This window comes from Clytia hemisphaerica, unplaced genomic scaffold, assembly GCF_902728285.1.
Source record: "Clytia hemisphaerica strain Z4C2 unplaced genomic scaffold, Clytia hemisphaerica genome assembly, whole genome shotgun sequence".
Classification (NCBI taxonomy): domain Eukaryota; kingdom Metazoa; phylum Cnidaria; class Hydrozoa; order Leptothecata; family Clytiidae; genus Clytia; species Clytia hemisphaerica.
The window spans coordinates 1,206,870-1,350,476 of record NW_027103699.1 but is presented as its reverse complement, the minus strand read 5'-3'; the positions used below and the strand labels follow the sequence as shown (position 1 = coordinate 1,350,476).

The 143,607-nt window shown below is 34.7% G+C and overlaps 11 protein-coding genes and 1 pseudogene across 13 annotated transcripts; 6 read left to right on the top strand and 6 right to left on the bottom strand.

Annotated features, from left to right (window-relative positions):
- Positions 1-6,710: 6,710 nt before the first annotated feature.
- LOC136803930 (uncharacterized) lies at positions 6,711-17,696 on the top strand. Its single transcript, XM_067060652.1, has 14 exons — positions 6,711-6,907; positions 7,196-7,257; positions 7,508-7,621; positions 7,789-7,855; positions 10,651-10,779; positions 11,299-11,369; positions 11,599-11,766; positions 12,010-12,113; positions 14,224-14,295; positions 14,579-14,733; positions 14,875-14,999; positions 15,182-15,235; positions 15,470-15,527; positions 15,851-17,696. The coding sequence occupies exons 1-14, from the start codon at positions 6,772-6,774 to the stop codon at positions 16,924-16,926; spliced, it is 2,391 nt and encodes a 796-aa protein (XP_066916753.1). The 5' UTR covers positions 6,711-6,771; the 3' UTR covers positions 16,927-17,696.
- Positions 17,697-19,061: 1,365 nt separating this feature from the next.
- On the bottom strand, positions 19,062-19,535 carry LOC136803929 (parathymosin-like). Its single transcript, XM_067060651.1, has one exon. It carries the CDS (start codon positions 19,533-19,535, stop codon positions 19,062-19,064), a length of 474 nt encoding a protein of 157 aa, XP_066916752.1.
- Positions 19,536-26,626: 7,091 nt separating this feature from the next.
- Positions 26,627-29,525, top strand: LOC136803928 (uncharacterized; annotated as a pseudogene).
- Positions 29,526-29,837: 312 nt separating this feature from the next.
- On the top strand, positions 29,838-30,585 carry LOC136804037 (transmembrane protein 242-like). Its single transcript, XM_067060778.1, has 2 exons — positions 29,838-30,174; positions 30,449-30,585. Exons 1-2 carry the CDS (start codon positions 29,890-29,892, stop codon positions 30,581-30,583), a joined length of 420 nt encoding a protein of 139 aa, XP_066916879.1. The 5' UTR covers positions 29,838-29,889; the 3' UTR covers positions 30,584-30,585.
- Positions 30,586-30,905: 320 nt separating this feature from the next.
- Positions 30,906-38,324, top strand: LOC136803927 (AFG1-like ATPase). Its single transcript, XM_067060650.1, has 11 exons — positions 30,906-31,018; positions 31,221-31,469; positions 31,725-31,960; positions 33,819-33,918; positions 34,552-34,610; positions 35,539-35,587; positions 35,955-36,056; positions 36,396-36,496; positions 36,756-36,896; positions 37,109-37,228; positions 37,667-38,324. The coding sequence occupies exons 1-11, from the start codon at positions 30,943-30,945 to the stop codon at positions 37,808-37,810; spliced, it is 1,377 nt and encodes a 458-aa protein (XP_066916751.1). The 5' UTR covers positions 30,906-30,942; the 3' UTR covers positions 37,811-38,324.
- Positions 38,325-40,951: 2,627 nt separating this feature from the next.
- Positions 40,952-51,439, top strand: LOC136803975 (5'-nucleotidase domain-containing protein 1-like). 3 transcript variants are annotated; one of them, XM_067060706.1, is made up of 11 exons: positions 40,952-41,090; positions 46,325-46,442; positions 46,753-46,850; positions 47,127-47,198; positions 48,203-48,312; positions 49,113-49,198; positions 49,381-49,468; positions 49,646-49,820; positions 50,145-50,197; positions 50,770-50,939; positions 51,260-51,439. In XM_067060706.1, the coding sequence occupies exons 2-11, from the start codon at positions 46,344-46,346 to the stop codon at positions 51,422-51,424; spliced, it is 1,116 nt and encodes a 371-aa protein (XP_066916807.1). In that variant the 5' UTR covers positions 40,952-41,090; positions 46,325-46,343; the 3' UTR covers positions 51,425-51,439. The 3 variants fall into 3 exon arrangements, with proteins under 3 accessions (XP_066916807.1, XP_066916806.1, XP_066916808.1); XM_067060705.1 differs by having other exon boundaries at positions 46,315-46,442; XM_067060707.1 differs by lacking the exon at positions 51,260-51,439 and having other exon boundaries at positions 46,315-46,442; positions 50,793-50,908.
- A 6,755-nt stretch (positions 51,440-58,194) lies between these two features.
- Positions 58,195-62,723, bottom strand: LOC136803974 (ectonucleotide pyrophosphatase/phosphodiesterase family member 7-like). Its single transcript, XM_067060704.1, has 5 exons — positions 62,321-62,723; positions 61,776-61,999; positions 61,292-61,587; positions 60,137-60,999; positions 58,195-58,290 (listed from the first exon to the last, which is right to left on the bottom strand). Exons 1-4 carry the CDS (start codon positions 62,697-62,699, stop codon positions 60,426-60,428), a joined length of 1,473 nt encoding a protein of 490 aa, XP_066916805.1. The 5' UTR covers positions 62,700-62,723; the 3' UTR covers positions 58,195-58,290; positions 60,137-60,425.
- Positions 62,724-64,503: 1,780 nt separating this feature from the next.
- LOC136804024 (bis(5'-adenosyl)-triphosphatase enpp4-like) lies at positions 64,504-68,791 on the bottom strand. The gene is made up of 4 exons (XM_067060765.1): positions 68,329-68,791; positions 66,778-67,001; positions 65,365-65,654; positions 64,504-65,101 (listed from the first exon to the last, which is right to left on the bottom strand). Exons 1-4 carry the CDS (start codon positions 68,714-68,716, stop codon positions 64,519-64,521), a joined length of 1,485 nt encoding a protein of 494 aa, XP_066916866.1. The 5' UTR covers positions 68,717-68,791; the 3' UTR covers positions 64,504-64,518.
- Positions 68,792-71,167: 2,376 nt separating this feature from the next.
- On the bottom strand, positions 71,168-73,847 carry LOC136803926 (ectonucleotide pyrophosphatase/phosphodiesterase family member 7-like). Its single transcript, XM_067060649.1, has 4 exons — positions 73,386-73,847; positions 72,548-72,806; positions 72,030-72,319; positions 71,168-71,823 (listed from the first exon to the last, which is right to left on the bottom strand). Exons 1-4 carry the CDS (start codon positions 73,793-73,795, stop codon positions 71,253-71,255), a joined length of 1,530 nt encoding a protein of 509 aa, XP_066916750.1. The 5' UTR covers positions 73,796-73,847; the 3' UTR covers positions 71,168-71,252.
- Positions 73,848-74,353: 506 nt separating this feature from the next.
- LOC136803973 (COMM domain-containing protein 5-like) lies at positions 74,354-89,241 on the bottom strand. Its single transcript, XM_067060703.1, has 6 exons — positions 88,716-89,241; positions 76,023-76,212; positions 75,517-75,567; positions 75,144-75,239; positions 74,802-74,877; positions 74,354-74,595 (listed from the first exon to the last, which is right to left on the bottom strand). The coding sequence occupies exons 1-6, from the start codon at positions 88,855-88,857 to the stop codon at positions 74,494-74,496; spliced, it is 657 nt and encodes a 218-aa protein (XP_066916804.1). The 5' UTR covers positions 88,858-89,241; the 3' UTR covers positions 74,354-74,493.
- A 20,831-nt stretch (positions 89,242-110,072) lies between these two features.
- LOC136803925 (diencephalon/mesencephalon homeobox protein 1-B-like) lies at positions 110,073-114,521 on the top strand. The gene is made up of 4 exons (XM_067060648.1): positions 110,073-110,353; positions 110,539-110,693; positions 111,814-111,992; positions 114,099-114,521. The coding sequence occupies exons 1-4, from the start codon at positions 110,118-110,120 to the stop codon at positions 114,519-114,521; spliced, it is 993 nt and encodes a 330-aa protein (XP_066916749.1). The 5' UTR covers positions 110,073-110,117.
- A 2,416-nt stretch (positions 114,522-116,937) lies between these two features.
- Positions 116,938-140,475, bottom strand: LOC136803972 (poly [ADP-ribose] polymerase 1-like). The gene is made up of 29 exons (XM_067060702.1): positions 140,334-140,475; positions 140,062-140,082; positions 139,573-139,869; positions 139,270-139,411; positions 138,421-138,566; positions 137,754-137,870; positions 136,591-136,673; positions 135,906-136,034; positions 135,627-135,677; positions 135,293-135,383; positions 134,843-134,930; positions 134,460-134,608; positions 134,255-134,336; positions 132,758-132,814; positions 127,170-127,308; positions 126,300-126,363; positions 125,086-125,146; positions 122,896-122,972; positions 122,342-122,467; positions 122,041-122,124; positions 121,325-121,576; positions 120,635-120,733; positions 120,240-120,392; positions 119,827-119,863; positions 119,692-119,705; positions 119,296-119,372; positions 118,917-118,978; positions 118,418-118,535; positions 116,938-117,445 (listed from the first exon to the last, which is right to left on the bottom strand). The coding sequence occupies exons 1-29, from the start codon at positions 140,448-140,450 to the stop codon at positions 117,373-117,375; spliced, it is 3,006 nt and encodes a 1,001-aa protein (XP_066916803.1). The 5' UTR covers positions 140,451-140,475; the 3' UTR covers positions 116,938-117,372.
- Between the last annotated feature and the right edge of the window lie 3,132 nt (positions 140,476-143,607).

Genomic DNA, 143,607 nt, shown 5'->3' with positions numbered 1-143,607 from the left:
TCGGGCCGATTTTCAGACCGCACCGGAAAACTCCCCACACATTTTTGGCGCGATTTTGGTGCTTCCGAAAATTATTTCTTGCTGGCGTGGTGTAAGGAGGCGATTCTTTGAAAAGGTGATTTTTTTGTGTTTTGAAAATGGAATAACTTTGGGAATACTTAACCATTTCTAATAAATGACCCCTCATTTTTCTCACAAAGGTAAGGACTTTCAAATAAAATTAGTTTGGTTTCTAATAATTGAGGGGAAAATTTTGGCCTATCCACCTTATCAAAGCTTACGCTACTCATCTAATATTTCATAAGAAATCCCATTAGACGCTACTCAGTTTGTGTGTACACAGACCCAGTATCTACGGCTAATTTCAAAATTTATTGCTGTAGAGAGTCTGTTTTCATTGTCTTTTCTCATTTCCAATTTTTCAAACCGACCGCTGTAGTGGAGTGTTGGTGAGAGAGGGGAGATGACGAGAGAAGTGTTGCTATTTATTATAAACCACTGGAAATTGCGGCTTATTGTGAGGTTTGAGATCTCCTGCCTTCAACTTTTCCCAGTTAAGTTGGAGCAGCTTTGGGGTAACATTTCCTTCCTTTCTAGACTGAATTATAAATCATACTTCATCATTCGCATCTCAGACTTCGATGAGTAAAGAGCTCTAAAGATTTTTGGTGCTCACAGTCACACCATCTTGAACATTCAACATATCTATTACAACAAGAAATCAACAAAACCAACAAGAAAAACAATTTATAAAGGAAAACTTTAACAAGATAAATGAATAACTGATTTTTTGCACAAAGATGCATAACTATACCCTCTAATGTGACGGAGCTCAATTTTTGAACAAAATTTTGGGTAAATTTCAGCTAAAAAACGGCTAAGAAAGGGTTTTTTGGACTTTGGGAAATATTGGATCTCTGTTTTTTTTTGATTTTTGCATGAACGTAGGTAAAAGATGGCTCAAACAGATTTATGCAAAAAAATTTTGTTGGCTCAAAAACGCATGTTTATCTATAAGAATTAATAAGCATACATCAATGTTCTTAGCCAAATTACTAAATTTTTTGATGAAATGTATGCTTTTTTTGCTCACAAAGTCTTGAATATTAAAGAATATTTCAAGAGCATGAAATTTTGGTTTCTAAACGAAACAAACAACTAATTTTAATAGATCGGCACTATTTGTTTTCTTGATGATTGTTTAATGGTCATGCTCACGTAGATATCAATTATATATGTGTTAAATGCTTAGCCAGGTAGGTCCATAAAAGTATCACTTGTTTTCAACAAGACTGGTCTCGTCAGGGGGGGGGGCACGCAGTTACTACAAGACATGATGTGTAGTAGGTGCTTTTTCAACACTTTTTTTCAGGACCACCACCCTTTGCAGTTACTACACCTTGGTAGTAACTGTTTTCAGAAAAGATTTCCAGGTACCACCCCTGCTTTTGAGTGATATCATCAAAAACATGCTCAAATTACCCTAAATTGCGATTATTTTTCAACCTAAAGCCATTTTTGTGCTAGATTTTCTTTTAATTTACTTGGTGAACAGCTGTTGAGAACATTTTAATGATAATTAGGGAAAGCATAATTTCAAAGTTGGGTCTGAGAAAAGTTAATTTTTTTTCGTCCATTTATAACAAAAATATTTTTTTAACAAAGAATTTTTTCACAAAAAAATTCATTTTTTGTGAAAATTTTTGAAAGTTCTTCAAAAAGAATTAAAATATAAGCACTTAACTACACCAAAAGTGCTAGTTTTAGTTTTGGCACCACCTCCAAACAGCAGTTACTACACTGTGTAGTAACTGTTTTCATAACTTCTGAATACAGTACCACCACGGTAGTAAGTGTCATACTGTCTTGTAGTAACTGCGTGCCCCCCCTGGTCTTGTTTCAACCGAGAAGACTTTATTCTGGATTTTCTTGAAGTTGATTGGGACACCCTTTTTGAGATTTGGTCATAATCTAGACTCCTGTTTCAATATTTCTAATGAAAAAATGAAAGTACTTGTGGAGAGACATCTACCCACAGTCAAGCTTACCAAACGTCAAGTTAGATAAAAAACAAAACCATGGATAACGCCAGGAATTTTGAAGTCAATTAAAAAATGTGACCACTACCAGACAAAACACGCTAAAGGCTAGAACTAAAGAGTCCAAAGATCGACTCTATGAATTATATCGTAGATATCGAAATATGATAGTCACTTTGACTAGGCGTAGTAAGAAAAACCACTACATCAGATATTTTGATTTCCATTCTTAAAACTCTAGAACAGTCTGGTCTGGTGTTTGTGATGACCATCTGTGAACTTCTTATATATATAACCGTGTTCACATAGTGAACCGAGAAAATCAGGGTCTTTCCTGTTTTTTCGGGTTTTGTAGAAGAAAAGAGGTCTTGACTCTCCTTCGAATTCCAGAAATTTGCAGATATGGGAAAGAAATTTAGCATAGAGGTGGAGGAGGGTGTCTTCTTTGGTGAAAACAAAAAATCAAACAGAAAGCGTGGCTAGAACAGGAGATATTTGTGGGGTTTTCTCTGAAATTTTATTGTTTTTTTGAATGTTATGATTTTGTGAGTTTGAGAAGAGATCTGTCGCGTCTCAAACTTGTCTTGGAAAATGGTGAAAATAATTTTACTGTTTAGTGCATTTTTGGACATTGACTGGGCAAATAAATTATACTAGCCGGTGCCCGGCGTCGCATGGTTAAGCTGTAGCTGAACGCACTAAAAGTCCTTTGAATGTTGAAGCTGGCTAAAAAAACGATCAAATGAAAAAAATATATCTATCTATAAGTTTGACTCTAACCCTCTCCAGGAGATCTTTTTCTCGCTTCGCTCGCATTAAATACGCCGTCCAGTTTTCGACAATTTGAGAAAATGTCATGGTAAAGAGAAGTGAAATGTAGAAATGATAATTCTTCAGGAAAAAGCGGGAATGCCACAAAGAATAGTGCAACTTTGTTTTTATCAGATTTAAAAAGATAAATAAGTCAATTCTAAATTGCTTTTTTTAAACCCTTGTCATAACTTTTCGAATTTAAACATCTAAAATGACGTACACAGTTTTTAACAGTATCAACCACTGGAATGTTTTTATATGAAGAAAGAGATGGACTGATTTCTTCTCTTGCTATTTATCGCCCTTTGAATGCTGTTATTGTTCAACAAACCTTTTAATTTTTATGTTTTGATTTACATTTGAAATGTTCTTTTCTATGAAAGAAACGTTGTTTTGTTTTGAAAAGAATTCGAATGTCATTAAGAAATACGATCGTTAAATACATTCGAAAACATTTCAAACAAAAGAAAAGAGAAAAACAGGTTCGGGCAAAGCTGGGCAGAAGTTAGAATTACTAAATATAGATGGGCCTTGAATTTCAAAACAAACTTATCGAGAACAACTATTGCAGATGTTGATCAAGCTTTTAAGACTTTTTATGACAAATTCAAAACCTAATTGATCGACATGTTCCGACCGTTAAAATGTCAACAAAAAAACTTGGGCTAATCCTTGGATTATCCCTGGTATAATCAAAGCAATTTCACAACGTTAATTTTATTCTAGAAAATATATCCAAACCAAAGACCCAATCATGAAAGATATGAAACATATAAAAACCTCATAGTTACTCTTACACGTGAGTGATACCGTTCGCTCTAAAATTGGTCCAGCCAAGTGTCACTTTTCTGTATTATGAATTCTATTTTTCTTGATCGTGTTAACCTTGCTGAAGTATTATTAACAATTAATTCCTTATCCAGGGTGGCCACTAGTCCTGGAAAGTCCTGGAAAGTCCTTGAAAGTCCTGGATTTTGTTTTAGTCCTGGAAAAGCGTCCTGGAAATTCAGAAAATTGATTAAAGTCCTGGAAAAGTCCTGGAATATTTTTCCTTGTTAGTCCTGGAATTTAACATTTCTCTATAAGCGATCAAGCGTGAGGGAATTTGTATTCTGATCAGATAATTATTGCTTTTATTTTCTGTATTCTAATATCTGTGTTTGCAGAAGTCATAAATATTGTCAAAATCGTCAAACATGATGGCATACTCTCGGGTACCAATGGACGGGGTTTGGAATTAAGCGGTTGCAAAAAATCTCAAAATCTAATGAGGGAGGTTGGAATTAAAATGCCCTGGGTGGAAAACTTTGGAAAAGCAGCCTAATACAGAAGAATTAGGGCAAAAGAGGGAACTATCAAAAACATTTTCCCAAAACTTAATTAGCAGGGGGTGGGGTGGAATAAGAATGTCATGGGTGGAAAATTTTTCAAAATATTAATTAGCGAGGGGTACACTTATTAGGTACCCAAGAGTAGTTTGGCTAAAAGCCAAAAGTATTATCGTCTAAAAACTGGTTCCTATGAGACACTTATAAAACACCAGCTTTATGAATACACCCATCGAAGTTTTTCAGAATATCACGTCCTATCTTCGAAAATATTATCTTGTTGCATTTCAAAGAGATAATCCTATGTTTCTGTTTCTAAAAAAGTGATATTTTCCAATTGTTGATGAAAACGATGCTGCACCACTAAAATTGTTTAAATTGGCTTTTTGGGGGAAGAAAGGGAAAGGGGCGCCAAAACTTTTTTGTTAAATCTTATTAAAAGTTGGACTTTGTGCGTCTTAAACTGCGCCCTGAAATCAATTTTGGTGAAATAATTTTTCAAATTTTTCATGTTCGCTTTGCTTGCAATAAGATTTTGGTAATTTTTTTGAAATCTAGTTTTGCAATTTTTTTTGACAATCTAGCAGTTTCGAATGGTAATCTAACTGTGCGCCTCATGACCAATTAGCTGAATGCAATTTAAAACATATAACCCAATTTTTTTCGCTCGAAAAGTAATTCGAAATCCGTTACTTTCGGTTTTGTTGGTTACTTTAAAAACAAAAATACAAGAGTAATGTACGGTTAACTCTCACTTTACAAAATCTTTGTCGCCTAAAAATATCCTCAACAAGTAAGACAATTTGTAAGATTCTTTTTAAAGCTATGTGATTGTCTATGCAAATCTTCTTTATTGGCCCAGCTAGCTTTAGCGTAGTGGGCCTTTCATTAGCATTCTGCCCGGTGTCAGTGTATAACAATTTACTAGACGATACGCGTTTTATTTCGAGCACAGGCTAGTACATATTGTGAAAAATTTGATTGGCTCTTTTAGAACATGATTGGCAGAATAAAAACAATTGCAATCGTCTTTATTGGTTTTAGTTTCAAATCGTCTCTGTTACTTAAGTCTTGTTCAGTTCATATTTTTATTCGCTGGGCCTTCGTGCCCTCTGGGCTTCTTGTCTTCTTGGTTAAAATCAAATTAGCCCATTCTCTATTTCGTTGCCTTGGAGCAAGTTAGAGAAAGCTTTGCACCTCATTTTTACGTTAATATTTTTCACATACATAGCTCAGTTCCGAGAGAAAATGCTTTTCTTTTAGGATAAAAAGTCCTGGAAAAGTTTAAAAACATCCTGGAAAAGTCCTTGAAAAGTCCTGGAATTTGACTTGTTTTTTTGAGTGGCCACCCTGTTATCTCTAAACAAATCATCTGGTCCTAACAGCATTTCCCCTAAGATCATCCGTTTATTGAGCTTTGATCTCTTTGGCCCTCTGTCTTTTCTTTTCAATCTATCTTTTGAATCTGTTTTTCCTACTACAATGCTTAAGCTTACAAAAGTCATCCCTCTGTTTAAAAACAAAAGCTCCCCTCTTGAAATCTTCAACTACCGTCCAATATCTTTGCTTTCCAACATTGAGAAAATTCTTGAGAAACTAATGTACTCCTGGCTAATTACCTTTTTAGATTCTCATTTCTATTTTTTGAGTATCAATTTGGTTTTTGCAGGTCTCATAACCATCCATACTTTACTCAATATTGTTGAACACATACATAAATCTCTTAACTTTGCTTGTGGTGTCTTTGTAGACCTATAAAAGCCCTTGGTTACTGTTGATCATTCAATACTTATTGGACCTACCTCGGAGGTCCTATAAATTAACCGAATGTCGTGGGGTGGAGGATATAGTGTCCGGGGGGTAGTGAAAAATCTACAAAATTTGCCTTATTCTGGGGGGTCAACTTGCTCTGTTTTGGGGTAATTTTGAATGTCCAGGGGTCAACTGATGCTTGTCCGGGGAGTTGGATCTGCTGTCCAGGGGGTCAAAAGTCTGGGGGTAAATTTCCAAAAACTGTTATATCCTTCATCCCATATATTCAAATTTTTTTCTGGAAAAGCCCATTTCTGAATAACAGAAAATTCTAAATTCTTTTAACTTTGTCCAGCTTGACTCCAGATACGTTTGGAGCACTCCCTTTATCTTGTCAGTGAATTTGCTTAGCTCATAAAAATGATTACGAGTTACAAACAGAGACCTCAAGACTACTATGATTCATAAAAACTAAATTGTTGCATTTGAATAAGCATTCTCTTGTCCTTCCATGTCTTAGTAAAGCACTTCAGACCAACATTTTACATACTCAAGTACCTTATACCAAAATTATTGCACATAATTAAAAGTTTCTAAAAGGTGGCACTTCTAATTAGCGGACACTAACCCTTTCCCCGATGACGTATGCTAATTGGAGGTTCAACTGTATCTAATTTTTAAATGTTCTAACTTTTTAAAATGTTTTTTCATATGTATATACTGTCAAGTATTTTGTGCTAATTTATGCTAATTTATGCTCAATTTACTTTGTAGTGTTACTGATAAGAAAAATATCAATAAATTTTAAAACCTTTAGATACATACAAAAGAAAAAAACAATGTCTATTGGTAGAGGAAGGGGATTTCTTCTATCAAAGATTTCCAACACTGCTCCTGCTCCTATTGGTCAAAATTTAATGACCCCAAGTCAATTTGTTAAAGCTGATCAGACAAACATTACAACAGAAGTGCAAGGTATTATTCGTTGTTTTTTTCGGAATGTGCTTTGCTTTTTAAAAATGTTGGATTAAAATTTTGAAAAAAATCAGCATGTTTGACATATAACGCCAAACCAGGGGAACGAACCTTTTCTGTGTGAACCACACCTAAAATAGAAGTTCTTGGGAAGGGTCGGGTTTCCATTTTGGTCAACCAGCAACCTTTCCTTCAAGCAAGACACTTTACTAGCATTGACTAGTTTTAGATTGATGTAAAATCTTGGATTGTCTTGGGTGGGGCTGATTCCCCTCTTAACTTTTACAGAGCCAAAGAAAGTTGAAGATGTGCAAATGAAAAAGAACAACCAACAGAAAGAAAATCCAAAGGTAACACAACTCTTATGTAATATAGCATTTACCTCGAAAGATCAAAATTTGTTTCAAGATATGATCTTGCATTCTATTGCTTTTGTAAATAAAAATTCTGTAAAGTCAAAAATACAAACAATTTAAATCTGTCTTTTAAAAGATTTTAAACTAAGGGGCTAAGTTGTAAAAATTGAACACTGGCTGTTCTTAACCCAATGTTTTTGTAACCATAATAGGAAGGAGCTATTAATTTAATGATTACTTTAAGGTTGACGTTTCAAGTCAAAAATTGAAGGATGTCCAAGACAAGATAAAGAACATGACAATGTCACAAGAAGATATCGATTGGCAGGTCTACAAATTTGCAAGGAAAATCAAACAGGTATTGTCTTATTAGTTCTTCAAAGCCAGTTGTTCATTGTGGAACTTATTATGGCAAAGATTACCTTATATATAAGACGTGGAAAATTCACCAACACCTATAAGCCATGTTCTATCTGAGTAATGCAGAAAAACAACTCACTAAACATTGTTCTTTTTTCATCCAAGACTTTAAAGAATGTCACTGAAGAGAATCTTGGCGATGTTTATGAATCAATCAAAACAATGATCAATGGTAGGTAATGAGGATTTTCAAGACGAAAGCTTTTTGAACTGATAATGGACCAATAGTTTTACAAAGTTTGTCTTGTGGCTCAGCACCTGCATCAATAGACATCCTTAGATTATAAAGCGAACCTGTTGTTATCCTCTTACCCTATCACATCTTTTCCTGAGAGAATCTGCAGGTGAGGGTTAGCTTTTAGAATCCATAACCAGCCGATAATTTTAAAAACCATAAAACAAAAGAAAGTTCGAAAAGATTCATTCTGACATCAAAAATCTTGAAGTAATAGATGAAGTGATCTCAAGTAAAATATGCTATATTTCGTATTCTATCTAATACATCATTCACCAGGCAAAATGTAAGTACAAAGAATAAAAGCTACTATTTATTAAAGTCATGGTAAAAAATCGTAAAAAATGTTATCAATAAAAAGGCAATTAAAATGTAAAATTAGCTAAGTATAATTGATCCCAAGTGACTAATGATGAAAAGAAACTATTCTCGAGAAAAACTAAACAAAGAAATCAGGGCTATGAAAACAAATATAACTCTCTTGAGGCTTTCAGGCCACTATTCAAAATTGGTGTATGTCTTTTAATATATAAAGTCTCTTTGTTGAGCAAAATACTTTAATCGTAGAAATTTTAGCGAGACTAATTTTAGCGTTTTAGCGAGTTTTCCCTATTTTCGCTAAAATAAATCTCGCTAAAACACAACCAATCGACAGATCGCTAAAATTTATCCGCGCTAGATTTCTGGTTATATTGCCTTGATACATTTTTATCAATAGGAAGGGTTTCAGTGCATAGAAATGCTAGAAAACGAACTCAGTCAATAATGTAACGCGAGTGTTCGCTAAAATTTATCCACGCGAAATTTTTTGAAATCGTGATTCGCTAAAATAAATCCAAAAAAAATCTAGATTTTCTTGACTCGCTAATATACGCTAAAATTAGTCTCGCTAAAATTTCTACGATTAAAGTACTCCAATTGTTTGCGGAGTCGATAATTTTTGTATTGTCTTTGACCAAATTGATGTAATACAATCTTTTATCACCACGAGTAACGTTGTCAATATCAAATAGCAACATCGTTCTTGATAATTTTAAAAATTGGGTGCATTCTCTTAGGTGATCGAAAATGGCACTATCCTTTCTTGTTGCATGTTCAACACAGCGTTCCTGTAAATTCCTTTCAGTTTTTCCAATATACGCGGCGGAGCAACCAGGACAACAAAAGCGATATACCACATTAGCTTTGTAATCATCAGGGGTTTTGTCTTTGTTGTTGGACCTACCCCGGTGGGGTGGAGGTCCTATAAATTAACCCCTGTTCGTTAGTTAGTTAGTTAGTTAGTTCGTTCGTTAGTTACCAACTTTTCTCGAGATTGGCTCATTCAATTTTTCTGATTTTTTGCACAAAGGTGCATTACTATAAACCCTCGAATGTGACGGAGCCCGATTTTCGAAAAAAATTTTTTTCCGGCCGGTAGAACCGGAAATGTCCCGAAAAAAGTGGTTTTTTGAGATTTTCTCGAGATTTTATCATTAGTTTTTTGCGATTTTTTGCACATAGATGCACATTAGTACTGCCGAAAAGGTGTCGAAAACCGTTTGCCGAAAAAAAATTTTTCCCGGTCTGTAGAACCGGAAATGTGCCGGAAATCGTCGTTTTTTCACATTTCCGTCACATTTTTTCAACTTATTTAATTGTTTCTTTACAGAAAAGTGTTCTTATGATGATGCCCAAATTTAGCATCGTTTGATTTCCAAAAAAATCATCCTTTGAATCCGGAACTCCTTAAAAATCGCCGGAACAGCCGAAAACCGGCGTAAAACGGTTTTCCCTCATTTTTTCAACTTATAATCGACAGATTTTCATGATTTTTTGCACAATGATGTAAAATGGCAATGCCCAAAATGTGACAGAGCCCAATTTTCGAAAAAAAAAATTTTCCGGCCAGTAGAACCGGAAATGTCCCGAAAAAAGCGGTTTTTTGAGATTTTCTCGAGATTTTATCATTAGTTTTTTGCGATTTTTTGCACATAGATGCACATTAGTACTGCCGAAAAGGTGTCGAAAACCGTTTGCCGAAAAAAAATTTTTCCGGTCTGTAGAACCGGAAATGTGCCGGAAATCGTCGTTTTTTCACATTTCCGTCACATTTTTTCAACTTATTTAATTGTTTCTTTACAGAAAAATGTTCTTTATGATGATGCCCAAAACTTAGCATCGTTTGATTTCCAAAAAAATCATCCTTTGAATCCGGAACTCCTTAAAAATCGCCGGAACTCCTTAAAAATCGCCGGAACAGCCGAAAACCGGCGTAAAACGGTTTTCCTTCATTTTTTCAACTTATACTCGACAGATTTTCATGATTTTTCGCACAATGATGTAAAATGGCAATGCCCAAAATTATACATTACTTCCATTAAATTCTAATTATTCGTTTTATAAATAGGTAGGTCCATTAAAGTATTACTTGTTTGTAAAGAAATTAACTTTGGTCGTAGAAAATGACGTTTTAAAGCGTAATCTTTTGTCAGGGCGAATGCATCTTTTCAATTTATTTTCGAGGGAATGTGTCATCTGTTTACTTTTATCACCGAAGTATGGTAATTTTAACCAAATAACTGTCTCATTTTCATTGGCTTCGTTCGTTTCTAATGGTGGGCAGTTAACTTTGTCAAGCGTTGTCTTAATGATTGAGTTGCTAATTTTGCATGGGAATGAATTCCAAAAAGCGAATTTGTGAATTTTGGACATGGTTAGCTTTTATTCTATACACTTTCTATATCTTTTAGATCGTCCTTTGTCATCACGATTCACTGGTGTCTCTGAGACGAAAGATATTCTTGAAGTTATCATTCAAAACAGCATTGCAGAGGAAACGTTCATCCAATATTCACCTTGCTTTGTCAAAATGATTCATGGTATTTTTTAAAACCAATAAATTTCAGTTTTTCTATTGTGATCTTACGGTCTTACTCATTGAGTTTAAAGCCTAAAAGACCAGGGGAATTTCCTTAACGTGTTATCCACATGACTTTTAGGCATCCTCTAGATTGAAAGTAAAGCCTATTTAAGATTTCAAAAAATGTGCCTTATGAAGTCCCGTCGTCCTAAATACCGCACAGATTTTAAGGAAGTTTGAGAAAGGTTTCCCTCTCTACCCTATCGGGCTTTATAATGCTCCCAAAATTTGTCACCTTAGCTCTAAACAATTTTTCCTCTCCTCTATACTTTGATATTTTGTTCCAAAATTATTTTGCCCTTAAACAAGGGGTGGGGTATTATATAGACTAGATATACACCAATTAATTAATTGAGAAGGGTTAGGTTGAATAACAATGCCCACGGTGGAACGTCTTCAGAAATGGTTGATAGACAGGAGGGAGAGTCCAAATTTCGTTTACAAAACATTGTTAACATTTTGATACGAATTATTTTAGAGTGTTCAGAAGTTGAATTCATCAAGTATTTTGCTGATATCATGCATGAAAAACGAAAAGAAGTTATCAGAGTGAGTCAAAAGCTAATCTGTTTCTTTATTACATCGTTCAACTCTACAACTGGATTCAATGCAAGTTCGCCATGTTGGAGCGACACCAAGTTGCTACATTTTTAGTGGAAACAAAATCAATTAATATCAAGAAAATAGCCTTCAAAGTAATGTCTAGCATCATTAACTGTCCAAGATAATTAGATTAATAGATAATTGGATGAATGATTATGATAATGTTTTATTTTAGGTTGTTGCGTCTCCTGAAATTTTACTTTCACAAAGTGCGAAGAACTTTTGTACATTTCTTGGGAAGCTCTTTATACTGCCTCGCCAGAAGAGTCGAAAGTTTTTTGACACTGTGCGAGAAATGGTGGACGGCTTAATTGAGACGTGGACACTCAATGATTTGGTTAATGTAAGTTGTCCATATAATAAGATTTTACACCCTTCCCCCTGATGTTGCAGAGGTCATTGTTGGGAGGCCAGTGCCAGCCTTCTTTGATTTCTTTTTTAATTTCAGAGACTTTTCATTGATTTCTGTCTATTTTTGAGAGACCCCTTGCCCTTGGGTTTTTTATTTTACATAAAAATATTTTATTTTAAATGGTTTATTCTGCATAATATATTAACTTGATTTTCTCCAACTTCTTTTCATTAGGGTTCGAGTATAACTGGTCATGTATTGGCAGAAAAGAAGGTGGAGGCAGAAGCAGCACACCAATTGATCAAAACTATATCTACTGGAATGCTGGATTGTGACTAGTAGGTTTCCACAGGATACTTCCAATAATAGTTGAACTTCCTGTGTATTTCGGTTCACGATCTTCAAGGCGTACAGTTAACTCTCGCTAATTCGGAATTGGGAATCTTATTTGGTTGAATTACAGAGAGATTCGAATTATAAAAAGTATTTTTAGAGGTTTTCATTAAAAAAGGGGACTAGAAACAAATTCGAGTTATAGAAAGATTCAAAATGATAGAAATTCGAATACTGTAAGTGAGAGGTTACTGTATTAATAATGAATTTCTTTAAACCTCACTGAACATTCTCTTTTTTTACGATTTAACGAGAAAAAAAAAGTTACAAACACTCGTCCTAGTCCTAAGGTTGTTATGAAAGTAATGTGTTTTTTTTGGACCTACCCCGGTGGGGTGGAGGTCCTATAAATTAACCTGTGTTCGTCCGTTCGTCCGTCCGTCCGTTCGTCTGTTACCAACTTTTCTCAGGATTGAATCATAAGAATCTTTTGATTTTTGGTACAAAGGTACAAAATGGTGGTGGCTAAAATGTGACGGAGCCCGATTTTGGGAAAAAAAATTTTGGGGGTAAAATTGGGCCAAAAAACGGCTAAAAAACGGGTTTTTTGGACTTTGTGAAAAATTGGATCATTAATTTTTTCTGATTTTTTGCATGAAAGTAGGGTACCATCAGGCATTATAGGTAAAAAAATTTGTTGGCTCAGAAAACGTATGTTTATCGATAAGAATCACTATTAATAAGCATACATCAATGTTCTTAGTCAAATTACTCAATTTTTTTATGAGATAGATGCTTTTTTTGCTCATGAGGGCTTACTTTTGAAGAATATGTATGTTTAAACATGAAATTTTGGTTGCTTGGCGTGTTTTTATAGAGTAGAGAAGTTGGCCAAATTCGATATTTTTTTACAAGCACATTTATCAATTACTTAGGTATTAGCTTTTCTCAAGATTGGCTCTTTCATTCTTTATAATTTTTTGCACAAAGATGCATAACTATGAACCCTCGAATGTGACGGAGCCCAATTTTCGAAAAACAATGTTTTTGGGCAAATTTGGGCCAAAAAACGGCTAAAAAACGGGTTTTTTGGACTGAGATAAAAAAAAGTGGCTAGAAAACAATTTTCGTGACACACATCTTAGAACTAACTTTTTTTGGTGGAAACTCACGAATTAGTATATGTAGATTCCAAAATCAAAAAGTTTCCACGATATTATCGTGCAAGAAACGAGTAATTGGCGATTTTTTGCGTTTCCAAGCAAAATTGCAAGGCCTGGAAATGATTTTTGGGGGGTCTTCAAATTAAAAAAAAAAACCTATATCACATGATAGAGCTCTTCAAACTGAGCAAAAAATGTATTACACCAAAGTCCCAACTTCTCTAGATCAAAAGTTATGGGCCTAATTGTGGCCAAAAAGGTGTTTAATTTTGCATAAATTAATGCAGATTGTGGGGAAATTCCCTGTTTTCCATCAGTTTTTGACCACAAATTTCCAGGCCTTGCAATTTTGCTTGGAAACGCAAAAAATCGCCAATTACTCGTTACTTGCACGATAATATCGTGGAAACTTTTTGATTTTGGAATCTACATATGCTAATTCGCGAGTTTCCACCAAAAAAAGTTAGTTCTAAGATGTGTGTCATGAAATGAAACATTTATCGACCTCAGCAGCGGGACTATTTGTGAAATATTGGATATTTGTTTTTTTTCAGATTATTTTGCATGAAAGTAGGTAAAAGATGGCTCAAGCAGATTTTTGTTAAAAAATAATTTTTCAACTCACAAAAACGCATCTTTATCTATAAGAATCACTATTAATAAGCATACATCAATGTTCTTAGCCAAATCACTAAATTTTTTGATGAGATAGATGTTTTTTTGCTCACGAAGTCTTGAATATGAAAGAATATTTCAAGAGTATGAAATTTTGGTTTCTAAACGTTTTTTTATAAGAAATTTTAAAATTTTTAATAGATCGTCACGTATTTGTGTTCTGAATGATTGTTTAACGGTCATGTTCACCTAGATATCAATTACTGTATATATGTGTTAAATGCATAACCAGGTAGGTCCGTAAAAGTATCACTTGTTTATTTTCTTTTTATCATAGTTTGTTAACCGAAAAGATGGAGTCCTTTCTGTGGTTTATCAAAGAAAGTGTCTTATCTGATCAAATTGCACGGTAATTAATTATTTGGTGATTTGTGTTTGTGTCCAACAGCAGTAAAACAAGTGTTGCAATCTTTTTCTTGCCTTCAGGAAAACGTATTCATGATATGCCTACCGCTAGAGAATGTTGTTCCAAATGCTTTACTTATTCTATTGTTCAAATGTTGTCTTGTATTAAGTTGAAAATTTTGAAAGTTTTTGGTCGACTCCATTTGCTACGTTATAATAGTGAATACCAATTAAGATATAGTGTGTATAGAAATTAAAGTGTTATCTCTCATTCGGCACTTTCGTAGAGAATTGAAAGAGTTGTTCTTGGACGCGTACATAGACATTCAGTGCACCATCAATACACAACCCCCCATCAATGAACAGCGTTCTGATGAAGAAAGTGAGGTCGAAATTGAGGAAGAAATATTGATTTTGGACCAAGAAGAAGAGAATGTCAAAGGTATTTAGACAGTTTCGCCGTCGAGATGTCTTATCTAATCTAATATCTTTAATTGACTTTCATGGAGAAGAAGGGACGAAGAGGTCTGAGAACCAGGGGAATTTTGCATTTTTCATCTATTTACTGTTTTGATATTTATAGAAGTGGAATTGAATGAAGAAAAAGAAGAGCCAACCGAACGTTCGGATTACCGAACGATCGCATATCTGTTGAACATTTATGACTGGAATGACCTCTTGCAAGATTTCACCGATCATAATCTAACGGTATTCCCCATAATTCTTCAATGTTTCTGTTCCTCCGTCTTTGTTGACCGCTTTAATTTAAAATTAGTTTTATTCCTTGTTATGACCTCTTTTTTCGTTTAGGTGATTTAACTATTGATGAAGGAATTTAAGAATCGCCAACCGCATTTCATTTGAAATTTAGTGTTCATTTTTTTTCAAAGGATAGTCGTATTGGTGAATTAGTGGAACAGAAGCATCTCTTGTCCTCCTTAAAGGTAAGTAATTGCTTATTTTTGATTTTCTAGCTTCTTCTCGTGCGTAAAAGCATAACCCATTCATGTTCCTAAAGTCGTTCATTAAAATATACAAAGGTAGACGATTCCCAAGTTTAAAGAAGTTCACGTTCGTCGTCTCATATCATATCTGTAGGATCTGATGGTTAAAAATGAAATTTTCAAGTCGAAAAAAGTATTTCGTTTAAATGATGTTTGAATTTCTCTTATGTGTAGGAAGCTGGTATATCAACTTTACTTCAACGGAATATAGAAAAAGCTATCGATAAAAAAGGTCAGTAATTAAAGACGTTCATCGACAGATTTCGTTCTATTTTTTGTCAAACCCTTCTTAATAGAACTTACGCTCTCTCCACTGAGCTCAAATTAAATGTCTTTTTGATAGTTCGGAGGCTCGATTGTAGAAGTAATGAAAAGATCGTCCCATGCCTCAAAAAATAGAATTTTTAAAATAGTTCAAAGAACAAGCGTGCTGAAATTCAGCCGAATCTGACCATTTGACATACACAACAGACAAACATACTAGACATTCTGAGACTCCTGCTTGTTTTCGGGAATAGTATCTTAAGTCCTTATTATGTCGATTTCCCCCCACAGGATGGAGTGAGTGGAAAAAAGAGTCCTTGCATCCATACGAACTTCAATCACCCACAACGCCCACAGGCCGCCCTCGAAGCTCTGTCTCTAACAGAATGGCAATGTCTTTCCCTAAATTCGGAAACTCAGAAGAAAAGAAAAGCGAACCTTCTACACCAGTAAGTCCTCGTGTTTATTCTACAGACCAGATTGATAACAATTCTCTGGAAATTGCAGACCCGACATCCTTTGATTTTACGAAATTCGCAAACAATATGACACAAAGTGAAACTATATTCTCGAAAAGTTACGAGACTTCGTATACGAATGGGGTTCAAGAAGACGATTCAAGCGAGGAAACGAACTCTGATGTCGAGATTGAAATCGATGATACTTCTTCGCAAGAGAATCTCGATACTTCTTCGCAAGACAATGAAAACAACCTGGATGCTGAAATCGCTGGCTATACAAATACTAATGCCGAACAAACCCAACCAGAAGGGTCTCAAGTACCTTTGATAGACCACGAACTGCCTAAAATCTCTGTCGGCCGTGGGCGTGGTATGGTCAAATTTCTTGCTTCAAAACCTCGAGTAGGTGGCGCAAATTACAATTATGCGAAAAATGATAAGCCAGTAGCGAAAGTACACCCGAGTGGTAGAGATGTGCAACAAAATGGTCGCCATGGAAACTCTCCGCCATCATGGAGAAACAATCAACAAGAGAACAACCTAAGTAGGAATTCTCCACAAACCTGGAGGAATAATAACCAACAAAGAAATGGTAGAGAGTCAGATAACACACAAAATCGAGTTCATAGACAAAAGAATGGTTCACCTTATCAAAAGAAAGAAAAAACGAAAGCATTCAACAACAAAAATTCTAAGAAAATGAACTTCCAATCGAACTCCAATTCTAATCAAGGACAATCTTCAGGTCGTTTCCAGACTGTCTATCGGCCTAAAGACTCACAGCAAAAACAAGTTGCACAGAAACCTGTGGCGGAGTTCGGTTCCAGACCTCCCAACATGTGCTTCAAATGTAGCTCGCTAGACCACATGACTGAAGAATGCTCTGTCAATAATTTTTTTTTCTGAAAACATTTCTACACACAGGATAAACTGAAAATAAAATTTGTGCCTTTATAATATTTTAAGATTATTTTTCGGGCAAGTGAATATTAACTTTTAAGCCTTATAACTTTATGCGGGTCAAGCTGATATAAAAAGGTTTGTACTTTGTTTCTTGTGTTCAAATTGTTTTGAAATTTCTTTTATCCATTATATCTGCAGTATTCTTTCACTACTGTAAAGATCCAACGAGGAAGTGTGAATATCATAAGACACGCCCTTGAATTGTAATGAATACCATCATCCAGTACTGAGAGAACTGTAAGAGGCACGGTTCTGGGTTTTTGAAAATTTTGCCATTTTCCAGGGGGTTTCCGCATATTTTCAAGACTTTTTTGCGCAAAAAGGTTCGTCTACCCCCCTGTACATATATAAAATGGAATATCCCAGCAATGAGATAGTAGCAAGTTTATGTATTCGAGATAAATCGAGGGGAACGGTAAAAGCAAAGTTGACATGTCTCCAAAATCACCGTCCACTTTGCTCGACGACGGTAAAAACACAAAAATACCGTCGTCTGTTTAGGTGAGCAAAGGCGATATAGAGCCGTACATCAACTATCGACTTTGTTTTGTACCATTTCACTTACCGTCGCCCTCGATATCCTCCTATACATAAACTCGGTAGTGTTTATATTTAGCGTGAGAATATTTAAGAGGCGTTTATTACCATGTTGAATTTTAAGATGTAACTAACATTTTTAAACTGTACATAGCATAACAACATTCAATACTTTATTTTGGTCTTGTTAAAATTTTTATTTACACCATGTAACCTAATCACGTAACGAAAAAAGAGAGGTATGTCATAAGGTTATATAACTTCTTTTACTTTTTGGATTATCTTATTCGGCTAGGTCATCTTACTGTTACATAAGTTACACGAAATGTTTCGAAAGCGAAACTTATCAATCAATCGAAAGCCTTTCTGAAATTTAATCTCGTCAAAAATTTTAAATTATTTTTCGGCAAGAAACGGTTCAAGGTTCAACAAGTATTAAAACAAGTTAAGCGTTGAATTTTCAACTTATATTTTTTGAATCATTCTAACAATTCACTGTCATAGAGCTTTTTTTTAAACTGAGCCACACATGACTTTCAAAAATACATTTGGCTAAGCCTAGAAACTTTATTCTCAAGCAAAGTCTTGAAAAGAACCTCGTGAAATTATCGTCATGGGGAACAATGCTTGTCTGTTGCATCCCTTCTTTTTATAACCTTATCAATGACATTGACCGCCCTTTTAATATGAGTTTCTCAATTTTTTTGTTAATCAGCTTTTGGGGCTAGAAGCGAATCTCCTAGATAGGATTTGAAGCCTTCGCCTTGAGCGATCCGTGTCGTTATTGTACAAATTCCGGATTGAAAGTAAAGTTTTCCGCTAGATTTCAAAAAATATACTACTGGGAAACAAAGAAACTGCTAGTCTGAATCGCAGACCTCTACAAAACCCCAGGTAGTATATAGGTATCTATAAGGAGCACGAATCCGTTAGTGGATGCCAGCAGCCTAAGAAACTGCTAAATTCAATCCGTCGTCAAAAATACGGCATATATTCTAAGGCTTCACTTTTTCCTGCCTGAGAAAGGTTAAAGATTTTCTTTTAGCCCTTCAAACTATATTGGAACCTGTGACAGAGCTTGATTTCATGGGTGGAGGACACTGCACCTTCATCGAACTCTTTTTTTTTTGGAAACGAAATTGAATCTGGAAGCATATTTTTTACACTTAAATGATAACTTTCTTTAGAGACGCCTGTCTTTTGTCCTTCAGAAATCACTTAAACGTGAATTCTGAAAAACACAAGCGTCATATTTCACTATTTACAGTCTGTTAAAATATTCCTATTTCTATAACACCCAACGCTTTGTTTTAATATAAATTTAAAAAATTTATAAATTAATGTCACGTTTTCAAACTTTTCTATACGTAACCCAACTCACTACTTCCATTACAGACACAAATCAGCACAATGACAGCAAAATGATTCGAAAACAGTTGATTTTGAGATAAGTGTAGTCCGTCTGTCTCTCTGCTACATGATCAATAGCCGATTCCTCATTATATACATTTTATACACTCCAAATGGGTCCTACGCGTCTCTTAGAGTCGTTTAGCGAAATTCAAATTATCACTTGAGATTTCACTCGATAGTTTTTTACCATTTTCTTGATTTACGAGTCGTGAGCTTGATCGTCTTCTTTTTCCCAATGAAGCACGTTTCTCTTCACTGCTCGATGATCGCTTCTTTGTTTTCTTCACTTTCTTTTCCTCTTCAACGACTGGCTCTGCAACGTCGGTGCCTTTCTCTGATGTCCCGTTGGTGTCTGTCTCTTCGGATACGGAGGCTGTTTCCTTTGCTTCTTCTTCTTCTTCTTCCTTAGGTTCTTCGTCGGGAACAGCTTCTTCACCGTTAGATTCTTCTACCCCATTTTCTGTTTCTTCAGCTCCGCCATTTTCTTCTTCCGCCACTTCAGCTTGTACAACTTCTTTTTGCTTCAATTGTTCTTTTAATGCTTGAGTTGGATCTTCAACTGCTTCAGGTGATTCTACAGGGCTCTCAATCAACTCAACCATTTTGCAATTATATTCTTCTCGTGTTTTTTCTTCTAAAATTTCTTCTTTATGAAATCCTCATCAAAACATTCAACCCTCTCAGCTAAACCTCAGACAACGACTGCTAGTTCCAAAAAATACGTCTATCTAACTTTGTGAATGAAAAAAAATCTCAAACAGAGTTTTCTCTCAAACATGTTTTTATTTCGTGTGCGCTGATTATATAACTCTAACAATATTCCAGTATAGAGTCACGTGTCTCTTAGACAGTTACAGTTATCAATTGGTTTGTTTTGAATTTTCCAATATTCCTTCTCCCCTATTTTCATGAAAAGCTCTTATACTCTGAGGCTTTGATCAATTTTGATTGAAAAGACTACTTTTAATGATGATTTTTCAAGAACCAGTTTAACTAGTTTCATTCTTGCTGTAATCTCAATTTTTAATTAGACTTTTTTCTCTTTAAACTTAGTGGGGTTGTCTAGCATAATTTAAGGGAAAAAAATAAGATCCAGCTGAAACTTTCTCAAGACCTTCTCTATAGGATGGTTATGCCTCAGGAGAAAATCCCCTAAAATCCCACCGGTGGAACATCCTTTTTTGGGACATTTCTTTTTTCCCCAGGCAAAACCCTAAGGGCAAAATTTTTTGAAAATTTCAAACTCATTTTCAGACATTATCAAGTATACCATTCGAAAGCTCTCGAAAAACTATATAGATGACTTTTAAACGGGTATAGCCGATTTCATTACCTAACTCAAGATAATTCACGCAGAAGATGCTATACGCGGGGATTAAATTTCGCGGTTGGGCCTATCCGCGAAATTCAAAAATTGCGGTTTTTCGCAAAATTGGCAAAACCTAAATTTAAGTAACACCAATTTTCATGTTCTACATCATAATGCGCTTCTTTAAAGGTATAATTTATTATGCTAGAAGGGGTGATGGTGGGTCCGAAAGATTAACGAAAATTTGGACACACATTAATTTACCCGAGTGGGGCTAGACGATGCCGAAGGATCTTCCACTAATCGTCAGAAACAGAAATCAAGCTTGTTAGGGCATGCTCCTAATGGGGGGGGGGGGGCGTACGAGGTTTTGGAATTACCGCCATCCCGGCCATTTTTTTGAAAATCACCGTTATCCCGTCCAAATTTTTCGAAAATACCGGTCCCGCTGTTTTTCCCATAAAATTCTAAGGACTAAAAGTCAAAAATTCGGCAAAATGGAATAGAATGTGTATGAGGTCGATCACTATTTTTGTATTTTGTTTCGATTGCAAAATTTCAGCCTAATCAGACAATGTTAGAAGTTTCTAGTCTGCCCCAAAGTTTAGCCTCGTTTTGAGGCTAAAATTTGTGACCACGCCCAAAGAAATCAAAACTTTGAAAAAATGAAAAAAAACACAGACATCTGTAAAGCCGGAAGGGCTAGATCTGTTGCCTGGATCAAAAAGTGAAGCTCATTCTTGTTTGTCTCATCCTTTCGGTTTCGGCTTTGGTAGGATTCCCTACCAAAAAGTCACCTGACTAAAAAAAAACATAAAATCGTGCTTCATTTTTTTTGCTGGATAAAGGTTAAAGCTGCAAATCTAGCCCTTTGGGCTATGATAAATCATTGAATAACAGAAACACCCCAGGGATTTACCCAAGGAACAAGAACAAGCGAGCAAAATTTCAGCCGACAATTCGAACATTTTTGTAGACTCCAGCCTACCCCAAAGTTTCGAGGTGACAGATACGACAAGCTGATCGAATTTGAAGAAAAAAAAACATTCAAAAATTCGAATATTTGTCTGGTTTATCCTAGGCTACGGCCATATCTCCTGCGCTCAAGACATAAAACTTCTTCTCTTCGAAGAGAAGCTCAAGTGGAACAAAGGAGATATGACGTAGCCTAGTTTCTCCGCGAACAAAACATTTTCATAGGATATAAAGCCCCGTGCACATCTACATTAACGTTTCAAATAAGTTTTTTTATGAAATGTAAGATCCTTATTTTTTGGGTGTTTTTCGCGTTTTTTCACCTTTGCTGACTCCTGTGACAAGCTTTTTTATAGTCCGAAAATTTTATGTACACCGTCTACGTATGGCTTTTACCGAAATACCGTTGTTTTTTATAAGAATTACCTCATCCCGGATGAAAAATCAGGTGTTTTACCGTCACCGTGGCTCTTGCAAAATACCGTTTCCCGAACACTTTTTATCGTTTTTACCGCTTCCCGGCCCTAAATTAGGCCTTATCCCGAATACCGCCAGATCGTACGCCCCCCACCTAATGACGACTTAACAAATAAAATCAAAATTTGCACCAAAAGACACCCAGTTGTTCAAAGATCCTTTCGTATTCTTTTAAAGTTCTCAAAAAAATTTATATTCAACTCTCCATTATGTCTCCCCTATACTATAGTAATCCATCCGCTAGGCTTCTTGACGCGTCTACTAAAATCAATAGCATACCGTAGCGAATCTAAAAATAGACATTGATTTTTCTGTTTGACCTAAATTCAATCCCATCACGCAAATTACACTCAATTACAAAGAAAAAGTAATAACTTTCACGACTTTTGAATTAAAACAAATAAGGATTGTGGGATTGAATTTCGGTCAAATAAGAGAATAGTAGAGGGCATTTTGTAAAATCGCTCGACTGTTTTATTAGAAGCACTTGTTATACATTTTTGGAAAGCTAAGGGGTAGGGGAATCGAAATTACTATGTTTCCAATTTTTTTTCGGACACTTTGGTGTGATTTTCGGACAAATATGACGGTCTCAGGCAAAAATCATAGGGTTAAAAATTAATCAAAATTTTAGCTCGAGAAAACGGAGACCTGTTGTATATTTTTGGAAAGCTCTCAAAAAATTAGGATTAGAGATATATTGCAAGTATAGGTGATTTCAGTACCTAACTCGAGATATTGAGCTTCAAAAAGCGCAAAAACTGGACAAAATAGCTGTTTCTGGCTGAAAAACACGGTTTTCAAGGGTTAATATTTCGAGTTAGGTACAGAAATCACCTATACTTGCAATATATCTCTAATCTTAATTTTTTGAGAGCTTTCCAAAAATATACAACAGGTCTCCGTTTTCTCGAGCTAAAATTTTGATTAATTTTTAACCCTATGATTTTTGCCTGAGACCGTCATATTTGTCCGAAAATCACACCAAAGTGTCCGAAAAAAAAATTGGAAACATAGTAATTTCGATTCTCCTACCCCTTAGCTTCCCAAAAATGTATAACAAGTGCTTCTAACAAAACAGTCAAGCGATTCCAAAAAATTGAACAAAATTCCCCCTACTAGAAGTAATAATCGTGACGTTTGCACGACGAAGCGCTATTAAGACTTGGCGATTTTCAACATGATGGATACTCCCAGTGGGGTTACTAAGGTTGGCGAATGATGAGGGGTATGTGTAGACGGGACCTCTGAAACCCACCTTTAGAGTTTTGCTCACAAAAGGTGACCCTTAGAGAAACTTTTTATGTTTAATAATTTTAAAAACATACCCCTATCTTATTATATATAATGGCTGTACGTATGGTTGGTCATTTACCTTGATAGTCTCCCCAGGGGAGTAGGTCAAAAACCGAATACCCGATACCCATTTCTCCAAAGTACCCCCCCCCCCCGCCCGTGCACAATGGCGGGTTTTGGATGAAGAGGAGAGCAGAGGGCGCGCGCCCCAATTTTTTCATATCATTGAATCAAGATGGTAAACCGAGTAGCGTACGCAGCTTTTTCTTGCTACTCAAAATCGTCATATATTTTCTGTCCGACTTTTCTTCTAAAATTCAAGACAGTGGTAAGGATATAACAACTTTTCATTAATGTTCTAAGAGTCTAAGGATGTGAATCCCCCCTCTTATATATCACTTATTTAGGTGTCGGGAAAATTGACCCCACAGAATTGCCCCCCCCCCCCTCGCCCCCCAATTCCAGAATTTTGCCTCTAGTCCAGACGATGTCAATCGAACGGAATCGAACGAAAATTCCAATCGAATCAATCGAACGCAATCGAACGCAATCGAATGATTGCGATTCGATTGCCGAACGCAATCGAATATCAATCGAACGTAAAATTCTGGGTAAAATTCGATTGATTCGATTGATATTCGATTACGTTCGATTGATATTCGATTACATTACGTTCGATTGATATTCAATTACGTTCGACTGCGTTCGACGGGTGGTCGATTAAATTAGATTCCAATTTACCTCAATTCCTTTCAATTTCGAGCGCCTCTTATTAGGGAGGTTAAGTATCGATACGATAGATAAATCAACGCAACGAACGTGCTTTGACACACAACCTGCAGTAAACATGTGGGCAGTGGGCCTGCATGATCTGCATTTTCTAGAATCCAGGCTAAAATGATTCATATCATCTCGTTTAACTCTTCAAATGTTGAACGAGAATCAACGTTAATCAACAGAATCAATTAGTCGAACCAGTCGAATGCATAAGCCAACCAAACGTAGTCGAATCATCGAATCAATTGAACACAATCGAATCCAGGCACTAATCGAACGCAATCGAGAAAATCGCGGTAATATTCGATTGGCATTCAATTGCGTTCGGCAATCGAATTTCAATCATTCGATTGCGTTCGATTGCGTTCAATTGATTCGGCGTTCGATTTGTTCGATTGACATCGTCTGGTCTAGTCTAGCTCTACTACTGGAACTGGCCCTGCCTGGGAATTTGCCTCCCCCCCACAGAAAATTGCCATCCAGGAAATTTATACCACAGAAATATGCCCACAGATAAATGCCCCCTACAAAATTTGCGCTGGGAAATTTGTATACTAAGTTCAAGACCATTACTGTGAGAGGTCCTAAAGCCGACAGCTCAGCCTAAAGCCGATGGGGTCTTTCAAAGATACAAACTAAAATTAAAATAAACCTTTCGCTGTGACGCAACGAAGATACCAAAGTGTCAACTAAACTGAGAGATTTGATACATTGAACCAATTGAACCAAATAACAATGATTGCTTCTTATAACAAAACATTTTTTTATTGCAATATGCACAACGTCATAAATGACAACAGTAGTAACAGCATCATAAAAAGTAACGAGATGTTTTGATTTTCCAAAGCACGCGAAAATATAAAAGAGGTCTGTGTACGAGCGTGCTCATTTTGAAACGTTACGTCAGTTAGGAACATTTGGCGAGTTCCTGTACGCGGCCGCAATCAAAAAAATCATAACCACGCTCATAAAAAAACTGTGTTTGTGTCTTTTTTTACCGTTTTTTGCCTAGATGATATAGCAAACATAGTAAGTATAAGCAGACTGTGACTTTAATGGACTTTAATTGGCTGTAAAAAAAATATGCGTCGGTAGAAATTTCTTCAACTTTCAACAATGATAGAACACACCTATTTAAAAAAAATTAACCAGCGCATTTTTCATCTTTCTACTTCTTCATCTTCCATGAAGTTCTCAAAGTTAAATAGAATTCAAGCACATAAGATATTCTTATAATTGTGAAATGTCGTTCGCGTTTCGCTACGGTGGAGTGCATGACCTAACTCGCGCGGCAACAAACTCGCCTTCTGTTGGCTGGTCATATTGGGCGTTTTGGCGTTTCCACCCTCGAAGCAGGTGGGCGCCTTCGTCATTCTGCAACTCTCTCCACCATTTTAAAGGAGTTAACAATAGATCCAAAAGGGCGCCCTCATCAAGAAAGATCATTTGCTTTGGTCTCCGGCTTTGGGAAGCAGTAATGTTTTCGATTGTTTTCGATGGAAAATGGTAAGAAACTTAAGTTTACAAGTATCATTCAGTTTTTGCTGGCTGATAGAATGGCAGGATCCTGGATGGTTTCCCTAACTGTACGTAATCAAGCCTGGTTTCTATTACTTTACACTGGCACTTGGCTTGATTGCGGGGCTAGGACTTTGTGTAAGGATACATATAGACAACGTATATTACATTATATTATATATTACATGATAAGAATACAAATAGACGACGTATATTACAATTATTATGTATTACATGACACCTTGCTCCTATTCTAGTAAAGATAATATTTGTCGTCAAAGAGTACACTTAAATGAAGAGCTGTCTGATTGCGGGCCTTCCGTAAATAAACATCCGGACTTATAGGTGGTAAAGAGGGCGTTGATAGTTGCCGCCTCATTGATTCGATGTTTGTTATTCAAATTAGTGCTACCGCATCCGCCCTTTTTTCAACTTCGCGCCATTTTTACAATTTAGTCTGTTTGTTTCTTGATGGAAACCAGTCCAAGTTGTTTCGTATTTTTCCCGCACAAGTCACTTTTATTACAAAACTGTTATTGTTTTAAACATGAGCAACTGATCCAGAATAAAAGGTTATTATTTTTACAACTCGCACTTTTTAATTACATTAATTGACATCTTGACATTACAGCTATCTTGTTAGATGTTTTGTTTCGAGAGTTCTAGCAATAGTTTATCGTTCAACTTGGAGAGGGAATGTTTGTAAACATAGAATTTTTTTTCATAACAGTTATTTGGGGGGTCGGAATTAGACAGTGCTGTCGGCTTTAGGACCTCTCACGGTATATATTAGCTCTATGCTATAGCTCAATATCATGATAATGTACGTTAGCGTATTATGTGTATGTGATCACTTAATAGAACTAGAACTATATTTATTACTTATTTGGCTATTAGGTGCCTAATAAATAGGCGTACCCCCTGTTTATTAATTTTTTGGAAATTTTCTACGCTGGACATTCTTATTCAAAACCGGTCGATCAGACATAGAAGTCGGTTAATTGATAATTAAATCGATAATCATCAATATTAATTGATGGATAATCAATAGATAATCGATACTCACAATTTTTTAGACCTTTAATTATCTAAATTATTGCAAATAAACTAAAATTTTGACTGATTAATTTTTGAGTTATTTATCTCAAACCTTTTTTTACTTTAACTGAAGGGATACACTCAGTCGAGTTTTTAGATGAGTGATAATGTTTGTCAAATCATCTCCAATGGGGTGACAAAAATATTCACTTAAGTTTTCTCTCATAAAAAAAAGTTTTACCTAAAAAGGTAAATAATAAATTTTATAATCAGAATTTCAGCTAACCATAATAAAATCTATAAAATGTTACTTACATGGGGGTTCTCAAAAAATGGACAAGCTGGACCTTCAACAAATGACAAAGTTTTGGTACCACAAAACATCCCAATCAAAAAACAGTATGGCCAATTAATTGATATCTCTGCAGGTGGTTTATTTACTGCCGCTATCACAAATAAGAATTATTTGATTTCTTTTGGATGTGGAAAATATGGACGTCTTGGATGTGGAGATGAAAATGATCATACAAAAGTCATTTCTAACTAATATCTTCAAATAGCAAATTAGCAAAGGTAAAAAAAATTCTGAGCACCATCTAATAACATTTTAATAACCCTGACCTGATATATATAAAGTAATATCCACCTCTTGGCAAAATGCACTGTCAAATATTAAGCAGATATTCAATAGGTAAAAGTTGGTTATTGAGATTTATTAACCCGAGGTGATGTAATATTCAACGAGGCGAAGCCGAGTTGAATATACATCACCGAGGGTTAATAAATCCAATAACCAACGTAAACCTATTGAATATATGTTTTATTATATACCTAGAGGCAAAAACAAAACATAAATTATTGAAATAGTCAAACGATTCACATAAAACACTTCAATAATCGAACGTTCGAATGCTTTTCTTTTTTAATGACTTTCCTAATTACTTTGAGTCATAAAATTTGTTTATGAAATCGACAATAAATTTTTTAAATAAACTAATTTCTTTGAAACAACAAAAAAAATCAACAAACTTTGAAAGCAAAATTTGAAAAAATATCTACCGTGGTATAATAGCCATGGTATATCAGGAATTATTCAATGGCTGTTTTTGCCTACAGGTATATAATAATTTTAGATATCCGATAGCAAAATATCAAAGCGAAAAGCATTTTGATTTTCCCTATTTCATTCAGTCTATAGTTTCTAGAGGGGTCAAGCCCCCTCCCTTAGGTAAGAGGCCACCCCTTTAAGTGCTACCCCCCCCCCCCTTAGGAAATTCATTTAAAATTTCATACCCCCCCCCCCCTCAGAAAATCAGTATAATTGAAACAATTGTAGAAGAGTCATAATTCAACGAAGATCCCCCTTATCTAAGAAGACCCCCCCCTTAGGTAAGAAGACCCCCCCCTTAGGAAAGTCATACTTTTAACACCCCCCTTGCTTTTGGTTCATCAAAACCCAAGACCCCCCCCCCCTAAATTAAGGGGGTAGAAACTATGCAGTTCTTCTCTCTTTTTTGACATTTTCGAACGTTTACTATCTTATGTAAGGATGTCAATTCCATTGTTTTTTTCTCTTTAAATACAAAACGCTCGAATTTCCTTTCTCTTTTGTTAAAAAGAACTTTCTTTCATCTGTTTTTATATTTGTGATATATGAATAATTATTTGATCAAAAGACTATGCTCGCTGCTACCGAAGAGATATTTTACTATCAGATATCTAAAAATATTTTGACAGTGCGTTTTGCCTAGAGGTGGACGCTTTGTTAACTTTTTCGCTAGACAGTTAAGTGTCTGTAAGTCATAAGCAACCAGTTCCAGGAATGATACCTGGGATATACTGGGACATCGAAATTCACACTTTTTTATAAAAGAAATTTTGTAAGAACACAAGTCTGAAAATCGGCCAAAACTTAAGAAAAAAAATTAAGAACAAACTGAACCTCAGACTTCAGAAATTACTAAGACAGTATTGATTTTAACAGATTTTAAACCATTTTCAGGTTTTAAAGAAACTAAGCGTATTAAGAACATAGATAAGAACATAAGAGCCTGAAGATTTAAAAAGATTAAGAGCAGCCCTGTCTGAGCCAAAACTTACTGGTTCTTATAAAAAAGCGTGTAACTTTATTATTATTTCATAACAAATTTAACATGGCTGTCATAAGAATTATTAAATTTTTGTGCGCATTAAACAGCTCATTACCTCACATGATTTAGATCATGTTCCTAAATTAGTAAAAAAATTGTTAAATATGTTCTAGATTTCATGTGAATTATGGCACGCTGCTGCAATTGACGATAATGGTTTTCTGTATGTCTGGGGTCACTCAAAAGCTTGTGGGACATCTGCCATAATGACACAACCCTCACTTGTAGATCTCAATAAGAATGTTATTGGTATATCATGTGGATTCAACTATACTTTAGCTTGGACAATTGAGGGTGTAGCATATTCCTGGGGATCTGGTAATAATGGCGTGCTCGGACATGGGGATATGGCCCAACAGAAAAAACCTAAAATAATTGAAGCACTAAATGTTCATAAAATTGTTGACATGAGTGCTGGATATTGTCATTGTACTGCAATATGTGAAGATGGAAAATTATTTACGTGGGGAAAAGCAGCTTTTGGTTCATTAGGAAATGGATCAACTTCTAAATCAGATGTATTAGTACCACAATTAGTTGCTGGTTTTCAAAACGCCAAACAAAGCAGCTGTTCAATGGGTGAGAATCATGGTCACACTCTTGTTGTTAATAAGTCAGGCACAGTTTTTGTAACTGGCGATGGTTATAAAGGTAAACTTGGCCTTGGGGATCAAGAAAGTCACACTACCTTTCAAGAGATTCCTGGAGAAAGTTTTGGTGGTGAAGCGATAATGCAAGTTATGGCTGGTGGCATCAGCAGTGCTGCTTTAAGTAGTAAAGGTCATGTTTTTACTTGGGGATGTGGTAGTGATGGGAGACTTGGACATCCTGAAGCTGAAGGTCACCGCTATTTGTTTCGGTCTGATCAACCAAGGATTGTTGAAAGCATCCAAGATATGAATTGTAAGAAAGTATCAGCTTCTTATTACCATATGGCAGCACTCATTGATTGAAAAGATACTTATTTTTTATTGATTATCCAATGAACATCCATTTGCATGAAATAGTAATGAACTCAATGGATGATTTTTTTTACAATCTTAAAAGCTCATTTGTCAAATTATCTCTTTTGAATACACATCATCTACTAAATTTTTTTTTAATATGCTAAAAATCTTTCACAATTTATTCGTGAATCTTAGACCTGATTTGTACATAGTGAACTTCATAAATTTCTGGAATATTTGAATATTTTGTACATAAACTTTTCTTTGTAAATTATAGATTTATATATGTAAATGAAATTGAAATTGGAAATAGACATGGAATTCTCCAAGGAAGTTTTTTTTAAAGGAATGTTTTACTAGCTCATTGCTTTCTTGCTAAAGTTGACTTTCAGTTTCTTATAAGTAATGAAGTAAACAACTCTAATAAAACCTGATTTTGAATTTCTTGTTTAGAAGAATAATACTTTTTATGTCTGACAATCAGCAGTTACCAACACCGCCTTCACCAAGCTCCAGTGATGTTAGTCCTGTCAAAGGAGGTGCATTCCTCTTCTATGTCACCTTAATCTCTGGTCTTGCTGGCTTTGGTTTGACTGTTGCTAGAGCACGAAAGTCAGCACCCAAAGATGTAAATAATTTGAACGCTGAAGGAACACGGTTGGCTTTACGAGCTTTGGGATATGGAACAGCTATCAGTGTTACTGGATGTGGTTTGTTGATGTTTGGAGTGGCAAAAGCACTTGGTGTCTCATCTGTTAGTATGAACTTTTCAATGCCAAGTGCTTTAATCACACAACATTGAAATCAGAATAATTCTAAATTTATTTTCATAGTCCGAGCATCTTTCTGATCCCTCTGTAAAAATGCAAGAAAGAAACTATTGTTGTGCAACCAGATTATTTCGACGTATCTGTCACGTCACTATCAACTGAATGTTATAGAATGTTTTCAAAGCTACCTAACCTATAATGTCCAGAAATTGGATTGTTTTATGTCTCTTATAATTTTCAAATATCAATTGATTTTAGGCCAAAGAGTTTGGTTTGAAGATGAAAGGGGTTATGCCATCAAAGGATGGAGAATTTGTTCACAAGTTTGATAACTGGCCAACAAAGATGGAATTGAAGGAAGATGATGGAAAATGGAGAGAAGAATTTAAATGAGATAATGAGATTTTTTCATCATAGAACTTCTTGGAACTGCTTGGAATTGGTGAAACACTTGAGACTAATGTTATCAGCTCTGCTGAAAGACTCTACAAACACTGGAGACCTGGATGACTGATTTCAATAATTATTGAACATTGAAGTCACCATAAATTACCATTTTAAACCCCATAAAACACTTTTGTACTATATTTTTGTTGTAAATTCTGAAGAAGTATAAGAAGAATCTGACTCTCTTTATTTTCTTACTTGAAAATCCAGTATACTTTCATTACAGTGGTATTATTAATTCTCAACGTTTCATTTTGTTTGTTTCATTTCAGAGGAAAAGTATAATGAGTATTGGTTAGATTGTAATGAGGAAAGCTGCTTGGTCTCTTGTGTCATACCATCAAAGATCTTTTCAAATATGTTCTTCCTTTCAAAGTCAAGGTATTGATTTTTTTAGAACATTGATTGTCAACTGTCGAAACCTACTTCGATTTTCAAATAGGCATTCATTTTAACGTGCGATAAGTTGCTTTACTAACTAACAGTATTGTTTTCTCAAATGTAGTAGAATACAATTCAAAATAGAGAATTTCATTTATTCAGGAGCTGATGTATTTTGACATATCACATTCTTTTATTTCAGCAGTCCAGCAAGACATAGCAATCGAGAAATCTGAGCATGGACCTGAAGGGACATACAAATCACTGCTTGAGAATGGATTACTAAAAGTCGACGAAGAACAACAAAGAGTTGTGTATCGTCTACAAAAGCTTTACCAAGATGTGAGAACATACAATAAGACTTCAGCATCCAATTTGTTTGGCAAACTGTTCTCTTTTTCATCACAGAGTAGTAATGCACCAAGAGGTGTTTATCTGTATGGATCGGTCGGTGAGTTTATATGAAGTTAGTACGTTTCTGCTTTACAGCTCAAATTCAAGATGACTATTCAAACTGATAAAGTAATCTAGGCTTGCTTGAATTTAACCTGTTCACTTGTTACTGCTTATGGATGAAGGCTATATTATTGAACATTTTACAAGCGGAAATTACTGAAGATAATTTTTTAATCGAAAAGCTTTTGCTCAATTTTAAAATAAAACTTTGTTGTTTTTCTTTAATTTGTAGTAATTTTTACCATTGCAGGTTGTGGTAAAACCATGTTAATGGACATGTTGTACAAGAATGTGGACATTAGACCAAAGAAAAGAGTACATTTCAACCAATTCATGATTGATGTTCACAAGAGGATCCATCAATTCAAATTAGACGCTCCACCTGTCGATCACAGAAGCAGAACATCCAAACCACTCGATCCCATACCTCCCATCGCTAAAGACATCTCTGATGAGACATGGTTCTTGTGTTTTGACGAATTCCAAGTTAGTTCATTATAGTGTTGCTTTTAGTTGCTTAACTTATTAATCTTGCTCAAATTGTTAAAATATTGCTTGTATGCTCGATATAGAACGAACTTTTCTAAAAAACTTGTAGAAAATCGTGTTACTGAAAGTCTGACCACTGATTTTTGTAAAAACAGTCAAATTCAAACCTCTCTTAAAATGTCGCCATACTAATATTTTAAATCGTATGGGCTTTGTGAAAGACTACAATAACCTGCAATAAGCCAGGCTACAAAATCATAGCTTTTAAGACTTTTTTCAACCCTATAACTCACATTGCAGCATCGATTTAAGTTTGCAGAGTGTTAACGATGTAGCTGACAAAGGCCCCATCTCTAAACGAGTGCTTCGCAAATCTATTTATGGTTATTTTGAGTTTCGTTCTTTTAAAATCCAAGTTCATTGATAAATTCATAACAGATCATCCGTTCTCCGTACACTACGTTGTTTATGATTGGCGTCTGATTTCGGTGCGATTGTTTAGTGTATGCCAATCATCGCGCTTAAAATCTCATTTTTAATATTCATCCAAAATCCAAACAAGACGACTTGAAGTCGAAAATTTCGCCTAGAATTTGAACTGCATGGGAAAAACAAGAAGTAGATATTGAAGCTAATCTGAAATCTACTTTACATCGAGACTTGATGAAATAATTTTACAAGGACAACGAGGCTTAAAATCGCTGAAAAAATAAGACCAATTTAAGAAGAATTGTTGTTTGATTTTTACGAACTCGTATAATGTATATGCTTATAAAAAATAAATATACTCATATTGCACGCCATCCCTTGTTTACTTTGTAAGAACTAATTACCGAAAGGTATATCACCGTCTATCGATTGATTTGATTCTTATAAAGTAAATGCTTATAAGAAAAATGAATATGCTCATATTGTGCGCCATCCCTTGTTTACTTTGTAAGAACTAATTACCGAAAGGTATTTCACCGTCTATCAAGAGTTATTGATTTGATCCTTATAAAGTAAATGCTTATAATAAAAATAAATATTCTCATGTTGTGCGCCATCCCTCGTTTACTTTGTAAGAACTAATTACCGAAAGGTAATTCACCGTCTATCAAGAGTTATTGATTTGATTCTTATAAAGCATTGTCCAGGGGTAGTGAAAAAATACCAAAAAATTGCAATGTCCAGGGGGTAAATTCCAATGTCCAGGGGTAATTTTTTGTGTCCACGGGGTTGATTTGATGTTTGTCCAGGGGTATAACCCGTGTCCAGGGGGTTGAAAATCAAAATGTCCAGGGGTAATTCATGAAAAAAATAATATATCCTCCACCCCCCCCCCCCCCCATGAACGGATTTTTTCTGGAAGAGCCCATTGTAATACTTTCGCTAAGGCGAAATTAATAATGATATTATATTAACAATACTTAATTGATGTAAATACTATTTGGAAATAAATACTGGTTGAATAAGTGGTGTAATAAATACTAGAGCAAGCCAGACAAATAATGAAAAACCCCAAAAAATGTAGACCGAACGATAGATCTGCAAAATACCTGAAAAGACCATGAAGATGAGAAACTGAAAAACCCTGTAAAAAACGAAACCTATCTTTATAATAAATACTATATTATCAAACGCTGCTCGTCGCACGTCACTCAAACATGCATCAACGTCAATTTCGGATCCCTCAATCTGGATGCGGTGCGCCAACCAGGACAAATTTACTTACAGTGTCATGGCTTTCAGAGTGACAGCGTGTCAGCGTGGAGTTAATAGAATCTGCTCGGAGATTATTTTATTTGGCATTAATTTCCTGCTCATCAAGGAACGTATGTATTTTATTACATCATGTTTCATATTACGTTTTCAGGTGACAGATGTAGCAGACGCCATGATTTTGAAGCGTTTGTTCACGTGTTTGTTCGAAAATGGGGTCATTGTTATCGCCACATCGAATCGACACCCTCAAGGTATGAATTTAAAAGCAGATTTCTTAGTCTCATTCTGATTATCAGTGGCGCTAAAAGCAGTGTGGAATATCATATATCATAAGATTTTCATGCAAGTCAGAAAAAAAATTTCGTTACAGTGCTCCATACGTAAGTAGAGCTTTTAAATATATATTTCAATTTGTTTAAAAATTTAAAAACACACTACTGCTGATCGCATTAAGCGTGAAACTGGCAGTAGTGTGTTTTTAAACAAATTGAACTATATATAAGGATATTCATATTTTGATTATTCTTGTTTAGATTTTATTTTCTTGCTAGTGTCTTGGTCTATGCCATTGCCCCTGAATTTGTTGCTAGCTTACAACTTTTATTAAAGAAACTAACCAAAACAGTCTCTCATACACCTTATGAAAGATTGAAAAGCTTATCATTGGAATATACACAACCTTGAAAAATACACGATAAATGGCCCGAAAATCTCGAAGAATATAAAATCCGGCCAAAACTCATACCCGAAACCTTCTAGAAGTGTACCGAGCACTGTTTTAACATTTGTTTTCAACAATGGTCCACAAAGCCTCTCTCAAAAATAAATACACCATACTTTAGAATTGCCGAGAGGGTATTATCTTATGATTTTCATTTCACCAGATTTGTACAAGAATGGTCTTCAAAGAGGCAATTTTCTCCCCTTCATTCCCATCTTAGAGGTAAGTACGTCTTTTGTTCAGCAAAATAAAAGTATTTATAGGTTGTTACTATAACGAGGAACAAGAAGTAACGAGTAGGTAACGAGATGGCCCGCACAAACCGTCATACGTTTTGTGAAAGTGAGATCTTAAGACAGATTTGACAAAGAATTAAAACGAAATAAGCGTGTCCAGATTCCAGTACCAAAAAGGGCCCAAATGATGACGTCATCACCAAAATTGACAAAATCTAATTAGGTTTATTTCAAGACATTATTGTCAAGGTGTCAAATTTGAAAGGAAACGGACAAGCCAATCAAGAGATATAGGTGTCCGGATTCCAGTACTAAAAAGGGCCCAAATGATGACGTCATCACCAAAATTGACAAAATTTAATTAGGGTAATTTCAAGGCATTATTGTCAAGATGTCACATCTCAAATTTGAAAGGAAACCAAGAAGCCAATCACGAGATATAGATGTCCGGATTCCAGTACCAAAAAGGGCCCAAATGACGTCATTTACCAAAATTGACAAAATCTAATTAGGTTAATTTCAATGAATTATTTTCAAGGTGTCACATGCCAATATTTAAAGGAAACAGACCAGCCAGTCATGAGATATAGGTGCCTGAAAAAAAATCTAGAAATGACGTCATCAATCTTAAAATAATTACTTTTCGTTACCTACTCGTTACTTCTCGTTACCTATTCGTTACTTCTCGTTACTTCTTGTTACTTCTCGTTACTTCTTATTACTTCTCGTTACTTCTCGTTACTTCTTGTTACTTCTTGTTCCTCGTGATAGTAACAACCGTATTTATAGTACCATGCACCATTATTCTTTTTCCGTTTGCTTTTTATATCTATTATTGTTCAGAAATACTATGAAATTGCGCTTCTACCTTATTTATTCTACCAATCTTTTTCATATGATATTTCATATTTTAGACATATTGTGAAATCGTGCCTCTATCTGGTGTTGATTATCGAAGATTAGGTGAGTTGACCTTCCTTTCTAAAAAGGCTTAATATTAAGTCTGAAAACTAAGTCGGCAAAACTTTGATTGACTCGTCAATAATTCTCTTGTTTTCCTTGACTTCCAATTTATGAGAGCTAACTTTTAAGATTGTTTGAGTGTTTCATGCTGATGCAATCTTCAGCCAGTGCAGCCTTATTCCGTTATACAAATATTCTAGAAAAAAATTAGCAACCCCGGCATGAAACAGTTGTAGCAGTTGTAAGTCAATTTTCTTTGAGCACTCTGTGATTCTAATAATTTAATTCAATTTATGATACGAATTCGTTTTTCAACTAATCATTTCTTTCGAACACTGCTTAACTCAATTTTTCTTCAACTTTTCAGAATTTTCAGATATTTCGAAAACATACTTCAATTCACAAGAGGCGTCTACAAAAGACAAATTAGAGGATGTTTTCAAATTGTTGTGTGAAAACGAAAAACAAGGTATTGAAAAAATACTTCCGTTACCCTTGTCAATCTATTCTTTACATCGCTGGTCATTGACTTTAATAGGTCTCGCTTCTTGTGGGTCTTGTTTTTCGATATATTTTTTTTCTCAGTCTCGCTTCAAATTAAAATACCAAACAAAGATCCTTCGGTTTCTACCGCGGAAAGCATGTGAAAGGTCTTCTTTGAATCTGATTTGCTACAAGCCCTTAATGCTCTGCAAAAACATGTCGCTACTGGAGACAAAAAAGACAATAATGTTTCCTCTAAAACTTTGAAAACTGCGAGTGTTTGATCTCAGTTTTTTATATGAGGAAATGTATTGCTTTATTGTAGACGTAAAACCCAAAACTGTGGAAGTGTATGGACGCAACAATGTCTTTCAACGAGCATGCGGGAAGGTTGCTTTTACAAGCTTTGATGAACTTTGTAGAAAGGTAAGAACAGAAAATATCTTAAAGAAACAGAAATGCTTTCATTTCACTCATTCATCGAACTATCCAGAATGGTACACTCTTTTAGAATTTTTAAAAATAGCTCATAACAATTTTAATGCATTTATGTCTTTTGAAGGGTTACTTAGTCTTCCGGAAGACTTATTGTTTTAATCGTGTGGTATCAAATATTAAAAATCAAATCGTTTAATATCATGGCCAACTAGTAATAATGATATTTTTCCATTCATTCTTTGTACAGGCTCTTGGTGCAGCGGATTACATCGCGTTTGCCAAGACTTTTGACACCATCATTCTTACTGATGTCCCGGTCATGAGTCCACGAAGGAAAGTCGAATTAAGGAGGTTTATCACTCTCATTGATAACTTCTATGATAATAAGGTTCGTCCAACTTATCATCTTTCTACCCTTGTCGCATTTTAAATTGTATGTCTTCGAAAAAAGTTAAGTATACGTAATGCGCATTACTTGAAATTGTATCCTTATCACAATTATCAGGTGTTAGGCTTTATATTTCCTGAAACTACTGAGTGCTTTGTGTCGAAGTGAAGTAAGTAAATATTACTACGAAAAGTCTTTACCTTCGATTTCAGGTGCGGTTGATCCTTTCAGCAGCGCAACCGTTAGACAATCTGTTCATCACCAACGAAACTATGAACGATTATGATGCAGAAGCAAAACGCATGTTAATGGACGACCTCGGTCTCATTGGTGTATGTTTTTTTCAAGCTTTTCAGCCCCATCCCTAAAACACGTATAGGTCTTTGAGCCAAAAGCCATATAAAAGGATTGCATTGCATACTCGCAGATACTCACATCTGACATCAGACGGCCCTAGTCAACTCGAGCCCACACCTCTAGTGTGTTGGTATTATAAGTGTTATGTGGAAGGGATTAAAAAAGAAAGGTACAAAACAATTACGTACAGACTGAAATCCAGCTTTTTTGCTCTTTAGGGGAGTCGAAAGTCAACAAATATTGATTTTGAATTCCCACTTGGACACTGTAATTGAAAACCTTTTATAACTGGAACCCGCAGGGGAAACACAAATTTGTTCGAGTTAAGGAGTTATGGTTCGAGTTAAATAGGCTTTCAACTGTAGTTGGAAATCTTTCATAACAAAGTCAAGATTACTCAATTTACTTTACAGACCCAAGATGAAGATCACAACATTAGCCTGTTTACCGCTGAAGAAGAAATTTTCGCCATCGAACGAACAGTATCCAGGCTAACTGAAATGCAAAGTGAACAATATTGGCAGTCTAGTGAAGATGAAAGTAACAATCAAAATTGAAAATGGTGTTGTATATGTTTTTATCTAAATAGTTGTGCACTAGGATTGGTTTGTAATAGAACTTTTCATAAACTTCAAGTCACGAGCAACGCTTACCTCGTTTTCAAAATATTGCTATGGTAATTGATTCCCAGAGGGGCAAAAGCATTTGGCAGGGCTGTAACGCCCTAAAACGAACTTCACACATGCATGATAATTGATTACCAAAGGAGCTCATAAGAACTTTACTCTATTCAAAAAAGAAACGCTTTAATCTGTCATTAAATTACTTTGGTAATGGATTCAAGACGAGGCAGTCGTTGCAAAGGCCTATTATCGTTGGAAAGGATCGTTACTTTTTATATTAAGGGTACTTATTTTGACAAGCTTTAAGAAATCTAGAAATTTTTCCATGAATAAGCATATTTTTGTGAATATCATAAAATTTTAGTTGCGACGATATTGTCGCAAATCCTTTTTTGCCTTATCACAAGTAAACAATACAGCGAATTGAAATAAAGATTTTTCTGGAAAATTTAGATGGTTTATTTTCGTCGGAAAAAAAGTTCCTCTGTGATAAGAGATCTAAGAAAAGATCGTTTTGAGTATTTTCTTGCAATCACGAAGTTCTGACGGTAATTTCTGATCATGAAGATGACATTTTCGATTGATATTGCTTGCGGTCTTCTCCCAATGCATTTCATGAATGAAAGCTACTGAACTTAATACGTTCAAAAAGGAAGCTTCTATCTGTCCATCTAGTAGGCAAAGGAAGGTAGGTCTTAAACGGATAGGTAATTTTTCTATGTCCTGTTTATGTAAAAGCTTTTACTGTTCAGATAAATACTTATGAAAATTGATAGTACATATTTTTACAATTTTATAATACAAGTTTTATTTTCTAGAATGTATGCTAATTTCGTAATCAGCTATGACTCGAAAAAGATATCGTATAATTTATTTGCTGGATCGAAAAAATACGCCATCTTTTGTTTATTTACGGTATTTTTGCCCTGAGAAACAATGTGTGTATTTTACAGACCAGTAAGCATTGACAAATACCATCATCTCAAAATCGGACTGATAATTTATTCAAAATTGTATGTTAGCTAAGATGGAAAATGGGTTTTGAGAAAATGAGTGACCTGGGGTAGACTGTTCACGGCTTTTTCTATTTATAAGACTTCTAAACAACTCATTGCATGCTTTTTTTTTTGCAAAATAAGTTCTTAGTTTATCCACTTACTTTTTCGAGTTGGTTACAAATTCACTGACCAAGAAAATATACAATGTTTCCTCGTAAATCACTTCCACTTTCCTTTACTTTTATAGTAGCAAAAGAAATAGAGGAAACAATATTAAAAGTAAATACTGGCTGTAAAAGAAAAGTTTATCAAATTTAAAAGGGGTTCAACAGATCTGCATTAGCTTATGGCAACTTGGTGAGTATTAAAATTGAAATACTTTTTAGATCGAAGTGAGATTTGTAAATGTTGGGAATTTTTTCACATTTGCTTAGGTTTTTATATGTTAGGTTAGCCTGGGAATCCAAGCTCATAATCTTAGAAAAAAACAAAAAATACCTCACCTCACAAAGTTATAAGATTATAGAGCTTGGTGCAGGTAGATTAGTCTGACCAAAGACTTTGGTCTGACACAGAATGTTATAAACAGTATGTATGTGAACCCTTGTTGACAGACTTTCTGAACTTTGGAAACCCAGGCAAGCACACATAATCAACTTACCATAAAAACTCTTTCACAAGCTCTAAAGACTTTCAAAACTACTAAAAACCACATCAAAACATCAGCCACATGTATTTAGACTTCCAGCCAACAGCCATTTTGTTTCGAAATGAATCATAGTCACAAGAAGAGACTATGAATGAATCTATGTTTTCATTTTCATATGTTTTCTTTTTTTCTGCAGAGTCAGCTTTTTCCATAAATTATGCGCGCGCATCAAAATTATCAAAATGCGCGCGAAAGTACTGCTAAGTAATACGCCGAAAGCTGGGCAATCAGGCCGAACCTGCATTGCAGGGAAAAATCTCCCTCCAGGCGAGTTACCTGCGCCAAGCGTTAAACAAGCAGCAAAAATATCATAAACTAGACTGTGATGTGTGAACAAAGTTTAACGCTTGGATTCCCAGGCTAATGTTAGGTTAGATCACAGATATCTGTAAAGCCCGAAGGGCTAGATAGGCAACTTTAAGCTTTCTCCAGCAAAAAAAAAGTGAAGCAAAATTTGACTTTTTAAATTTCGTGCCGATGGATAGGATCTAGCATTTTGATTGTTTTCGGAGCGCGAGATAAAAAAAAGTAGGTGGCAAACGCTATTTCACATCTCTCAAACCGGTGAAATTGCATATTTTAGTCACGTGACTCTGGTAGGAAATCCTTCCAAAGATGAGCTTCACTTTTTGACCAAGGCCGCAAATCTAGCCCTTCGGGCTTTACATATCTGTGGGTTAGATGATTATTTAATAGCTCGAGTTAAAATCTGAAAAATATTTAAGGTAACCTAGCACCAGAATTCCAACCTTTCCAAATGTGAAATCATGGACAGCTTAACAGAAGACACATAACAAATACCATCCCCGTATGAACTAATGAAATTTGTATTAACGCACGCCACACTTTTAACCCTTTGAGCATCTTCTGGTTACATCCTCTAGCGAAAAGAGTTTCTTATAGGAAGTGTATATGTCTATCAAAATCTACGATTCAGACTATTTAGACTAAGCATTACCCTACATTGCAGCCCTTGAGCAGTGAAAAGGTACCCTTACAGTGCATTTGACCGAACGTTCTGACCCTTACAGTGCCACCCGAAAAATGAGCCTCAGATGTCGTCACAATGTGCAAAACAAATCATAAAATGGATCCGAGTCAAAACTATTATAAATATACGTCAGATGTCAGATATTCACTGTCAGACTTGAAATTCAGCATGTCCGCAAACACACCCTTACAAACAGAGCGTATCCACAATCATGGTTGAAATATATTGAGAATTCCGGTTAGTCTCTTCGAGGGTATCGAAAAACCTAACCTTGAAAGGCGGCACATGCCGTGTGGGCGGGGCGGAATGTACGGGTCATACAAAAAGCGGGACAAAGGTAATTCAAGATGGTAGTCAGGTTGTGCGTTAGTAGGAAGTAGTTCACTTTCGTTTTCTCCGAACATGTGAGGTTTCCTGGAATTTTCGGTGGTTTCAGCGTTTTATTTCAGCACAATTTCAGTTTAAATTAACCTGATCTCAGGTTAGCTTCAGTGGAAAATCAAAAAGACAATTTCGGTAAGGATTTTCAACTTTTGGAATATCAAAGGCTTCTGATACACTGACCTAATTGCCTCTTCAACCAGAGTTCTTTTCTGACTGTCAAATCAGTTTTCCTACCATTTATACTCAGTCGCGTTTAGGGCAAAATTATTTTAAAGGGAACCAGAAACCACCTTGACTTTAAAGGGATATTATGCTTAAAAAAGAGACTATCATTTAATGACTTTAATGTCAAGGAATGCACAATAAAAAATGCTGAAAAATGAGAGCTTATACAATCCAGACGGTGTCAATCGAACAAATTGAATTCCGAATCAATTGAACGCAATTGAACACAATCGAATAATTGCAATTTGATTGTCGAACGCAATTGAATCGCAATCTAATATTACGCAGGAATTGTCGTTCAATTGATACGATTACGTTCAATTGATTCAATTGTATTAGATTATTCCCTTTCGTACGATAGGCCGATGAAATTTACATATGAGTTTACCGTCGTGAACTTACCCAAAAATAGATGCGGCATAAAAATAAAGATCGATTGCTACAGTGGCGCTAGATTTTGCAAAAAACTAAAATGGCGGTCAGGGCGCGGCGGTTTGGCAGATATATGGGCGGGACGCCCACTGCAGTTGTAGGATTGAGGGTGGTAGCATTTTCTGTAATAAATCTTCTTTGTTTACCCGTGTAAACATGCGTAGAGACGATTTTAAAAAAGATAGAGGTTGTAGTTGTAAAGAAATATGGAAATAATGAAATTTTCATGCGGGTGCTTTTTAGAGATGCGGGCGGCCGACGGTAAACTCATATATAAATTTCATCGGCCATACTTTAAGTGCTCAGCCGTCCACGCTAAAAAGCTCTAACAGAGTGATCGAATTTAATTTAATCGCAATCAAATTCATCAAACATACCGTGAGAGGTCCTAAAGCCGACAGCCCAGCTTAAAGCCGATGGGGTCTTTCAAAGATACAAACTAAAATAAAAACAAACCTTTCGCTGTGACGCAACGAAGATACCAAAGTGTCAACTAAACTGAGAGATTTGATACATTGAACCAATTGAACCAAATAACAATAATTGCTTCTTATAACAAAACATATTTTTTTATTGCAATATGCACAACGTCATAAATGACAACAGTAGTAACAGCATCATAAAAAGTAACGAGATGTTTTGATTTTCCAAAGCACACGAAAATATAAAAGAGGTCTGTGTACGAGCGTGCTCATTTTGAAACGTTACGTAATCAAGCCTGGTTTCTATTACTTTACACTGGCATTTAGCTTGATTGCGGGGACAGGACTTTGTGTAAGGATACATATAGACGACGTATATTACATTATATTATATATTACATGATAAGAATACAAATAGACGACGTATATTACAATTATTATGTATTATGACACCTTGCTCCTATTTAGTAAAGATAATATATGTCGTCAAAGAGTACACTTAAATGAAGAGCTATCCGATTGCGGGCCTTCCGTAAATAAACATCCGGACTTATCGGTGGTAAAGAGGGCGTTGATAGTTGCCGCCTCATTGATTCAATGTTTGTTATTCAAATTAGTGCTACCGCATCCGCCCTTTTTTCAACTTCGCGCCATTTTTACAATTTAGTCTGTTTGTTTCTTGATGGAAACCAGTCCAAGTTGTTTCGTATTTTTCCCGCACAAGTCACTTTTATTACAAAACTGTTATCATTTTAAACATGAGCAACTGATCCAGAATAAAAAGGTAATTATTTTTACAACTCGCACTTTTTAATTACATTAAATTGACATCTTGACATTACAGCTATCTTGTTAGATGTTTTGTTTCGACAGTTCTAGCAATAGTTTATCGTTCAACTTGGAGAGGGAATGTTTGTAAACATAGAATTTTTTTTCATAACAGTTATTTGGGGTGTCGGAATTAAGCTGGGCTGTCGGCTTTAGGACCTCTCACGGTAATCGTAATCGAACGAAATCAAATGTAATTGACTATCAATCGAACCAATCTAACCTTACAACGCAATCAAACACAATCGAATATTACCCAGGAATCGGCCGATGGATTGAGATGCGATTACGTTTGACAATCAAATCGCAATTATTCGATCGCGTTCTGGGTTGCTCCAGCAAAACAAAAGTTACATATAGCATTTTAAAGATTTAAACATTTTAACTCTATACCCATTTTTGCCATGAAACAGGGTGTCACTATAAAATTTGTATCATTTAAAGTGTTTGATAACTTGACACTAACTTAGGATTATGCTATCAAAGTCATGGTTTTTAACCTAAGTAATAATAACGGTTTTAGAAAATCAAAGGAGATTTTTGGAAAAGGTCAACAGACATTTTTGTTTTTCTTGAATGCAATACCCCTGAAATAAATCGGAATCAGCTTTAAAGATATTATTCAACTTAAGAACCCTATTTAGAGTAAATAGAAAGGTTTTCAAGATTGATCAAATGTTTAGGTTTCATTATAAAGTTATGGTATACTATAAATCAGCTTTTAAAAAGTTTGAATTGAAGTGATTTGGTTGTGTAAAAATTTTATAATTCTTATTTTAGTAATGTGAGGTATTTTTCCGTCATTCCGTAACCAAAATTGATTTCTCAATTAAAAACCATTCTTCCTTCACTGGCAATAAACTTTTGCTTGGTTTCAAAGAACTAAGTATATAAGAGGTAGAAACATGCCAAGTATTTCATCGGCTAGTTCGAAACGCAGGTCACAGGTCGCAGGTCACAGGTCACAGGTCAGTGATGACAGGTTGACTCTAATCAATGTCATTGCAGAGGAAAATGTTTGGAAAACACAAAGAATTATCAAAAACATAATTCTCAAGCAATTTCATCCATATAAAACCATTTCAAACATCAAAATTTAACCATGTGCTTTTATCGATCTTTCGCAGTTTGCGCCGTGTATAACGCAGACCAGAAAATTTAAAACCATATTATACGTATAACAGGTATATTACATATAATAAAACTCATCGCTCTAAAACTTCCTTCTCAGAGAACTCACGAGCTTCTGATTAGTGTAATTTTATATCCAGCCATATTGTTATCATCACATTCGGTATGCTAAATATTTTTGGTGTTTTTCTCTTGTAAGACATGATATTTTGTGATTCTGTCAACATTGTCAAAAATTGTCATTAAGTCATGAAAATAACAATTGAATGATTAATTAGTTTCACCCTTCTAAAACCACTCTCTTAGGGACCTCACAAGCTTCTGATTGGTGCCGTTTTATATCCATTCACACTATCAACATCACATTCTGTATAATAAATATTTTTCGTGCTTTTGTCTTGTTAGGCATCATATTTTATGATTTTGTCATTATTTTTGTAAGTAAGTGTCACTAGGTTGTTATTTTATTCAATTGTCATTTTATAATATCTAAATAACATGTATTACTTTTTTGTAATTTAATGCGTTATGTATTGATGTTATGTTATGTATATGCATATGTTATGATCTTATTATCTTTTTTCCGGTCTGCACTTTGTTGACCTGTGACCTGTGACCTGTTGACCTGTGACCTGTGACCTGCGTTTCGAACTAGCCGGTATTTCATTTCAAAAAGGCTTTCTTAAAATTATACAGCATTTTAAATTTTTCCATCATTCCAAAATGAAATAAAATCATTTGAAATCATGGACTGCTTAATCCAGGAAAGGTCAAATATGCCCTCGATGAGTTTTCTTGATCACTTGTTGGCGTGTATTGCAATTTTAATAGCTAAGAAAACAGAATTCTGTGTTTTCAAATGGATATGGCTATAGCTGTTTTTGAGACTAAAAACTTGAATTTAAAGGCTTTGTAACCTGAAAAATTACAAAATCAAGTTTCTGGAATGACGTAGCTCTAAAGCATATGAAAATTAGTTCAAGGTATATACTATTACAAATTATATATATAAATTTGACGATTTGAAGAAGAAGAACAGTTAGGGAAACCATCCAGGATCCTGCCATTCTATAAGCCAGCAAAAACTAAATGACACTTGTAAACTTAAGTTTCTTACCATTTTCCATCAAAAACAACCAAAAACATTGCTACTTCCCAAAGCCGGAGACCAAAACAAATTATCTTCCAAGATTATGGCGCCCTTTTGGATCTATTCTCAACTTCAGTTGAGCTACAATCTGACAATGTCTGTCTGTCTGTCTGTCTGTCTGTCTGTCACAAAAACTTTAGGGCAGCCTGGAGACTTCAAAAATGCTTGGATTTGACGGAAATTTGGCACACTTGTTCCTTGGGTGAATATCTAGGGGTACTTTTTCATTTTTTGAAAATTTTGATTTTTTGGGCCTGGGGACGAGTTTTTCGCCAAAACGAGGCCAAAACTTTGGGGCAGCCTGGAGACTTCAAAAATTGTTCGATTTGGCTGAAATTTTGCACACTTGTTCCTTGGGTGATTATCTGAGGACGTATTTCTTTTATTTTTTTAAAAATTTTGATTTTTGGGGCCTGGGGACGAGTTATCGCCAAAACGAGGCTAAAACTTTGAGGCAGCCTGGAGACTTCAAAAATTGTTCGATTTGGCTGAAATTTTGCACACTTGTTCCTTGGGTGAATATCTGGGGTTCTACAATTGGACCTATGAATAGTTTGAAGGCACTTAAGTTGAGCCCAGTGCGTTGCGCACGTTCGACTATTGTTAAGGCCATCTTAAATGGTGGAAAGAGTTGCGGAAAGAGAAAGGCGCCCACTGCTTCAAGGGTGGTAATGCCAAAACGCCCGATATAATCTTCCAACAGAAGGCGAGTTAGTTACCGCGCGAGTTACGTCATGCACTCCACTGCAGTGCACAACAAAGCGTGTTTCAATGAATAGCATTAATTATAAGAATATCTTACCTCCAGTAAACTTTGAGTGCTTCATTAAAAATCATCGCTGAATGTTTGAAAAAAATTTTCCGACGCAAAAGAAAGTTTCAGCTAATTAAAAGCACAGTGTGCTTATACTTACTATGTTTGCTACATCGTCTAGGCTAAAAAAAGTGCAAAAAGACACGAACGCCATTTTTTAATGAGTGATGTTATTATTTTTTTGATTGCGGCCGCGTACAGAAACTCGCCAAATGTTCCTAACTGAAGAAGAAGAAAAAAAATTATGCCTCAAGATGCAATTTTGGTATTCCTTTAAAACAATTTTGCCCAGCATACTTAGACCTTGCAGTAATAGTAAACTAAGACATAACATGGCGTCTAAATTGTTGACAGTTTGCCATAGTATTTTTAGGAAGCAAAAGATGACTTCAAATGATCTTTTCTGCATCAATGATTATGATTGCATTGGATTTGATATGGATCATACAATGGTTCAATACAAACTCCCCAATACTTTCAGGGTAAAAGTTTTTTTACTACGTTTGTCTTGATGATCTTTTTTGGACATCCTATTTAGTTTGCTTATTTAAACTCAAAAAATGTTATTGCCATTTTAAAGAAGATTTTTTTCCTTCAAAAAATCTAGGGTCAGGTGACGGCAAACCAACAATTTTTTAAGCCCAGCCTGAGTTGGTGATATGATTTCTCATTGGTTTGAATGTTTTTACTTTTAGCTTAACAAGTGTTGTTTCTGAATTTTAGTTAGCTTTTTCAGATATGATAGTTCTTTTTTTATTTAGTTCCTTCTAAATGTGTTCTCTGTTAATTTAGCTACAATATCAGTGTGTTGTAGACTTTCTTGTCAATGAGAAGAGTTATTGTCCCAAAACATTTAATATGGAAAACTATGAGAAATTTGAAGACTTTAGGTGAGGCAATTATTTTATTTAACAATCATTTCAATGCCATTAGGGAGCTTGTCTTCATCAGAAGAATTGATCAATGAAGAGAACTATTCCATGTAGATTTTTTTCAAATCCCAAAAATTCTAAAGCAAAAACCTGTTAGTATGGGAAGGTTTAGAATACCAACAGCCTAGAATATCTTACAGATGGTATCAGCTTTATTTGTATTTTAAAACTAAAAGATTCTTGTAAAGAAAAGCTTTGTTCGTAAATTTGAGCAACTTTCTGTTTTCATTATAGTCAGCGTGGAATTATCTTTGATATTGTGAAGGGGAACTTTGTCAAACTGGATAAAAATGGCGTTGTTGTCAGGTATCAAGGGAACAAATTTTCGCAAGAAGAAATTTTCGCAGAATTTAATTTCGCGAATTAGAGTTTCAAAATGGCAAATTTTGCGGAATTTAATTTCACGAATGAGCCGATTTCAAAAGTTTCACAGAATTCAATTTCGCGATTGAGAAATTTCAAAATAATTTTTTTTACAGAGAAAATGATTTTCATAATTTTCATCGACATTCAAGACGATTTCAGTCACATTAACAAACTTTAACAACAAAATAATAACATCAAAGATGAATGTTTCTATGATAAGTCATGATTAAACTTCATCGCCGTCTTCTTCCTCCAAAAAACTGAACTTCGCAGAATTTAATTTTGTGATTTAGACATTTTGATGTGTTTTGCGGAATTTAATTTCGCGAATTACTCCCAAATTCGCAAAATTAAATTCCGCGAAAATTTCTTCCCTTAAGGTATATAATATCTTTTGATCTTCCTAAAGAATAATCAAGGAACCTAGATGGTTGAAACCTTTTCATTTTTTAGCACGTTGAACAAAACCAGTGTACCATAAAATTGGGTATGAAATCTATACATAGCTTTTTGTTTACACTATAGTCTTCAAATTTTGAAGATGACCCGGTGGTTCTATGACCAATAAAGTAACTATGTAACTAAATTTCAGCAAAATGCTTTTTTTTTAGGGTAAAAACCTAATTCAACAGGACTAAAAATGAGAAAAGAACAGTCCAAGTCATCTCAAATGGCCTTTCAAATCGCTGTTTTTTTTACATGTATTATGATTCAAACCATGAATTTTAGATGAACAATACCAATAAAACTTGATAATGATAATTCACATAGCTCAGTTTTTCAATGCTACAAAATTTAAAGTATAGTATTACTACACAAAGCTCAAGTCAAAAGGTTAATGCCCATTTTTTCGGCAAACCCGATAGATTTTGAATTGTGAATATAATGGCTTAAGATTTCAGTTACAATTCTGGGTCATTTATATTATATAACTGTTTCTCTAGCTGCACTCATGGGATGAGAGAATGCGGCGCTGAAGAGACAATGTCATACTATGGAGAGGATAGAGTTTGGCCTCTCTTCCAAACCTTAAAAGAGAAGGTTTATAACGCTGGTATGGGTTCCTTAACTTATTAAACCTTTCGTTCTTTATTGTAAGTCCATTTCAAGCTTATAATCGAATTATCAAGTCAAAACCCACATTTCAAATTTGAAAGAATTTGATCAAAACGTGTTTTATAATCGATTCTGTTTCTTGTAACCACTCCTGACATTACTGTAGAGGGTGCATAGTGTCCTCCCCCCTGGATTCAGGGGGGGGAATGGGTTTTGAGGTCAAAAGGACGTATAGGGGGGAAAGAATTTTTTTTGAAGCCAGGGTGGGGGAATACGTGAGTGGGAATGGAAAATTTTAATTCTAGGTATGGGGGGAACTCACCAAAATCAATTCAAAATTGAAAAACATCTGGTTATATGAGATAATGTTTATTTTCTTTAGGACTTGTTATTATTTTAGCAGTATCTTTTACTATCACTCAATTGGGTGTATAGCATATGCTTAATTTTTCTTTCATTTATTTCAACCAGCAATATAAAGGTTTAAAAACAACCATCCTTTCCATTTCCTTAGGGAAAACAATAAGCGTTAAATTCATCAAATTACAGCTTTTTATGCTTGAGGTGGGGGGGGGGGACGAGAATTTATTGAGGGGGAGGGGCAGGGAGGGGAGAGGGGGAGAGATAGAAATGAAGGATGGAGGAAAATTTTCATCTGGTGGGGGGGAGAGAGCGAGAGGAGAGGACTACACTATGGGGTGTGAAGGCTTTTGTTTTTGCCATTTATTGATTTAGGTACCGATCTACTTGTCTTGAAATGGAGATAGTTTGTTAATTCATTGTCTTTTTCTTTTTCAGAGGGCTATTGGATTATCGAGAACTTCTTTCTGATGCCTGTTTGTTCAATTATGGGACAAATGGTAGAAGAAGCTGACAAAAGAAATGTTAGTTGATGAATCATGTGGTTTCGGTTTGTTCTGTAGTGCCTCAATGAAATAATTGAGATCAGGAAAATTGAATAAGGCATGACTCTGGATTGTCAGCAATCTGAACCAGGGATAAACAAGGTGGAGAAAGAAGGGACTTTATAGTATGTTATATCAGTTTGTCTTTTTTCTTTGCATAGGATGGTAAACATTTGTCCACATACAAGCCATTGTATGTACATATGATTGAAGCACTCGCTCTTTCCTTTGATAACAAATCATTCAGAAGTGAGTGGGATTACTTTTTTTTTGAGTGAGTAGTGGGATTACTTTTTTATTTCCATAAATGTAGCTTTAATTACCTTCCATGAAAGAATATGATGGAAATACTGATATTGATATATCTCTTAGCCATTTCCCAACAATGAATGGTGTAAGTAAGTTTTGTCATCTTCTTATTTTCAGAGGACATTGGAGGTTTCTTTCCAGCTTTCAAACGAAATCAAGAAAAATACATCAAGAAAATTCCACAATCAGTGGTGGATTGGATCCGTAGTTTGCGGAAAGCTGGTAAAGTGGTGGCCCTCATCACCGATTCTTACACTGATTTCGCATCACATCTTATGGAATATGCTTTAGGGTAAACTACTATTCTCTTTCGCGTCATGATGTCAGAATTGTGGAAAAAGAATACTATGGTTTTAACTTACTAAAGATTTTGTGTACGCTCAGTAAACAAAGTTCATCAGTGAGTTCAACAACTATATGGTGATCTCCCCCTCGGATTTATTATAAATCTTCTTTGTTGAAAATTATCTGACATGGCTTTCCATTGGCGGAGAATTGTATTATTTTATATTGAAACCTTACTGATTGGAGTGTTTTTAAATTTGCAGCAAAAATCTTTCCCCTCCCTTTCCAGTAATTGTAAAATAATATATACAGTATCTCACTTTATTTTCAGACCTGATTGGACGAACGACTTTGATTTCATTGTAACACATGCCAATAAGCCAAGTAAGCGTCTCTCTAAACTCTAAACTAACACTAGAGATCTCATATAGCTAGAAAAATAATTGTTTCTTATGATTAACTGTGGTGGATTATGACTTTCTAACACTTTTAACTCTTTACCAGTCATTAGAATCAAAAGCCTAAGTGATTCCCACCAATCCAACCTCTTTAGACAACTTCCAAGCAAAGAAAATAAGGGATGATCTATTTTGAGGAGCACTGTTGGTCCAGCTAGGTTGAATCAGTTGAATCAATCGAATTACTCAAAAAATATGAAACACAATAAGCTTCCACTGGGAGAGGCCTCTAAAACAGATCTCTCGTAGCCTAGTGGAAGTCCAACAACGTTTTTTTTCTGTTCCAAATACTAGATCAAACTCTCCAGCTCTCCGTGAAGTAACAAAATGATTGGGTTCGGTTTTAATGACGTCATAATTTAATCGGTCAATGCAAATAGGCTTACGAAATCCAATCTGTGTAAACTTGAACTTTAACTTTATAAGTTGCTTTAGGCTCAAGGGTTAATAGGAGTATCACTTCTGAAGACTGTTTGAATGAATTTTGATAACTTTTAGATTTCTTTACTCCATCTTACAAGGATCGTTGCTTCGTCAACAATGATGCAAATGGGGACGAGAGTACAGAAGTCAAAGACACTTTGAAACCTCACACAATATACTCGTTGGGCAACGCTTGGAAGTTCGAAGAAACATTGAAAGCGTACACTGGAAAAGATGAAGTCAAAGTAAGATGACGTCATGCTTTTAAATGTTGCCAATAGATAGAAAAAAAATTTGAAAAATTCGTTGATTAGAAAAATATGAATAAAGATTTTTTTACAAAGCGATTTTGTTCGTCAATTTTTGATAACGAATTTTTAGTTCCAGTAATCTGGAAGTAACTTTAAAGAATTCTTTAGAATAATTTTAACTAATTGCAACTATTTCTTTTACCAGATAAACGTTGATTTAAATTCGCTTCTAATCTTTTATAAGTTTTCGTCATAAAATGTTGACTATCGATTTGCAACGAAAATCATAAGCACAACTTTCACTTGATTTTCAGGTTGTGTATTTTGGAGACAGTATGAAGTCGGATGTTTTTCCACCCAAGCATTTAAAAGGATGGGACACAGTAGCTGTGCTGGAAGAACTTGAAGCAGAAGAAGTCCACTTTCACAAGAACAACCAAAGTGTATGCACATTTTCTTTCTTCTCGTTAAGATATTGACCCTCCCATCAGAAAAGTTGAAAATTATGTCCTTCTCGGTAAATTGACCAAAAAATCTTTTCGTGACAAAATATTTTTGCCGATTAATGGGTCGAATAATTTTGTAAACTTTATAGAACTTCTTTTTGGACCTATCTCGGAGGTCCTTTAAATCAACCCCCATGTCCGCCTGTCGGTTACAAGCTTTTCTCAAGATTAACTCTTAATTTTTTTCTTATTTTTATCATAATGATGCAAAATGGTGATCCCAAAATGTAACGGAGCCCAATTTTCTAAAAAAATAATTGGGCAAATTTGGGCCAAAAACTGCCTAAAAATAGACTCTTAGTCTTTGTGCGGAATTGCTTCATTAGTTTTTTTCTGGAATTTCCAGATTTTGCACAAAGACAGAGAATAAGGGTCTCTAAAAATCCATGAAGAATCTTATTCGCCTTTAAAATAAGCATGTTCGTTTTTTGGGGGGAATTCCCTTAGTTTCATTTTCTTACCATAGTTGCCAAATATTCTATTTTTGGCCCAGCGCTAAGCGAGTGGGCCTTTCATTTGCAACGTTCTGTTCGTACGTGTGTCTGTCCGGGTCTGTTTTGGTAGAAACGGCGCTTAAAACCAGTACCACACTTCTTAATTTTGGCGTCTTAAAAGCAAAGAGCTCGCCAAAGTTGGATACTGGCTATGAAAGATATATTCTCTGATTTCGCGCTCCGTAAACAAACAACGTTTGCACAAAACAAGATGGCGGTCGAAGCGAGAGCGAACGAACTTAGAGTAGGCTTTAGACTTTCTAGACCATTTTCTTTAAATATATTTGGTCAAGAGACTTTCAAATCGAACAAAATTTGTAGTGAATTTGCTTTGTAAACCTTTTTTCAAACATTTTGCCAAATCTTCTTGTCTTTGCTCAAGTTTTCATGAAGTTTTATGAGTGATAATTTCATAAACATAAAATTCTACCTCAATAGTATTGTTGTCTTTTTTCTTTCTTGTTTTTTAAAAGACTTTATTTTTAGTAAATGGCTTTGATATCAAAAACAAACAAGAAGCCCGTTGGGCGTGAAGGCCCAGCGAAAAGTAACGTGTTGAAAACGAGCGTGCAAAACAGCAAATGTATGACCATGTTGATCAAAGACAGGAAAAATATTTTCAAAGTCACCGCGGTACTTCTCTTGAATGGTCTCCATTCCAACCGGGTCTACAGGCGCAGGTTCACGGTTGAATACTCTCGGGTACCTAATAGCGGGGGGGGGGGGTTTGGAATAAGCGGGGGGGGAGGTTGGAAAAAATCTCAAAACTTAATAAGCGGCGGGGGGTTGGAATAAAAATGTCCTAGGTGGAAAATTTCCATAAATTATGCGCGCCCATAGAATAATATAAAAAATACCCGCAAATATATAGTGAGTGGGCGCTTTTTAACCAATTAGGTGCACTCACATATGCAGGGAGAAATATCCATGCAGGCATGTTATTGTTAGTTGGACCAGACTGTAAACCAGAAAAATAATCTTTAAAAAACTAGACGGTGAAATAGTTTACAGTCTGCATATCCAGGCCAATAAAATTCATGTGGTTAATGTGAGTTAACAGTTTAATGTGACAGATCCAGAAATGATCATTTTCACTGTTCATGCGTGCGTTGCAACCATGAAAAATGTTTCAATATATTCAAATTTACCCATGAGCTGCATTTTCGTGTCCATTAACAAATTCCAGAATCAGTTTATACTTTTTAAACAATAAATAATTATGTGAGTCGAGTTTGAAAAATCAAGCCACCAATCGTTTAATGCGACAGATCCAGAACAGAAATGGCCATTTTATTTCATCATCATCATCATTGCTCGACCGCAGTCGAGACCATTTTTGAAAAGACCATTTTATTTAATATACGTAGAATCATGAAAAAAGTCCCAATCTTGTTCAAATTTACACATTGAGCTGCATTTTAGTCTCCAATAACTTAATTCCATAATCAGCTTACTTGAAATAATTCTGTGTCGAGTTTGAAAAATCAAGCCACCAATCGTCAAACGAGACAGAACCAGAAATAACCATTTTCACGCGTAACATCATGGAAAAAGTTCCAATCTTGTTCGAATTTACACACGAGCTCCATTTTAGTGTCCATTACCAAATTCCAGAATCAGTTAACTTGTAATAATTATGTGTTGAGTTTGAAAATCATACCACGCACATGTCCCACCACTGACTGTTTGTTGTTTTGCTTTGGTAAAACAGCGACATATCCAGAAGTGACTGTTTTCTTGTGTCGCATCAAGAAAAAAGTTCCAATCTTATTCAATTTTACACATCAGCTGCATTTCAGTTTATTTATTTCTATATCGGAAGCCATTATTTCCTAAAAATAAAATCTTTTTGAAAACAAGAAGCTAACAAATGAAGGTGATTTTTAGGTAGAATTTTCACTCATAAAACTTTATTAAAACTTGAGCAAAGACTGTAAGATATGACAGAATGTTGAAAAAGGTTTATAAAGAAAAATCATTACAAAATTTCTTTGGTTTGAAGTCTCTTGACCACTAAAGCAAAGAAAATGTTCAAGAAAGTATGAATCAACCTCCTCGCTTCGACCGCCATCTTGTTTTGTTTTGAAAATTGTTTTGAAGGAGCGCGGAATCAGAAAATATATCTTTTATAGCCAGTATCCGACTTTAGCAAGCTTTTCCCTCTCCAAACGGCAAAATTAAAAAGTGTGGTACTGGTTTTAAGCGCCGTTTCTACCAAAACGGACGGACAGACAGCGGAAAGGACGACGAGGACGGAAAGTTGCAAATGAAAGGCCCTATCGCTAGCGCTGGGCCAATAAAGATGGAGTTACAGTAGATTACAAATACAAATCATGAAATAGTTTATCAAATTTGGTTGTAAAGTATGTGGTGTGATTGGATAGAGTTAGAGATCGGTGATGGGTTTTTAGTGTTGCAGGACGCAGGATTTATTTAAAATTAACACATTTTGTTGTCGTTTCAATTTGAATGATGGAAGCCATTACTGGATTTTGACAATTTGACAACTTTGGACAACTGAACTGTGCTGGACAATTTTTTATGTTGGGGTGATTCCATTTTTCAAGATACCAACTATGGTTTTTATTGAGATAACTTTTTTTGGATGAATATTCAAATTGATTTATGGCAAGCCAGTGGATTTCTACAAAACATTACTGAAAGATGATAAAATTTCCAATAGTCGTTTTTAGGCAATCACAATGGTCTAGGCCGTTCGTAAAAAATAGCTTGGTTCCCATCACACCCGACCGACCCTATTTTTTTTTAAGTAAAAGTCGAAGGGACAGGAAGCGGTTTTGGCGCTGCTCGAATGTAATCATCAACCTCCGCCATTACAAACTCTGAGCGATGTAGCGAGCGGCGTTTGAGCGGATTTCCATCCAAATTTAATCCGAAATCCAGCTTTGTATGGATTTTTTCCCGATTTTCATTTTTTGGACCAAATGGAACCACTCTGGCTATAAGAACCTGGGGCTTAATTTTTAGAGAAGGGTTTTTAAAACAACCTGGCGGATGAAGATACTGAGTCGCATGATATTTTTTAGCATAAATTTCTTTAACCCCGACCGACCCACTTTTTCAAAGTTGGGGTGACGGGAACCAAACTATTTTTTACTAACGGCCCTATTGAATATAACTTAATTACTACAGACTGTCACGTTCGCCTAAAGCTCCCCATAATTAGTGACAAAAATATTACGTAATAATTAACGACATGATAACCTGGTGCCTTACAACAACAGAACTTTCCTGGCACTTATTCGGGATCCTTCCGCTGCTTTTATCTGATAAACTGGCAAAGATAGTTGTTCAACTGTGTATTAACGCCTAGACAATGGTGTGTTGCCTTGGAAATGACCGCCTAACTAATTATTTTGATTGAGTAAGTACTTCAACTTTTTACCAAAACTTGGAAAAAACTGTTTTCTGGTCTACTTTTCTTACCTCATCAAGTCGCACAAATCAAGTTGCATATAAATGAAAGGCTTTTATAATATGATAATCACAGTTAGGAGCTATCTTCCCAAGTTTGGGCAAATGAAATTTGGATTAAAACTGCAAGCCATCAGAAGGAAAGTTTTGAAGAGGTTTTTCTTTCGAATTAACTGACGTCAGCATTGTGCAGGGCACTGACCTTTATATATACCCTGGACAAAGCTTCTCAATCCCAGCCAAGCAAAATCTTTGATCGGAGTTTTTTGAAAATTGGTACCCTAATGTCGGCACTACTCGATAGCGGTGGAAATGCATCGAGAGCGCTAGGTCTACTTTTCCTCAAATTCTTTTGATGATGTAGCGGCGTTAGACGTTAATTTTTAACATTGCAATGGCTTCTCCTTGGGTACCAATTCTAAAAAAACTCCAATCAAAGATGGCAGATATTGTTTGGTCCAGGGTTATATAAAGGTCAGTGGTGCAGGGTGATTGTTTTTGCTGAATTGTGCTGACGTCAGCAAAGTTTGAAAAAAGATTTTTGTCGAGTTTTTTTCTTTTGATATTTTGCAACTTTGCTTCAAAGCTATGGCTAGTGGTAATTAAGTAAAAGTAACAAAAGATTGGAACATGCTGTTTGACCGAATTTGCCTAAATTTCATAAAAATGACTTTCTTAAATTCGGAATTTAATCGTATTTAGTAAATAAGTGAACAAAAGACCACCGACATTTTTATATGTTTTACTAGGTTATATTCTTTTCATTACGTTTTAATGGTCATCTTCATAATATAAATTTAAAGAAACAATATTTCGACCTCCTTCGTGGAGGTCTTCATCAGGTTTAACAAACGTTCGGTTGAGATCATTGAATTGACGTCAGATGACATCAATGCAATCATGCAATGAACTCAACCTGATGTGCGAAAGCATTGGTTTCCAGAACCTTGACGTCACATACTGACCATCGTCTAGATTTAGACCCTGTTCACTATGTGGCGCCGTCTTACGGAACTGGATCTCCAATATATATAATAGGTTATATTGTGCTCTAGAATTTATTTGAAGTTTTACCACTGGCACCCTTGTTAATCAAGTGAGGGTCTCATTCCAACCTATCTTTATCTTTCGACCTCTCATCTCTCTCTACTTTTGATACCTTTAATCAGTTTCAAGTTTTTAATTTTTTTCATCGGGCTGGGCCTTCACGCCGCTAGGCTTCTTGTCTTATTACATTAGCCTTCGGGTAGGTCTATTCAGCATGTGGCTTGTTTTTTGGAAAATCTCCTTGCTTCCAAACAATTTCCAATTCTAAGCCTTTCAAAAAGAACGTTGGAAGAATCAGAAAACTTTCTTGGAGAGTTTAGAGATAATTCTGTTTTCTTGAAAATATCCATGATTGAGTATACCCATAAAAGGTCAAGAATACAAGTTAGAAATTATAACTAGTCTTAAAAATATAATTAGTCCCCATTTAATCGTATCAAAATCTTCAGTTTGTTCGTTTTGCGGTTTTGTGGTCCTTTTTTCCGAGCTCCTTGAAAAAAAAGTTTTATGTATTAATTAATTTTTGTCAATGTCTATTTGATCTTATCTCAAAATGTAAACAAAGGAGGGACCTGTGGGTTTCAACATAGCATAAGAAAGCCGCGGCTGGAATGATGACGCTATTGTTTTTGTCGTAAATGGATGTTCTATCTGTGTCTTCGTGGTTTATAAGAACTAAGTCGAAGGTAACAAAATCCTTAACTTTAAAAGTGTTCATAATATTCAATTGAAGAACAATTACTTTTCAAGTCTCAACTTTTTCTAACTACCCTCTCTTATTACCTTATTTGAAGTATATTTTTATAAATTCCAAATAAATTTTTATAAATTTAAGACCAAATAACACACATTTTATTAAAAGAACTAATTTTCAAATGTTAAACTTTGAATATTTGCTGTCACCTCAATACTGTTGTTTTCCGAATGGAATTTTCACAGAATGCAGCTTGAATATTTATTTACTAATACCAGTAATGATTTTTCAGAATAATCAGGAAGGCATTTCGAGGCACTCAATTTTCTTCAAGTTCTTAAAGCACTGACATTCTGACGTTCTAGTACTTTTAAACCAAGTCTTTTCTTTTACTTTGATGTTATGAATGCGTGAATTATCAAGAGATTTGCGTTTATGAGCAAAATTACGTCTAACGAGGGAGTTTGTTAAAAGTCAAATTAAATTGACAATGGAAATTGTCACTGCACCATAAAAAAATTCGTTCTTACGACATAGATAGAACAACAGAAATTCAGCTGTACTCATTCCAGCCGCGGCTTTCTTATACTATGGTAATCATTGCTGAAATGAACTTCTGACTAAATTACAGTATTTATTCAGTTTTAAAGACAAGAACAAAAATTAGACATACAAAACACTTTTTCCATTCAATGAATCGAATCAGCTCATCATCATAACCAGTCTGCCTGCCATTTTGTTTGTTTTGATTTGCAAAAGTAATATTGTAATCCTTGTTATGGTGTAATTATATACTTTTTCTATAATTTGCATTTATAACACTCGCTTCAGCTTTTCAATCCTAAATCAAAACTAATGAAATGCAATATATAATAATGGTAATAGCATATAACGTAATATGAAAATGTGTATAACATTTACCGCTGTATAATTTACCGCCATATTTTTGCGGAACACTTAATTGGCCGGAACATACAATACGAACAAACGCGCGCAAAAATTCGAGATTCCTGTCCAATATCCTTGCGTGAAGCTATGAAGGCCTCCTCACTCGCTACGCTCGTTGCGGGGGCAATTATAAGTGTATTTGAGTCAGTGGATGTTATAAAATTTGAAAATTTATGTGAAAGTATATATCTTGAATAAAAGGTAAAAAATAATGCATTAGCCTCCGTCTCAGAACGCGGTCAGAAAATTTTGCGGATAATTTCACAGCGAAAATGCATCCAGTGAAATGTGAGTAATGTATCATGATTCAAGTCGACTGACATAATTATACACATAATACATGTTACAAGGTCTGCCTACGGATTCTCAATCTCAGCTATTATAAAACTATTACATGTTAGTAGCCGACCCGACTGACCAATGTTATGTAGCAGGTTGAAACATGAGTTTCTACTGGAAAGATGCAGTTTGTTTTCAAGTTAAATCTTCAAAATAAAGCAAACTGTGTGGGTTTCTTTACTTCCAAACAACCTACAAATAGTTTTGGAACACTCCATAATAAAGGAAGATGACTCTTCTTGTGGATTGGCTTTCTGATACCCCATATCCACCATATAAACACGATGTGACATGAAAGTGAAGAGACATGATTTGTTGGTTTTTGTTTGATTTGTTGACTCATATATCTCATGGCAAATGGGATAGCAAATGACTTTTCATGTATTGCTTGGCTCTACATATGATAGCTCTATCTTTGAACACCTCCAGAATGTTGAAAAAAGCATTTTACGAGATAAGTTTCAATTATAATTTTCATGGAAATTTTTAATCGCCAGATTTGGCTTGGCGTCAGTTTTGTTTGGTTGATGTTTGGTATTGTGATCATTAAAAGCAATGAAATGCCACACAGTCACTCTACACATGATGCCTCCAGCCATGATTGGTATCAGAATGTTGGAAAAAAACATTTTACGAGAAATTTAATTGTTGATAGAAATTATAAATATTGACTTATTTTTACAATTTTGGCGGTGTGGGTTTAGTTGGTTGATAATGTTTACACTGTGGGATGGTTTTCAAAAAACTGTCATATTGATTGTTGTTTGTTGGAATTGATTACCAAAAAAAAAGAGAACCTTTTTTGATAAATACTTTATTTTTTTCATGAATCGAAAAAACCGTGTGGATAGTATGTCTTGTAGTAACACCAATGCAGTGTCTGTTTTCAAATTTTGAAAGCTTTATACCTACTGAATCTGTGAATTGAAGCTCTGACTAGCTCTAAGTTTAAAACTTTGAGCCATGTTTTTTTCTTTGTTGCTATTAAAGATATATTTTTAAATTGTCGTAATGTAAATTTATGGTAAAGTTTTAGTTTTTGAGTTTAGTTCATCAGTAGTACATACAGTAGTATTTTTTCAGTAATCCTTTCTTGTAAATATAGTAACATTAACCAGACTCGACTCGCTGCCCTCATTATATTCAAATTTGTATTTTTTTAGGACTGATAAGTACATATTTTTAAACACCAAAACAAAGCAAACAACATACCAGTTCTTTCTGGACAAATATATATGTATACTTTATTGTGTGCTTTGAGTTCTATTTTAATCAACCCTCTCAACTGCTGATCTTTCAACTATCATTTAGGAGTATAGAATGGGCTTCCATAGTACCATTTTCTCTAAGTATTTTGTGCAAATTTTCAACAAAGAAGTAGACTTCTTGACTGTCCTTGTCCCTTATGTTAAAGTTGTTCTGATGGAGGACATTGCTATTTTTGGTAGCCTTCACATATCAATAAGGAGCTTTGATGTAAATGTTTTTTCTGATGAAATCATACTAATCTGAAACTATTAGGCCTTTATGAACTTTCTAGAACAATAATCTTGCTCTAATCTTGAGAAACACTGGAAAAATAGGTTAGCATTCCCTGCCATAATTTCACAGATTTCCTCTGCTTTCTGCTTGAAAACGCTGTCACATAGCCGAAAACGAAAGTGAAACTGTGAAAACGTCCGCAAATTCGGGCCCAGTCCTCTTCCGAGACGGAGGCTAATTATTCACAGTTTATGTGTGAAAGATCTAGTGAATCGAAAAAAAAAACAAGCACGACGCATCGGGTACGGCAGGTAGCCGTACCAGATTTTCACAAAAATCCCGAAATGTTCCTCTTCGTCGGTAAAATCGCTTAAATTTACTCTTTCGTGCTTCCGTCGTGCCTGGAATAGTCTAAGTATTCCGATCTATTCCCATTACAGATTCCAAAATATGTGTGTATATATTGGCGTGTAAACGATACAAAACACTGATTAGCCTCAATGTCCGTAGACCAATGATCATTCATATAATGTGATTAAAATCTGTCTTCAGCAGCTAGCCTCCTTTTAGGTGATTCAGTATACTGCTTTGCTCTTGGACCAAATAATCTGCGAAGCACATGCCTAACCATGAAATAGGCAGATGTAAGGACCAAAAGTATAGATAAAAGACAGGCTACAAATATCAATGCATAAGCTTTGGCTGAATGTTTTCCAGGTAGCCCAATATCTTCTTTTGGTTTCCAGTCTTTTAAAACGTGTTTAAATATTGTCAAAGTTCCATTATTCGGCCTGGGTTTTATTCCAAGTAAATGCGCCAGTAAAGGATAAACATTGACATTATCGAATGCTTCCATAGTAACGCCTTTCTTAAAAGCAGGACCAGAAGCAAAGAAAATAGTTTGCATTTCCCGACAACTATATGGATCGTACCCATGCGTACCATGGTCTATTTTTGTATAGTTAGGATAATTTATTTCAAGTTCAGTTAGATTCCAATGTTTGTCTAAAAGCCACCAGCCAGGATCAGGAAGTATGAGTAGAGGTGGTATAAGCCGGTGATGCGATGCGTGAAGATATTCAGGAATCTGTTTGTCCGGATCACCTTGGCTGGATAAAAACAATAACAAGAGTAGAATAGAAATCACATTAGGGAGTGACTTAAATATGGAAAAGTCTACCTTTTCATTGCTTTTCCCAAATAAAGCGTTTTCAAAACTGGAATACACATGTTGCAAAATTAAAGTTTGAATTTTGTTACTTTTCTAAAGAACGCGTCATTTTTAGTACTTCAAATGACCAATTATTAAATTATCTTATAAAAACTCCATCTCATCTGAATCATTGAGCCCTAAGCTAATTGCTCTTAAAAAGAACCAAACTGAATAAAACTCGAACTTACTCAAAATATCTGAAAGCGCCAGTCTCGTCAAAAAGTGGTTTCAATTTCGCAAAGATATCTTTTCCGGTGTACCCTTCAGCTGGCGTTGCTCTGCAGTAAGTGCCACAGTCAGGAGGTCGTTGAAACATTGAAAAATCATCAAAATAGTCCGACATATAACGAATATGTTTTCGCGGATTGACGTTGATTTGCCCATGATCTGCAAGGACGATTAGATTTAATTCTGGATGGTGTTCAATTTTTGCCATAAGATATCCCAGAACATATTTGTCAAGGTTTTCTATTTGTTCACGATACTAGAAGAGAGATATAGAGTTATATATACAAGGAATGATAGATACTAAGGAAAAACCGCATTAACCATCGCATGCAATCACTTTGTAACATTAAATCTTCTAAAATTCTTTCTGCACGAGTTTTTTAGTTGGACAGGGTAAACACTTTATCCAGACCACTCATCTATATAAAGCCAGTATAAGAATACCTCCTGTGACGTCACACCATATCTATGACCATCGACATCTGGTTGTTCGACATAAAGGACCATGAAATTCAATGTGGGATCTTTCTCATAGCTTTCGAATGTTTCGTCAATCGCTTGACGACCAACAGTTATGTTGGCACCATAAGGTGTGATTCTCGAGTTGTGGTAATATGGTTTTTCGTCGAAAGCATAATATCCAGGCCAATAGTACACTGAGCTTCTACCTATGGTTGCAAAATTTAAAACACAAATACTTGAATCGAACCCTCCCCTCCCCAGAAAAAAATCAGATAAAATGGAACATATTTTGATCAAAAATATTGAGGCTCAAAAATCTTAAAATATAAGAACAATTTAAGAACGACAAATATGAAATGGATGGATTTAAAGAAAATTAAGGGTCGAATTAGTAAAAATTTACCACGAAGGCTACCTTATTTTGCCCCAAAAATAAGTAATGATAACAACACTTTGAGACTGAAAGTGCAAAAAGAATTAGAACAGTCTCAACAAAGATTCATTGGTTCTTATAGAAAAAAGTGTACCTTTCTGTAATTGATTCGATAGCCATATGGGTTCTTGAGTATAAGCTTTTGCTTTGGTACGGTTATTTGGATCATCATCCCATTTGAAATAGGTTCCCTCTTCATCAAAGAAGCCATTATCTATAATACCATGTGATTCAGGGTATAAACCAGTGGATAATGTAATCATAGAGGGCCATGTACTTGATGGAAAAGGTGGAATCAACCCTTTAGCTTTGACACCTTCAGATGCAAGTTTTTGGAAATTCGGCATGTTGGTTGTCAATTTTTCAAAGTCGTGTACAAAACCATCGAATATCAACAAAAATACTTTTTCTTTGAGTGTATTAACATGGATTCCCAAAAATGTAATGAAAAGCAATGTTAGAATCTTCATCATATTTTCTAATTTTTTTTTTATTTCACATCTAAAAGTAAGGTAATAAAATTAAACATCCAATAAGTAGGGTTGAGAAAGAAATCTGTAACGACGAGGTAAAGCTTTCTAAAGTTTCCAAAAAAAAATAAAACAACAAATTAGCTTCTGATTTATTTAACTTTTCATAGTCAAAGCCTATACTCTATCGTTTGACGACTTTTCTCCACATTAAAATGTTTGTCCTTGGTATCAAATTTCAATCTGTTTTTATAAAACAACATATTTCTTGACTGTGACTTTCGTCGAAGAAGCATGCAGAACTACACACATTTATTTAATTCATGCAAGACAATTTGATCTCTGGTTATCTCGAAATGATTAATTTTGCTTAGAAATGACGTAAATGACTTCCTAAAAGCTCTCTAATTGTCTTGCGGCCTATGCAAGGCATTACATGATGTTGCACTGTAATTATATCTTCTAACAAAATGCGAATGCGAAAAAATAAACAGTAAACTGTAACCCTTCATAGACTATTGAGCGTCAACGTTCCTACGTATGTAAGGAACGAACTCCTTAAGACACAACGTTAAAATCATGAAAACCATCACCATCAATTACAAATCACAACTGTCTCTCAATGATGCTACGCATTTCTACTATATCCTTTGTTTACTTCTATGACAAAAGGCAAAAAAGTGGCAATAAATGGAAGTTTTTGGAAATTCGGCATGTTGGTTATCAATTTTTCAAATCCATCAAATATCAGCAAAAACACTTTTTCTTTGAATGCACTAACATGAATTCCCAGAAAATGGAATGAAAAGCAATGTTAGAATCTTTGTTATTTGCACCATATTTTATCATTTATCTAAAAGTAAGGTAATAGTGGAGGTAAAGTGTTCTGGTAAAGTTTCCGAAAAAATCTATGATAACAAACTAGCCTTACATTGTTACCTATTCATAATTCAAGCTTGTTGAATCGGATCTATAAGATGGGTTTTCTCCTCATTAATATATTGATGTTTTGCGAAGCAATAATAATCGAAAGTTGTTGTATCAAATTTCAAACTATTTCTTTTGACTTTTCATTCATCATTCATTTTTATTAAAAACAAACAAGTAATTTTAGTTGAAGAAGCATGCAGCAACACACACATTTCCCTAGGCTGCTGGCATCCACTAACGCATTCGTGCTCCCTCTACCACCTGGGGTTTTGTATAGGTCTGCGATCTAGACTAACATTTCCCAAAAACATGCAAGTACAAGTAAAGGAAATCGATTTGTTTTACTTAGATGGCGCTAATGTATTTCCAAAGAATTGTGACAATAGACGATATCGGCTTTCCGAATTCTCCCCGAATGATTACCCATGATGCATTGCGTAAAAAAAATTCACGGACGATATCGACTTTTCGTGAATTTTTTTGCGCAATGCATCATGGGTAATCATTCGGGGAGAATTCGGAAAGCCGATATCGTCTATTCTTTCTCATGACATCGCTGTAATGTAACTATATTGTTCTAAAGAGATTTATGAAGAAAATAGGTATATGCAAACAAATAAACTGTAAACTTTAACCATTCATATGTTATATGATTCATACCATCCTTAACGTTCAATCTCTATAAAAATTTAAATCCTGAAAACAGCTTACCCCTGCCCCACAGCCACAACCACTATTGGCACTAAAATCATCTCACTATAAATCTCTTCGTCGAAAGTTGAATACCAATAGATAAGGGGTACGGAATTTACAGGGTGAAATTGACTTCACGTGGCCAAAGTCACTAGTAAATTCGAACCCAGACCCCTACGTTACGTTAGGTGGGTAAATACTATACTTCATCATCTATTTCTTCATCTTCATTCCGATCACGTGATACTCTCATGTATTGATGTTTCTTTTTCGGTCTGCAAATTAACCGGTAGATGACAGCACAAAAATGACAAATACAAGACACGCATATCACCCTTAAACGAGTTTTCGCTATTAGTACCAACAGCACGCAAACTGTAAATATTGAACCGTATAGTGAAAAATTTGACGAGTCTGAGTCTTCTGTATTATTCCAATCCTTCAAAACGTGTTTAAAAACTGCCAAGGAGCCATTATTTGGTCTGGGTTTTATACCAAGTAAATGCGCCAAAAGAGGATAGACATTGACATTATCGAATGCTTTCATTAAAACACCTTTCTTAAAAGCAGGACCAGAAGCATAGAATATACTCTGCATCTCTGGACAATTGCTTGGGTCATAACCATGAGCTCCGATTAAACGATGCCCTCTTGGCTTTGACGGTCGAGTATCGTACAATATCCATCCAGGCTTTGGTAGAATCAGTATTGGTGGAATCAACTCATTTTGTGTGTAATGAAGAAATTCGGGGACTTGCAGTTTAGTGTCTTTGGATTCGCGGCTGTAGAAAAATAACAGAGTTCGAAAAAACTGCGAGGAAACAAAATCATAGACTAACTAATTTGACTGGCTCAAATAATTTAATTTTAACTTATTCTAGTCCTGAGATTCGTAAATTATGTGAATTTATATGCCATAGTCCCTATGTTCAAAGATTCAATACCAAGGAACCTTCAAAACATTCATAAGGTGGTTGAAATAAAAAGCTGAAAACAGATTTTAGCCCTTTTTTGCATGAGCATGGTTATTGTTTTGTTAACTTACTTGAATATCCTGAAGCCTCCAGTTTGTAAAAGCGGTTCTAATCGTTCAATAACTTCATCCGTTGAATGTCCTTTAGATGGTTTCAAAGCACAAACGCTATTACAACCATAAGGATAAAGTGCCAACATTTCTTTGGGGACATAGTCGTTGACAAAATAAAATCTATCTTTTTGAGTATTTATCTGTCCATGGTCTGCCACAATGATCAAGTTGATTTCTGGGTGTTTGGATAACTTTTGACGGAGATATCCCAGCACCATTTTGTCCAATGATTCAATACGAGCAGTGTACTAAAACGTAATAAATGGATTTGTTGTTCTAATTTATTCATTAATTCTATTACTTTACTTTCTGAAACTCTTGATCACTTTCAATGAAAACTACGGGAAAACAAGCTAGATGCTGAATGGACCTACCTGATGTTGAAAGTATAGCGTTTAAGCGAAAATGCAAAACGCCTTAAATTTCATCATTGTTGTTCAAAAAATCGGGAAACCAATGATGAAATCTCGAGGAAATGCCAAAAAAAAAAACGGTTTTTCCAGCATATTTCCGGCCGAAAATTTTGTTTTCAAAAATCGTTACATTTGAAACATTACTATTTTGCATCTTTGTGCCAAAAATCAGGAAAAACTAATGAGCCAATCTCGAGAAAAGCTGGTAACAGACGGACGAACGAAAGGACGACGGACAAAGGTTAATTTATAGGACCTCCACCGGGGTAGGTCCAAAAAGGACTTTAGAAAACTTGAAGGGTGAATGCTATTCTAACCAATGCTATGCTTATATTGTATTTTCAATTGTGCTCGATGGACGTGGAAAGCGCTCGCTCTTCTTTTTTTTTTGCTAAAACAGGAGGCGTTGTAAAAGCAAATGGTAGTAGATGTGTTTAATGTCGTCCTTCAAATACAAACATTAAACGAGGTTAAGTATCGATAGGTAAATCATGGCGATGGACGAATTTACTCTCGGCCTCATTTACGCTACGGCACTTATTTTCTACAGGCTAACCTGAAAGCAAGGCAGACTTACCCAGCAGAAAGATCAACTTTGCTTCATATTTATCGTTATAAAACAAAGCGGCTATACTATGCGGGTAAGGGTAAGTCTCCCTTGCTTTCTGCTTAGCCTGTTGAAAATTTCCGTAGCGTGAAGAAAGGCTAGAGGAAATTCATTCGTCGTCATCATTAATACCGAGTTTATGTATGAGTATTTTTCTGCGACGGAGACGGTAAGGTTCTAATTTGACTAGATCCTGATTAACCGAGGACGACGGTAAATCAGCACTTTTACCGTCCTTGATATTGCGGGTCAGAACTGCGGGTTAATCCAAATCGCTTCAGTCACTCTACCGTCATCAAAAGTGTATATACATAAACTCGATAATCTATCAATACTTAACCTCGCTATTACCTCTTTCGACGTGACGCCATGAACGTGACCAGTTGTATCGGGAGCATCAACGTACAATACCATGAAATTCAATGATGGATCCTTATCATAAACATCGAATGTCTCCGTAATATGTTTTTGTGATTCTGTGATGTTTGCACCAAGGTATCTGATCTCTTGATTGTGATAAGTCGGTTTTTCATCGAATGAGTAATATCCAGGCCAGTAATAGACAGAGCTGTGTCCTAATAGAAATAAGAAATATTTCAAATACATTTCATAATCACATATTTTTATACCGTGATGTTTTATACAGAAGCACAAAAGCCGAGTGTTTGCATTTAATCTTAAATTTAAAGAATAAAATTATTGGCAAATGGCCTGTCCTATCTTGGGTGCTTCCGTATAAAACATAACGCCATGAATATCATGAACAGACAACCTCGTTAAGATATAATTTTCATAAATTTCCTTCATAAAACTTGAAAAGGGGTCATCTTTTCACTGGAAAGAATACAGCATAAAAAGCCATAGTTCTGGCGATAAAAGTGCTTTCGTTTACCTGATTTTACAGATACTTAACTTCAAAACTGAACGGTTGTCGTCTGAAAAATGCACAAAGATGGCGGAAAAAATTCAGGAAAATAATAAAAAATCACCATCAATAAACGACTTTTGCAGCCCGTCAAAGTGCAGTGTCAAAACTATACCAAAATCGCACCACAGGTAATGGAAAGGTATAATTAAAATGAAACATCAAAAATTGAAGGATTCAAAAACGAAATCAAAGCCTGTGAGAATATAATGAAAAGGCAGGACGAAGAAATAAACCATTTGAAAGCACAGGACGTCAATGTTATGGTCAACGAAATGAAAGAAACTATCGACACCAGAATAACCACGCTTGAAAAAAAGATTGAAAACATCATCGAAAAGAAAGAAGAGGAAGGACCACCAATGAGCTACGCTAAAATCACATCCAAACACATCGAGAAAAACATTGGAGATGCAATTCGAAAAGAAAAGCAGGAGGAGCAGCTGATTCGATCGACAGCACGCAACCTAATTTTTCATGGGATAGATGAATCGACAGATGAATCTGAAGAAGAAACGAAAATCAAGGACGAAGAATTTATCTATGACAAAATTATTGGTTGGCGGCTCCATCTGAGGAATATAAAGACTACCGAGACGCAGCGGACCGGGAAATGTACGAAAGAAAGAGAAGATAAAGCGAGATACCGACCAATCAAAGTCACATTTACGAACGAAGAGGACAAGAACACAGTGTTGCAAGCAATAACAAAAGCAAAAGGCTTTCCTTACCGAGTGACAGAGGATTTGACCAAAAATGAAAGACAAAATAATCAAAGAATGGTGTAAGGAAGCCGAAAAAATGAATGCTAAAATCAAAGGATACAACACAAAATGGAAAGTCCGGGGGAGCCCACGAAAAAAACTCTATTTCAAAAAGATCATTGTTAAAGTACGAGCGGTTTATAGAGGCCCATGTGTCTTCACGGTGGCCTGCAAACCTGTAAAGCTTTATTATTATTTATTGAAATTAATTACCTTTTTGTTTTTGATTGGTCAACCATATCGGCTCACGTGTGAAGAACATCGAATTATTTTGATCTTTTGGATCTCCATTCCATCTGAAATATACACCATCTTTATTGTAAAAGTTATTGCGAATAATACCATGGGATTCTGGGTAAAGACCAGTTGATAGTGTGGTCATTGACGGAAAGGTTGCAGATGGAAAAGGTGGAATCAACCCTTTAGCTTTGACACCTTCAGATGCAAGTTTTTGGAAATTCGGCATGTTGGTTGTCAGTTTTTCAAAGTCGTGTACAAAACCATCGAAAACCAACAAGAACACTTTCTCTTTCGTTGGTGTTGATTGAATCCATGGTAACCCATGCCAAATGACGAAGAAGAGGGTTATATAGGTTAACATTTGAATATTGGTGTTGTTGATAATCAGTTCAACCCATGATTCATTGTAAGTATTGTTTTAAGTAAATTTTGCATGCACTAAAAATAAAGAAATAGAAGAGGAAATGTAAACTTCTATATAAGAAAAAACGTAATTGAAAGAAGGTGGATCCTGGATGACGAATCTTTGAGAATTAACTCCTGAATATGCAGAACTTAAGCTTATAAAGAATTATCAACAACGGTAAAAGTGAATTTGATAAACACAATAAAACTTTTCGTTAAAATTTAGATAAATAATGAATTGATTGTAAAATAGAACTACATTGTATACTTTACTATAAAAATGCACGTTGAGAAATTATCAAAATATTGTTATAAAATTGAACTACATACAAACTAAATCGATTTAAAAAATCATCCAAATTCCGATTATCCCCAAACTGACAAGAGATTTTTATTTTGTGTAGAAAGTGAAAAGCTGTAATCCAGCAAAAGAAATCTCTAATTTGTAGGTCCGCTTTCAGGAAGATAGAACTATCGTCCCTAGCTGAAGCAAAATAACCCCCCATCTTTGATAAGTATACCCTAGTTCGGTGCCGGCAATTTGATCAATCAAGCCTATCATTCGCCTAGTTGCTTCGCACCATTTAGGTTTTTCTTTTGCTTGGTTGAATAAATTGCCGGTACCGAACTGTGGCCTACTGTGATCTACTTTCAGTAAAGATGGCGCATTATTTTGCTTCACCTTCCGTTGCTTGGGAAATACAGAGTAGCTCTATCTAGTGTTTTATGATAAAACACCTATGACATAGTACTTTCAAATTTCATCACCAATACGGTCAAATCTCAAACAAAAAAAAATTAACACTAAATCCAAACGGCCACACGGTAGTTTTTTACTAGAAGTATTTACTAGAACAACTTAAATCCTGTAAGGCGTGTAAATCTTTAAAAAATCTTGAGAAATACATGCAAGCAAATAAAATGTGAACACTAAAAGTTAACGTCAAAAAAATATCTCTCATAATTTCCTATATTTTTGTCATTCATAGATTTTGCATATCAGAATAACTGATTTTTGAAAATTTTGAAAAGGGACCACCAGCATTTTCACTTAGTACACAATGCTACTAACTGGTTTAGAGGTCGATTTTCAATACACCACCCCAAAATAACCCAAAATCGCATGTTTGGCCAATGCATTTGCCTTTGGAGAAACTTTTCAACATCTTTGATATTGAAATTATGTTAAAAATCAAACATTTTCTAGAAAAAAATGTAAAATTTTGGAAGTTATTCTTTATTTTCAAATTACTCTAGGGGCTGAGTTAGGTCAGTATAGTCATTTTTTCTTTTGATCATGAAAGTATAGTCATTTTTTCTTTTGATCATGAAAGTATAGTTCTTGAAGAGTCAGAAAACGTGTGTGGCGTTATTTGGATCAGGCGCAAATTTCCATAATGGCAGATTTTAAATTTTTAACCCTTTTTAGCCCTCTTGCTTGAAACGAAATTTTATGCTGATTAAGAAAAAGGTCAGAACCATGGTCTGAAAATTTTGCTATCTTGAGCTATGAAGTACTTTCGTTTTCAAAACTTAGAAAACGTAAGTACCTCGTATCTCTTGATAACGAAATTTTGAGATGGTTCCGACCTTTTTCTTAATCAGCATAAAATTTCTGATCGATTGGTATATAATATGCAGGGTTTTAAGCTCAAAAAATATTTTTCTTAGGCTAGCAGAGCCTAAGAGCCCATGTGACGAAAGAAAATTTTGAATCCGCCATTATGGATTTTGAAATTCATGTAGAAAAAAAACTTTTCCTGAATTTCATTATTTGAATGGTAGGCAAGACCCCCCAAAAATTTCAAGTAAATTAAGTAAGCCAATCAAATGTTACAGCCACGCAAATCTGGAACCAAAAGTAGTCATTTCAAAAAATCGAAATCAAAAGTGCTTCATATCTCCAGATAACGAAATTTTCAGACCATAATTCTGACTTTTTTCTTAATCAGCATAAAATTTGTGATCGATTGGTATATTATATGTCTGTGTTTAAAGTAAAAAAAAAAGGGTTGAAAATCTAAAATCCACCATTATGGAAATTTGTGCCCGATCCAAATAACGCCACACACGTTTTCTGACTCCTCAAGGACTATACTTTCATGATCAAAAGAAAAAATGACTATACGCCGATGCGCATACGAAACCTAACTCAGCCCCTAGATTAAATTTGAAAATTACTTTTTTAAGATTGAAATCCTTTTTCTTTTTGAATTTTGAAAAAATTCAACATTTTTGCCCCAAAATCCCTATTTTTTTTGCCAAAAAAGCTTGATTTTTGGAAGTTAGTACACAAAAATCTGCTGTGTCGCACCAAGCATGTCACCTGTTTTTACACTTAGTACACTGGCTGTACTAACTGCATTTTGCCAATTCTGAAAATAGACCACCACCGTACTAAGTGTCAAGGGTGTCATGTACTAACAGCTTGACCCCCCTGAAATCCGTTGCATTTTGAATAAGCTTGGCGCGAAAAAACCTTAACCAGATCTTTAAAACTCATCTTCTTCTTCATCATCTTCCAACAACGATCTCTCCACTTTCACATATCTCTTCTTCCTGCCACCACTCAGTCTACAAACACACCTATATAAAAATGTCAAGGTGTAATAGATACACGCCATACCAATCAATGCCAGTAAAACACCTCCAACAAATATCAACGCGTATACCACTTTCGAATATTTCCCTGGTAATTTGATATCTTCTTTTGGTTTCCAGTCTTTCAAAACGTGTTTAAAAACAGTTAAAGTTCCATTATTCGGTCTGGGTTTTATACCAAGTAAATGAGCCAGTAAAGGATAAACATTGACACTTTCGAACGGTTCCATAGTAACGCCTTTCTTAAAAGCAGGACCAGAAGCATAGAAAATAGTCTGCATTTCTTGACAAGCTATGGGGTCGTACCCATGTGTACCGTAAGTTCCATTGAGTGTTTTATTTCGACTTTCATCGTAGAGAATCCAACCAGGATCGGGTAGGACCAACAACGGCGGGATGAGTTCGTTTTGAGTATAATGTAAGTGTTGCGGTACTCGCTTTTTCGGGTTCTTTGACTCTTGGCTAAAGAAAGAAAATGATATTGTTAGTGTACTTATGTTGTTATACTACTTTGGAAAACTATAAAACAGATCATTGAGAACTGGCAAGGATTAGACGCCAGAGAAGCAGTTTATTCGATGATATAGTGGGATGGTTCCTTGTCAAACTGAAGAGGTGTAGGGAAAAAGTATTTTAATTCAAGATTATAGGAATGACAAGAAAAATACTTGAATATCCTGAAGCCACCAGTGTGTATAAGCGGTGCCAATTTTTCGATAATTTCAGCCGTTGAATGTCCTTGAGATGGTTTCAAAGCACAAACACTATTACAACCATATGGATATAGTGCCAACATCTCTTTTGGGACATAGTCGTTGACAAAATAAACACGGTTATTATTAACGTTGATTTGCCCATGGTCTGCGAGAACGATCAAGTTTAATTCTGGATGGCCTTGAAGTTTTTCCAAAAGATATCCCAAAACGTCTTTGTCTAGGTTTTCTATCCGGTCATGGTACTGAAAGGAAAGATATGATGTGATCAAGAGGAGCTTTATAAATTCAAAAAAACAAATCTTAAGGTCTCTTCAATTTATCATTGTCTCAGTCTGTTTAACAGGACGATGTTATATTGAATATAATTGAATATTAAAATCGTGGAACGATGTATTCAATATATTGAACATTAAATCTTAAATACAGAACTTTTAAAAGCGAAAGTTCTGATTCAAAGTAGAACAATATACCTCCAGTGACGTCACGCCATGCTCATGCCCAGTCTCGTCAGGAGCATCGACGTATACAACCATGAAATTCAATGAAGGATCCTTCTCATAATTTTCAAAAGTGTCATCAATCGCTTGACGACCTGTGGTTATGTTTGCACCAAAGGGTGTGATTCTCGAGTTGTGGTAATGTGGTTTTTCGTCAAAAGCAAGATATCCAGGCCAATAGTACACGGAACTTCTACCTAAAAATCCCATGGATGAATGCAACTTTATCAACCTTAATCGTGGGATTTATACCGGGTGTAACAAAAAAATTATACATGTTTTTTCAAGATAGATATTGTGAGCTCCCGATTGAAGATTACTTGTTCATTCTTTTTTTATTCTGTCGGTTCAGTCAATCAAAAGTTATGTTAAACTGAAAATTTTGACCTACCCAAATGACAAAATTCATTAAAAACAGAATCAAAATTTGAATGAAGATTCAACACTATTAGGCAATTCAATGAAAAAGATTTTTAAGCATTGTTTTGAGGGAAATATTGTTTTCATGTTTTTCACGATCCTAAGAATACCATGTTGTTTGGAAACGATCCAAATAATGCGGACAAAACTAAACTAATAGCATCAACAAAAAATCTTTAACCACAATATCTTAAGCTTACAATATCTTGATAAAACTGTATACTTTTTTGGTACACCCGGTATATGAGAATATGAATGATACTGCAAAGACTTGGAGATTCAAAATAAAGGGTTTGATAAAAAAATTTGGGCAAGGTCATCTTCCAAGTTGTTGTATTGCTATGAATCGTAACTTTTTTATTCAAGGAGTAATGCAAAATGGGCGGGTTGCCCCATTGTGAAATCATAATTTTTACCGTTTTGTTTCTGATTTGATAGCCAAATAGGTTCTTGACTGAAAAACATTGCGTTGCTATGGTTACTTGGGTCACCTGTCCATGAAAAACGTACACCATCACTATTAAAGAAATTATTTCTAATGATCCCATGAGATTCAGGGTATAAACCAGTGGATAATGTATTCATAGAGGGCCAAGTACTTGATGGAAAAGGTGGAATCAACCCTTTAGCTTTGACACCTTCGGATGCAAGTTTTTGAAAATTCGGCATGTTGGTTGTCAATTTTTCAAAGTCGTGTACAAATCCATCAAATACCAACAAAAATACTTTCTCTTTCATTGGTGTTGATTTGGTCCATGGCAACCCATGCCAGGCAAGTAGAAGAATTGTAATATAAAACATTCATCCAAGATTTCAACCCATTTGTACGAACTTTGTTTTTTTTATGATAACTTCCTTAAATAAAGATGAAGAAATATAATTTGATATCGCGAAACCCTTTTTCAGTTACAATTTTTCAGCTGATATACATTGATACTAGATTTTTGGCTAGAGACTGCTTGCACAAAACATTGTTTGAACATTCATTTCTTGTTAGAATAATGTTATGGATGTTAATATGATGTTAAGGATTGTAATTCTGGATGAGCAGAATGTCATAATGCTACCTTAGGAATAGTTCGGGTATGTTGATACTAATATTTTTTAAACTCTAGAAAATAGTAAACATGCAAAACAAAGAAGTATTTTATCTCTTTCTGGAGTTATAAACCTTTTCAATTCATATTTACAAAATTACAAAAACAAATTATGTCACTATAAAAATCAGTTCAAAAGTACTGATATTTTGCTAAATGTTTAGGAACAAAAACATATCAGTACCCATATAATCAATAAAAGCTCTACGAATTGAATTAGACACTTTTTATTCAATAAAAACTCTACATGAAGAAGAGACACTTATTATTGAAAAGAATAAGCATGAAATTGATGCAAGAAGAAAAGTTGTTCTTTAAGAGTGCATGCTTAGAATATAAAGTCCAGTAGAATAGTGTGAAATCAAATTTAAACCGTTAAAAAAATAAATTATTAGAATTATTTCAATCTTGAACTTTAAGGATACTCCTCTTTTCAAGGTCCTCCATCTCTTTCATAACTTTGGCAACGTTGTAACGCAGTTCATGGAACTTCTTTTGTGACACCTGAAATGGAATAGGATGTCAATTTACCGGTTTGAATGATATAAACAGTTACTAAAAGTCTAGCTGGTTTTGATGACAGGGCAAAATAAATTCGACACGACTTATTTATGCAAAATTAAGTGAAACTGTTCTTTAATATTGACTCGTTTTGAGCGATCATTCCAACAGAAAATCTTTTTTGACAACCTTAACACATAGACGATTACCTCAAAAGTAGCTTTCTTTCCTTTGTCATCCGTGGTTTCCATCAAGATGGTAGGCTCCAAAACACGATTCAATACACTAAGAGATAAAAATGTAAATAATCTGTAATGACAGACTGTTTATCTTTTGTCTATTCTTTTTTCAAATTCTGAAATTGTTGTTAAAGAAATACAGCTGAATACAGTATTATAAAAAGATTTTCTCTTCTTGTGATTTTATTCTTCCCCTTTTTTCTTTCGATAATTTCAAAACAGTAATACAATTGTTCTTGCAATTATCATAAATCTTCAGAAAGTACTGCAAAAAATAAGTGAAGAAAATTGAAAACAGATCATTATGAAAACCTTGTCGAAATTGTCACATCGACTCTCCAGCGCAATGATTCCAAGCTTGGCAAAGTCAAGCGTTCTTCTAAGTGTTTCTGTTCAATTTTTGCGTGTCTAAATCAAATTATAGAAAATCTGATACCGTGTCTTAATGACAAACATCAATAAATATTGTGAATGATAACTTTTGGTATGAGTTTATTCTCATATGATTAATGAATGGAGGGGATCTGAAAAATCTTTCAATTTTGATAATCATACCTCCGAAATAAGGTAATTATAGACTCAAACCAGGCTTTTTAAAGTGAAAAGAAAGGGGCTGTTCTTTTGACGGCTGAAAATATTTAAAAAAATTACTTAATGGGGGGGGGGTTAAATGAGAATTGCTTACCTTTCACTGAAGACTATCTTGGATATGTCTTCAATAAGTTCATTGTTAAGCCTAAATCAAGAGTTAAGACCAAAGTTAATCTCACACACGCATTTCTCTAAAGGGATGTGAAAAGTATGATGGTCTGACCTGGTTGTTCAGCCAAAACAATAAAAACAACATTACTCTTTGCTTAAAAACTGACACGAAAGAGACTAACGTTTTTGTTTAACATTTTATTTGGTACAATGATTACTTTGCTTTAGTTGGACCACGTTCAAAAGCTCATTTATTAATCCATAACCTGGATAAAAAGGATCGAAGCAGACAGCCAGCCTGGTCAGATTAACCTGATCAGATTCTCCTGGTCGCTGCGTCCTTCATAGTGAATATATGCCATGGGTTGAGTAATCAGAATTTCCTCGGGGATTAGATTGAATTACTATCTAAGTTTACAATGATTGGAAAAGTATGAGAGTAAAAATTCAAATCTTTGGTATTACTAGTTTCAACAAATTGATACAAACCTTAGTTCCATTAGTTCCGTACGGAAGCTTTCTTTCTTCAACGCCAGATGACGGAAAGCATATTTTAACAAAGCGAGCAATCCAGTGTACACTTTTAGTATTTTTTCTTCCTCCAAACCATCTAAAGATTCTCTCAAACGATCAAAAACTTCTTCAGTTATTTGATTGCCTTCTATGTCCTTAACAATAACTGAAAAAGAAGAGAAATGAAAGATACCAACTGCTACTAATATATGACATTTTGTATGAAATGGCACTTATTCAATGCAACATACCAGGGTGGTCCAAAAAAAGTGTCCATAAAATTCAAATTTTGACGTAGCAAGTTCTATTGGTCCTATTGTCTTGATATTTGGTACAGAGAATCATTCACATAACTCCAAACATCCCTCAAAATTTCATTTTTAGAAACAAAATTTTCTCGAAAAGCTGTAAGGTTTCAAAATGGGAGTCAGAATTAGGTTGTTCAAAAATTGACGTCAATTATTTTCAGAGAGCATTTTACTTCATAACATTTCAATACGATTGAAATAAATTAATTTATGTACAAATATTTTCTTAAAACTTTACACAATTGTTCTCAAAGTACTACACAAAAATGTGTATGAAGTTCAATGAATAAAATCACAAAAATAATTTGTAAAATAATTTGATACATCCGCTGTTATTTTCATTCACAGTATGAACTTGCTGAAGGAAATGTTTCAAATCCTTTCAGAAGATTTCATGGTTTGAGCCAACTTTCTTCCATACCGATTTGATTTTATGTTTTAACTGTTCTTCATTTTTGAAGGGGTTGTTTAAACGGCCCCTGTACAGCTCCGCTTTGACTGCATCCCAGAAATAATAATCAGGTGGATTGCAGTCAGGTGACGAAGGTGGCCAGTCAATCTTTTTGATGAATCGTTTTCGCAGTCTATCTTCTATGTATCCTTGGACCAAGTTACTTCCGTGCGATGAGGCACCATCTTGAAAGAAGATCCATTGTTCATGTGGAAATAGTTTTGCAACAGACGGAATGAGTTTTTTCTCAAGCTGTTTTTTGTATGCTGTTGCATTAACTTTCATACCACTTTCATTTACAAAAAACAGTGGAATCGCTCCATTCCATGTCAAACACGCAGAAACCATTATCTTTTTGGATTGCCGATTCGATTGGTGATAAAGATTTTCTTCTGGAACATTTTTTTTATCTCCTAAGTAAATACTATCGTTATGCAGATTAAGCAGGACCTCAAGTGTAAAGTCCTTTTCATCCTGAAACGCACATTTCTCAACGCTGACAGGTAGTTTCGCTCATTCTTGGTGTTTTCAAACGCTTAAATTGTTTTAAAACCTCTTTGTTTGACCAAACGTTTTACTGAGCTTTGACTTATACCAATCAACGGAGCAATTTCTTGGGGGCTTTTGCAGGGGCCTGCACTCTCCTCCTGTGAACAAATCAACATCTCAATAATGCGGATGCCCCTATTTTCTTCAGTAGTTGCTGTTATCCGTCTCCCAGAAGCTGGTTTTCTTACAATTGTTCCTGTTTATTTTGTCGACTAAGCAATGAACCGACCTAAGAACAAGTGGGTTGCTAGGATGTTTTCTAAATTTAATAGGCCGTCCAGCCTGTTTCATCATAATCATTTTGATTACTGCCTTGTCTTCACTGGAGTAAACCATGCTTCCGCGAATCGTTCAGTTTTAGTTCTGTTTAGTTTGATCGTCCAGCTTTTTTCAATTTTATGGTGCATTGCAATGTAATGACTTCAAAAAGAGAACGTGAGACAAAAACTTCATCTGTTTTGACATCAATTTTTGAACAAGGCCATTTCGGCACATTTAATTTAAAAGTATAACTTTTCGAAAAATTGTTTACTGAGAATGAAATTTGAGGGATATTCAGAGTTATGTAAAAGAATGTCCCTACCAAATTTCAAGTAAAAAGGACCAATAGAACTTGCTAAGTCAAAATTTAAATTTTTTTAATGGACACTTTTTTTGGACCAGCCCGTACATCAGAGAAGCAGGAAGACGACTTCGGTAGAGTAGAAGTCCATCGATGGAGGGACAAAAACAGTCATGTCACCCGCAGTGCGCTGAAAACTTTCGTTTACGCAATGCGCTGAAAACTTTTGTTTTCAGTGTTTTATTTTTGCTTTCAAGTCAACATCTTAGCAGCTTTCCCACACTGCATGTTTTAGAATGTATGAATTTCCAAGGTTATGGAATTAAAAACAGCAAAAAAGAGAATTTTTCTGGAATGGCCCATTCTTTTTTAAACACACATATCTGGTGTCCAGGAGCTTGAAAAATTAACACAAGACTAACACCAGATAACTGCAGACAAAAGGTTTCCAGTGTGGCTGAGGGATTTTTGGCACCAGACAGTTAGTCACACTAAGAAATTTAACTTTCAGAAAAAACAACATCAGTCATCTACAGGATGTATTTGCAACAACAAGGATGAGAGTTACCTGAATCAAGTTCAGGATCCCAAGACAATCAATTAAAACTTAAAATGAGACAAAATGACAGATTACAAACGTGCAGCAGCCAAATATCAACCAACCAAATTTTGTCATTCAATTCCCAAGACAGCGCTTTGATTTTTAAGGCCTTGTTTATACGCTAAAGTAAAAATAATTCCACACATGTAGATGGGTCATTGTTTGAGGTCCGGCAAAATTTCCGGGAAACAGCCTACCCGGTGGTGCGCGGATCTAGGTGGGTTCCGCCTTCCCCATAGATCTTTTTCTTGGGAAGTTGATCTTCAAATTAGTTTTCAAGGTTGGCTTGGCTCAAATTTGTTCATCTATAGCTCAAATTTTAGGCAATTTCTCAAAGTTTTTGAAAATGTTAATTTCATTAAAAAGCACCAGGTTATTTTTTCATGAATCCCTTCAGAAGCTTGAGAGTCAAGTGAACAATTAGACAGGAAACCCGCCTATCGCTTCACTGCGAAAATCTCCAAAATGTCGAATTCATTTTCTATTTTGGATGTTGCAGGAAAAAAGAAAAAGTTTAGACAGTGTCTCCTGGCTAGTAAACAATATACCGTAAGTTGGTCTAATATCGACATCCCTTGTCTAATTCTGACAACCTTCTTTTGAGACAGGAATAATATGAAAGCTTGAATCACTGATTGAAAAAGGATTATTCCTCTCTGACCACTATAAAGCAAAGAAAAACTGTTTTGAACTTTCTATCAATTTCAGCTGATAAAAAGGGTGTCGGAATTAGAGGAGGGGTGTCAACATTAGACCAAGTTACAGTAGCCCTTTCGCAGAATTAATCTTTGATACGCATTTTGCGGGACGCTAAGTGTGACTAACTGCCGGACAAAACACCTGACTGTCCGGTGCGTCGGCAGAGGGCACAGATGTTATGCGAGGTAATCGTCACAAGCCAAAATCAATGTCCAACAGATTTTGAAAACGAAAGTGTAAAGAATAAACATTGCCGTAAACGCGTTTAAAACGCAGGTAAAAAGTCCTGGGCTGAGTCCTGCGTTTGCTCATTCAGCCAATCAGATCACACAATCTAGCCGGTTCCCAACTCTGGCTATAAAATCACATTGTAAATATCGAAATAAAACCGGGGGTTTAAATATTTACTAAAGGCTTATTTCGCTGAAAGAAAATAGCTTTAATGAAACAAATTTTGGTTAAATATCTTTGTTATTATATATAAAACCTGATCTAAATGGTTTTGAGAAGTAAAAGATTGTACGACTGCAAAATAGACAAAGATCGTTATTATGACCCCCGTCTCAGATGAGGTTTTCAGGCTTTATTTAAAGATAGAGAACTAAAACAAGCTTAACCCACTAAACTACCGGGTGCACCAAAAAAAAGTATACAGGTTTGTCGAGATATTGTGAGCTTCAGGATTTAAATTTTTTGTTCATTCTTTTTTTATTGTATAGAGGATGCTCTAACTTGAACTTTGAGCTATTATACATTAAATTTGAAATAGCAGTTCGAAAGTTATTTCCAAAAAACTAACTTTTTTTCCATGTCGAAATTTTGAAAAATCATTAAAAACAGCAATCACGCTATAAATAAGACAAAATGACAAAAAAACAATTTCATTGTTTCTTTTATTCTTTTCTCTTATCTTATATTTTGCCAACAGTTTGCCCATCTTATTTGCACGTCATGAACATTTAAAACACCATCAAAGTCAATGCAGACCCAAGTTCTTTGAACAACTAGTCGAGGAATGGTGATCTATTTTTTCAACGATTTTCTCACATAGCATAACATCAAAACCTTGGAGATTTCCAAAAAAAATTTTCAGCTTTTCCAAAAATATTATCTTACATGGGAATAGCTTGTCTTTACCATATTCTTAAATCCCGTGACGAGTTTTGATGAACACAGTTGCATTTTTTGGTATTTTTTTGTGTAAACAAGGTAAGTGTCAAGAGAAAAGTTTGCTCGCTGTTTTTGATGGTTTTTTGAAATTTCGACATTAAAAATAAGTCAGTTTTTTTGAAATAATTTTCGAACTACGTTTTCAAATTTAATGTATAATAGCTCAAAATTCAAGTTAGAGCATCCTCTATACACTAAAAAAAGAATGAACAAAAAAATTAAATCCTGAAGCTCACAATATCTCGACAAAGTTGTATACTTTTTTTTGGTGCACCCGGTATATATTCAGCACCAGACTCTCTGACATTCTGAGAAATTATTTGCCCGGGAAGAGCAGCAGATTTCAGCGAAATGCTGCTTTTTGCTCTAAAAGTGTATGGTAGAAATGGTGCTTGTTTTCAAACTGAAACATCAATTCATTTGAAATATTTTGCTTATTTGGATTATTGAAAGGTTAAAGGTTTATTTTATTTTTATTTTTTTGATGATAGCTTCACTCAATCACTTACAATGAGCCTTTGAAATTTGTTTATTTTGCTATTCTGTTTGCTCTCGCACGATGCCGCTATTGTGGAGTTTTTTTTTGCGTTTGCTAAATGCGATTTTGTGAGACTTTGCATTACCAACTATTGCTCACGGCAAACACCTGTGAGGGTTGTGCAATCAGTAAGAGAAGAGACCACTTTTGTTTTTGGTGCAGATTATGATATAAATTTCACACAGAGATTACTTGTCAATGATACCTTATTGGAGCTAATTTTTGTGGGAACTAATTTTTGCGGTCAAAAAAAATATCCGAAAAATTGCATTTCGCGGGTTTTTAATTTTTGCATTTTTTTCATTCCGGAATTTTCCATTTTCCGTTTTTAATTTTCGCGGTTTTGCCCTTTTTGAGACAAATTTCTTTCATTTTCCTAGGGATTTTTCAAATTTTTCAATAAAATTGAAAAAAAAATTGTATTTCGCAGGAAGTAATTTTTGCGGTTTTGAACTCTCAAAATTTTTCACAGGCACAAATGTGATCCTCCAAGCGATTTTAAGTACATAAAAATCTTTCCGGCAAACATCGCAAAATGATCCGCCAATTTGCCGGCAATAGTTGATAATCGTCCGCTCACTCATAGAATTAAGCCGGTAATTTATCGGTTCACGAAATCAAGCAATTTTTTCTTTCTTAAACCTATAGGCGGGAACTTTGCGGTTACCAGCCGTGACGTCTATTTTTAGAAGGGTGTTTTATCCGGTAATTTGCCGACAATTTGCCGACAATTTGCCGGCCTTATGGATGCCGGTAGACGAAGAATAAAAACATTCTAACATTACGTAATCAATATATGGTACATATTCCTATATTCCTATATATCTATGTATCTACATATCCACGTATCTATGTATCTATGTATCTACATATCTATGCATCCATATATCTATGTATCTACATATCTACGCATCCATGTATCTATGTATCTACATATCTACGCATCCATGTATCTATGTATCTATGTATCTATATATCTACATATCCATGTATCTATATATCTACGTATCTGTGTATCTATGTATCTATATATCTACGCATCCATGTATCTATGTATCTATGTATCTACGCATCCATGTATCTATGTATCTATGTATCTAAATATCCATGTATATATGTATCTATGTATCTATGTATCTATGTATCCATGTATCTATGTATCTATGTATCTACATATCTACACATCTATGTATCCACGTATCTATGTATCTATGTATCTACATATCCATGTATCTATATATCTATATATCTACGCATCCATGTATCTATGTATCTAAATATCCATGTATCTACATATCCATGTATCTATATATCTACATATCTACACATCCATGTATCTATGTATCTACATATCTACACATCTATGTATCCATGTATCTATGTATCTACGCATCTACACATCTACTAATCTATGTATCCACGTATCTATGTATCTATGTATCTACATATCTACGCATCTATGTATCTATGTATCTATGTATCTACGCATCCATGTATCTATGTATCTATGTATCTATATATCTACAAATCCATGTATCTATATATCTACGTATCTGTGTATCTATGTATCTATATATCTAAGCATCCATGTATCCATGTATCTATATATCTACGCATCCATGCATCCATGTATCTATGTATCTATGTATCTACGCATCCATGTATCCATGTATCTACACATCTACGCATCTATGTATCAATGTATCTACATATCTACAAATCCATGTATCTAAGTATCTGTGTATCTATATATCTACATATCTACGCATCCATGTATCTATGTATCTACATATCTATACATCTATGTATCCACGTATCTATGTATCTATGTATCTATATATCTATGTATCCATGTATCTATGTATCTATATATCTACATATCCATGTATCTATGTATCTACATATCTACGCATCCATGTATCTATGTATCTACGCATCCATGTATCTATGTATCTCTATATCTACGCATCCATGTATCCATGTATCTATGCATCTATGTATCTATGTATCTACGCATCCATGTATCTATGAATCTATATATCTACGCATCCATGTATCCATGTATCTATGTATCTATGCATCCATGTATCTACGCATCCATGTATCTATGTATCTACGCATCCATGTATCTATGTATCTATATATCTACGCATCCATGTATCTATGTATCTATATATCTACGCATCCATGTATCTATGTATCTACATATCTACACATCCATGTATCCATGTATCTATGTATCTACGCATCCATGTATTATGTATCTATGTATCTACATATCTACACATCTATGTATCTACATATCCACGTATCTATGTATCTACATATCTACGCATCCATGTATCTATGTATCTATGTAACCATATATCTACATATCCATGTAACTATATATCTATGTATCTATGTATCTACATATCCATGTATCTATGTATCCATGTATCTATGTATCTATGTATCTATGTATCTACATATCTAAATCAACGCATCCATGTATCTACATATCCATGTATCTATATATCTACATATCTACGCATCTATGTATCTACATATCCACTATGCAGCATGAACTTGTATGGTGTCCAGTTGAAATGTATAGACGGTTGACTATACAGGGTGTCTGGAAAAAAGTATCGAGCGCGAACATGATTCTAAGTAGAAGGTTGTTGCGTGTGTTTAACAATATGTTAGTATAATTGTTTTTACAACAGTCATTATGATTAAAAAAAATTAAATTTCTTTACAATTTTCTTGACGTTAAAGTTATTGAGAATTGTTTTTTGTAAAAGTTATTCATAAAAGATGTCTCGTGACAATTAATATGTTAATATGATAAACATTGCAAATTTAATCAAACACACACAAGAACTTTCTTTCTATAGAAGTGGTACGACTCGGTACGTTTTTCAAGACACCCTGTTGAAAAACCATATTCGCATTCTGTAATAAAATTTGAACCAATCAGAAAGCTTAGTGAAAATGAATTATGATTTACGGCTCGTCATATACCAGGTCTCTTGCCCTTAAGGAAGTTTATGTCGAGTAAATAGCAGGTTTCTTTTGTTGTCACTATAATAAATCTGCATAATTAGCGTGTTGTGACAAAAGTCTTTTGTTTCAAGCCTAATTATGTGCTAACTTTTAGAATGACTTTTTATGCTTCAATTTACATTAAAATATCATTTTTCAGTAGTAAACTGTTGAAACTTTCATTGAAAATCCCGGATTTTTGTGAAGTTTTAGATATGTAGTAAAACAATGGATCATTTTTTATCTTTGAATCATGATTATAATCCTTTAAATAGATAGATAATACATAGATACATAGATACATGGATGCGTAGATATGTAGATACATAGATACGTGGATACATAGATGTATAGATATGTAGATACATAGATACATGGATGCGTAGATATGTAGATATATAGATACATAGATACATAGATACATGGATATGTAGATACATAGATGTGTAGATATGTAGATACATGGATACATGGATGCGTAGATATATAGATACATAGATACATGGATGCGTACATACATAGATACATAGATACATGGATGCGTAGATATGTAGATACATAGATACGTGGATATGTAGATACATAGATGTGTAGATATGTAGATATATAGATACATGGATGCGTAGATATGTAGATACATAGATACATAGATACGTGGATGCGTAGATACATAGATATATAGATACATGGATATGTAGATTATATAGATACATAGATACATAAATACATGGATGTGTAGATACATATATACATAGATACATGGATGCGTAGATATGTAGATACATAGATACATAGATACATAGATACGTGGATATGTAGATACATAGATACATAGATACATGGATGCGTAGATACATAGATACATAGATACATAGATATGTAGATATATAGATACATAGATACATGGATGCGTAGATGTGTAGATACATAGATACATAGATACATAGATACATGGATATGTAGATATATAGATACATAGATATATAGATACATAGATACATAGATACATAGATATATGATATATAGATACATAGATATATATATACATGGATATGTAGATACATAGATGTGTAGATATGTAGATACATGGATACATGGATGCGTAGATATATAGATACATAGATACATGGATGCGTACATACATAGATACATAGATACATGGATGCGTAGATATGTAGATACATAGATACGTGGATATGTAGATACATAGATGTGTAGATATGTAGATATATAGATACATGGATGCGTAGATATGTAGATACATAGATACATAGATACGTGGATGCGTAGATACATAGATATATAGATACATGGATATGTAGATTATATAGATACATAGATACATAAATACATGGATGTGTAGATACATATATACATAGATACATGGATGCGTAGATATGTAGATACATAGATACATAGATACATAGATACGTGGATATGTAGATACATAGATACATAGATACATGGATGCGTAGATACATAGATACATAGATACATAGATATGTAGATATATAGATACATAGATACATGGATGCGTAGATGTGTAGATACATAGATACATAGATACATAGATACATGGATATGTAGATATATAGATACATAGATATATAGATACATAGATACATAGATACATAGATATATGATATATAGATACATAGATATATATATACATGGATATGTAGATATATAGATACATAGATACATGGATACATGGATGTGTAGATATGTAGATACATAGATACATGGATGCGTAGATATGTAGATATATAGATACATAGATACATGGATATGTAGATACATGGATACATAGATACATGGATACATAGATATATTGATGCGTAGATGTGTAGATACATAGATACATGGATACATAGATACATAGATACATAGATACATAGATGCATGGATGCATGGATGCGTAGATATGTAGATATAAAGATACATAGATACATGGATACATGGATGCGTAGATATATAGATACATAGATACACGGATGCGTAGATACAAAGATACATAGATACATGGATGCATAGATACATGGATACATGGATGCGTAGATATATAGATACATAGATACATGGATGCGTAGATACATAGATAAATATATACATGGATGCATAGATACATAGATACATGGATACATGGATGCGTAGATATATAGATACATAGATACATGGATGCGTAGATACATAGATACATAGATACATGGATGCGTAGATATGTAGATACATAGATACATAGATACGTGGATACATAGATTAGTAGATGTGTAGATATGTAGATACATAGATACATGGATGCGTAGATATGTAGATATATAGATACATGGATGCGTAGATATGTAGATACATAGATATATGGATGCATAGATATGTAGATACATAGATACATAGATACATGGATATTTAGATACATACATACATGGATGCGAAGATATATAGATACATAGACACATGGATGCGTACAGATGCGTAGATACATAGATACATAGATACATGGATACATGGATACATAGATACATAGATACATGGATGCGTAGATACATAGATACATTGATACATGGATGCATAGATACATAGATACATGGATACATAGATGCGTAGATATATAGATACATAGATACATAGATACGTGGATATATAGATACATAGATGTGTAGATATGTAGATACATAGATACATAATACATGCATGCGTAGATACATAGATACATGGATACATGGATGTGTAGATATGTAGATACATAGATACATGGATGCGTAGATATGTAGATATATAGATACATAGATACATGGATGTGTAGATACATAGATACATGGATACATAGATGCGTAGATATATAGATACATAGATACATGGATACATAGATGCGTAGATATATAGATACATAGATACATAGATACGTGGATATATAGATACATAGATGTGTAGATATGTAGATACATAGATACATAATACATGCATGCGTAGATACATAGATACATGGATACATGGATGTGTAGATATGTAGATACATAGATACATGGATGCGTAGATATGTAGATATATAGATACATAGATACATGGATGTGTAGATACATAGATACATGGATGCATAGATGTCTAAAATGGCTACTTTTCGTGAGAACGAGGCAAACTATTCTCACGGCAGCCGAAATAAGTGACGCAATCAGCTCGTGCCGATATTTTGCCGCTGTCAAAAATCTGAAGTCGCGCTGAAGATCGGCAATTTAGCCGGCAGATTGCCGGTCTACCATTGAGCGGTAATTTGCCGGTAATTTGCCGGTGATGATTTAAACCAGATCGGCAAGATCGGTAAATTATACGCCAATTTGCCGGTAATAATGTTACCGCTTCGTTGCCGGTAACAATTTCGTGTCTTTGATATCGCTTGGAGGGTCACAAATTTTCGCGATTTTGATGAAAAACTGGGAAAAACACTAAAATTAATTCCCGCAAAAATTAGTTCCAATAAGGTAGAAGTTTAAGTCTGTCTACTAGTCTTGACTGCCTCCTCTAAAAAACTGACAAAAAATCAATCGATGAAAACAGAGATTTCCTGGACAACTTGTAAGGCGGTCATCAAAAAAATGCTCTGTTCGCGTCGCAACGGGTGTTAAAAATGCATACGGGCGGGCGGGCGTGCGGTCAAAAACATTCCCAGGTTTTTTTAATCACGCCAGTAACTCAGGGGCGGGTGGTAACGCGAGCAAAACAATTTTTCGATGGTCGTCAGAGCAATTGAGAAAAAACTATACTTTAAAAGAACAAATTGCTTTTCCCAGATTTTTTTCCGCATCTCCGCACCGGAAAATCAGCAGAAAATTTGATGCGGGCGGGTGACACAAATAGTAGGGTGCGCACTCGTCGGGATTTTTTGCGCGGAACGAGGAAGAATTTACAAAAATGAACTTCAATGCATTAGTACTTACCTTTAAATCATCCAAATCTGTTCATTCTGTTTTTAAATCAATCAGGAATTATCAGGGAAACAAGTAAAAAAAACTGCATCCAGGTATCTATTTTCTTTCCAAAGATATTCATGTTTTGCGACGTCAAAGTGAAAACGCGATTTAGCGCTGACCACGGCACCGGAAAATTCTCGACCCACATTGAAACAAATGGCTGTCGCTATTGAGCTGGTTCATCTTTTCAATCGCGGTTTTTTTAATGAACCCAGGGTAAGATTAGGCTACAATCTATCACAAAGTGCTTTATTTGAAAATCTACAGGCCGTCTGGAAATTTGAAAAACAAGGAGAAATTGCGATTTTTTAACAAGATTGCGGATTTTTTCATTTAAGCACCATACACCATCTGAAAGCTGAGGATTTCAGCTTTCTAGTGGTGAAATTTGTTTTTAGCTATCATTTCCAGCTCATTAGCAATAAGCTAAAGTTTAACAGTCATCGGGCCGATTTTCAGACCACGCCAGCAAAACTCCTCACGCCCCGCCACGCGGAAGGCTAGAATTCACCGGCCATCTTTAATGTTTTTCGGTGCTGTCCAAAGGTCATTTCTTGGTTGCACGTGGGTGGTAGGGAGACGATTCCTTGAAAAGGTGGTTTTTTTGTGGTTTGAAAATGGAATAACTTTGGAACTACTTAACCAATTTCAACAAATGACCCCTCATTTTTCTCACAAAGGTAAGGACTTTCAAATAAAATTAGTTTGGTTTTCAAAATTTGAGGGGAAAATTTTGGCCTGGCCACCCTACAAATAGAACAATTTTTCGATGACCGCCTAAGCTGTAGAAAAATTTTACCTTGTAGGATCTTTCTATAACTATCTTTCTTCAATTTTAGTGCAATAGGGACCATTCGTTTGATGACATCAGGTAGTTTTGCTGGCAAAAAAGTTTGTCCATGAATTGTTGTCATTGAAGTCGCTCGCTCACGACCCGCCATCTTGAATCGAATAAAACTTTGTGTAAAATGTGCACGAACTTACGCTGACAGTCAGCAGAATTTGTTTACAATTCGACAAAGAAATATGGCTGCCAATTTTCCGAAGCACGTTCCTCACAAACTTCATCTTGTAACGCTAATTGGTAGTGGTATCAGGAGACCATGGTGGGAAAAACAAACCCTCAAGACTCTCGGGTTAACAAGAAGGAAGAAAAGAGTTGTTTTGAAGAACACGCCACAAAATAACGAGCTCCTAAGGAAAATAAAAACGCTTGTTAAAATTCAACCAGTCACATTTGTTCAAGATGAGCCAACAATTCAAGAGTCAGTTCCTCTTCAGAACGTCATGGTAGACCTTGCAAAAGAACCGAAGAAACTTGGGAATATTAAATTGTTGAGTGCCCCATTTTTAAACGAAAGAGGAGAATTCGATTTGCAAAAATACCAAGCTTATATCGAAGATTTTCCAGCTGACGATTTTGAAGATGTTTTGAGTAAAACTCATAACATTGGATCAGAAACATTAAACTATGATTTTGAATTAGAGCAAGAACAGGAAATAAAAGATCAAGGGAGAAAAGTGGAACTTTACTTTTTGAAAAAAGTTTGGCCAAAGTATAAAAAACGACTTGCAGATCGACAGAGAAATACCTCCAAATATTGAAAGTTGCAGTTGCACATTTACAATTAAGGAAATATATTTTTTGTAAACTAATTTTGAGCATGTAAAATTTGAACCAAGAGTGAATTCTAAATGAAAAAAAATATAACATCTTTCCATATGTTGGGGGGGGGGTAAAAACAGAAAGTCTTATCACCAGTTATCACATAAAATTTGATTTGGAATAGAGGGGGAGGATGCTTTTGGAATTCTAAAAATGAAAGTTTTTATGCATGGTTTTTAGTTTATGTTTTATCTCTCCGGCTTTCCTAAAACTTTAGAAGATGAAAATTCTGACCCTAGCATTTTGAAAAACAAAAACTATACAATAAAAAAACAGTCTGAAATACCATGAGTTGGTCCAAGTCGACATCCCTTATCTCCGACACCCTTTTCACCATTTCAGAGATAGGAAAGTTGAATTCACTGATGAAAAAGACGTTTTCCCCTCTGACCACTACACGTTTTTCATAAGAATATCCAAAATTTTTGAAGCCTTTGAATGTTCTTAACTTTTTGAGTTTTAAAAGCCTGTTATTAACATGTTCTTATTTGGCTTATTTTGTGAGTATTTTTTACCATTTTATATACTTAAAATGTTCTTTACTTGTTCTTAACATTTTGGCCATCGAAGGCTTATGCTCTTATAAAGTTTTTTCTAGTAAAAAACGTGTAACCAAAGAAATAAAGTTTCATAAAAGAAATGTCGGAAGTAGAATAGTGGGACCAACTTACATGGTGTAGTTTGGAAATGAAGAAGAAAAATCATGGAATTGGTCAAGTTTGATGTCCAGGTGTTCTTTGTTTTTTTTTGTTTTTTTCATTTATCAAAACAAAGATAAGTGTAAACTACGAACATAAATATACTCTTGAGTACCTAATTAGCGTTAATTCTTCGAAAATTCTCCACCCAAGACATTCTTATTCCAAACACCCCGCTTATTAATTTTTGGGAAAATGTTTTGAAAGTTCCCTCTTTTGCCTTAATTCTGTTGTTTTAACCTACTTTTCAAAATTTTTCCACCAAGGACATTGTATTTTTTCAATGATGAAAAAGTGGGCTAAGGAAAGCTTAATTATTGTGTTTGAGAGAATTTAATTTGATGACCTCACCAATGTTCTTCAATTATAAAAATTACTCTGCTTTTTTGAATGTTGATTGCAGAATGTCTCTGTACCTTTGAGATAATTTTCAAACCTCTCGATGATAGAGCTTTTCTAGTTTTCAAGTTAAATAAAGTCGACATAAGGTTAGGGTACTGTTACTTAATTTGTTTACTTTATAAGTATGAGTTGCAAGATTGAGCTTTGCTTTGCATTCGATGGCTTCCTTGGAAGCATTTGAAATAAGTCGTAACAACTTTTTTGTTGTCGGATAGGCGTAGGACACGTTTTTGAGTCTTTGGCAGATATATAGTCGTTTTGTATAAGATTCCCGTTTCCGCATTATCGTACTTACCTATATCCAATAGTTTCCAAAAGCACCAAAATAGCATAAATCCGGATATTGCTGAGGTGAAGCCACTTTTTGGGATTTTGGCGCTTTGGATTGTTAAGGGAACTACCGTATTAGATTGTTACAGGTAAGTAAGGTAAGATACTTGATACTTTTCCGGAATCTTTCCGCTATTTTCCCCGGGATAACCACGGTATGAGATTGGAAAGGGTTTTTTTCTAAAGGTACAAAAAATCTTGTGTCATTACTCACGAAGCTGTCTAATCTTCTGAAGCTTATTTTTTTAACTCCGAGAAGTCTACCCTTGTCTTTTTTCGCTAGAAAAGTGGCAAAGAAATCTTAGTGCAGAAATGGGAATCTTATACAAAACGAAGGCGCATCATTATTTTTAGTAGGGGGAAATTTGTTCGTTTTTTTGAGGTCGCGCGACTTTTTTAGTCAAAGCACTTGTTATACATTTTTGGAAAGCTAAGGGGTAGGGGAATCAAAATAACTTGGGTGCCAATTTTTTTTTCGGACACTTTGGTGTGATTTTCGGACAAATACGACGGTCTCAGACAAAAATCATAGGGTGAAAAATTAATGAAAATTTTAGCTTGAGAAAACGGAGACCTATTGTATATTTTCGGAAAGCTCTCAAAAAATTAAGATTAGTGATATATTGCGAGTATAGGTGATTTCCAACCTCGTCCCCGTGTATCCCATAAAGATAAAGTTGGATTGAGTGGTTGAATAATCTGAGTCGATTGATTGGTAGATACAGTTCGTTGAATGACTGAATTAATTGGTTGAGCGATCGATAGATTCAGTTGAGTTGAGCGAAAAATCGATTGGTTGGATGATCTGAGTTTGGATTGTCTATTGGGTGCTTCACAGACGTCATTCAAACTGACTTATGCTTGGGACCATATGAAAACATTCAAACTGCAATAGACACAAAGCATTGCATAAATAATTTGAAATAAGTTGACGCTGTCAATGTGATTTTCAAGGGGAGTTGGATTTTCATCAAATAGGGGATCAATATAGAATGATAGAGCGTCGTTTATGAGAGTTTCTCGCGTTGACAGTGGCTTTCAATATTATCGAATAGTAGAACGTCGAATTAGAGAATGTCAACTGTATACAAAATTAAATGAGTCTTGGCCTAACTTGAGTCATGAATTCATGGAAAATCCCGGGGGAGGGGTACTTAGACAAAATGGGTGCTAGGTTAATGCGGACGATAAGGGTCAGTTTTTTCACCTTCAAAGTCTTTCTAAGGGTTACGAAAATCTAAAAATTTCAAAGTAGTCCCTCTAAGGGTCGGAAAATTCACAATTTTTCAAAAATCGAAGAAAATCTTTCAAAAAAGTCTCTTTAGGGCACTTCTTTAACTAAAAACTTGGTCTCTCTAAGGGCCCGTCCGCATATACCCCTCATCCATCAACTAGTACCCCCGGGTGGAAAATATCCAGTTCTATAAAAAATGTTCAAATGCATGAAAATCAAACATCTCCCTAACCTAAGGCTGACCTAAAGTACATTCAAAACAATGCAAACAAAAGAGACGAAAAGAGAGAAAACATGAACATGACTGTACCAGGCTGACCAGAAGCATAGAGGTACAGGGCGTCCCTAATAAAAGTATCGAGTTTGAACATGCGATTGAGTAAAAAAGTTTGTGTGTGTTATCGCTAAAATATAAGAACGTTCTCCATCACATAGGCTCATTACAAAAGGTAGTTACAACGTATAAATTAATCGTAATGACAAAGAAAAAAGAGGTAGAGCTTAAAATACAATTTTGCGAATACACACTTAAAACTTTCTACTCAATCGCATGTTCAAACTCGATACTTTTATTAGGGACACCCTGTATAAAGAAAGACAGGAGATGAATTTGTCGGTAATTGGTCGTTAAAGTCTTTTGATTTCTTTTATGTAATAAATCAAAAGAAATTCTAGGCTCGCCCGATGAAATACGACTTTTTAGTAGAACTCAAGTTTGCTCTGAACATTCTTACTATCAGCATCGAAGATTTCTAGCCTTCTAATATACGAGAATAAAATAAAATTTAGCTTCACGAAATAAGTTTGCGTTCAATTTTGTCATCCATTAGATTTTGTTTTGAAAAGATATTTTCTCCAGCCAGAAAATAAAAAGTTCTTTATAAGCACACAAAATTTCAGACCCAACTTGTAGACAAAAAGTCGCTGGAGGATTTTGGAGGAAAGTATTAAGCAATAGAGTTCACCTTGAAGAAAATGTTGATCGAAAAATCTTGTCATTTGATGAAGGATTGCAAAGTTTACAGGCCCTTTTTTAGTCCAAATATTTTCTTACGCCGATGTCAGAAACAATGAATCTCGTCTCATCTTATTTCCGACACTTGAGTTAGCCAATAAGATTTCACCTATCAACAAAAGAGCTCATTAAAAATGCACGATATATGAAATTATGAGCATGCATACCTCGTAATTTCTTTAATCGTAGGGCGAGCATGGTTACAATAGCATACTTCTCCTGTTTCTTTATACCTCCATGCCAGAAGTAACAATTGGAAGCTGACCAAATGACTAGAAAGAAGCCAGTCCATTTTATGTGCCGACCTTAATTCCACCACATCTCGAATATTAATAACGCGTTTAAGGGTCCGGCCCTTAGTTATATACGGAAAGATGACTAAAATCCTATTTGACGCTATGACACAAAGTGGAGATTTTTCTTGATGAATATTTTTTTATCCTAGCTTTTTTAGATAAAAAAAATGTCTTTTTTATTGATAGATTTTGTTCTGCATTTTTCCGGACACACTGTTAACACCAAAGTGTGATTTTCATCAAAATGAGCTTAAAACTTGTGAAAAATCAAAAGAAAATATAGAAGCAGGAGCAAACAAATGATACCAGAAGGTTCAAGACCAAAAGAATCAGAGAAGAGGGTAATCACAATAAGAAATTTCCCTTGGAAATGAAATAAATTGTGGTTGACCCGATACAACTCATTTTTTGATAATGGTGATAAAAGTCATAATTCATCAAATATTCCTTCTCATTTTTTCACCATCCTGTATAAAGCAGATGAGTTTTCTTTACCAACTCTTGACCATCCCAGGAAATAAGGTTACTGTTTCTTACCTAGTTCCAAGTACTTTTGGCCGTGTTGGCCTAGCTAAAGTCAAAGCGCCTGGTAACGAAGTTGTAACACAGCTCAAAAATGTGGTGTTGCTTCTTTTATATGAAATTCAACCAAGAAAAAATAGATACATTTGGAAAAAATAATCCATCGACCTCCTTTTGAAATATAGATAAAAAGTCAACAAAAAAGGAGTACATTAGTAGAAACGGCTGTCTTATCCCAGTAGATTAAAATTTATTAAAATGAACTACTTTCCGCTCATAAATCCCTCACAAAACACACCTTGTGATCTAAGCGAAAGTTCTCAAAAGACTCCTACTTTTAACGAATTAGAAAAAAGAGCACTATATTCAGCCCTGTTTAGCTATATATAAGCTCATAACTTGATTTTGGAAATCATTGTAGTGACAAAAGTTGTCAAATGAATGAGTGAATGAAAGAATGGATGAATGTAGAAAAGCTATAGAAAGATCATCTATTTTATTGGTAAGCTTACCTTATTGTATTTGACCAATGCAACACGCCAAACAGCGGTATCGTTAAAGTTCTTTGTCCCTCTTTGCCATGAAACTTGGCCACGAAAACACGTTCTCTGAATCCGATATTCCTGATTTTTATGATGGCGATGGTTTCAGCAAGGGATTTGGTCGCTCGGAAAGGCCTAGCACAGTTTTCTGTGCTCGTATCTGTGCTCGAAATCTAGAAAATACAATTATTTTACGCAATATGACTTTCGGGAATTCTCAAACAAAGAGTTAATAATTGTGATACTTTAAAACGTTTATGAGAAAGGGTTGCTTAGGTGTAATCTGTCTCTCTCGACAACAGTATATAGCATTGAGAGTCAGAGCCAAATTTTTTGGATATGTCCCTCTTTAAAAGAGCAAGAGTCAAACTGTGGAAACAAACAGTAGAATTTTATTCACATTGACTGTCAGCAACATTGAGTTTAAAGCCTCTTAAATCTTTAACCTTTCTCAAGCAAGAAAAAATTTTTAATGTGGGTATATTTTTCGAAATTTTGGCGATAGGTTTTACTTTCAATCTGGCGTTTGTGCGAAAACCACGCAGGAAGCACGTATTGGATGGATGGGGAATAAGTGGCTCCATTTCGCATCCAGGAATTTCGGGTCTAACCGCTTCGGGACTTTGAAGTCAACGGTTAGCAATAAAAGACAGCTTTAGATTTAAATAAGAGAATCTTCATTGGAATTTATCGAGTTGAAGAGCATGGATTTTAAATTGATAAGGTGTATTTCATTACAATAATCATCGTAAAAATCACTTTTGTCTAAGTTCTTTGGGGCCTTAAAACTTTAAAAGAAAAGGTTCACTTAATCACAAATCGGTGTAAACAATATTTTGATTATAATCGTATACGTGTCATCGCAAACGATTTTATGTATAAATATAAGGGTCTTGAGACGTCCCTGAACGATCGATCCATAGCGTTCCTTGAACGTTCTCGGTCGTTCCCAACGACTTTCCAGAATGTGAAAAAACGTTCCAGTTGCGTTCAGGAACCCTCGCGAACGACTCTTTTGTGTCCAAAGGTTAATATTTAAACCAATAAGAACGTTCGGGAACGTTTTGGAACATTCAGAAACGTTCCGTTTCGTTCGTAATACTGGGACGTTCTATTTCATTTGCATCTAAAGTCGTTTGTGATGAAACAAAACAATTACACGTTTTTTTTTTTTAAGAAACTAGTTTTACCAAGCAGCCTCAATGTTTCTTAAGAAATCAGCCTTTTGAGCCTTAAATGTTTCTTACATGTTTCTAAACTTTTTAACATAATCAGCCTCATGGAAGGCTGGGTTGGAAGGTTCTTAAAAGAAACCGAATTAAAAAATGTTATTTTCTCATTCTCAGCCTCAGCATGTTTCTTAGATGTTTCTTAGTTTTTAGGCATTGTGAGCCTCATGTTTCTTAAAAGTGTGTTTCTTAAAAAAAAAAGACGTGTACTTTCCCATTCAAATGAGCAGACATTGGAAATCAAACTGGTCAAAGACGTTAAGATACACAAACGATTTTTGAGATAAATTGCTGCGTTTGAATGACCTCTCTTGTAAGTACTTTGATTTTCTAGTATCTCTATAAGTACTTTATACTGAACTTTTATAATTTTGACACCCTGACAAAGTCTACTTTCGAAATTGGAGCTCCTAGATCAAAAGTTTCTAAAAGGCGGACACTAATCTGTTTCCCCAATGTTTTCCACTTATTAGAGGATCCACTGTATTCATATTATATGGCCCCTAAAATCTGGATAGCGTCTAAAATTTACGCCATACTTATACTGGTCTAGTTTCACTTGAAACGTAAAATTATTTAATATTGAAAAATAAAATATTATCGAAGAAAAGTTTATAAGATTGGGTATATTATAATAAAGAGTTGACACAATATCTTTGTTTCAAACTCAGAGTTTCATGGTGCACATGGTGCACAAGATTGGGTATAGAAATATCCTTTATCCAATAGGATCTAAAAAATTCAATTAAAGTTTTCTATGAACGAGGTGAATTGATAATATGCGAGTTGCGAGTTGGTCTTGCGAGTTGCTATCAAATATGCGAGTTGCGAGTTGGTCTTGCGAGTTGCGAGTTACGAGTTACGAGTTGCTATTTTAAGTAAATAAAAGTGCGAGTTGCGAGTTGAAAATTTCACGTTAAGACATCAAAATCGCGAGTTGCAGATTAAAATCGCGAGTTGCAAATTAAAATCGCGAGTTGAAAAATCAAAAGTGCGATTTGTAAATTAAAATCGCTAGTTGAAAAATCAAAAGTGCGAGTTGCAAATTAAAATCGCGAGTTGCAAATTAAAATCGCGAGTTGAAAAATCAAAAGTGCGAGTTGCAAATTAAAATCGCGAGTTGAAAAATCAAAAGTGCGAGTTGCAAATTTTAAAGTGCGAGTTGCACGCTTGTTCAACCAGTGTGGAGCATTTTGTCGTTAGGATGACATGTCTCGGTTCAAAATTGGAGAAAAGTTTGCATCGAAAGATTAAAAGCTGATATATAAAAAGTATTTCTACTGTGAAACTCGTGTAATTCGAATCTTAAAATTTCCTTATTAGGTGGTATAATAAATATTTACGATAGAATTGCTGTTTTCGCTCGGGAAAACAACAAGAAAATCCTAGATTGGAAATAATAAATTGTACTCGTTCTTTTGTGAGCATTGGCTCGATAGCTCTCATTCGTTCTGTCATGTCCTTGCCCCGGGGGGGGGGGATACTTAGGCAAAATGGGTGCCGGGTATGTGCGATCCATAAGGGTACCTTTTCTCATTCCTCAAAAGTCTCTCAAAGGGGTACAAATTCAAAAGTAAGTCTCTGAAAGGGTCCCAAAATCACGAAAATCAAAAATTTCTCTCTCAAAGGGTCACGATTTCCAAAAATTTTGACCAAAATTTGGTGACAATCAAACCAAAATTTGGAAAAAATGGACCAAAATTTAGGAAAAAAGTCTCTCAAAGGGTCCCAAAATCACGAACATTTTGTCTCTCAAAGGGTCCCAAAATCACGAACATTTTGTCTCTCAAAGGGTCAATTTTCGATTTTCGGCTCGGACATACCCGTCACCTCGCAAACCTAGTACGGGGTCTTTGCGCTACTTTGAGAATCCCGACACTTTTATCGCAACAGTGGAACTGCACACTGAGATCTGCTGACCTCAATACCGTCTCACCGATCCAGTGGGCCCTTGCGACGCAAGTTCATTTCGAACGAATGAGGATACCCTTTCAAGGCGCCGACTGCACCTATAAAATAAATTTAACACCATGTTATCCGGACACTTTTGATTGAATAATCGCTTATGGTTTTTCGAATAGACCCAGATGTGGAGCAATCCATAGTAAATTTACTAGCAAGAGAAAATAGAGAATTACCTACCTAGAATTTCTACCCTTTAATTGTTTAATGGGAAGATCTACTTTTAGGAGCATTTAAAATAGAGGCTCAGAAAACCTGAGTTATTTTTCTCGAGTTAAAAACAGAGTTACGAAAAAACCAAGTTATGACGTCATTTTGTACCTTTTATGACATCATTCTAAATTTCGTAACTCGGTTTTTTTCCGTGACTTTAAAATTTCGAGTTATTTCTGTTTTTTTGACTCAAGTATTTTTCCTTCCTTTAAATTTTCGAGTTATTTCTCGATTTTTTTTCAGTCTTTTAAATTTTTGAGTTATTTTTTTTCCTGTAGATTATCGAGTTATTTTGCGTTCCTTTAAATTTTCGAGTTATTTCGTGTTTTAAATCGATTTTTTTTCCTTCTTTTAACATTCTCGAGTTATTTTTCGCTTGATTAGTTATTTCGAAACTCAAAAAAAATCAATAGAAATAGATCACCAATTCAATGCATGAATACATGTAGGGTATTTTATTAAGCTATAAATATCTATAACCGTCACTTTTCACTTATATAAAATAATCTTGCTTGTGAAAATTGACGTTACGCACAAAAAAGCTTGCAGAGAATTTGATAGTGTCGATGCAATATGCGATGCAATGCAGTGTCGATGGAAGAAAGAAAATTCGAAATTAAGAAATCCATTTTTTTACGAATCACCGCCGACGGGATATGTTTTCTACTCATTTTCTTTCGGGCATTTTTCATCTCCAAATTAAATAAAAACTTACTAGTTATCCTTGGGAGGTTTTGCTGTCGAAAAATGAATCACCATTGATGAAAATAAAGTTTTTATAAATAAAGGCTCCCTTCGAAAACTGAATTTCGAAGGCAGGAAAAGTCTACTGTGTGTGAAAACTGAAGCAAACAAAGCATTTCATTCCCCTACATAGATAGATACTTCTTTCAATCAAATCTAAATTTATAAAATTTTATAATTTTACTTCATTCTTAAAGTTTTTTTAATAATAAAATCACAATAATTCAAATATGTGTTCTTTCCAAAGCAAAAATCCCAAATGTATGTTATGATTGCAACATTTTCGAATCTTTCGGTATAAAATAGAACGCGCGCGAAAAAACAATGCAATGACTTCTTTTTCGAAATGACAAAAAAACACCCATTCAGCAGACGCTTGATGATGGTCTAAAAAAATATTTCTTTACCATCAAAATATACCGTATTTCTGCAAAATAAAGACAATAATCAAACTGCAAAAATGCGAAATTCATGTAACTAAGAAAGTACGAAAACAAAATTTCATTTCAACTCTCGATTTTAATTTGCAACTCGCGATTTTAATTTGCAACTCGCATTTTTAATTTTTCAACTCGCGATTTTAATTTGCAACTCGCACTTTTGATTTTTCAACAACCGCGATTTTAATTGCAACTCGCACTTTTTACTTTTCAACTCGCGATTTTAATTTGCAACTCGCACTTTTGATTTTTCAACTCGCGATTTTAATTTGCAACTCGCACTTTTGATTTTTCAACTCGCGATTTTAATTTGCAACTCGCACTTTTGATTTTTCAACTCGCGATTTAAATTTGCAACTCGCAATTTTAATCTGCAACTCGCGATTTTGATGTCTTAACGTGAAGTTTTCAACTCACAACTCGCACTTTTATTTGGTTAAAATAGCAACTCGTAACTCGCAACTCGCATATTTGATAGCAACTCGCAACTCGTAGGACCAACTCGCAACTCGTATGTTAAAAATCCACGTATAAAAGCCGCTTGAACCTAGTCAGTATTTTAGGGGCCCTTGGATCAGAATTTCAAAACCTGAAAATATCACATGTACTAGAATTACAGTATCTTGCAAATTTCACAATTTTCTGTCAAAATTGGCATTTCAGCTTTTCCAAATTTTTTTATCTTTTGCTTTGGATTTCAAAAATGCTTGAATTCTTCAATTCTAAAAAATGATAAACTTATGTTAGTCAGCACGTGTATTCATCAGATAACGAGAAATTGTAAGGAGTTACTCTTTTTATTTCACTTTGACCCCCCCCCCTATTACTGATTCTTTAGAACAAAACGAAACCCTCCTCCAGCGGTAACTCTGATCACGATATCACACAATTTTTTCTTGTCTTCAATCACGATCACGTTAAAATAGCAAAATATTTAGATAGTCAAGCATCCCTTTGAAAAAGTCCAAATCACGCATCACGGTTCAAAAATCTTTCAAATCACGATCACGATTTGACCTCTGATCACGCAATCACAAAGAAAAAAATTCCTAATCACGTAATTACGCTAGAAAAAAGTCCCTTTGCATCACGCAAACAGCTTGGGGGACCTCTTTTAGCGCCAGTGATTCACACTAAAACTACAACCTAACAATTTTAAGCTCAAAATTCTCCAGATTATATTTTTAAACTACGGTGAAAGTTTCAATCCGATATTAAAAGTACTTCAGGAAAAATTGTCAAAAAAGTCAAAATTGTTGAAAAATAAAGTATTAAATACTACAAAAAATTCGGCCAAATATTCTTCAGAAGGATTTTTAACTTAACCTACAGAAAAGGTTTTATTCTTGAGAAAACCCAAATTCATATCTAGTAATTCGAAAGCCTTAATGGAAAAAGTCTAAAATAAAATGACGCAATATAGTGTAAAATAGGGGGGGGCAAGTCACGATAAACATCCCTGTATCACAGACCCGCTGGGATCCCAGCCCCACTGGAAAATTTGGCCTAAATTTTGTTCCCAGTGGACAAAACACCCTACAATTTCGGCCCCACTGGGAAATTGACTTTGTTTTTATCCCCATTTGAAATATTTTAAGCTTGGATACAATAGAATTTCTATTCCCATTGGGATTTCAATCAAAATTTTTATCCCCATTCTGGGAAAAAGTCACACCGGGGTTGTGAGACAGGGGCGTCAATAAAAATTGTGAATTTTTTCGGGCGCGAATATTTTCTAACATTATAAAGGTGGTATGACAAGGGCCAGGTAGTTTTCCGTCATATTATCAAAAGGTTTATCCTGTTTTATTTGGATTAAGTTCTTGACGTGTGAAAGCGCATTAAGGAGGAAATAAAATATTGTTTATTTTTCTTGTGTGTGATACTCAAGTGTTTGGCGTTGAGTTCATCCCTTTGATGATCTTATGAGAAAGTGTAGTTGATAAATAAACGTTGAATAAACACTATAATCCTACTAAGCCATAGGGAAGTTAACAAAGTGCCCATTATCGGCTACTAAACGATTTTTGACAAATCATTTTGATCAATTTTTAAGACTTTAAACATTGTAATTTTAGAGGGTAATAAATATGTGTTTGATGAGATATTTTTTTTTAAAACGAAACTTTTGAAACAAATGTTTCTCGGGTGCCCCCTTCCCTTCTCTTTATTCCAAACAAAGAAATCCCTACAGGTTTCCCTATAGGAAAGTGGATAATTTTCACAAGTAAACGTCAAAAACTAGGCATGATATTTTAGTTTGAAGTTCTAGTTGTTAAACTTTTGAAATTAGGAAACTATTGTATCATTAATACTGTTCAGTTTAACAATTGCTTATATGAAAAATATCGCAAAACACTAAACGTGTCAAACAAAACACTGATAATATCTTGAAACTTTTTAATGGCGCCGGACAAGTAAATTTTGTAACCTTTTACACTAAAAAATACACCCGTACAATGTTACTGAAAAGCTAAGGTGACCTTAGGCTGATACAAACAATCCACGCCAAATTAAGCATAACGGGATGACGGGTGTTAATGCTTGAATACCGACATGTGAATGACGCAAGTTATTTGGCCGGATATATACTTTTTTGCATATTTAGATACGGTTACGAAAACACAAGAGAGTTATGTTATAATGCGTTGTTAGTGTTTTATTAATAAGATAGGCCGATTAATTGAATAGTTCCACACCGTTTGTTTGCTCAACTTAAGAGCTAAAATCCGCTTAGTCTGATCATACGTAACCCCCGTCTCACACTATTGATCTACATCGTTCTAGTATGAGCTTCGTCTCTTCGAGACGGGGTTTTCTAACTGAGCAAGTGTCATAAAGATTAAGATGCTTAAACACTCTTTCCGTTGATTCTATATCCGTGGATATGATATGATAATTCGATTTTTCTTTTCCGATATTATGTCTAAACCTTTTTTTACTGTTGCTTTTTTTTTCACTTGTTATTGCGAGCATTCTTTATGGCTATAGTAAGTTAGACCATTTTTGTTGACATGTTATTTTCTTTCTTTTTAACTGGATTTGACTATTTGGGTTTGTTGGGGATTCTTTTGATGAAGGTTTTCCAGCATCAGCGAAGGTAACTCTTGATATACATAGGCCAGGGCAAATTTTCCAGAATGCAGATTGGGAATTACACTATTAAAACTTGTCTGTATTAAACGCGGCTAAACCAAGTCTGTGTTCAACCACTACGATTCCGTTCCTTAATCATTTGACCAAAAATTTCTAAACTTTCCCCTTCTGAGTCTTCTCACCCTCAATGGAGTGGAAAGAAACCGTAATACACAAACACACTCTAAACTCTAGCTCTTTTCGAAAGCAAAATTGTACACACGGCCCTGAATGACCAATATGACCACAAAGTGGCATTCAAAGCCTATACCAATATAGGGGCCCCAGCGGTTTGCGAGAATGCGTGAATGGGCTTTTTCGGTTGCGTGAATGCGTGAAAATTGAAAATAAAAAACGCGTGAATGCGTAATTGGAAAAACTTGCGTGAACGTGAAAATCCACTTTTTGATTGCGTGAATGCGTGAGTCTGGGCTATTTTGTGTGTGAATACGCGAATTTTCTCTTTTTCCACCGATTATGTGCAATTTTCCAAATGTTTCCCCGATTTTCCCCGAAAATTTTACCAATTTTCTGAAAAATCGGGTTTGCGTGAAACTCGAGAGAAATTTGCGTGAATGCGTGAATTTCGGAAAAAAATAGCGTGATTGCGTGAATTGAGGGTCCGCTTGGGGGGCTCAATAAAGATCAGATGTTCGGATGTGTATGTCTCATGTATGTTGAATATGTGCTAGCAACCTTGAAAAGCGGGTAAGTTAGAGAAAATCACAGGAACCTTACTGAATTGCTAGCTACTCAATCTTTTACAAATTCTCTCGTATTGACGAGTAAATATTTAACGCTTAACTCGTGTGATAGTGTGATCGAAAAGGTGGTAGACCTCAACTAAACCTGTCAAAATTTCATACATATCGAAAATCACTCTTCCAAACCCTATTTTACTTTCTTTGGTTGGGTGCATCGAGTTCAAGACGTGCCAAAGTTCTATAAGAAAGTAATATGAGACTAAGGAATATGAAAGAAATGAGCAGAGAGATTTTACTGACTTTTTGCCGTTTTATAAGCTAAGTTTGATAGCTAAAACAAGAACATTTAGAACAAAAAGACTTAAAATACATAGATAAAATGAAATTTCATTCTAGCTTCAAAAGGTCTTCAAGAGGCTAGAAAAAATTAAAACAAATTAGTTTGTAAACTGAACTGTGCACAGTGCTCAAAATATTTTCACTAAATTTATTTTGGCTAGTTTCTTTGTGTAAGGTAAAGGGCGGTTACTGACAACGGATTGGTAGATTGAAACATATAGAATCTGGGAAATGGTGACCTATTTTTGATAGACATGAGCCTCGTTCATTCATTCATTTAAAATTAAAACCTTCAAGATTAGAAAGTTAGGAATTTTTTTTTAAGTCTTCATAAGACCGGGTAACGTTTTAGTCATTAGATGGTGATGTCATCATCAAGTTCAAAACGTCAGGACTTTAATTTGGAGAGAAATTTCATGAAGAAATAATTAGGAAAACAAATAAATAGATGGATCATTAGGATAATCTGTGAGAATTAAGGAAGATGGATTAATCATTTAAGAACGAAAAAATCTCGCCCACCTATTTAAACAAAAACTATTTTTCGTATCGTTATCACGTGTTAAAATTTGAATTGGAAATGGTGCGCATGAGCAAACTCGCCCCAATCTCTACTGGCACCAGTGAGTCCAGACCATTATCTTGACAATTATGAGGTAACCATTCTACACCAAAAGAGGTAAATTTCATGATTTAGGAATTGCGGGGTGGGCGGCGGCTAAAATAGGTAGGTTAAGGGAATTAAATCAGTCTGCGCGGACCTGACTGAATGACGGAAAGGTGCCCAGTGGTAAAACTTAAAATCAATTCGCTAGAGGAAACAATAAAGTAAAACACGGCCAAATTTGGAGGTTCTTGGATCACTCGTTGACCAAAAATGGTCAAAAAGCGGTCAAAATCTCAAAAAAGTGGATTTTTGTCAAATGTTTGCATTTTTTTTTTTTTTTTGGCTTAAAATCTCACTGGAAAGGCTCACTTTTAAATATTTTTTTTGCTTGACCATGAAGCACAATCCAATTTCTACGAGTTAGATCAAAAATGACGATTTCTAGCTCAAACTGGGCAACCCATGTCCAATTTACAACACGGCACTTAAAGGGTTTAGTGCCAACTTATCACAATACTACAGGGAACTCGTATTCGAACTAATTCTCAATTAGAATTTTGAACAAGTTCGAATTGATTTGAGTTCGAAATAAAGGATAAAATTCAAATAAACATTATTAAATATTTGACATAAAGCGAAATCTGAAAGAGGCAAATAATGACATTATGAAGATTAGAAAACAAAATTTGAGTGGTCAAAGAGAGTAGGATTAGCACAGTATAAATTGGTGATAGGTGATATACACACACTTCAATGTCGTCTACAAATTCGAGATAATCATTATCTTCTTTTATTGAGAGGTTTATACGTGTGAAAAAGGAGATAAAAACATCAAGAGAACGAGAAAAATATTTTTTGAATTTCATAATAAAAGTATCCGCCACGTCAAGTATTAGCATTAATCTATCCAGTTTTTTTTACTTTTTTTCCACAAAAAAATTTATTTTTTTTCTGAACCCCCCTATTTTATGAAATTGGTTTTCTAAACTATTGGGAAATTCTTCTTGTCCTTCAGCGTATAATTGAAAACTCCTAGTTTCTTCCTGTTTCTGCAAAAACTTTTTTAGTTACATAACCCACGGGTACCCCAACAGGCAGACAGCATGCATTTTGAAATTTAAAGTACTTCAGTTTAGCATTTCCCCTTGATCAACAAGCCACAACTTCTTATCCTTCGTGGTACAATCGGCTTGAAATCTAAATTTCTACTTATTCGAAATAAAAAATTTTAAAGCATACGGTCATCCATTCTTTGAAGAAGGTAGAAAAAGTCAGCGATTAAAAGAAAGTAAAAAACGGAATTAGTCCCTATACTAATTTAGAGATTTCAAATTACTGTGATCTTTCTCTATAGCAAAAGTAAAAGATTTGAAGAAATCCTTAATCAGGATAGATCAAAGATAAGTAGATCCAAAAGAGGGTTGAAATAAAGACAAGCATTTTTTGTTTCAATCTCAATAAGAAGACAAGAAAGGAGAAAAAAAAGGGTCTTTCCTGATATAAATAAAAAGAACCTAATAACTTGATCTTGTTCGGTTCAGCCTCAGTTGACACACTAAGATTAGTGAAATCGGTAGGGCGGCCTTCAAAATTGAAGTTGATAAGGAAATAGACTAACTTGTTATTTTAAAGGTTTGAAATCAAGACATAATATAAACAGTGTTTTTCTTTATTTGGGAGAAAACCTCTTTATAGTGATGGCTGTATTAAGGCATGTTTCGTGATTAGTTTGGTTATTGACACGACGCTTGCGTAATTACAAGGTGCAACATACCAATCAGGGGGAGGGGGAGATAGTTGAAACTAGATTCGATCGCTTCGATTCGTTCCGAGTAGGGACAGTATATAATAAACGGGTATGAATCCTGAGGAGTGTCAAACTTAAAATTAGTTTCGGAAACATAATGTGAGAGCTTTGTATGTTTGAATTTCTTCATAAGTTGCTTATATCTTCTTCAGCAAGAGAGTGCTTGACCCGGAGGAAGCATTTTACACAATAAATTGAAGTTGAGATAAGAGTATCAGAATTTTTGACTGAAGATCGTGACGAAAAGTTGCGTGAAACTTTGAGTATCAAACAATTCTTATCTCAACTTCAATTTATTATGTTTGAATTTCTAGGTAATAAATAAAAGATATGTATAAAATAATGATTACTTCTCTAATTAGTTAACTGTTGGGATGGGTACTGCCCATGCTGACTGATAGGGGCGTGTCACTGAGCTTCGAGAAATGAACCCTCCGACTTAATAGAACTGAGATTCTAAAATAGTTTCAAAAGATTTTCCCATGCCTAAAATTTTGTGAATTTTCTATTTTAGCATTTTTTGCGACCCTAGCTGGATTTCGTGGAGGTTTAAAGAGGTACTCTGTCCAGCGCCACACCCCTGTATAACTACCCCAATTTGAGAAGAACATACCTTCTTAAGAGAATCGGTTTGAATTAATGATTTGGTTAGTTTACTTTCCGAACCCTTAAAAAAGAAAACCGTTGTTGTATTCAAATTAACCAACAATTCAATTCAGTCGATTGATCGTCAAAAATATGTGACAGAAATCTGATTGATCAGGGCCCCCTGAGAAGAATTAAGCGTTTTCAAAAACATTAAAAGGACAGTAAGATCGTGTCATTTTGTTACATCTACAAACTATTCTACACTTGCGTGTCACTTCGATGGGAGCTACCTAAGGTAAAGGTCAAAACGGCATACATCTATCAAATCTAGACCTGGAGAGTCGCATTGAATTTTGGGATGAAATTACCCTCAGTACCATTACTTGAAAAAAGTGTTTCCTTAGGTAAGTGTTTATGGACGGGTAAGGGTTTTTGTAGCGAGAATTCATATCACGCTAGCATATAGCGATGTTTCAATGTTGTCAACGGTAAGAAAACATTAAATTACTCTGGGCATGCAAATCTATTCGAGTTAAGGAAATTGGAGTTATGGAGTAATTTTATTATGCATTGTTAACTGAAGGGACAAGAAAACTTGTTCGAATTAAAGAGACACTCAAGTTGTAGGTTCGAGTTATGGAGACTCCAATTTTAGAGGGTAACGAAGATATTTAAGAGATGATAAGACCTCGCTCTCCGATGAATGACGGGCTACGTTATAGTAGCGTGGTGGTAGAGGACCGTGTTCCTACAATCCCTAAACAAATATCTTGAGACAGAAGAATTCTAAACATTTTTGAAAGATAAAAATCCGTCCCCCGGATGTCCCCAGTGATGAGTGTCCGGAAATGGCCGAGTACTCAACGCTGACAGTGGGGGAAAGGGGAGCCATGTGAAGTGTCTCAGATATAAATTGGGGGATTGTAGCAGCGGTTTAGGAGCGCAAAAGGCTTAATCTTCCATACAGTAGGTTATGGATCAGGAAATGAGCACACGTAACATACTTGTATTTAAATTTGGTAGAACTTGTGGTAAACCTAGCTTAATCTTCTGAAATATATGATCAGATATTACTTATCGAAATGAAATAATTGACTTAATTCTATTAATGTAGAGCACTCGACACAGTATTAAGAAAGTTTTAATCTTTGAAAATCTGTTATTGAATTATTTGGTTAGTGATTTATTATCACAATTGAATTAACTTCATTTATTCAAAATAGAAATTTTGATACTTGATTTAACGTGAAGCGGAGTAGACGTTAAGATTCAATTTGAAGTCAATTGTCGTCCTGCTTTTAAAGTGCGGTCAATATATTTAATACAGAGATAAAATGTACCGACTAGCTTGCTCACATAAGATCGACACTTAGAATTTAGAATTTTGTAGGATTCTCCTTGAATATCTTTTTACCAGGCTAAAAATGCAAGAATTTTAAATGAAGGTAATCAAAGGAAATGAAATTTTAAGTGACTTTAATGTTGTGAACTGTAAGAGATGTAACGTATGTATTGTAACCATAGAAAGTTTTAAGTGGCTTTAATGTTAGAACTAGAGGGATACAGTTGAAATACGGGGTGGGAAGATTAAATTAGGACAGTTGTTATTTAAGGTTATTTATGTTTCTCGTCTATATTACCGGGCTAAACGCTCCAAAATTCAATAAAATTTTAAGTAGTGTAACAATAGAAAATCTTAAGTGACTTTAAGGTTATAAACTAAAAGAGAGACAGTTAAAAAGTAAGACTTTATCAAAAAGAAATTCCAGAAATTGATATCATTTGATAGAGATTAATTGGATTTGTATTGACAATTGAATGGAGAAAAGAAGATATGACTCTAAGTCATTTTTTTATTTAAGTATAGAGATCTTTATGTAAGCCCGCAAAGTGTTTGTGGTTACTTGGAGACTCGAGGCTAAAGACTAGCTAATGCTTATAACCAAAGCTACCTAACCTTTCATGTAACAAAATTTCTTTAGTAAAGCCTTATATATATAGTGGTTAAATACGCCAGATTAGAAACGTCTTTTACTTAAGCAAGACAATACAAAAAAGACAATGAAAAAGTCAGCAGAGTATTGGATTGCTTTTATTTATTAGACATGTGTATTTTTCTTCTTTTAGGGTACTGCTTTTTTGTTGAAGGAGTGATCTGGGTTGGGATGAGCTTATTTCTTTCTGGCGCGTGACCTTTAGAATAAGACATTTTTAAAGGTCTTTTGGTTACTTCTGTTGGTTATTAGTTTGGTTTTTGGTTTGTTTATCAAATCACTGTATGCATCAAAATAATTGCTGATATCAGCAAATCATTAGCTACCTATAAAAAATGGTTCATTCTAAAACTCATTAATTAATAATTCCAAACAATTAATAAAATCTTAATTTGTCGACACAAGCTACAGGTCAACCAAATCGAGAAGATTTCAATATTTAATTAAGGGGTTACTTTAAATTTAGGAAAAACAACTTTTGGTGTTAGTTTTAAGTCTAATGATGTGATTAGCATATGTATGATTGTGTGTTTAAGATAGAGTTGATCACCGATAAGGCACAGGGTGTTAACTGTTTTCAGAACCTCAATTATTTACCTAAGGAAATCAAGTTAGGGGATAATGGTTAAGTGAGAAATGAAGGATTTAACACGATTATTGTTGAAATTTTATTTGGTTAAAGATTTTCTTTGTTGTTTTGTTTGTTTAGTGATTGTGTTTTGTCCGAGTGGAAACTGTTCTTGATCCTGATTAAATCGAAATTTTTCAAACTTGTTTAAAAAAAATCAAAACTTTTTTTTCAAGTGTTAACATGTTTTAGTATGTAGATTCAACAAGGTGACAAATGGTTGAAGTTTGATTGTCGATCTTATCTTTTTCCTCACTTCTTGAGTTTTGGATAAATTTTGAATAAAATTGCAATTATTGACTTAGTTACTTTCAATATCAATTTTGGTCAGTTTCTCAACTGTACGACACTTGTTCAGGCCTAAATTTTATTCTGCCTCCTTTATTTAACCACCACTTTTCCACTCGTTGTAATAAAATAGCCAGAAAATTAATTATTATTCAAAAAACATTTCAACAAATATTTTTCAGCATAAGCTTTTCGTTTTATTAAAAAACATCATCAACTTTTCCACTCCTTTCATAGGTCAAGAAACACCTACACAGTAGCCAGTTTTATGATAAAACAATGGGAATTAAGCCTAGCCCCTGGTCTTTTATCTTTTGAATCTAAAACTCAATTTCTGATTGGATTATAGAGCACTTCATTATCAGATTTTTAAAATAAAAACTCCTTTTGTTTGAACTGATTAACCTTTGGTAAAAAACAGGTTTCCGTGATTTTCAAACTTTGAAAGCCGCAAATTCTGATACATAACGAGAACAGTAAAATGGTAGGTACTTGAATTCCTGTAAATGGAGAGATAAGATATGCGGGTAAAGAATTTTTTCTCCCCTTAAATCTTCTCTGAGTGCAGTATATATTCATGACTGGCAACTTGATCATGCTTAACGATTGTCTACCCTTTCGATTAAACCTGAATTTAGAAGATATAAAATATCGTGCCTGGGGATAATCTAGGCTGCTGGCATCCACTAACAGATTTGTGCTCCTTATATATCAAACCGGCAGTTTTGTAGGGATCTGCGATTCAAACTATAAATGATCCTTGCTTAAAAGACTCTCAATTATATCTTTATAGAAGTAGGCACAGAAAAATTAAAATAATGACACAATCAAAAGGTATATCTTTCTCTATCGAGAGGCTGTTATCACCAGGTTGTTCTCTACCTTCGCAAACGAACGGTTTAAGCACCAGAGAAGAGTTATTGAGTAACAGACGAAGTATTTCATGTGGGGAAGAACGAAGAATTTCTTCTGAACATGATGATAATGAAGATGAAGAAGATGTGAATATCGAAGAAAGTAGCGATGAAGAAATGGAAGAAGAATCTCATAAAAGGTAAGTTAAATTATTCTTTACCTATAAAGTTTCCTTATTTACTGATGACTTGAAGACGTAAAGAAAATTTGAAACCAAGAACTCCTACAACGATGTCGTTAATATTTCTTGTTATAGTGATAAAAACCTTAGGGTTAGTTAAGAATCCATGGTAGCTCCTAAACTTTAATTTTTACTGAACTTAGACATGGAGAATATACATCAACAAACCACGAGGACCGTCAACAACCTACACCGCCAGCAGATCAATCTTATCAAACGTCACGGACACCCTCACAGCAACAAACTTCGTTATCATCAAGAGTATCGTCAACTTTCAATCTAACAGATCGACTCGCAGGTAAGGGGATGAATAACAGGCTTGGGTTTAATTATGCACCCTAGTTCTTAATTTTTCTTTAAGTGTTTAAACAGATTGTTCCTGAACTCAGGCCCGGCACTTTTGAGCAAATGAGATTTTTTTCTCAAATTCCTAGCGAATTTTATCTCATTTTGAGCCCTCAGCCCCACTTTTATGGTTGTTCCGCCGGGTCTGGAACTGCAACAAACATAGAATGCCAGCAAGCCGTTTTTGCATAAAATATAACTTTATCTCACAAATTTAAATAAAAACCTTTGGCAGAAGGTTACAAATGTTACCAATATAGACAAAAGAAGGCATAGAACAAAAGCTTTTCATAAATTACTAACTAGGAGAACATAAATTGCCTTTTTCATATTTGTAAGCCACATAAGACCTTATTTTTTGTCACTTGAACGATTTAGTCTTGGCGTTAGAGAAGAAGAGGTCTAAGCTTTGACGAGATAAATTTCTAAAGGAATTTCGATCAAACTAATTCACAAGTCAATTTTATAATGCCTCTATTATCCGGCTTTAAGATATACTGAAGCATTAGACTGAGAGAGGCAGCATCGGCGATAAACATCTGAAACTCACAGACAATACAAATGCGATTTATTCTAACCAACACCAAATATTTCTATAATACATTTTGAGACAGTGGGTATAAATGTTTGTGAATGTTAAAATAATTTGTGGTATAAACCTTATAACCAAGCTTTTTGAATACAAAACGAGCTAAAAGGAAATCTTAGTGATAAAATTATCAGGTAATATCATTTTCAAAGATAGTAGTCTCAAAGTTGACCGGTTTTAGAGGATGTTTTTATAAGATTATCTTTTTTACTCAAAAGCTTAGCGAATCCCAGTACTCCGATAAGGTCTAAAAATTTGAAAATCAATAAAGTGCATCTCACGTGAGTATCTGAATCTCCTATTCTACATAAACATTTTCTTAGTGATGTACCCCTATCATAATAAAAAATGTTCTAAAGCATGGGATACCCTGGGAACGACCAAAGACTCCGATAACATTATTCTGTTTCAAGGAAAATGGAAATTTGCATCTTTCCTGTTTACAAGAGTGAACTTTATTGATTTGAATCATTTCCTTTTTCAGATGTCTTACTAGAAAGTAGAAAACATTCACAAAATAGAAAGCATCGCCGAATAAGAACAGCCTTCACACATCACCAATTGACAACGTTAGAACGTACCTTCGAAAAGAGCCACTATCCCGATGTTGTTTTACGCGAACGACTAGCGACATTCACTGGGTTACCAGAGAGCAGAATCCAGGTAAGATTTCCCGGATATCTCACCATTTTTCCTTATTAATGAATTCAGAGAAACTGCAAAAGCCCCTAAGCTACACAACAAGAGCTGAACCGGGTAGAAATTTTCAGCTCTAACTATCACTTAATAGTGCTTAAAGTTAACTTCCAATAATTAATAGAGCTATGATAATTCCTTAATGCGCTTATCATATCATTCATTTTTCAAAAAACAAACATTAGACAAAATACAAAAAGGAATCCGGGAAAAATGTTATGATGGGCTGCACTATGTTGACCGCAAAAATTTTCTTCGCAGTCTGTTATCTACTTAAAAAAGAGAAGTACTTTAAATTTAGAGTTCTGACAACGCTATGGTATCCCGTCACAAAAGAACCCATCAAAAATCAAAATATGTTGTATGCATTTCTGTTGAGGCTCACTCTTCAATAGTATCAGTCAGTTAAGTCTCAAATTGTTCTTATTACCATAAGCTCTTGTTTTGAGGTACTTTAGGATTCATACCTGATTTCTACTGATTTGACGCTTAAACTGTTCTCATTTTTTGTCATTTTTGAGCCTCGTTGTTCTTATAAAAAAGAGTTAGTATAGTATTCAATCAATTCACAAACAAAATGTCATATATTATGACAAAGAAGAGCGAGTGACCACTGTGTATTAGAAGAGCAAGTTGCTACTCATATCTAGTGATAGCTGTGAAAAAGGTTAATCGCCTTATGGGATATCATATAAACAATACGTTCCTGAATGATAATGCTTCTCTGACAGATTGATGGATGAGAAGGGGTTCTTAAGGTCATTTGGTTATAAGTTTTTTATGACTTATTGAAGAAATGAAAATGCATAGTTTCTTCTTTTATTTGCTCATAACTAACACAACAGCCCTATATTTTCTAATACGCCTTGAAATATCCTGAAGTCCTAAAAACCCTTTATCTACAAGAAAACATAACACCAAAACGTCAGAATATAAACCAACTAGATTCTTATGAAAGATCAGATACTTCTTTGGTAATCGTGTACGATAAATTACGATTTATTCGATAATTTTAAATCTTTTTACTCTCTCACATAACTGTGGATTTTGGCTCAACTTCTTGTAAGCTTAAGGAAACACAACAACGGAAATTTCAAATGCTTTTCCATCGCAGTGGGGTAACAGACATGCAATTATTTTTACGATGACCCACCTTTTTCATTTAACCGAGACATTGGACATTTATTTTGTTTGATCACAAAACTCACACTACTTCAGTTACAGTACGTAGACATTACTCATTAAATACTCATAAAACCTCAACTGGACTTTCGTCTTAAACTGTTCGGCTGCTTTTACCTATACCAAATTTTTTCTATTACCCCCTATACTGAAAATGGGTGCAGAAAATTCGACTCAAGAGCTGCACAGAGGTAGTCTACACAATAGACAGCTAGGCTTTTAGGTCTTACTCATATAGTGATAGAGTAGGAGTTTTACGCTCGAAACAAAGGAAGATATGACGTAACCTATACTGAGAGCCTTGATCTGATTGGCTGAATTCTAACATAATAAAGCGAAAGGGTTAAGTAACCCTAGCTAGGGAGATGCCTTAAAATTCAATGGATCATAAAAAAACCTGCTGGGAAAACTGTTTTCGAAGGATTACTAAACGCACTTAAGTTAAACAAGGAGTTGAAAAAAATCATGGAGGGTTGACAAAGTTGGATTATGAGATTGATAAAAAAAGTCTTTTTTGACGTTTGAGAGATTTGGAAATTTTCTTTGATAAGCCGACTTTTTACTACGTTACGCTTCAGGTAGCCATCAAAAGGACTTAACCTCTTCTCAATTATTTTGCTTTCATGAAATACATATTGATTGAGTAGCCACAGTTGAGATCAGCATGAATTCTCGTGAATTGAGCAAAGCTTAAAATTGAATGTTGACTATATTTTACGAATTCTCAAGAAGCAGAATATACCTTTTTAAACCTTATTCGTGGTCAAAATTCAGGTTGATGCGAACTTTCTTCCATTGATCCAATTTCAAGGAAGATATTAAAATAGATGCTGAACTTCAATTAAATCAATTTCAGCAGAAATTCAAAAATTTCACTCATTTATTTTCCAGGTTTGGTTCAAAAATCGTCGTGCAAAATACCGGAAAACACAGCGCTGTTCATCTCCATATTCACAACGCGAAAAATCACTATCACCACCGAAACCAACCAAACAGATACCATCCCCAGATCATATCCCTGTAAATCTTCTACTACACCCTAAACTAGAAACTTCAGCACCCTATAACGCCCGTCAAACGCCACTATCGAACGAATATAAAACAATATGGAATCCTTTTAACCAAGAAGACACTAAAAATTATCCGAATCACACACAAAACGAACTTTACCCACCAGAATTATATCGAAAATACAGGGGTACGACTTTCCCACCTTATTACATGGACTTGAGCCCAAAATGGCCACCCATGACATTGAATGCAAGCCCTTCTCGTGAAAATTTGAATGCCTCTAGAAGAATGTTTATATCCTGATTTGTTATAGAAAGTTAAAAAGGCTGATTGTTTTTAATGAGCAATTAATAAAATTTGTAAATAACTAAAGCTTTTTGAAAATGTTTGTTTCTGGAGAATTTCTAAATTGACTTCATTAAATTTCTTAAGTAACGATTTTTCAATAAGTGCTAGACTGCAATCTTATAGAGTTTAGTTTCCTTTTAAATAAGAAGTTTAGGCCTTATACCTATATACACCCGAATCTACTTGGAATTTTGAGTAAGGCCTTTTTAAGTCAAGATTTTTAGATATCATTTAGATGTATTGTTTTATAATATACTCTTCATTTAAAAAGATGCATTTTACACACGTTCAATAATTATGCTGAAAATTATTATTATGGTAATATTAATATAGTATTTATTAATTAAAAAATGTAAAGAACTTTTAATAGATATTTCAAATAAAACTAATTTGATCTGTTTTAATATTGTCAAAATTATGGTAAACACTTAAACCTGATAGAAGTTTGACTTGTTTAGGCTAAAAGTGAAGATCGCGCTACAAAACTTTCAAAAGTTGAATCAACTAGTAAAAATTCTCGTCGATTTTTACTGTCTCGAAGCCTAATGAAATGAGAAAGTTACCAAATTAGTTGACTTTTCTTTGTATTTCAACTTATGGAATGACTAGTCTTTAAATTATCCTATTTAGTGAATTTCGGGAGTTCTGGTATGTAAACTGACTTAACGACCCTGTTCGGTGTGGGCCGAAAAGGGCCGCGAAAAAGGCCGGCAAGATACAATTACGAAGGCCTAGACGCCAGACGAATGTGGTTTTTTTTTCGAAAAGTGATTTTCTTACGACCGGAAGGGATCAAGTCAACCAGAAGGTCGAATTTGGCAAAGTCGGCAATAATAAAGAGATTAAAAGAAGGAAAAGACTTACGAATGTGATATCGGTGGTCTCTTTAAGTATATCCTGGATAGACATTGAATGCCAGCAAAAGGATATCGATCCAAAACTTCCTGAGAAAGTATAAAATGCGGAAATTATGGTCAAGTTATTTTTTGATGGCATATGTAAATAAAAATACAAGTTTAGGCATATTATGTCGCCAAGATCTGCCATATTTGTAAAGAAAATGGCAAAAGAAAACAATAAATACCTTAATCCAGGATAAATTCTAGTTCTAAAAATAAAAGATTAACAGGTTTTAATGTTAAAAATAAAAAACTACCCATCTACCGGCAAGCGATTTAAATTATAAGCAAACGAGAAATTCGGGTCGAGGCTCAATATGCTTAGCAAAATCTAATTTTCAGCCTTAATTTATGCTTAATTATATGCTCAGACTTTGATTTGTTGATTTTCTTTGGTTTCTTTTAGAAAATTTCGAATTTTTAAGTCGAAACAAGAATTCGGCTCATAGAAAGAAGGCCGCATGCGAAAATCTTTGGTCTAGGAAAGCTCAAACAGCTTTAAAAGTAACCCTAAAAAGGTCAGCGTTTTAGAAAAGCTGCATAAATTTTATTGCATTTCAGTATGCTTAGCATTATGCTTATTTTCTAGCGAATTTGAGCCTAAGTATGCTTATAAACGTTATGCATATAAAAAAGAGTGTAATAACACATAGCAGATATAATTTAAACATCATGAGTAGAACATAGTGAAAACATAACGAGATACCATTTCTTTTTCGAACTCGAAAAATACTTACATGCCAATTTGACAATGTAAATGTAATGCAATGTAACTTATTGGAAAATAGTACCTGTTTATATGTAGCGAGTTCGAAATAAAATCACGTGCAACTCCAATTATAAGGTGAATTTGAAATTCCTCAGAAACTAAAAAATACATTTCGTATAAAAATGATGAATCGAAAAGATATTGCCGCGCAAAACTTTTGCGGAGGTAAGAGAGTCCCAAAATGGCGAGTTTCAAGCAAAATTTTTTTTAAAAACAGCTAAAATATCGATGCTTGGAATTAAAAAACCTGGAGAATCGCCAAAGTTGTTGTTTTCTATCTCTAATAGCTTTTGCTAGCATCTTAGATTCTTTGATATTAATTTTCTTCAGATCCATTAAAATATGTGTATTCTAAGGATTATCTTAACAAGGCATACACAGGCAAATTAGCCTGGTACTGAATTCTAAAATATACTGGATAGGGCATATCCAGCCACTTAAAACTTACTGCATACCCAGCAGCTTTGGTAGAGTTCAGTCTTCATCTATACCCTCCTTTTTGATATCGAGCCATGTTATTGAAGTTGTTTAGGCAGAGGTTCCGATACTGTATACTCAAAATCTAGGAATGCATTGATAGAGAAAATAGCATAGTTGACGTTCACCTTTTGAGGTTTGTGACCGTGCCAGGGCGTATCAAGGATGTACTATCGGGAAACCTGCATTAGGGGTGAAACAAATCGATATAAAATACAAGGTATAGTTCTGGTTAACCCTGTTGAGGATCTTTACAAAAAAATGTTTGAAAAAGTAGAAAAAGTATAATGTAGTCTGACACTATAAAGTATAAAATGCAATATAAACTCTACCAATCATAAAAAAAGTCTTTTCGTTTTTAAGATCTTCTGATTACTTCGTTCAGTGCGATAACGTCCATGTCCACCATCAGATCTATGTTCATCAGATATCTCAAATTAAGTGTATTTCGTTTTTATAGTTCATTGTAATGTCCAACAATTAACAGAAGAAAAGTTTCTTATTCCCAATGATTCTCACAATGAAGGAATAAACTGCTTTACCAGTAACTTTCGTAACAATATATATGTCAACAAATACAACATTGCTTGCAGGGCGAGTTGATAAAAAGGAGACAAAGATTGAATCATACTTATCCGAATTCCTCTTCTGGTTGTACCCTTTAAAACTTGTATTGAAAATCTAGTTGAACCAAGTATTTCATGCTGATTTGCGCTGTGTCGTATACAATATATCTGAAAAAAAATGTTTCAAATCTCATTAGTTTTAGATTGTGAATGTTACAATCAAAGTCATAATATTTGAGAAAAAAAGGAAATTCCCACGAAATCAAATAAACCTCTCCCCCGAATTGAAATATTCGAATAAATTTATCAATTTGCCCAAAAGCCACTTTTTCGCCCGAACTTTAAATTGCTGAAAACGAGGAATTAACCAAAAGTCCCAATATATTTCGACCCTGATTGTACCTACCTGTTTCGAGAAAAGCTTTCAGGGGTCAAAATAACAGCCAGTCATCGCAGACATTGTCCAACCCAAAAATCCTAATTTTAGAGCTAAAATAACTCTTATTTTTTTCATTATTAAAACCGTCATTAAAATTTTTTTTCAAGCCATTGGCTTTGATCAGAAACAGACTATCAATAGCTATGGAGAGTTCCTCGAAATTTGAAGCTAAGATGATTTCAAAAAAATCTTAAATTATGATGTTATCCTGCAATGGGCTCTTCCAGAAAAAATCCGTTCATGGGGGTGGAGGATATATCATTTTTTTCATGAATTACCCCTGGACATTTTGATTTTTAACCCCCTGGACACGGGTTATACCCCTGGACAAACATCAAATCAACCCCGTGGACACAAAAAATTACCCCTGGACATTGGAATTTACCCCCTGGACATTGCAATTTTTCAGGATTTTTTCAATACCCCTGGACAATTCATCCTCCACCCCCCATGAACGGATTTTTTTTGGAAGAGCCCAATCTATTAATACTAGATTTGAATAGTCGTAGATTCAGATACTTTGCCAACAATAGTTTAGAAAATAGTGAATATCAACCGAATATGTTCTTTTAAACGTGAACCAACCCCCATGCATTCAAAATTAATATATTTTAAATTATTAGATTTCATCACATCAAGCTATTTCATCAGGGCGGTTATTATACCTTCTAAAGAACAAAACAAAAATAGTGATTGCTTACTCATTGTAAAGTAGGGAGCTTTTATCTACACCAGTTTTGATTGGTTTTCCAAGCGGTACCTGAACACCATCCGGTAAGGTTTTGGTAGATGAAGGGTCCGGACCTGTACCTCCAAGACCTGAAAAAAACCCACAATAAAGTATATTCCGGTGAAATGCTATAAAGTCAGTTTACAATATCACAATATTAATAAAACTGTTTTTGAGAAAATTCATTTTCACCAAAATTTAAAATATTCAAATCTTATCTAAATAATCTATCATTTCAGAAAAAGTAATCATCAAATTTCGAACATCATTACCGTGAAGATGCCGGTTGTGGAAAGCTATTCTGGTATCGCGAGGGGTTGCCTGAACATTTTTTAGTTTTTCTGAAAAGTTCAACGCTCTGAAGCAGATTAATTTCATTACAAAATCCGCAGATTAGCATTTTTGCAATAGTAGGGAAATAAACAAATCTAACTGTTTCAGAAGAAAAATAGTAAAGTTTCAATAGGTACCTTTACAACTGTGCTTTCCAGCGGGTAGTTTTGTAATATGATCAGCTTGCAGCAACTCGTGCCTAAATAAAAACGAACAAATTTTTTTTAATGGAAAAAGACATGTATAAAGCCAACTGAGTTTAGTCAGGTTTAGTCCGTACGTTCTTATCTGGAGAATGTCTTTAACATCACAAATTTACAAATCGTACTATAAATTCATCGAATTTGTTAGTAATTAAATTGCTAAAAATTATCCAGAGGATAGCAAACGTACGTGGTTTACTAAAATTTCCCTCTATTTCTTAGGCCAGGTCCTTTGTCTAGAATAGTTAGACTCCCTCTCTCTCTCTCAAAGTACAGTATTATATACCCGGAAAAAAAGAAGTTACAAACATACATATTTCCTAGTGCGACTTCGCATAACATCATCAAGCCAACATTATTTTTTCGATTTGTGTAACAATAATTTGCTGACTAAAATATAAAGAGAAGTATGTTATTAGGACAATATTGAAAGTGATGGCTATCAAATGGCAGCACAATCCTAAATAAATTTTTAGACATGTTATATACGATTAAGAGTAGACTAGTTGTATTAAGATTCAAAAACATTAAAATGCAAAAGAGAAAACATAATTAGTATAATCCACCACCTGGCAAAGTCTTAGAATTATCCCAAAGAAGTAATATTTTGAAAACGATACCAGTGATTTCGTTCGAATGAGAGGCCATTAAACTAGCAAAACTTTTCATGCGCCATTTTGTTGGGTTCGTGAAATTTACAATGTATTACCTTTGAAACCAGATCTAAAAAAAAAGAGAAAAGAAAAATATCGTAGCTGGTAATAAATAAAAATGGAGAAGGGCAAGACAAAATTTAAAACATTTTAAATAATTTGGGTATAACTTGGATTCATAAATATATTACCTGCAAAGTATACACCTTTTCCAAACATGTATCCAGTCTGAATAAAAAAAAAACACAATCGCGAACCTTACCCATATTCTTTATAATTTTCAAAGTCTAAAATTAATTCATAGGTGTGGGGGAGTTTTCGTGTGAAAATCAGGGTCCAAAAGAATTAACTTTTGATTACGGCTAAATGGACGATTTCATGAAATTCTTTGCAGCGAAAAGATGGATAAATTGATATAAATGATAGGCAGGTCTGAGATCAAGCATACACAGTTGAGGACTGTTCTTAAAAAATGGTTCCTGGTCATTTTGAAATGCTTCTTTATTTAGTCCTTTTTACTAACTGATCTTTCCACAAAATTGGAAAAGTAAACAAATAATTTTCCATCCGAAAGTATATCTTTAAAAATATAAACCAATCTTACGACAGGTGCTTCCGGTGGGGCAATCCTTAACCCTTGTGAGATGATACCAGCAAAATTGGTTCGTCGTGACCCATGCCATAACAGTTGTCGATTGGGTAAATCTCTGAACGCACGGTAACGCTTCTTTTCACCTTTCCTGTCAACAGCGAAAACCTAAAAAAATATTTTGTAGAATTTTCAATGAGTATAGGACCATCTTCTGAAGCGTTCAGGTTCGAATTTGAAAACGTGGAATTAGGGTAGAATAACTGAAACGAGACATCACGACACTCAGATGCTAAGCTGGAAAAACCAAGATGAATCCAACAAAAATTTCAATTTCGTAAGGAAAGTAGAAATCCTTGATCGACGATAGAGGACTGTGACACTTTTGGTTCAGAGAGATGGTGTTTTACCTCCTGTACTTTGAGTTTATAGTGACTATGAGTTTTTGCGTGTGTGTTTTGAACGTATTCACAAATCATTTTATATTCATCTGACTCTTTGTCAACCTCCTAAAATAAAGTAAGAAAATACATAGATTTAGCAAAACAGGAACAAGCCAGACTTTAATTTGCAGCTACCCTTAAAACTATCTTTACCCCAAAGGGAAAGTGTGTGAAGAAAGAATACTATATCTTGAATTATGATTTAGAATCAACATTTATAATTTTAAATACAGAAATCAGCCCCAGATTATTTCAGGGAAAAAAGAAAGCACAGCATTCTTCATAGCACCTTCAAAAACATCATTCTCAATCCTTGATGTCAGATTCTAAGCTAGCGTTATTAACTTACGTTCAATGTAGAAACGGAAAGCAAAAAAATGATAAGTGAAAAGTACGATATTACTTGCGAATTTCCAATAGTGATATACCTGGCATACTTTCGACGACTTTGTAAATACAGGAGAGACCCCATACCTCGAACACGCACGGGGAACATGAATTTGTTCCAGTCTAGGAAATTTCGAGTTATGGAGTGAGGTTTATAAGGCATTCTTAACTGAAGGAACCATAAAACTCCACTGTATCAAAAAGAAAAACCAAGCTGAAAACCCCGTTAAATATAAAGAAGCTCGCTGTCAATTTGGGAACAAAGCAAACCTTGATGTCAGCTTTCAAGCTAGTGTAATGTACATCCAACGGATCTTGTTCCTGATCAGCTGATCCACCTTTCAATAAACTGTACGCGATCTCAATCTCTAACAAACTATCCAACATTTTGACTTTGGAGTTAATGATATCTTCATTATCAAGCAATGGAGGTGTTTTCAAACCGAAATCGTGTGGAATTAAGGTGAAGAAACGATTGGATGCATCCAAAACTTTAGAACCAGTCACTTCGTCTTGAAGATACTAATCAGAAAAGAGAGAACAAATAATAGGTAGCTTTGATCAAAATGAGCCGCTAATTCATTTAACAGGGTATTAATCGAAGACTTTTTTTATTTTATTCAAGAAAGAATTGCGTGGAAGAAGTATCGAGGAGATCAAATAATCTAAACAAAAAACTTTTATGGATAGTTTGCTAATTTTTGATGCACCTAGATTTTTACTCCTTTGAATTGAATATTCGACCGTCTAGATTTCTCATTAAAAATTTCCCGGTCCTTCAGATCTGATGACTTTGGCTTTTTTTTAAATACAGACTCCCTTGATGTCACCCCTCTTCTACAATACCGGGTGTACAGGTTATTTCAAGAAGATCTGAATAACTTTTTCAAAGACTTAAGATAAGGTGGAATATTCTTTAGCGAGTAGCACCTTCCAACAGAGAGTAAAAAGGAAACAGAGAGTGTAAACGACATGGTAACACTCACTCCTTGGCATTCTGTGAGACATGTGTACGCTGTTTCAATTTGCTTCTTGGATAATTTCCCCAATGGCATCTTCTTCAGATCAATCTAAAATTGAAAAAAAAGTCACGTAGACTTCTAATAGCTTGATTTGAAAAGTAATAATGAAAACAGTCTAAATTCTAGTCTAAATCAAAGAAACATGACCATATTTTTCTTTTATAATACCATCTATCCGAGAACTTTCATTCTGAATTGATAAGACAACATATCGGTTGGCTCAAAACTTCATCAATAACAATGTTCAAACTTTTCATTTATTTACCTCGAACTCCAAAAGAGCGTGTTTCATTTCTTCAATGTCGAAGATCATTTTCATTAATTCTTGTGTGGGTTTGGATAAAGTGCTTTTGCTTCCAGGTGCTATACGTGATTGGACTTCCTCATCTTCCTAAGTGGTAGATTATAATTTTCAACAATCACAATCAGAATTAATTATTGCCCATGTAAACTTGCAGTCGTAGCATGAAGGTCAAGCATAAAGCTACGGTGCGCCCATTTGTGGGTTCAAGCCAGGGACGGCCCAGACTAGAGATTTCTTAATGGCACTGGGTGCCTCCCCGCTTGATACTCAGCAACAAAAGATATAGGTCAGTGGTAATTGTCGGGAAATACCAAAGTCACAAACTTACTTACAAAAACTGGCATGTTCAATGTTTAATTTTTTTGGCTTTCTTGAACATTTTTTACAATTATTCAATACAACTATTTGAATTGATTTGACAGCCTTGGTTCAAAATGATAGAACTGAAAAAATCTTCGAAAATAATCATTTGATAATGTAAAAAACATTCAAATAGGTGTCGAAATCCTACTGACCTGCCCGTAATCGATGTCGAGTGGATAGAATTTATTGGGTTGTTTGACGAAATTCGTTCTGTTTCCCCATTCATTGCCTAGAAAATAAATAATGAGATACTACCGGGTGTGCCAAAAGTTTCTCTCTTTAAAGTGAACTTTCCCGAGATCTAAAATTTTTGAAAGAACGAATTCTTTTTCATCGTAAAGAAGAAAGATTAATTTAGATTTTGATGGGTAATTTATTAAATTTGGTTTATTAGATCAAAAGTTATGCTCGATTGAATAAAAAAGTTACTTTCAAAAAGTGCTCGAAAACGTTGAAAATCAGCCTATCAAATTAAACAGAAGCACGATCACATGATACATCAGAATTGTTGTTTTAGTCATTAACAAGTGATACTTTTATGAACCTACCTGGTTATGCATTTAACACATATATAATATCTACGTGAGCGTGACCATTAAACAATCCAGAACACAAATAGTGACAATTGTCATTTGTTTCTTATAAAAAAACTTTTAGAAATCAAAATTTCATGTTCTTGAAATATTCTTTCATATTCAAGACTTCGTAAGCAAAAAAAAACATCTATCTCATCAAAATATTGAGTAATTTGGCTAAAAACATTATGTATGCTTATTGATAGTGTATAGATAAAGACGCGTTTTTTGAGCTGAAAAATTTTAGTTTTTTACAAATATCTGCTTGAGCCATCTTTTACCTACTTTCATGCAAAAAAATCAGAAAAAACAATGATCCAATATTTCACACAGTCCAAAAAACCCGTTTTTTAGCCGTTTTTTGGCCCAAATTTGCCCAAAACATTTTTTTCAAAAATCGGGCTCCGTCACATTCGAGGGTTTATAGTTATGCATCTTTGTGCAAAAAATCATAAAGAATGAAAGAGCCAATCTCGAGAAAAACTAATACCTAAGTAATTGATAATGTGCTTATAAAGAAATGTCGAATTTGGCCAGTTTTTCTATAAAAACACGCTAAGCAACCAAAATTTCATGTCTAAACACACATATTCTTCAAAAGTAAGCCCTCATGGGCAAAAAGAACATCTATCTCATAAAAAAATTGAGTAGTTTGACTAAGAACATTGATGTATGCTTATTAATAGTGATTTTTATAGATAAACATGCGTTTTTTGAGCCAACAAAATTTTTTTGCCAAATTCTGCTTAAGCCATCTTTTACCTATGATGGTACCCTACTTTCATGCAAAAAATCAGAAAAAATTAATGATCCAATTTTTCACAAAGTTCAAAAAACTCGTTTTTTAGCCGTTTTTTGGCTGAAATTTGCCCCAAAATTTTTTTTTTCGAAAATCGGGCTCCGTCACATTTTGGCCACCACCATTTTGCACCTTTGTACCAAAAATCAAAAGATTCCTATGATTCAATCCTGAGAAAAGTTGGTAATAGACGAACGGACGGACGAACGGACGAACGAACACAGGTTAATTTATAGGACCTCCATCCCACCGGGGTAGGTCCAAAAATTATAATTAGCTGTCAAAGTGACCTTTTGTTTTACAAAGGAAAGTAGAATTTCAACTTAAGGAAGAAAATTCTTCAGAAAATGCCACAAATTCGGGCAGAATTAATCAAAATACATGAAATATGGGTTTCGAGATAAATCCAGCCTTACATTGACTTTATCCAGTCTAGAACCAAAAATCTAATGATAAACTCGGTAAAAACAAATGAAAATGATTTTCATAAAGATTATAAACCCTGTTTAGGCTTAAGTTTCAAAATTTATGCGTATAATTGCTAAGAAATGCTCTTATTCGTACAAAGGCTATCACGACTGCCAAATTTTAAAATAAAAATTTGATATGTTGATTTTCAACGTTTTCGAGCACTTTCTGAAAGTAACTTTTTTATTCAATCGAGTATAACTTTTGGTCTAATAAACCAAATTCAATAAATGACCTATCAAAATTTAAGTTTATCATTCTTTTTTCCAATGAAACAGGAATGGTTCTTTTAAAATTTTCAGACTTCGAGAAAATTAACTTCAAAGAGAGAAACTTTTTTGTGGCGCACCCGGTAAAGTGAGATGTTAAACCTTGTTTGGCTGTAGACCTGACAATGGAGATAATCCTATCGTTTCCATTTAATGATGGTGAGAGATCACACTCATCAAACAAATGGTCCATCTATATCAGAAATATAAAATAATGATGAAACGTGTTACCAGTTTTTTCATAGTAAAGATCTTCGAAATGTTCGATTGCATTCTCCTTGTTCAAAAATTTCTGAAATAGAATGTCAATGTTGAAGTAATCTCCGAGCAGATTCTGATTAATCCAAGCAAGGCACGTATTCACTTTAAAGACCATGACTCTGTGAAATAATCTTCATCTAGATCTGGGATCAATATTAAATGAGCTTTTTAGTGCACTGATTGGCTAGAGCAAAACAATCGCACCACAAAATTAACTGTCAATCAAATACATAAACAAGACCTAAACACTAGGACTCAGACGTTTTCGTTTTCATTTTCCAGTAAAAGATAACGCGATTCTGAGTGTTCTGGCTAAACAGCAGATCAGATCGTCACATACGCCATATAGAGCAAAGCGTGGTAAGCGCAGAATAGCTGGTACGAGATTTATGTTGAAGATACACTTACAGACCAAAAAACTTTTCTTGAGATTTGCCTAGTATTTTTCTTTTTTTCTATTATAAAACACGAACAGGTAATAAAAATATAGATGGAGAGAAAACGTCTCGGTAGTGATCTAAATGGTCGTTGAAATCTTTTTTAAATCTATTCAAAGCGGCTTTTCTTTGATGTACCATCATTGGAAGCAAAAAACATCAATTTATAACTTTATAAGAACAGAAAGAGAGTGTGTGGTTGATTTTGAAAAACTTAATTTTGCCGAAAATCCTTCTTAAAATGCGATTCGAAATAGTTTCAACTGATGTAAGACTAAAAGAGTATATTAATTTCATAAGTGAGTAAAGAACACATTTTTGGGCTGGCATTTTGTTAACATTGAGAGTTGCATCACATTATCATTGAAAGTTTCTTATCTTAAAATCTTCACGTCTAAGTGGGCAACGGTTTTCATACTCTGACAAAATGATTGATACAAGGTTCCTAATCGTAACACGTAATTCTTTTTTAAATCTATCGATTGCTTTATGGGCAGCTTCCCCTAGAAGTTTGGAGTATTGTGCTTATTATGTGAAGTTTTTTTCAATTTTTCATGACAAGGCTATTATATTTCAATATACTTGTTAAAAATGTAATGTCTTTTCATTCATCTTAAATATTCCCATGAGTATACCCAAATTAATCATCTTATTCCCAAAGCAACCAAACAGCTGTTTGCTGTTGACTCTCCATCTATATCTTTATTACCTCCATGATTGAGTTGAACTAAAAATAAAAGAGAATACCTCGAGTTTGTTTCCACCGATAGATGTGCCAACTCTTCCCCATGCTCGGAACAAGTAATAGAATCTTAAAAGAAAAGAAAGAAAAGATTGAAGACAATTTAATCAAAACAAAAGGCCTCTCAGGGAATTTCAAGGTGGGAACACCAACTAGTTCAACCATCAACCATTTAGTCCGGTTCCTCTCAGAAAATAAATCAAAATGATTCCTTCTATGAGCTAAATCGATAACATTTAATGGGGGAGGCTTTAAGAAAATGTAGTCAAGCAGCTTTACTCACTTATTCATTAATTTCTTATAATTTGGCTTACAAACTTGAATTTTATAATAAGTGTTCATTCCTCTCGATAAACTAACAAAACCGTAATGCAAACTATCGTCGATATGCATAAGATTCAAATGCCTGCACTAAGATTCCACTGCATTTTCCGAGGTTTTCCCGTTATTATTCCCAGGATAGCAGGCGTGAGATTGGAAAGGGTTTTTTCTAAAGGTACAGAAAATCTTGTGTTTACTTACGAAACTGTCTAACCTTCCGAAGTTCATTTTTCAACTACCCTGAGTCCTAGTCTTTTTCTGCTGGTGTAACCTTGCGGTAATTGGAATCTTATGCAAAACGACGGTACTATTGCTGTTCAAGATGTTGAAAAGTTTTTTTTATAAAAGAACATCCAATATTTTTCAAACTTAAAAATGTTCTTCAGATGTTTATATTTTTACCACTTTCCGAGTATTTTTTGTTCATTTTCCAAGGAATCACTGGTGTTTTAGAACCCGCAAAGCCTTAAAATGTTCTTAACCTGTTCTTAATGTTTTGGCCATCGAATCCTTTTGTTCTTATAAAAAACGTTTATTTGAATCCTTTAACTAACCTTGTCTTTTTTGTGTCGTCGGGTTCAAGGATCTGTAGTTTGTAATACGAGTTGCTCCCTCTGGATAAATCGACAAGGCCCAAAACAGCTGCATAAACTACTTTATTAGTGTTCAAGATATGATGAGTATCTTCAAGACCTGAAATTTCAAACAAGATGAAAAAAATAATGAAGCAATTTGCACAAACTCTAGCAGATTTCTTGAAAATTGGGCTCCCTCACATTCTGGGCATTGCCATTTATTTTGCATCGTTGTGCCGAAAATCAGAAGAAAAAAAAAGACCCAATCCCGAGGAAAGCTAGTATCACCCGATTATCTATCTATTGATTATTTATCTATGTTTTCACTGTGACGCAAATTTTACGATTAACGAGTAGATCGAAGAAGAAATTAGCCAGTACCTTCCCACAAACCAAATTTTTTCTTTGTTTTATGATCAGTTACACTTTGAAGTGTTTGTCGAAAGTTATCGCACTTCGGTGGAGGGTGACGTCGATCCCGTGCGGAGTGCATAAAGGCGGGAAAACACGAAACTCGAAAATAAAGACCGGAATGGACAATCGCGGCAAAAAGTAACAGACGTAAATCGCGATAAAAAAGCGGTTTTTGTTTAACAGGCTAAGACGACGAAATAGAATCGATTGTAAACACATTTTTGAAAAAATCCCGGGAAAAGAGGGCATAATAGACATACAAGTTGTCAAGATTTTCTCGGTCCAATACCGGTAGGTCTATACCTAGGAGCGCTGCTACTGCGCATGCCGACTTGTTTTTTAACGCAGTCCAAATAAAAAGCTAAAAGTTACGAATTGATGGAGCCTAATAGGTAGCTTCAAAGAAAACTTCTGTTTTGCAGTTTGTAAAGCAAGATGGACACTTCAAAGAAGTTTGATACTTTAAGGACAGAAACTTTCGCGGGCAGAATCTGCTATTTTATACTCAGTTTTCAGTTTTTGTGCATTTTTATCGCTTTTTTGCCTGCAAAATGAAATACACGCTTTTTCTTTTATAAGAAAGGTATACTTTGAATGAGGGTAAAGTATTCTTAAGAAAGTGCCAAAATTGAGGGTGAAATATTCTTAACGTATTCCTACTTTTTTAGACTTAACTTTTTTACAAACATGAGAAATTATCAATTTGAGAGTTTTGGACATTTGAGTGAACATTTGGGTTAAAATTACATTTCTTCCTTAAAGCTTCAATTTATCTCTAACAAAGGAAACAGTTTCTTCTGTTAACCAAATACAAAATGACTGTATTCTTATCATTTTCGGTGAAATTCACCCTAGAGGGTATTCTTAGGGTATTCTTACGATTTGGCCAATTTTCACCCTGATATTCTTATAGAAGATATTCTTATAAAAAAAAAGCGTGTAACATTCTAAAATTCGCGAAAGTTATATCCGCTGAATTCGTTCCAAAAGTTGAATTCGTTCCAAAAGTTGAATTCGCGAAATTTCGCGATTTTGCGAAAGTTTCTGCTCTTAAAGTAATAAAGGGAAGACATCGTCATCCAATGTCAGTATTGGTAAAAATTATTATCCCCAAAAAGTCTCAATTAAATAATCACAGCAAATCTTTAACACAAGGTTGCCATCTTCATCATTATAGGCTGCACACATGCTCTCTGATATGTCTGTAGGGGATGCGTGTATAAAGTTCCCGTCCGAGAATTACCCCCGTCTTTGTATTTTTTGAGTTTTAGAAACTTGATCAGTTTGATTAGTAAGTTTTTTGTATAATAGATCTTTAAATTTCATAAATGGTCAGAGGTTGATAAATCATTGGATTTCTAAACCTTTTTAAAGAAAATTGAAACAGGTTACCCCAATTTTAAACACGATTAGCATCCCCTATATCCAAAATATTTCAGACCTTCAGACCTTCCGAATGTATCTTACCATAATCAAGGATTAATTTACGAACGGAAAAGAAAGCCACGTTTTCTGGTGTATGTCTTCACAAAAGCTTTGTTATTTTGTTTAGGATCAAACAATATAATATACACTCTACCCGCATAGAAACACACCAATAGGATGGTCAAATCGATAGATAAGACGATACTGATAACACCAAAGAATTGACTGGTGTTGATTGATGACAATGTTGAGCCATACACCCATAAGAACAATAAAAAACATACAGAAGTTGAGGAGGAGACAATGATGGCATTCCCTTCATTGAACGCATCTGGTAAACGACCATGTTCTCTTAACGCTTGGACGAACGAGAAGACTAAAAGAACGATGTAATAAATGATTTGAATTCAACTGTATTGACCAAGATCACAAGCCGTTGATCTGTAAGCATTTCCCTCACCATCTGTGTACATCAATTGATCTACCACAAGTTTCGACGAGTTCGGCAAGGTCGATATTAAAATGACCAAATTGGTTGAAATGATGAGAAAGAAAAGCAAGATTTGTTTCATCAGGAGATTTCGTTTTACTTTGTCATCGATCATGGTTCTCAAAGAACAAATTGTGATGATTCTTTCGGCTTTCAAAACAACGAAACCATGTATGGCAACCAATAACACACCAATGATATATTGCCGTGGTGTGCACCAGTCGATATCGCTAGAAGGCTCTAAAAATATCTCAACAAACAGGATCATTGTTAAAAGCAAACAACATGCTACTTGGGTGACCAACATTGCTAGATGACTTGACCGCGCCACCGGAGTGTGACGAAATTTGACAAAAACAATAAGAATAGTGATACACAAAATTATATTCAAAACTTCAAACAATACTGTCACTGACAAAAGAGCAACCAGTTATCACTGACAAAAGGATAATAACAAGCTGTTCCATCTATTAGGTGTTTGTGATTTTTAGGGCAATTTCGAAGTTTGCATTTTTCATTGTCGCGATAAAAAGATGTTTTACATTTTTTGTTGCAAGAAAAATCTATCCGTATATCGAAATTTACACTCTGGAGCCTTTCAATGAAGACTTTTTCACAATGAGGTATGATGGTATGACGATACCGCCATGTTTTGATTCAATTAACCAGTGTAATAGTATATTTAATTTTATCAACATCTTTAAAATACATAACGCCTTTCGTAGTCTTTTGGGCGATCTGAAAAGATTTCGAAGTAGCAACGTTTTGCAGTTCAACTAAGGATTGAGCATAACGTTCTTTAATGTAAGTGTCTAACCTTTCATTCTGGGTTCCACAAATATTTTTCAGTCGATTCTTTAATTTTCCATCATTGAAATTCTCATCCCTCTTTAAACATTCCACTGTACTTTGGTAAGGAAGGATCTTAAATCTAACAGGGTTCTCTCACCGAAGAAAGCAATTTACTCTGAAACGTCATCAATATTGATAACTAAGTGATTAGTAAACAGAACCCAGTATTGATTCTTGACTCCATGTTTGTAAGCATTTTCCATAAACGTTGCTGTTGAATTTCCAACTAAAATGGTAACATGTGGTGGTTCTTTAAGAAGTTTTTCAAAAATAAGTTTATTGTTTGTTTCGTTTCTTTCATGATATCTTGAAAATAAATAGTAATGTCAACCAATGGATTAGCCGATCGGTATACTGGAAACTCAACTATCAATACGTTATCCCAATTCATTTTACCAATCAAAGAAGTGATAGACTTTTTTTTGATAGTTCTACTTTGTTGATCGCAAATACAGGAATATTGAAAGATTTCAAAAGGAAGAAAGTCAATACTAGGAGCTTGTTTGGTAAATAAGTAATAACTCCTTTGATACGATATTCGTCCTTGTTGCCAGATTTTCGATATCTTGGATCCAACAGAAAATCAAGAAGAACACCTGTTGAAGTCCTATATCCTTCATCGGCACCTTCATCGCAGATATCGGACTCTAAAAATTCGAAAACTGAGCCAAAAGATTTCCTTACAGTTTGCATTGATTATCTTGAAATCTCTTGACCGATTTTGTTTCTCCCTTCACATTTGTAATCAATTCTACGATGACGTCACTTTGTTTAAGAAATGATGGCGGCCGAAGTATCAAGAAAACAAAGGTGAAAAACATCTTCATTTTTGACAACCACAATATTCCAACCACAGGATTGAACAAGACAAAGTAAATAAATGACTAATATTTATCCGAAATTAATTAACTCTCTAAGATGAAACCTGCATACATCTGTTGAAGAACAATATATTAACTAGGACTATGATTTAATGCAAAATCTGTTGAAGGAAGATAGATATGAAAAACCGACAAAAATTTTTTTGTAAAGGAACTTATTCTGAAAGAATAAAGTTTCAAAATGAGATAATTCAAAAGGAAATTAGAAGCAGTTATAGTACTAAAAAATACTCTTTACTTTACGAAATATCACTATCTTTCTTAGGCGAGGCTAATTTGATTTGTTGTTTTACGGGCCAAGCTACCCGAAAACGAGGGTTGGTCGGTCGGCGAAAAGATCAAAATAAAAGTAGAATTTCACCTATAAAATCCCCTAAAAAGGCAAAACTACTACATTTTGAAAAAAAATGCGATATAGGAAATAAAAAGGCACAAAAAGGTCGAATTCACGGATAAAATGAAAAATTGAACATAAAATTCTCTAAACCTTGGAAAAACAACCGGGTGTCCCAGAAAAAAGGGTTGCAGTGTCTTACTTTTCCCTTCCTCTTGCCGATGCTAAAGTTCGTAGAACTCGAGAAAATTCACTTCAAAGAGGGGACTTTTTTCTGGGACAACCGGTACAAAAGTTTTGAAAATTTTGGAGTCTGTAAAGCAATGAAAATAAAAATGTACTACCAAAATGAATTTTATTTTTATTTCGATTTTTGGAATTTTCAGGGTCGGTCGGGCCCGTAAAACAACTAATCAAATTAGTCTCGCCTTAATAAATCTTTCAATTCAAGATAGTTAATGAATGCTACTCAAAGATGATATGCATATGGGAATTCTTATTACTAAAGTTAGCGCTGCTTAGATAGTAAAACAAATACAATCCTTCCAACCATGTTCACAACATTTAGACTCTTCACAACATACGCGATTGAAAGCTTCATCTTTTTTTTCTTAAAGACCAGTAGAAGCCTTCTTGTACATTTTATTTTAAAAGATGAGACGTAGAATACATAGAAACGCTCTTTAAACTCAAAATCTTTTAGACAAAAAGAATTATTACCGAGTCTCGGGTCAAGACCCCATATGAGATGGTGGAAATAAATCTAAAATTCGTGACATAAATAAAAAATAATTAAATATGTAAAGCTACCAACTATAGCCTCATCCTCATTTCCTGATATCATTTAGGTACTACAAATCTACTACTATAGTTTCTACTGGGTAACCGGGTATAAAGAGTAACATAGCTTGATATCTTTGAACCACCTGATGACGTTCGAATGTGACGTCAAAAACATTTTTTGAAGACAATATGGGATATTGTATTTTATCTTCTAACGTATCTCATTTCACTGATGATTGGTGCCTGAGCACCATGAAACTCTGAGTTTGAAACTTAGATATTGTGTCAACTCTTTATTATAGTAACGCTCTATTTACTTATCGAGCACTCTACGAGGAGAAGGTAAACACCCTCTACAACTATAAAATAAAATAAAAGCAGACCATACCTGTATCAGTGTCAACCACAGCCCCTCCTTTGACTGTCAACTTCGACTTCTTAGATGCTGAAATCAATAAAACAAAATAGCTGCTGAATGGACCTACCTAATGATGAAAGTTAGATAGCAATAAGGAGGAAAATAAAAACAATCAGTCAGAAAATATAGAATTTAGCGAAAATGTATCACGCGTTAATTTCATCATTGATTGTTGATGGGGGGAAAGGGAAGGGGAGTAGGGAAAAAAGAAATAGAAAGTTCCGGTTGCAAAAATCAGCTTTATTGACAATTGAATCGTGGATGGTGGGCATTGTTATCAATAATGCTTTTGTGTGAAAAAAAAACAACAATGAAATAAAGGAAAAAGCCCAATCAAAATCTGCAAAAACGGCGATTTCCGTTCCGTTTTCCGATTTTTTCTCAAAAATCAGATTCGGTCATGTTTTGGACTTTTTTTTGAAGGATATTGTATTTGATAAGGAAAGGAAGTTTCTAGAAGAAGGGACCGTCTGACAATCAACTAGAAACAAAATAATTACAACTTTTCAGAAATGGTATTACTTGAATATACCCTAAAGAATAGTTTTTTATGCATTTACGTTTTTATCGATTCCTTTGTATAGCGCTTTTACGAATGAAAATTTTTATTCGTAGATAATTTTTTCAATATTAAATCATCTACAATACAAGAGTTTAAAGAAAACCTCGGTCTAGCTTGGAAAGAGAAAATGTTTGAGTATGATTGAAATTGTCACTATTGTTGCATATCTGTTTGAAGTTAACCTTTGTAATAAACCAAACCAATGTATGAGCGATTTATAGAGGCCCATGTGCTTGCACGGTGGCCTGGAAATCTGTAAAACATTATTATTATTATTATTATTAATATTTCGGATAGAAAATTTGTGATTTTTTACCATTCTATGTTTGTACTGACGATGGCGTAGCCGAATAGCTTTTACTATGAAATAAATTTTGATTTTTCAATTAAATAATGAATTGTAATCTAATTTGGTATTTCTGTTTTAGTGGGGTTCTTGACCCATCTATAAACTATGATGATTTGTATAACATGGAAAAAAATGCCGACAAGAGAATTTTCGATTTCTTTTCCGGTGTCATCATTTGCCGACAAGAGAGATCTCGACCTATTTGCCAGAGGTTTTTTTCTAATTTATTGAAAGTTCGATTTTGAACTAGATTTCATTAAATAGCACAGTTGAATAATTAAAAAATATATTTCAAAGATGCTTTTCATAATTATACATTTTTCAACTCAAAGTAAACACATATCACTCATATTTCTGATGTTTTTCAGAAAATAAAGTTAAATGTGATGGTAAACTCTGTGGTCGCTCATGTCGGCATATGCTGACATCTGGCGAATAGGTCCTTCATTTTTTTTCGTGGCAAATAGGTCACAACCCTTAAAAATACAAACGCGGGTAGTTAAAAACTATGAGCCTCGTATAAATAAATTATAGAAGTAGGATTTTCCCTACTAACCTCCACCACCAGATGCATTTTCTGCCGCAGTGTTTTTTCGTTTGGTCCCTTGACTTTTACTGGATGTATTTACTTGTTCCCTCTATAATAAAAACAAAGTAAACGCTCAAAAGTTAAATCTCAATTCTAAAAATCCAGGTCAAAGACCTAAGAAAACGATATCCAAAACGACAAAAGTTGAAAATGGACATTGTAGAAAACTTACATCACCACCCCAAGGTGCAATAGCATATTGAGTTAATATCTTTTTAGCACCCCCTGTTTTATCAAGTGCATCAAGATATTCTTCCGTTACCACTGGGATGTTATATTTTTCAACAGTTCCCATTTTTACGCTCCCTTTTGCTACCTCACCTGTAGAAAAAAAAAAGATACTTTAGACCCAAACATTTCATGGATTAATGTTAATGTCTGCAGGTTAAACAAAAATAAACAATTTTCTCAATTAGGTCATTATTATTAGTGCCTAGTTGAAATTTCAGGTAATTGCTAAAAAATATAATATAAATTTCAAACTAAAGCCGAAAATATTATTCTGGAGTTGACGAACAAGCTCCATATTTACTGTCGAGAAATACTAAAGAATACCTGGATTACTTATACAGCAAAAACAATCTGGAGTTGGGGTTGACGTGATTGACCCACCCAGGCTTTCTACTTTCTCTTTCAATTCACTCTAAAAGTACAGAGAATTAATATATGTTAAAAATTTTACTTCGGCATCAAAGGAGAGCAATCAGAGTACAAGGCAAGCCAGAAGTTTTTCCTTTACTCTTAGGTTCCAAATAAAGGGGGGGTTGGAAAAATTGATAAACGGGGTGGACCTAATTGCCGGGGGGGGGGGTTGGAAATTGCGAGAGGGCCCGTTAATTTGGAACCTAAGAGTAATGAAATATCTCGAGTTGTGACACTGCCATTAAGATATATAGAATTCTAACCATTGGTAGGCATTCTAAGGATATATTCATTTACCTTTAATCTGTCTCTATTATCGCAAAGAATTATATTATCATCTATAAGTTAACGAGAGTTTAAAACCTGCGTTTGTTTAAGCCGTCCAACCAAGACCATAATTTTATTTTGCAATGGTTTTCCTTCAACTTCCTTCTCCTCCTTAACTTCATCTTTCCTGAAAGTATTCAATAATTTTTTTCTGATTGGTGAATGAAACCAGGAGAATTCAATCAAAGCAATTTAGAATACACCTGCCTGAACGAGAAGGAAGGTCAATCCTTTATAAGGTCCAGACGTTATAAATCGAGTCTCAATGAATAGTGCCTGCAATATCAGCTACAATAGAGAATCACGAATTAATCTTTAAGAGCAAAATGATAAATCTAAGGTTGGTCATTTACTGAAAGTATTTTCTTACTGTAATTTGTTTGGAAAGATTCTCTCGCGAACTTTCAGTTTGATTTTGGTTCTGAAACAAAGAGAAAGACTCAACCATACTTCAAAATCTACAAAAAATAGTGTGAAAATAATAACAAACTGGGCAAGGACTTTATTTATTGAGCATAGTAGAGCCAAAATACTTCAAAAATTAAATTTTGGCTAATTATTCTAGTCTGTAAATTAGTTTTAGTCAGTCAATATTGATCCACAATATAATCCTTATTTGGTCGTTTTTCGATAAATCAACACAACTTACAGAAAATCACTTTCTTTTCTCAGATCAGTTGGAATGAGCCACATTTTCCTTGCAGGTTTTTGAGTTAGATAAGTACATGCAGTCCATCCACTAACATTCCCAGTACATTTATACCCATTTTTTGTTGTACTAGAAAGAAAAACATTACGAAACGTTAAGCTAGAAAATAATGGGTCAGAAAATAGTATAAGAACAATGAAATGGGATTTAAAAGTCAAAATTTATCTGATAGGAATCGTATGGAATTTTTGTTCCACGGATGGCAATGTTAGAAGGCTACCACCATGGACAGGGCAAGTTTCTTGAATTTCTCTCAATTTTGTGATTTTTGGTTAGGTTCAGGACCTTAATAAAGTCAAAGACAACATAGATGAGTTATTTGGAGATGAAAATAGTGAGTTGAAGTAGATATAATACAAGTCAAAATTTGGCTTGGCCGGGATGGAACAATCTCTCCACCCCACAAGGCCTACTTATGTTTGTGAAAGACTATTCTATACCAGACCTCTCTAATTTCTTATTCATTGCAAGGGCACAAAAACTATTCATATTCATATTTTTGTTTTCAATCACTTGATCCACCAAAGTTTTTACGGGACGACCTTTCTTTGTATAATGATCGTCATTAAACATGAACATTTTTGTTGTTCACGTTAGAATATAAAGAATTAGTTATCAAGCTTACCTTAGCACGAGTCTTCCATTTTTGCATTCAGGGCAAAGTTCAAGTGCACCAAACAACACACCATCTGCACATCGATCCAAAAGCTATAAACAAAAATATCCAAGAAAGATTCCCCTTTCGTTAAATAACTCTGATACTTTGAAAAATGATCTTAATAATATCTTGGAGCAAGGATAGCTAATTTGCATGATGGACACTACTTCATTTAACGTTGTGTCAAGTTTCAGACATGGTGGTTCAATTGATTATTGTTATTGAACTATTTCATTATCAAGGTTGACATTTAGGAATGAAACCAATGATTGAATTAGATTAACTGGTCATGAGAAGCCATGAAAGTAAGTTTTCAACGAATCAGTTATGATCAGAATATCCCTTTCTCAGTGCCCAAGTTGGGGGTTGGGTGGTTGGGGGTACTTTTCAGAGTGGATAACGAAAAGCAGACATACTTTTTCAAATATCAAACAATATATAACAAGCTAGATGCTGAATGGACCTACCTGATGATGAAAGTTAGATAGCAATGCGAGGAGAAAAAAATCAGTCAGAAAATATAGCGTTTAGCGAAAATGCATAACGCAATAAATTCATCATTGATTGTTGATAAGGGGAGAGGGAAGGGGGAGAGGGAAGGGTTATAGGGAAAATAAATAGAAAGTTCTGGTCGCAAAAATCAGTTTTATTGACAATTGAATCATGCTTGATGGTGTGCATTGTCATCAATAATGTTTTTGTGTTAAAAACATAGAAATACAAGGAAAAAAATCTAATGAAAATCTGCAAAAACGGCGATATCCGGCATTTTCAACTGGAAAAAAAAATTCTCAAAAATCGAACTCAGCCATGTTTTGAGCATTGCGAATACGCATCTTTCTGCAAAAAAATCAGAAAAAACTAATGATGAAATCTCGAGAAAATGCCAAAAAACCGGTTTTTCCAGCATATTTCCGGCATTTTCGGGCGGAAATGATATTTTTTTCGAAAATCGGGCTCCGTCACATTTTGGGCATTACCATTTTGCATCATTGTGCCAAAAATCAGAAAAAACTAATGAGCCAATCTCGAGAAAAGCTGGTAACAGACGGACAGACGGACGGACGGACAAAGGTTAATTTATATAGGACCTCCAGGTAGGTCCAAAAATGTTTGAAATGTGAGCTTACAGAATCTTCACCACCTGTTGTGTCATAACCATTGGCAGACAACATTGTTTTTAAATCAGAATTTGTACAAGCTTGATATAAACCATCTCGAACTTTCCAATATCTATCGTTTTGTTTCTATAAAGAAAAAAAACTCTGAGTGAGATATTTGTAAAATATGAGGAAGAAAGAACAAGCACTGTATTGAGGGAGGATCAAGAAAGGCTAAGTAAACCAGTTCTTTATTCTATCTCACTCAAATTCTTTTATCGATATCATAAAAATATATAGTAAATATATAATATTATAATTTTGAGTTACAATCATACCCAAAAGCCTTTATAAAAAGAACAATCAACAATTCAATTTTCCTCCCGTATCAAGTGAGGCTAGACTTAAAAAATGCCTAGATTTTGGAGGTCAGTTGGTCACTCGAAAAAGAAATTTATTTTGAAAATTAGTTGGATAATTTTGAAATGAAAAAGAAAGGACAGAAGGGAATTGACGATTCCTAAGCTTAAAATAGAACCAGACAGACACAATAAGAGATTCTGATTAGAAGAGAAAAACATCATTTAAAATAGAAATGAAATTTTTTGGGTTTACAGGTTTCGAGGTAGGGTCAGTCGAATGACAGCAAACCGACATTTTTTTAAGTCCAGCCTGAGATTCAGTTTTCGTTTGTTACCTTTTGAGCATCTTTTTCAGCATTAGCTTTCTTTTGTTCTTCTTTTGATGGTTTTTCTTCCTGTTTGAGTTTTTGTGTGTTTGCTTTTGGTCGGGCTACCTTTGCACTCACTTCTTTCTGGTCTTCAGCTGAGAGACTACTGAAACCTGAATGGAAAATGGGTAAATTATAAGTTTTGAATCATAAGAAATCTAGCAATTTATGCCTTTATGAAAAATACGAAATTTTGAATTAACCTCGTCAAAAGGAACTTTTAAACGAAAGAACTGAACTGGTTTCTGAACGCCGTCATCAAAATAAATTTTTATTAGCAAATAATAAGTATAAAGATTAATCTTCAAGCATATAAAACGTCTCTAGAGTATTATCATTTGTATTTATGACCCTAGGGATTCATACATTTTTTTACGATCTATCCAAATTTTTCAGCATAAAAACATAGCAATTGTCATTTTTCATTTGATAGCTGACGATTCGATAATCGTAATTCAATTTTGTTTTTTCTTGTACATTATAAATTATAAGTTACACTTCAACTTGGGTTTAGTCAAAAAGCTAAAAGGTTGCCCCCCCCCCCTAAAATTTAGGACCCTTAAAATATTTGAGGATTTTTAGGGGAGCCTCCATTACCTGTCTGAATAAGTAACCTTAGTGATTATGGAAATTGCAACTAGGCTCATGTTTGCTATGTGAAATAGAAAAAATGCTTACTAAGTAATTGTTCGTAAAAAAGCTTAGAAGTACCATTTTGTATGTGGAAGGCAAATATGAATACATGCAGATACATGAGAATTTGTAAGCTAAAAGTGTGGCTAACTCTAGCCAGCCAATCAGTAACATTTCCCTTACCAGGAATATCAGCCGCACCAAATGTTTCAGCCTCCAGTTCCTCTCTTCTCAATAAAAAACATTCTACATGGTGCCAGTGTGGTACTTGTGCTGCAAATTTCTTTTCTTCTGGCTCCATCAACTTGGATATACGAATCACACCCTAAAAGATGCAAGTTGAAATTGAACAGTTTAAAGCAAAACCCTAAAATCTGAATAGTTTTCTATTTTCGAAACTTAAAATCTCTTCAATTATTTTGTAAAGAAATGTAAGTTCTTGTGATGCTAAAACATACAAATCATCCAAAACATTACAAATAGTACCTTTTCTATTTTCTCTTCACATTTTCTGCACTTTGCTCTGCTGCTTTTAGCATACTCAATAGAAAACTCCATAGTCTCTCTTGAAGAAGGTCCATCAACAACATCAACTGAACCATTCTTAGTTTTCTTTTTAGATTTTCCACCACTGGCTGCACCAGTAACACCACCACTGTTGTTCAATTTTTCACGGAGGCGTTCTTGGTCGTCCCAACGAATGCTGTCAAATTTACCAAAATCACCTTCTTCTTTGGCTTTGAACTTTGCAAAGAAGCAGTGAAAATGAAACCAGTTTGGGACCTATATAAATAAGATATAAAGAAAGGACACTAAATTTCTTTCTTATCCAAAATTATTGCAGTTCAAGGATCATTCATTTAATATTATTAAAATCGTAACATTGATTTTTCTCAATGAGTATAAAAAATGAGCAAATGAAAAATTAGTTGAAAAGGAAGGTTGTAAATCATGAATGCAAAATGTATATCTTACCTTACCATCAAAATGAGGTGACTAAAAAAAGAAAATAGACATGTCAATTAAAGATAAGATACAACCAATCTAAATAGTGACTTTATAGACCTTAAAATAATCTCTTTTTTAACTAAAATGAAATAACAATCAATAAAAATCTTTCTTTCACCTTTTCTGATATTTTTCTGGTAATTTGTTCCTTCAAGTAAGCTTGATCAGATTTTGTCAAGGCTTAAAAAGTTTTTTCGATGATCTTAAAGCTTTCATGATTAAAACTACTTATGTTTTACCTGAACCATTTTAGCTATTCGAAGTGTAGCTTGCGAAATAGTATTTTTACATCCTTTACAACTGGCACGTCCAGATTTTGCATACTCAACAGAATATGGTGGATCATCTGCTGACATCTTGATGTTTGAATTTTTATCTATGTTTGCTATGAATTTAGATAATAATAGACTTAGACAGCAAGTTCCTCTTATACCTGAGTGAAGATAAGATCATTGTCATAGATGCTACGATCTATGAGAAGTACAATTGGGAAAGGATATGTCCAATGGAGCTCAAATGTCTGGCATACGCTGCTGCTCACACCTTTCCTTCAAAGACGAAAGCATAATCTGATGACCACAGCACACTTGAACGACACAAAATGAACGTAGACAAACTCAGGAGATCTATTGTGCAGCTGAGCTATTGTGCAGCTCTATAATGAGCTGAATAGAGGAAGGAATGGGCCTCTCACCTTCAGGAGATGAAAAGTCTGGAAACTTCTCAAAGAATGATATGGTTCTTTAGATCCTTACGATCTAGCAAGGAGGCGTGAAAACATCGTGTGGAAGATTTGAGTGAAGACACATCAAATCAGAACAATTGAAAGGTCCATTAAAGAGATCTGAAGCAAAAGTAACCTATCTTCGAACTGGGTTACAACATAAGTTGGCGCCCCAAAATGGCATACCAAAATGGCACCCAAATGGTATACCAAATGGCACACCAAATGGCATAGCGAATTACAGGGCGTTTATTAGCGGCTAGTTCGAAACGCAGGTCACAGGTCAACAGGTCATAGCTCTAATTACTGTAAAATACGAAAGAAAATGTTTGAAAAACACTTGTTATTGTCAAAAATATCATACTGAAGGTATTTTATTGATCTAGAACCTTTTTATTAAAGGTCAAAATACATCCACATCATAGCTGTCAACTCTCCCGCATTGAGCGGGAGACTCCCGCATGCCAACGATTTCTCCCGCATAAAAAAATTTCGCCAAATCTCCCGCATCTCCCGCATTTCCAAAAATTTTTTGATTTCCTGAAAAAAAATTCCTGATTTTGGAAAACCGGGACGAAAAATTCTTTGATTTCCCTGATTTTCCGAAAAAAAATTCCGAGAAAATCGAATTTGGCGGGAAAATTTCCCCGAATTCCCGATTTCAAGCTCTCCCGCATTTTGGTGAGGCGAAGTTGACAGCTATGCCACATGCTTCCCACATGCTTTTGCATTCTGTGCCGTGTATAACACGGACCTAATAATACTTGTATTATAAAACAATATATGTAACATACATATAACATTAAAAGGATAACTGATATTACATGTGTGATATAGGTGTAAATTACTGACAACATTTGTGAGCAATACAGTTAGCGACCATGTTGTAAGGCATGGAGTTCTCCCGACAGAGCAGCGTGCCATGAAGAAGGGAGTTTGGGGGACGTTTGATTGTCTCATGGTCGACGAAGTGATCACCCAGTGGGGAAAGATGTCTCACAAGCATCTTGTAACTGCTTGGGTTGATTACCAGAAAGTCTTTGATTCGATCCCTCATGAACTGATCACTTGGAATCCCGGGGGGGGGGGGCGCTCAAGGTAAATGACCTACCAGACGTTCGGCCCTTAAGGGTAGGTTTTTCATAGTTCAGCTAGTGCACTGTAAGGGTAGGAAATTACAAAATTGCACTGAACTGCACTGTAAGGGGTAGGAAATTGTGATAAAAGGCCAATTTTTTGGTAAAATTGGTCAATTTTGGAGGAAAAATTCCACATTTTCTTGGAAAATTGCAAAAATTTTCGCCCTTACGGCCGAGAAATTTTTAAAAAGTGCACTGTAAGGGGATGATTTTTCATGGAAAATTACTGCACTGTAAGGGTCCGATTTTAGAAGCCAAATTTTGGGCTGAACGTATGGTCGTTTTCAGATCGAGTCCCCCCCCCGGGCTTGGAATCAATAAGCACATTTGAGATATGATAGTTGCGCTCATGCCTCTCCATACGCACCCCGGGTGGCTTGGTAGAAACAGATCCCATTATCTTGCTAAGGGGTGTATTTCAGGGAGATACATTGAGTGTCCTCTTGTTCTGTCTTGCAATGTTCTGATAAGCCACGCCCTCAAGACGGAGCACAAAGTGCTTGGGGTCACCGTGATGTAATCTCAAATCATTTGTACTATGTAGACGATCTAAAAGTCTAGGCACATACTCAAAGGATTCTTGACTGAATGCTTGCAACTGTCAACCAAGTCTCAACGAGTATCAGCATGGCTCTTAGTCTGAGTAAGTGTGGCATAAGTGACTACACCCTCGTTTTTGCCTAGTTTTTAAATATTTTTTAAAAGTAATGTTTTAGCATCTAGGCCATAACTTTTGATCTACTTGACGAAATTTGACAAATGACTCCTCAAAGTTTATCCTTCCTCTTTGCAATGCGAAAAATTTGATTCTTTAATAATTGATAGAGGTGATGGCTTCTTCATAAAGCAAAAGACAAAAATATATTTTTTGAGTCCGGCATGCAGGAATAGTGTCAGGACCTACAGGCGACCTAGTAGGGCTGGGTATGGGTGTGGTTTGGGTGTGGTTATGTATCAAATTGGTAGGATTTGGGTTATTATCAGTTAGGGTTAGGGTTGGCGCTCGAAACAAGCACTCTTTTGCGATTTTCTCTTAATATAGTATTAATATAGTAGTTTGTGCAATATAAATAACCGTTAGACACTGCGATCTTTAGAGTAATGTCTAAAAATCAGGGAAATCCAAAATTAGTTTTTGTAATAAGTGCTGTTTAGTTTCCTAAAAGAACCCCATTCTTTGGTTCAATAAAAGCCCTTATGTGTATAATTTGAACACAAAAAGTTGTTTTAACGAAGGTTCCTCAAAATCGGGTAATTTTGGAAATGTTTGATTTAGATCCCTCAAAATCCCCCCCCCATATCCCGCGTAAGATCCCTCAAAATTGGAATCGGAATAATACCTGATTATGAAGGAATAGAGCTCTGAAATTTTCTCTGAATATCCGGCTTATTGTTTTGTATCGGATAAAGTAAAAATTCTATCACTTTTTTTATTTTTCTTCACAACAAAAATTTAACATTTTTTGAATCCGATAATTCCAATAAAAGATCGCTGTGAGAAACGATCTTCTGACATGAATCCGTGGCGCAGTGATTAAAGGCGTTGGGTTCCTGATCAGTGGAACTTTGCATTTAGTGGGTTCGAATCCCATCGGTGACGATCTATCGGTAAGTCATTCAATCAGTTGAAAAACATAAAAAACTCACAAA

Excerpts from the sequence above, each read along its gene's own strand:
- LOC136803930 (XM_067060652.1), top strand. The coding sequence starts at position 6,772 with ATGTCTATTGGTAGAGGAAGGGGATTTCTTCTATCAAAGATTTCCAAC. Across the intron at positions 11,767-12,009 it reads CACTCAATGATTTGGTTAAT|GGTTCGAGTATAACTGGTCA; the intron begins GTAAGTTGTCCA and ends TCTTTTCATTAG. Across the intron at positions 15,236-15,469 it reads ATCTCTTGTCCTCCTTAAAG|GAAGCTGGTATATCAACTTT; the intron begins GTAAGTAATTGC and ends TCTTATGTGTAG.
- LOC136803929 (XM_067060651.1), bottom strand. The coding sequence starts at position 19,535 with ATGGTTGAGTTGATTGAGAGCCCTGTAGAATCACCTGAAGCAGTTGAA.
- LOC136804037 (XM_067060778.1), top strand. The coding sequence starts at position 29,890 with ATGTCTGACAATCAGCAGTTACCAACACCGCCTTCACCAAGCTCCAGT. Across the intron at positions 30,175-30,448 it reads AAGCACTTGGTGTCTCATCT|GCCAAAGAGTTTGGTTTGAA; the intron begins GTTAGTATGAAC and ends AATTGATTTTAG.
- LOC136803927 (XM_067060650.1), top strand. The coding sequence starts at position 30,943 with ATGAGGAAAGCTGCTTGGTCTCTTGTGTCATACCATCAAAGATCTTTT. Across the intron at positions 31,470-31,724 it reads TTATCTGTATGGATCGGTCG|GTTGTGGTAAAACCATGTTA; the intron begins GTGAGTTTATAT and ends TTACCATTGCAG. Across the intron at positions 36,057-36,395 it reads GTGTGAAAACGAAAAACAAG|ACGTAAAACCCAAAACTGTG; the intron begins GTATTGAAAAAA and ends GCTTTATTGTAG.
- LOC136803975 (XM_067060706.1), top strand. The coding sequence starts at position 46,344 with ATGACTTCAAATGATCTTTTCTGCATCAATGATTATGATTGCATTGGA. Across the intron at positions 50,198-50,769 it reads AACACATGCCAATAAGCCAA|ATTTCTTTACTCCATCTTAC; the intron begins GTAAGCGTCTCT and ends GATAACTTTTAG. Across the intron at positions 50,940-51,259 it reads CTGGAAAAGATGAAGTCAAA|GTTGTGTATTTTGGAGACAG; the intron begins GTAAGATGACGT and ends CTTGATTTTCAG.
- LOC136803974 (XM_067060704.1), bottom strand. The coding sequence starts at position 62,699 with ATGATGAAGATTCTAACATTGCTTTTCATTACATTTTTGGGAATCCAT. Across the intron at positions 61,588-61,775 it reads ATGGTGTGACGTCACAGGAG|TATCGTGAACAAATAGAAAA; the intron begins GTATTCTTATAC and ends TCTCTCTTCTAG. Across the intron at positions 61,000-61,291 it reads GGCGCTTTCAGATATTTTGA|CCAAGGTGATCCGGACAAAC; the intron begins GTAAGTTCGAGT and ends GTTTTTATCCAG.
- LOC136804024 (XM_067060765.1), bottom strand. The coding sequence starts at position 68,716 with ATGTTAACCTATATAACCCTCTTCTTCGTCATTTGGCATGGGTTACCA. Across the intron at positions 67,002-68,328 it reads GACCAATCAAAAACAAAAAG|GACACAGCTCTGTCTATTAC; the intron begins GTAATTAATTTC and ends TATTTCTATTAG. Across the intron at positions 65,102-65,364 it reads GGAGGCTTCAGGATATTCAA|CCGCGAATCCAAAGACACTA; the intron begins GTAAGTTAACAA and ends ATTTTTCTACAG.
- LOC136803926 (XM_067060649.1), bottom strand. The coding sequence starts at position 73,795 with ATGTTTTATATTACAATTCTTCTACTTGCCTGGCATGGGTTGCCATGG. Across the intron at positions 72,320-72,547 it reads ATGGCGTGACGTCACTGGAG|TACCATGACCGGATAGAAAA; the intron begins GTATATTGTTCT and ends CTTTCCTTTCAG. Across the intron at positions 71,824-72,029 it reads GGTGGCTTCAGGATATTCAA|CCAAGAGTCAAAGAACCCGA; the intron begins GTATTTTTCTTG and ends TTCTTTCTTTAG.
- LOC136803973 (XM_067060703.1), bottom strand. The coding sequence starts at position 88,857 with ATGGCGGGTCGTGAGCGAGCGACTTCAATGACAACAATTCATGGACAA. Across the intron at positions 75,240-75,516 it reads AAGATAGTCTTCAGTGAAAG|ACACGCAAAAATTGAACAGA; the intron begins GTAAGCAATTCT and ends AATTTGATTTAG. Across the intron at positions 74,878-75,143 it reads GATGTGACAATTTCGACAAG|TGTATTGAATCGTGTTTTGG; the intron begins GTTTTCATAATG and ends TTTATCTCTTAG.
- LOC136803925 (XM_067060648.1), top strand. The coding sequence starts at position 110,118 with ATGACACAATCAAAAGGTATATCTTTCTCTATCGAGAGGCTGTTATCA. Across the intron at positions 110,694-111,813 it reads TCTAACAGATCGACTCGCAG|ATGTCTTACTAGAAAGTAGA; the intron begins GTAAGGGGATGA and ends TTCCTTTTTCAG. Across the intron at positions 111,993-114,098 it reads TACCAGAGAGCAGAATCCAG|GTTTGGTTCAAAAATCGTCG; the intron begins GTAAGATTTCCC and ends TTTATTTTCCAG.
- LOC136803972 (XM_067060702.1), bottom strand. The coding sequence starts at position 140,450 with ATGTCAGCAGATGATCCACCATATTCTGTTGAGTATGCAAAATCTGGA. Across the intron at positions 136,035-136,590 it reads AATGGAAGACTCGTGCTAAG|TACAACAAAAAATGGGTATA; the intron begins GTAAGCTTGATA and ends TTTTCTTTCTAG. Across the intron at positions 122,125-122,341 it reads ACGCTCTTTTGGAGTTCGAG|ATTGATCTGAAGAAGATGCC; the intron begins GTAAATAAATGA and ends TTTCAATTTTAG.